At 46.9% G+C, this 144,179-nt stretch overlaps 1 protein-coding gene, 1 long non-coding RNA gene and 1 other non-coding gene across 5 annotated transcripts; 1 reads left to right on the top strand and 2 right to left on the bottom strand.

Moving 5' to 3' along the window:
* Nucleotides 1-40,243: 40,243 nt before the first annotated feature.
* On the bottom strand, nucleotides 40,244-110,771 carry Rgs9 (regulator of G protein signaling 9). The gene is made up of 19 exons (XM_021175698.3): nucleotides 110,543-110,771; nucleotides 95,479-95,575; nucleotides 90,614-90,664; nucleotides 89,864-89,970; nucleotides 89,627-89,678; nucleotides 89,308-89,366; nucleotides 87,362-87,438; nucleotides 82,958-83,039; nucleotides 74,164-74,226; nucleotides 64,410-64,439; nucleotides 63,362-63,423; nucleotides 62,449-62,562; nucleotides 60,815-60,930; nucleotides 55,228-55,315; nucleotides 53,851-53,989; nucleotides 52,495-52,580; nucleotides 50,446-50,563; nucleotides 41,889-42,367; nucleotides 40,244-40,670 (listed from the first exon to the last, which is right to left on the bottom strand). Exons 1-19 carry the CDS (start codon nucleotides 110,597-110,599, stop codon nucleotides 40,520-40,522), a joined length of 2,028 nt encoding a protein of 675 aa, XP_021031357.1. The 5' UTR covers nucleotides 110,600-110,771; the 3' UTR covers nucleotides 40,244-40,519.
* LOC115032632 (small nucleolar RNA SNORD22) lies at nucleotides 83,261-83,373 on the top strand. The gene has a single exon (XR_003838269.1). It is a non-coding gene; the product is annotated as a small nucleolar RNA SNORD22 (small nucleolar RNA).
* Nucleotides 110,772-129,364: 18,593 nt separating the features above from the next.
* LOC147001378 (uncharacterized) lies at nucleotides 129,365-143,416 on the bottom strand. 3 transcript variants are annotated; one of them, XR_015044934.1, is made up of 3 exons: nucleotides 143,203-143,416; nucleotides 133,170-133,241; nucleotides 129,365-130,693 (listed from the first exon to the last, which is right to left on the bottom strand). It is a non-coding gene; the product is annotated as an uncharacterized LOC147001378 (long non-coding RNA). The 3 variants fall into 3 exon arrangements; XR_015044935.1 differs by having other exon boundaries at nucleotides 133,170-133,235; XR_015044936.1 differs by lacking the exon at nucleotides 133,170-133,241.
* Between the last annotated feature and the right edge of the window lie 763 nt (nucleotides 143,417-144,179).

Genomic DNA, 144,179 nt, shown 5'->3' with positions numbered 1-144,179 from the left:
TGAGAGAGAGAGAGAGACAGACAGACAGACAGACAGACAGACAGACAGAAACAGAGAGAGAGAGAGGAGAGATGGTATGTGGTATATTGTGTGTATCTCTCTCTCTCTCTCTCTCTCTCTCTCTCTCACTTACACACACACACACACACACACACAAACACACACACACACACACACACACATACATGAGGAGAACTGGCCTATTAGGTCAGAGGGAGGAAAAAGGATGTGGTTAAGGAGGGCAGAGAAGGAACTAATACAACCAGAGACCACTTATAGAAATCTTTCAGTTGGTACCCTGCCCACAGGGTCAGATCTGGTACAAGTCTGAGATCCACATATCCTGTTGCAGCTAGGGGTGGAAGTATGAGGACCCATGTCAAGCAAATAGAACATCATGATAACGTGGGAAGATATGACATATTTTGGGAAAACCTGAGCTGCTATGGTGGGATGTGCTAACTATTCTTGGTTGTCCAGCATGAGGGAATAGGAAACCTTAATTGAGGAATTTCCTCCATCATATTAACCTATGGGCATGTCTGTAGGACATTTTCCTTATTGCTAATTGGTAAAGGAGGGTCCGGCCCACTTTAGGAAGATGGGCCTGGGCTGAGCAAGGGTAGCTGAGCAAGCCAGGGGAAGAAGACCGGAAGCAGCAAGCACCCCTTGGTCACTCCTGCCTCAACTCCCACATGAGTTACTGCTCTGACTTCCTTCAGTGATGGACTGCAATTTCAAAGTCTAGGCCAAAGAACCACACTCCATGTCTTTTGACCATGGTGTTGGATACAGGAACAGAAACCTAACTAGGGTATAGGAAGAATAGCCAAGAAGGAACATCTTGTGTGACGGTGTAGGATCAGCAGGAGGAGGGGGCAGGTGAGAGAAGATGGTGTTACCATAGGAGTTATAGGATGGAGAGACTCCATAGGAAGACTCATTTCTGTTCAATATTTGATGTGCTTTTCCAAGGGACGCTACCACCAAGCAGCTCAGACTGGTTGTCCTAAGACAGTAGCAAATTTCCCCTTCTGGGTCGAAGGCTGAAAACATGAAATCAAGAAGTCTCATGGCAGCTACAAGGGAGGGCACATTTCCACCCCATCCATGGTCACAGAGAGGCCTTGTAGTGTTCCTTTGCCATCCCTTCCTCCTCCTCCCCTCCCCGCTTGCAGTTCTGCATGCCCTGAGGAGTCTTGTCATAGTGGATCAAAGGCTCAGCCTACTGAAGTATACACACAACCCACCCCATCTGCAATGATCCTATGTCCAATAAGGTCACAGTCTGAGTTTCTGGGAAGGACATGAGTTTAAAGAGGATGCCACTTAACCCAAGACTCAAAGGGGATGACATGGACAAAGCTCTGGACCAAAGATGTCATCAGAGAGGCCAGAGTCTTTTGAGGACAGAAGCAGCAAAGATGTAGCTAGAGGGGAATAGAGACTGGTCACTGAGGGTTTCAGAACTCAGGCTTTTATGTCTTAAGCTCACATGCGGGGGTGGGGGGGCTTGCTACCTCTTGGAGGGTGGTTCGTGGGGATCTAAGTTAGGCAAGTCAACCTGAGAGGACTTCAGAGTAGAGGCGAGTTCCGATTGAAGGTCTGGCCAGAATTGGACAGACAGACATTGGAACTGGACATGAAGGGACAAATGACTCACTAGTCCTGAATTCTTCCTTTCTCTGCTGGAGGGAAAGGCTATACTGGATAGACCCAGAAGCCCAGAATAAGGGTCCTGATGTCTGAGAACAGACCTGCCCATAATGAGAAAACATCTGCAGGTCCAAGAGATGAACCAATTACCTCTGAGGTTGAACTAGAATACACTGAACCACCATCCTGTGGCTTCTGACTGAAGTCATCTCTAGAAGGAACCCCAGCATTTAGAGGACAGTTCTGGAATATTCCTGGAGACAGACTTTACTTGGCCAAGCACCAGAAGAATCTCTGCTCCTGTCTCCAGTGGAGTGGCCCAAGTCTCTCCATCTGTGGCGTCCCTGCCCCTTCCTCCGCAGGGCTCTCTAAACACGGAGGTGGGAACACAAGAGAGCTTTGCTGCAGAATTCTGGGGTCAGGAACTTGGAGAAAGAATGTCAAATATGAGAGGGCTCTGCTGACAGGATTTGAGATGTGGGTGGCTGCAAACTGCAGGGGATTTTAGATTAAAAGACTTTCTGAAGACACTTCTTCAAGGTCAGACACAGGAGGGTCTGGGCACATCTCACGACTCCTGCCAAGAATTTCAGAGGGCAAGACCCTCTTTCTGGGAACCAAGGTTAGAGGAATTCTCATGGAGTCCCCAATGGTGGCAAATTCCATCTTGATCCAGATTTTCCTCTTCTGGAATTCAGAGCTCAAGGATGCCCCAGCTTAGGCTGATGGGAAGTGGACTCTCGCTTCCTACTGGAAACCATGTGGTCGCAGGTGACTGTCTCTGAGACCACGTCTTCACCTCTCAGAAGGGATGTGGAGAGGGACTCAGGTGCTGTGCACAGTGTGAGGTACATGTAGTAGGTGCCTACTGTGACCTCTCTCATAACTCTCTCTCTGCCAGCAGGACATCAGGCAAGCCCATTGCATGGCTGTGCTTTGATAAACATGTGTTGAACAACTTCCTCAAAAAGAAAACAGTCCGGAAAGATCTAACATACTTGTCTTGCAGGCTCCGGTAACTGAGTCTGATACCTGGAGCCCACACAGACATGGTGGCATATGCTAACTCCTACCTAGCACTGGAGAAGTGGAGGCAAGTAGAGCCTTAGGCTCACTAGCCAGCCAGATTAACTTAACACAGTGGTTCTCAACCTTCCTGATGCTGCGACCCTTTAATACAGTTCCTCATGGAATGGTGACCCCAATAATAAAATGATTTTGTTTTTACCTCATAACTATAATCTTGATGCTGTTATGAATTGTACTGTAGATGTCTGACTCAGGATATCTGATATGCAACCCCAAAGGAGTCTCGACCCACAGGTTGAGAATCACTGGTCTAGTGTCTGTGTGCCACATAAATGAGAAATCTGACCTTAGCTGAAATGCCCAACAGTGGGAATATGGAACCTGAAGAGACCACCTCCAGAAGCCAGACAGGACCCCTAGTGAAGGGATGGGGACCCACAAAACTTTTGACCCAAAATTGGTCCTGTCTAAAGGAAATGCAAGGACAAAGATGGAGCAGAGACTGAAAGGAACACCCAGCTGGTGACTGGCCCAACTTGAGACCCATCCATGGGTGGGCATCAAACCCTGACACTATTAGTGATGCTGTGTTGTGCTTGAAGACAGGAGCCTAGCATAGCTGTTCTATGACAGGCTCTGCGTAGCAGCTAACTGAGACAGATGCAGAGAAATCTGATTTAAAAACAAAACAAAGGAAAGGTAGATGACACCTGAGAGTGATACCCAAAGTTAACCTCTCACCTCCATCTCCGTATGTTTTATACACACACACATGCACGCACACGCACAGGCACATGTGCAGGCATACATATACACAAACAGACACGCACAGGCTGATAAGACATCATTGTAGATACGTACCTTATTACCAACTGAACTAAATCAGTAAGATTTCATTCATTCATTCACTTACTCACTCACTCACTCATTCATTCATTCAACAAATAGTTATCGTAATAACCACTATCTTCTAATCACAATTACAGGCAAGAATGATTGAGCAACGAGGCAAAAGTAAAGTCCCATAGAGCTTGTGTCCTAATGGAAAGAGACCTACATAAAATATCAGATAAATAAATATATATCAGTGATGAGCATTCAAATAAAGATGATTCAAGAAGTTGAAAGAGATACATGAAAGGACAAAGGTGACCTGTTAAACAGAGATAGCATGGTAAGTCTCATATCAAGCTGCCTTTAAAGAGACAAGAGATTAAACTGAGTACCCAGACAGGCAGGGATGCAGAAGAGAGTAGGCCAAGTAGACAGAGCCATATTTGAAAGTCTTTGGACACAAGCAGATACCAGCAAGAAACTGGGGCAGCTGAAATCTGAAGGACAGATGTGCTGGGTGCAAAATCTGAGCCAGAAGAAGGTGTCCTCTACAGAGGTGTTGTGTCTCCAGAAAGAGCTTTGGGTTGTATGTTCAGTGAGCTGCATGACCTATGACCAATAGTAGCTACTGACAAATAATACTAATTGGGCTCTAGCCAGGTATAGGATAAAGGGCTTTACTTAGATTCAACTCTTCCAGAGCCTTCTAGGTTTAGATAGACCTTTGCCATCTCCCTTTCAGCCATGAGGAAGCGTCAGCAACACCAGCAGGGTTAACTGGCCAAGACTCACCAGAAGCTCACTTCAGACCACTTTCCTATCATGCCTCCCGTTTCATTACCATCAGAAAGAAAAATTAAAAAAAAAAAAAAGACCATGGAAAGGCTCATGTGTAGACAGAGAGAGCGGTTACCAAGATGAATCTATGATTCAGTCAACAAGGACCGCCATGGTCACCAGAAGCTTGGAGAGATGTGTGGAACATAGTCTCCTCAGTTTAACTTGCCAATGCTCTAATTTTTGGATGTCTGGCCTCCAGAGCTCTGAGAGAATAAATTCTTGTTGCTTTAAGCCATCAGCCTTGTGGTGATTCGTTATGGCAGGCCTAGGAAATTAATACAAGTTTATATAGAGTAATGGAACAAGACCGGTTCTTGGAATAAAATGACTCAAATATGTAGCCTGGCCATAGACTTCTTAGCTGTGGGTCCCTACACAACTCCCCCATCCTCACCGATCCTTAGGGTCTTTCTCTGTAGAGACCTAGGATTTACTATTGCCTGGCACTTGCCCTTGTAGTGAGAATGAGGTGAAGTCCAAAGGTAGCAACAAAAGAGCTTAAGCCATCTGGAAGAGTTGGCAGAACTCCTACTACACAGAGGGTGGATTTGAGGGAGGAGACAACAGACTGGGACCCCTAGTGTTCAGGACAGCTCTCAGAAGAGAGTTCAGAAGTAGCAACGCCTGAGCATTGGCTTCCAAAGGCACCAGGTTGTAGTTGGCAGAATGCTTCTCCCTGACATCACCCCCTAAAGAGGCAGAGTCCAGCTCCTGGCCAGGAGGAACCATTTGGAGATTGAGTGAAGGAGCTCTGGTACTTGGATATTGAGTCATTACTTCCTGCCAGGAGTCTGGGTGTGTGTGTAGGAGGGAGTCTTGTGCCAAGGGAGTCTTCGGGCTTCAAAGCCAAAGCAAAGGCAATTAACTTTATGATGGAATTAGTCAGGAAACTGTAAACCCAGGACATTGCCCCTGTACAGTAGATTCTTTTTAACACCGTCTTAGAACACATTGAACAGCCTGGGCCATGCTTCCAAATTTGTCTCTTAAAATATATATTTAGAGTCTAGACAAGGTCACCGTGATTTCTGTGCTACCCTGGGTCTTCACCAGGTTGGAACATCAGTCCAGTGATAAGTGATGATGTTTCCAATCCTGGGCCCCTGATTCACACTCTATACAGCTACACGTGTGGCCTCTACCCATTCCCTCTTTGGGGAAAGCCTAGGCTTAGAATGGATATGGTAAGTTGCAAGTCCATCACAGTAGGTTGGATACCGCTGAAACAGCCTCCCACGGTGACTCAGACTCATCTGGTCCACCGTAGTCTCAAGGGTGAAAGCATACTTGAGCAACCATAATGTTGTCTTATGGGCCATAAACCAGGGATAAACATGGCCCCTTCTTAATGATAAAAGGATCAACTGCTATCTCAAGAAAATACGACAACTCTGAACATCGATTCTCCTAATAACAGATTCAAAATACACAAAGCAAAACTCTAACAGAACTGTAAGAAGAAATGGACAATCCGCACTGTAGTCAGAGGTTCCAATATTTCTGTTTTTCAAATATTCATCCTTCAAGGTTATGTTTTACATATAAAATGTCTCTCACAGACTTACCTGTTTGGACACTTAATCCCCAGCCAGTAGCTATTGTAGATGGAACCTTTAGGAGGTGGAGCCTTGCTAGAGGAAGTGGGTCAGAACCGTGTGAAGGGTGGTCCAGCCCCAGTTACAACCTACTCTCCCTGCTTTCCTAACTGCTAGCTTTGTGTAACCAGCAGCCTCCTGTTCCCAACACCATGGAACTGGCCACTACCACACCTTCCCACCATGATGGAATGTACTCAGTAAATCCTTCCTCCCTTGTGTTGTCTGTGTCGTGCATTTGGTCTCCGGGACAAGGAATAGCAAACTCCTCACCAATGATGCTAAGAAGTGAGGTAGTTGCTATAGGGCACCTGGCCATGTGCTCCATAGACCCTTGGAACAGGTTTGTGGGAAGAATGTGGAGGGGTTTGGAGAGGAAGGCTAGTGAAACCCAGGAAAATAGAAACAGAGCTCAGAGAGCCACTCTGATGGGCATGTGGGTGGTTAGAATGCCAAGAGAAACTGAGGAAGCCAAGGCTACACTCATGGGGGTTCAAAGGGGAACAAAGACTCTACCAGGCAATGCACTACTACAGGCCATTCATGCTGCATTCTGGGAAAGGATCTGGCCATGCTCCACCCATGTCCTGAAAGTCTGGGTGAAGGTGAATTAAAAAGTAATATGATAAGTCATTTGGCCAAAGATATTTCAGCATAGCATCCCATCCAGACTATGGCATGGTTACTGCTCACTGAATTTCATGAAGTTTAATTATATAGTGAGAATTCAAATCAGAAGGTCGTGTAAAGGGAGAGTGGAGTGAAAAATGGACAGTTTGGTGAAGAAAGATGTGTAAGTTAAAGTTTCAGGGAGAGAGCGCAATGCAGGGTCAAACAGAGCATTGTAATTGTTGGAAATTAGTGCAATTAAGTTCTCATCTCACACTTGGCACTAGGGCAATAGGAAAAAGAAAGACCTCGTCCATCGAAAGCTCTATAATAATGCAAGCTCATTTGGAAAATTTCTTCATTTGCAAAGACAACACCTAAACAGACAGTGCCCCCAGTTTATCTTGCCCAAACAGGCAATGTTCTCTTAGGTTCATCCAGGGAGCATCTCAGATCCTACTTCAACGGTCTTCCAAAGGACCAACCAGGGTACACTCAATTTGGCAGCAGAATTTGATGTCATCTACAAGGTGCTGGCTTTGGAGGCATGCAAGATGCAGGGGACTTGAGAAAGCCACTGAGGCTGGACAGCATGGGCAACACGTGTCAGGTCCCATTTCTCTGCATGGAGAGCCTTGATGAACTGTGTGTAAAGCTGTCAAAGTGAGCCCTGTTTATCAACAGAAACTCCAGAACACAGGCACTGCACTCTGGAAACCTGACCTGAGGTGAAAAGGGAATGAAAAGTAGATATGCACGGAAGAGCTGGGGTTGAGTGGGCTGTGCAAGCTGGAAACTTTAGGAGACAATGAATCATTGACTATCGTGACTAGTGTGCTGAGTTCTCAGATAGAGGCAGACCCGTAGATAGGTAGGTAGGTAGGTAGGTAGGTAGGTAGGTAGGTAGGTAGGTAGGTAGATAGGTAGGTAGAGATAGATAGAGATAGATAGATAGATAGATAGATAGATAGATAGATAGATAGATAGATAGATAGATAGATGGTAGACAGATGATAGATATTGATCAGTGAAAAGTAGATATGGATAAGGAGATAGATATGGATCATAGGTAGAGGAGACAATGAATGACTGACTATCTTGATTAGTGTGCTGAGTTCGCAGACACAGGTAGATCAGTAGATAGAGAAGGAGAGAGATGTTAGATAGATGATAGATAGGTGAATAGATAGGTAGATAGGTAGTAGATGATAGATAGATAGATAGATAGATAGATAGATAGATAGATAGATAACAGAAAATAGATATTGATCAGTGATAAGTAGATATGGATAAGTAGATATATATGGATCATTGATAGATGAGAGAGATGGATGGTAGTTAGATGGTAGACAGATGATAGATATTGATCAGTGATAAGTATATATGGATAAGGAGATAAGGAGATAGATATGGATCATCGATAGATAGATGAGAGATATAGACAGACAGACAGATAGGTAGATAGATAGATAGATAGATAGATAGATAGATAGATAGATAGGGTTAATAGATTGGGTTTTATGGCATGAATACTTGCATGAACCCACTCGTATAAGGAATACATAGTCAAAATTTGTCTATTGTAGACATTATGTGCAGCTTATTTATGTAAATTATTTCTCCATAAAGGCTTTTTTTTTTTTAATGTCTTAAGACTCTAGATAGAAGTTCCCTAGAGAGTCGATTGGCTTTGTTGAAGGAGGCCAGAGGATTCAGACTCAGCTCTAGGGGTGAGGAGTCCTGAATAAATTGTGGCACCGGGAAAATATGTGGCTACCGAGGAAGAAAATACTTAGTTGGTTGGTTGGTTGGCTGGTTGGTTGGTTGCTTGCTTGCTTGCTTGCTTGGAGTTGTGAAGTGAGGGTCTTACCATGTAGCCTACGATAGTCTCAAACTTACAATCTTCTTGCCTCAGCTTCCTGGGTACTGTGATTGCATTTATATATCACAATCAAGCTAGAAATAATTTTTGTGAACTGAAAAAGGAAAAACCTACTTGTCCCCCAACACTAAAGCTGGTGTTTTATATCCTATTTTCATCTCCTTCACAGAATCTGCAGATCACTAACCTTGGGCTGACTGCAGCTCACTGACATTTTTTTTTTTTTTTTTTTTTGGTTTTTCGAGACAGGGTGGCTCTGTGTAGCCCTGGCTATCCTGGAACTCACTCTGTAGACCAGGATGGCCTTGAACTCAGAAATCCACCTGCCCCTGAGTGCTGGGATTAAAGGCGTGCGCCACCACGCCTTTTTTTTTTTTTTTTTTTTTTTTGGTAAATAAATTTTTATTGGTAGATAGCCCTACCCATTCATTTACAAATGTGGTAACCATGGCGCCACATCACTGTTGCCCAGGCATTTGACTGCACAGGTGCTAAAAAGAAGTCTATGAAACCTAAAGTATTTACTTAGTCCTTAAAGGTTAGACTGGCTAACCTTTAGCTGGCTCCAACCCTAGATTATAACGTTAATAATCCATTTCATTGAGTAAGCAACAATATATTTCACCTAAAGAAGGTAAGCCAGGAATGGTGACTCATTCCTATAATCCGAGCTCTTTGGGGAGCGTAGGTTGGGGGATTGCTGTGAATTTGAGATCAGCTTGGGCTATGTAGTGAGTTTGAGGCCAGCCTGAACTAGCAACATAGTAGGACTCTGACTCTAAAAAATGAAGAGTTGAAAGGCTAATGAAATCTGATATAGGCACACAGTGGAATACTACTCACTCTTGAACAGGAAGAAATCCTGCCACAGGCTGCAACATGGACAAAGTCTCGAGGGTGTTCTACTGAATGAAATAAGGCAGCTACAAAATAGACAGACGGTGGTCTGACTCCAAGCACATGAGGCACATGCAGTCACATTCTTACAGACAGAAAGTAGAGTGGTAGTTTTAGGATGGGGTAATAGGAATCAGGTGTTTAATCAACACAGAGGGTTTTTTGGTTTTTTTTAGGCAGAGTGAGGAAAATTCTGTGGGTGGATGATGGCAGTGACTGTGTGCATATGTAGTTAGTGCTGTGAGATTATACAGTTATGAATGGTTACAAGGTAAATATTACACAATGAATTCTTTGCTACATTTAAAAGGAAAAGATTTGTGGTGCAGAATATAATTTTCCACAATTTCAAAAAATTACATTTATCGATTGATTGCGTGCTCTGTGCATGTGCACCATGGCATATTTGTTGTGGCCAGAGGAGGATTGTTTTGGTTGTCTGTGGGATCGGGAGATTGAAAACAAGTCGTCAGTGTTGGCAACAGTTGCCTTTATCTTGCCAGTCCTCCACAAACTTACAAAAGTAAAATATCACATATGGAGGAATCTTTAGACATCATCCCTCCTCTCTGGGTAAAGGGCATAGAGGTAGAAGCTTCTAGAAGCACCAAGACTTAAGAACCAAGTGCCAAGTGGCAGCCTTTCCACGTATTCTAAGGGGGAACATTCAATCACATTCCCGTTCGTTATGGGCAAGTTCTTTCCCTTCAGGGTTTAAAGAAAAGTCCTGAAGCCTGGTGTGGTGGGTAAGGGGTGGGGAACAGGGGTTGCTGAAGGAGGAAACCATCTAACAGGGTTGACATCCAGGTCTAATGTCCCTCCCATTCATACCAGTAAGGATCTGTTGGGAGAATCCCAAACAACAGAAGTAGAGATATAGAGTAGAAAGTCCTGAATATTTTAGAGCATTGAAGGGCTAGCTATTTCTCCAGCCTCCAAGGGCCCATCTGTTTGTGCAGGTGGGGCAGATTCACCAGCATGGGCCAGGGCTCTGAGGGCCTCCAAGCAAGCCATGGCTCTGCCACCTGCTGCTCTGGTGACCTTTGGCATAGCCTGTCATCGATCTGAGCCTGTTTCCTATATGTAACCGAGCAGCCCTGAAGTACCTCAGGGTTGTCATGACACATCAGGGCAGTGTTGTATCAAGTTCCTAGTGTCAACCAAAGCCAGCGTTCTGTTTCCCCAGCATCTGCTCAAAGCCTCCCACACGGGCTCGCTGGTGGATGACAGGCAGGTAGTGGGGTTCCCTACGGGCCACTCCAAAGACTGACCTGTCATCCCTCAAACCCAAGGGGGGGCTTTTTTCTGGGAGGGTGGTCTGATTGGGGTTAGTGGACACCTGCTCTGAGTGCCCGGATGCAGGCATCTGTGTAAACTTGCCCCCGATGGCATGCCCACAGGCCTGCCAGGGTGATGACTGAGCCCATCGCAAGAAATCCCGCAGTTCGGCTAACTTCTAAGTAAAAAAGACCTGGGTGGCGCAGCCTATGGCAGAGTTGATTATTGTGGCAAGCAGATCTGCAGGCCGTCCGTCCGTGGAGCAAATGCCATGCTTCTGTCGGGATGGAGCCTTTCCAGCCAAGAGAAGATCGGATAGCAAGGAGGGCAAGCTTCCGATGGGATTTCTGAAGCACAAGACACCCCCCTCCTGGCCTCTGGAGGGACTGCACCCTAAGCTGCAGCCTCTGAGCTCCCTGGCCTAGGGTAGCATGATCCAGGCCTGAAAGGGGCCAGTTGATCCTAACTGTTCATCGCTGCTCTACAGCTAAGAGCAGAGACTCCTCATTCTTGTAAGGGTAATGGGGCCTGGCTGTAATGAGAGTCTCCTTACAGGAGTTGGAACAAGGTAATGTTCTGCTACTAAGCCGGATGGGAGAGGGGGGAGGGGGAGGGGGAGGGGAAGGGGGAGGGGAGAGGAAAGAGAAGGGAGAGGGGGAGCGAGCACTTTTTGGGGTGCTTTTGTGTTAGGAAATGAAGACCCCTTAGTCTTAATTCTATGTGTCTGAGGGTCCTTCATGTTGGAGCTCCGGAGCTGGTTCCACAGAAAAAAATTCTTGCTGTGCAACTGTGAGAATCTGAGTTCAAATCCCAAGAGCCCACTTCAAGCTGGTGTGGGACCCCAGAACCCATAAACATGGGTAAGACACCATACAACCATATCCTAGTACTTTTATGGTGTGATGGAGACAAGTTATAGGTCCTCCTGGAAGCATGCAAGCCCGCTAGCCTGTCATACACAGAGTATCAGTCAAGACAGGGACTCTGTCTCAGAGAGGACTGACACCCAAAATTATGCTCTGTCCTCCCCTCTTGTATGGTAGTATATATATGTAATATGTATATGTGTGCATGTGCACGTAAGCACATGCAAGCACACACACACACACACACAGCTTCGTGTGGATCTGCTTAGCCGAAGCAGGAATCACAAACAAAAAGGATAAAGTCCTTGCCCCTGAGCTACATCTCATCCCGCCATTTGCAAGTCGATGCGTCTGTAAGGGCACGCTCACTTTCTCTTCTCTCTGAATACAGTTGAATTGTCACATGACACTTCACTGAAAATATTAAAGCGCAGAGGTCACCCAAACCTGGCTTGAAAGCAGAAGATGTTATTTCGTCTCTGAGCGATGCATATTTGGAATATTAATGTAGATTCTTTGGTGACAGACTTGCCTTCTTGGCAAAGGCAGATAGAACGTTTGAAGGGAGGTCCCACTTTAATTTTTGACAAGTGTTAGGGAGGATTTGAGAGGCAGAAAGAATGAAAGTCAGCTTGCAGGTCAGAGTCAGGAGAGGGGACAAAGAGACAAGGCTGGCTTCTGGAAAAAAGTGTCTCACTTGATTTCTGCCTCTGCTGAGGGCTCTCCCTCTCCCTCTCCTCTCCCCCTCCCCCTCCCCCTCTCCCTCTCCCTCTCCCTCTCCCTCCCCCTCCCCCTCCCCCCTCCCCCTCCCCCTCCCCCCTCCCCCCTCCCCCTCCCTCTCTTCCCTCTCCCTCTCCCTCTCCCTCTCCCTCTCCCTCTCTCTCTGTCGATGCCTCACCTCCTATTTTCTGCCTATGCTAATAAGCCAACAGCATATTATTGAGAGGTGATGCTTCCATACACAGCACAAGAGATTCTCTCTACAGCTCAGCACCTAGTCCCACCACCACCCTTGTCACAGATGTGAATTTGAGAGTTCAGGAGATCAAAGTCGTCTGGTGAACCAAGAAAGAACCAAAATCCAGCACAGAGATTCTGGGATTCAAATTGTTTCTCTTGATACAGAAAAGACAGAACATGCTCCTCAGGCAACATGGAAGGGGAGGAAAGGGGAGACAGTTCATGAGCCTGGCAGACAGAGTAATGGGCAACAAGAGACCCTGTGTCAAGCAAGGTGGAAGGCAGTACTGACAGTACTGACACCCGAGGTTGTCCTGGGCTTGTGTGCACCTCCACTCAAACACAAACATGGTTGTGTGCATGCGTGCATGTACACTTATGCACACACACACAGAGGGAGGGAAGGAGAGACAGAGAGAGGGAGGGAGAGAGAGATGAGTATTTTTCTATCAAATGTCTAGAAACATGAAAATAACCCAGCTAGGAAAGACAGATGGCAAAGCACAGAAGCATGAGTGGGACCAAGGACACTCTTGACAAATGAGTTGAATGGGTACCATTTATATTGGATAATTAAAGAAAATCCTGGAGTGACCCAACATCAAGTCTTGATGCTCCTTAAGCATCCCCCGTGCTGATGCTCTGAATGCACTGCCCAACTCCATTTCCATGGCTTCTTCAAACCTATCCATAACTCACATTCCATCGATGTGGTGGTTTGAATATGTCTGTCCCATGGAAAATGGCACTTTTGGAAGGTGTGGCCTTGTTGGAGGAAGTGTGTCACTGGGTGGTTGGCTTTGAGGGCTCTTAGTGCTCAAACACCACTCTGTGTAGAAGAGAGCCTCCTCCTGCAAAAATCAGTCTCCTCCTAGTGTAGCCTTAGGATCAAGCTGTAGAACTCTTGACTCTTTCAGCACTGTGTCTGCCTTCATGCTTCCCACCATGATGATAATGGACTGAACCTCTGAAACCGTAAGCCAACCTCAATTAAATGTCTTCCTTTCTAAGAGTTGCCTTGATCGTGGTGTATCTTCACAGCAATGGAAACTCTTATGACAATCAAATTTAGTAGTTGAAAGTATACAGTCCCCAGGTTGGAGTGTATCCAGGAGGTTGTGACACTTCTTATAATTACAGAACTGTTTTATTGCTCCCCAAAGACATTCTACATCTATTAGGGGTCACCCTGCCTCGCCACTAACCCAGCCCTTGGAAACTACTAAATCTCCTTTAAAGTCCTAGGATTTGCCTAATCTGGATCTTCCCTATAAATGTAGTCAGTTGTGTCTGATTTCTTAACTTTTCATGATGTTTTTAAGGTTTACCCAAGTGGTAGCATGTAGCATGCATCCATTCTCTCTCTGTCTCTCTGTCTCTCTGTCTGTGTGTCTGTGTGTCTGTGTGTGTGTGTGTGTGTGTGTGTGTGTGTGTGTGTGTGTGTGATGTCAGTCTTTGCATTTTTAACACAGGGACTCTGGTTTACCACTGTGTACAGGCTCATGAACTTTTAGGGGTTCTTCTGGCTCCCACTCCCTCTCCCCAAAGGAGTGCATGGCAGATTTATGTGCATTCTGGGAATCTAAACCCAGGACCTCACACTTTACCCACTGAGCCACCTCCTCAGCCCTCTTTCCCTTCATAGAACTTAAAATATTTCATTATAGATAATACTACACCTTGTTAATTCCTCAGTTGGTGGATATTTGGAATTCAATTGTCCTTCAAGGCCATGGTCTCACAGAGGCCAATAGGGCTCTGATTGTGACAGGTGAATAGCGTGAGTGGCTTTATGTGAGTCAGCACCATGGGGAGCATTTTGTACCTATGTCTTCATTACATAAGCATACAATGATTTTCAAGGACAAGTAGATATAGGAACGACATGGAAGCATGCTTTGAAGAATTATGTTCAGAGCGAGATAGATAGATAGATAGATAGATAGATAGATAGATAGATAGATAGATAGATAGATAATCTTGGTCCACAAAGGAGCTAAGTCCAACTACTAATCTGTAAGATTCCACAAGAATATTCTGCTATTTCAAAACCTGTTCTTATCCTGAGAAATACAGAGGGCCACTGATTTAGGGTCTTCCTGTGGGAAAGGGTGACGAGACAAAGAAAGGCATTTGATGTAATCACGGGGCAATGGATTGACATGAACCAAACCTGCAGACAGAGCTGCTCTATGGTGGTCAGCCCTCAGCTCTGCTGCAGCCAGGTAGACCTACTGCAGCTATCCTGGGAACTTCCTAATGCAGCAGATTAACCCCATTCCATGCTCATGGACCCCCCAGAAATGAGGGGACAACCTCCACTCTTCTCTTAGTTTCCTTTTTACTGCTGTGATAAAAGGCCCAAACAAAAACAAGATAAAGGAGAAAGGATTCACTTGGCTAACAACCCCAGGTTGTCCATTATAGCAGGAAGTCAAGGCAGCAGGAACTTGAGGGAGCCTGTTATGTTACAGCCACAGTCAGTATCAGAGTGCAATGAATTCATACAGGTTTATGTGTGCTCACTCTCGTTTCTCCATTCTCATATAGTTCGTGATACCTTGCCTAGGGAATGTGCCACCAACAGTGGGCATGCCTTCCCATCCTTTCCCTCCTAAAAGTACAATCAAGATAATCAAAGAAATGCCCACAGGCCAACATGATCTGTAAAATCCCTCACTTGAAAAATTCTTTCCATGAGATTCTAGCATGTTTAAGCTGACACTCAAAGCTGACCATCACAGCTCCTACCGCTCTTGAACCGTAATCACGCAGAGAGTCAGAACTATTGGCACTTCGAAGTATCTACTTTAGTGATTGTGTGAGTCGCAACTTTTTGCCATAAAGTTTTTCTAAGTACCTTTATTACTGTTTATATTTTTCTCATGTGTAAATGGTGTGTGTATATGTATGTTTGCATACGTAGAGGCTCACGTGTATATAGAAGCCAGAGGTTGATATGAGGTATCTCCCTAGATCTTCCCACTTTATTCACTGAGGGAAGGTCTTCCTGTTGGAGCTGGAGTTCACAGATTCAGCTAGTCTGGTTAGCTCATTTGCCCTGGGGAGCCGCAGCTCCAGCTCTGGAGAGTTAGGTTTAGAGCAGGCCACCATGCCCACTTGGGAGTTCTGCGGATCTGAATTCTATCTTAATCCTTGACCAACAAGCACTTTAACCACTGAGCACTTCCCCAGCTCTTACCACAGACGTTTAATCAGAGCTACAAAACAAGAAAGAAATCATTTCCCACACCTTAATGGACAATGGACCTGACACTTCTTGTTAGACATCTTAGGAAACTGGCAAGGCTGGCCAATGATTCCCAGATCCCAGGCCCCATAGTCACCTTGGTCATGTGGAATCAGGAAGCTAATACCTGTACCCTCAGCCCCAATTGCAAACCATATCCTATACATCTGCCCTGACAAAGCCCTGGCAAAGCAGCTGGTATCAACAACAACAACAACAACAACAACAACAACAACAGTAGCTGAACAGGTGCATTGGCCTTGAGTGCTTCGTGATTTGATGAGCCTCAAAGTGGTTTCCAAACGTAGGCTTTGAAAGTACGTTATGTGTTTTTTTTTTTAAGAAAGAAAGGAAAGGAGTAAGGGTTAGTATGGAAACACACACACAGAGAGAGACAGAGACAGAGACACAGAGAGACAGAGGCAGAGACAGACACACAGAGACAGAGAGAGAGACAGAGACAGAGACAGAGAACGCATATGCCAGAATGCAGGCATGTCATATCCCTCATTTGTAGCTGGTATCTTCAGGGTATAAATTGCTCAGGGTCCTCCCCCATCTCATTTCCTTCACCCCCTTCCTCTCTCCCCTCTTTCCCACCACTTTGCTTTCCTTGTGAACCCCTTGAGCCCACCTGGCCTGGGTCCCGCCCCTGCAGTCTGGGTCTACAGCTGCCTGCAGAGCAGAGAGGGCTGACTCCATCCCATGTCACCCCCTGGGCAGTTCCTTGGCAGAGATTTGAAACATTTCTATTTAAATGACATTTGAACAAACGCAGAGGGTTCAGTTGCACTTCAATCAAATTCCGTGGGATCCAGTTGGGAGCCTGGTCCCTGTGGACAGTGTGCAGGGAGTTCCCTGTGTTTTCTGATTTGAATTGCTTTGTTCTCCTTCCAGCGAGGGGGGAAGAGGGGGATACATTTGGCCGAAAATGAAACATTTCCCTTTTAAGTCAAGAACTTGAACGTGGCTTGGAGGAGAGAGTTTAAACTCCATAATCCCTGGTCCTGAGCAAAGCAGAAACACGCCTGCCATTTCCTCTCTGGAAAGGGGAAGCCAGGGAAACAGCTACTGGATAGAGCAGCCTGGAGCCCTCTGGGAGGCTGCACTTCACATGCTCAGGGGACACTGCTCAGAAATAGCATTCTGCGAGGTAGTTGGGCCCAGTTCCTTTGGAAGTCCACACATTGTCTTTCTACTGCCCGGAAAAGAAAGAGAGGAAAGAAGAAAGGAAGCAGGGGAGGAAAGAGGGAGACGGGGAAAGAAGGAAAAAGGGGAGAGGAAAGGAGAAAAAGGGAAAGGACAAAGACAGGGAAGAAAGCAAGGAAAGGGTAGGGGTCGGGGAGAAGATTCGGCGACTTCATTATCATTATGACACACTCCTGAGGAAAAGCAGTTTGAAGGAAATTTGGATCTGCATGGCTTGAGGCGGTTCGGTCCACCCTGGTAGGAAGGTGTGACTGCATTTGGCTGATCACATTGCCTCAGTAGTCGGGAGACAGAGATGAATTCTGGCTCTCAGTTTGCTTTCTCCCATTTACGCTTTTATTCAGCCCCGGACCCCAGCCTATGAGGTAGGGTGGCGCACATTCAGGCTCCGTGGTGCCTCTTCAGTTAAACCTCTCTCTCAAAAAAAAAAAAATGCTCTAACAGGAGCACATAAAGGTGTATCTCCTAGGTAACTCTAAATCAACAATCCAAATTGTTGAAGATTAACTGTTGTGAAAGAAAACCATGGGCAGGTGTCCTATACCTCTTCACCTTTCTCCCACTTCCCGCGCCCACACAAGCTCCTTTGGATCTTAATTGGACCATATGCCTGTCCAGGTCTTTAAGGAAATCCCCAAGTCTGGATTTTGGGAAGAACTTGAACCAGACAACCCTCTGGGTGTTACCTATTTTGAAAATTATATAAATCATCAAGTAACAGAGTTCAAAGGGTGTTCAACTTGAAGAACTCAGTTGGGTTTCATCACTTTGCAAGCAAAGAAAAAGAGGGCACCTGAATGAACCCCTTCTTCTAGACAGAAAAGTGCCTTATCAGATTGACCTGTGGCCCAGGTCAAACTCTCTCTCTCTTAGGAAGCCTTATACTTACCCCTTAAACTCAAAAAATGTTTAATTAATAGGCCTTTGGATGGATGGATGGATGGATGGATGGATGGATGGATGGATGGATGCTGGATGGGAAAAAAACACTATCCAACTTGACAAGTATTTTTTGTTCTTCCCTGAATCCAAATCTGCTGTCTCTCCCACTGCATCCCCATGTTGAAACTATCCACCAGTGTACACTAGTTAGCAGGACCATTGGGAAATGTTTGGATCCTAAGTGTGGAGCCCTGGGGGAATCTTCAAACAAACAACAGCCCTGCCTCTTCCACCTCCAACATTGGAGGACAAACTTGAAAGCACCGTCCACAAAGCAGAAAGTAGGATTACCACACACTAAATATGCCGGGGGCCGTAACTTTGGACTGAGCTTCCAGAACTGCGGGACGTGGCGATATTCACAAGCCACATGGTTTGCAATATTTTCTTGTAGCAGCAGGAAATGGACTGAGACAATTGGATGATAACATTTATAAGAATTAACTGTCAGAAACAAAGCAGAACCAACTCAGTGATGCCTCATCCCAAGTCTCGCACAACCCAAACTCCCTTTCTTCAGGGCTCAGCCTTGGTTCATTTCATGTACTCAGAGGAGGAGCATGCGAGAATTTTTATGTTCTCAAAACCTTGAAAATACTCCAAGGACAGCATAGCAACTTCTGACCAACCATCCTCACATTAATGTTGATGTGGGCAGCGCGCTACATTAATCAGAGCGCTTTGGGTTATAGGAGATAACTCAGCCTTGCTGAAGCCGAATGAATTCATCACTGCACATAAATGAAAAGCCCAGGGGTGAGCTTGCCTCCTGTATGGCTGAAATCAAGTCTATGAGCATCACAGACAGAAGCTTACTCTCACGGGTGGGTAGAAAAGGAGAGGCTGAGTTTGGCCGGTGCACGGTGTTTTCATATGCAGAAATATTTCACTGAAACAGATTGATATGCACAACTAATGCGTGATAATAAATAATTAAAGAGCAAACTCTGGGGGGCTGAAGAGACAGCCCATCTGGTAAAGACACTGACTGCTCTTCGAGGAGACTTGAGTCTGATTTTGAGCACCTACACATTGACCACAGCTGTCTATAACTCCAGTTCCCAATCCGGATGTATTCTGACATCCTTGAGCACCAGACCTCTAAGAACAATACAGATATACAAGCAGACAAAACACATGAAACAGAATTCACTTTTTTTTTTAAGTTAAAGAGCAAATTCACTCTCTCCCCAACCATGCGTGTTTTTCTTAATTTGGCCTTCTTCTCGGGTGGATTGTTAAACAGGTGGCCTCCAAAAGATGTTTTGTATCAAATAGCACCAAACCTTTGAGTCCTCTCAGCCAATGACCACGGAGAAAAGTATAGATGTCTTTCTCGGTGGTTTTCTGTCTCACTACTGATCCTATAGACCAGGGGGATGGTTGATTAAGAATGAACAAGGAGTAATTCTAAAGATGAGAAAGGGAAGATGATACATCCAGATGGAAAAATATGGGAGAAGGGTGGCACAAAAAGTGCCTTCTGGCTACTACAGTCACTTAACTGTTCTGCCACAGACCACATATGTTTCTCTCCACTTCTCCTTGGATATGTTTGCCTTCATAAAAACCGTAAGTATGTAAGAATACTTTGACTGAGGAGTCCTGGGAATCTAACTCAGTGGTAGGGCAATTGCTTAGTGTCTGTGAGGATTTGGGATCCAATGCATGCACATAGTCTACCAGGAAGGTGGCAAATGGTACATCCTGAAAACTGGCAAAGGAAGTTAACGGTGACACAGATAGATGGAAAAACAGTCTGTGTTGACAGTCTGGAACATGTAGTATCGTGACCATGTCTACATTGACACCTAAAGTGATCTCTAGATTCAGTGCACTCATTGTCAAAAACTCCAGTGACATTTTCCATAGAAATAGAAATAAAAAGTAATCATAGAATTTGATTGTAACCCCAAAATTCCTGACTGGTCAGAGGAATCTGGATGAAAAGGAATAAATCTGGTAGTATCACACTCCCTGATCTCAGACTCGGTACAAAACTATAGTATGAAACTATGGTTAGCCAAGAGCACGCTTAGTACCCTCCCTCCCATCACTAGGTAAAAGACTCTGCTGCTAAAGATGGCACATGGTTGGCTTGGAGGACATAGTGAAATCAAGCTCAAACGGACCTGGAGACTTCCTCCCTTCTGACTAGCTTTCACAAAGCCAGAAGGGGCTATGCAGCCTGGTATGGGAGCTACCAGGTCTTTCTTACACAGAGGTGGACTGCTCCAGTTTGCTTTCTGTTGCTGCAATAAACACTGGGATCAAGAACAATCTGGACAGGAAAGGGTTTATTTTCATTTACAGGTTACAGCCCATCCCTGAGGGAAGCTGGGGCGGGAACTGAAGCTGTGGTAAAATACTATGACTTTATAGAAGGAAGAAGTTATTTTGCTTTACAGAAGAGGGAGGGGGTATGGAAAGAATGCAGCAGCCGAGGATGGGGAAGAGCAGCTGTGGTGGCCTGCATAAGACCTGCACTAGATGAAGCCATCAACCTTCAGCCTGATGGGGGAGGGGCACTTGAGGCTGACCTCCATCTGAGGAGATATGGGCAGCTGAGGAAAGTTATGTTCTCTTAGAATAACCCCTGGTAGATTGTCCGTACCCTGGTGGGTAATTCCATACCCATGTATGTGGCAGCAGCACTGACTGGATTCCGTGAGTTAGTAAGAAAGGAAACAAAGAAACAAAGGCATCTAGAGGGAGTGGGGTGGGGAATTGGACATGGATATGGTCAAGATACACCATTACATGGAGGAAATTGTCAGTGAATAAATTAAAAGTAACAGTGATATTAGCACAGAGAGAGATTAGAAAACTAACCAAACAGAACAGGGACACAGGAAATCAAGCATATGTGGTTAACTGGGGTATTTTTCCTTCATTGGTTTTGTAGGTTTCTGGTTTTTTGGTTTGGTTTGGTTTTGGTTTTAGAGGGTTTGTTTTTCGTTTGGTTGTTTGTTTGTCTGTCTGTCTTTGAAACGGGGTCTTACGCTATACCTCAGACTGATCTGGTGCTCACTCTGTAGGCCAGGCTGACCTTGAACTCATGAGCACACTCCTGCTTCAGCCTCCCAATTAATTTTTGACAAGTTTGCCTGGCTCTTGCTGAAATCAAGGCTAACAGAGAAATGGAAAGTTGTAACAGATGAGGCAGGGGCAGCCCTGGAGAGACACAGGGACTTCATAGAGACTGTGGGAGCCACTGTGTGGCAGCCTCTGGCCAGAGGGAAGAAGTCACACCAGGTCACAGCAGCAGGCATCCACCACAGAGTCAGCTCCGAGGCAGCAATGTAGCCAGCCAAGCCTCTCCTGGATGAAGGAGCTGCTGTTGAAACACCTGGCAGGCAGGAGGATGTCACCACTCTCATGAGGCCTGGCTGGGACTGCTGAGTCACCTCGTCTCTCTAGATTGCCTTTATGCCCCTATATCAAACTCCATTAACTGTGGTAACCAGAACACACCTCATCCCCATACTACACGAAAGGACCTGCTGTGGTTTTCATTCTGTTCCCCGCTAGCATGCACATGCTTAGGCAGGTAGCTGACCTCCTGGTGTAACGGGAGTCAATGCAGACGTATTGTACCTTAGTGAAAATGGGTAGCTAGGCTATTGTAATTGGGGAGAGGAGGAGGACTGCAGAGATGACTTGGCACTAAAGAGCACTGACTCTTTTCAAAGGACCCAGATTTCATTCCCAGCACTCACCCAAATTGCCTGTAATTACAGTTTCAGGGGATCCAATACCCTCGTCTGGCTTGCAAGGACCCTGAATGCAACTGGTGCACAGACATACATGCAGGCAAAAGACCCACACACCCAAAATCATAATTTTAAGTTTTAACTGTGTGTGTGTGATATGGGAGCATATAAACCATGGTATGCTGTGTGATATGGGAGCATATACACCATGGTATGCTGTGTGATATGGGAGTGTATATGCCATGGCATGCTATGTGATATGGGAGTGTATATGCCATGGCATGCTGTGTGATATGGGGGTGTACATGCCATGGCATGCATGTACAAGCCATGGGACAACTTTGTGGCATGGGTTCCAGCAATCAAACCCAGGTTGTCAGGCTTGAACTGCCTGGTGTCACTTTTACTCACAGAGCAGTGACAATGATCCCTACTTGCACTTTTGGGCAAGGGAGAAAAATCACCTAGACCGTGTCTGAAAAAAATCAATAGAGGAAGCTGAATTTCTACAATTTATAAAAGATGGTGGTAACTATTGTTTAAAATAGCATTGTCACAGGGTATGGTGGTACACACCTTTGATCCTAGCACTCAGGAGGCATAGGTAGTGGATCTCTGTGAGTCTAAGGCCACCCTGGTTTACACTGAGTTCCAGGACAGCCAGGGCTACACAGTGAGTCTCTGACTCAAAATTTAAAAATAGTACTGTCTACAAAAGACTTGCATAGGACTGCATAAAAAGAGAATGCCCAAGCAGCCAATACCATAGCAAAAAAAAAAAATTATGTGTTTAAATTCCTTAAAATAATATCATGGGGCCAGAATAGAAAGTCAGATAGAAAGCCACACACTACTCACTTGGTCCTATGCTTTAACTTTTTGATGGTAATGAATCATGTAGAACATACATGTACCCCACAGTGGAGCATTCCATTCCTCAGAGGAAGTGCACTGATCTGTTCCCTAGGCGACACAAAAGGGGAGGGGAGGGGAGGGAGGGGAGGGAAGGGGAGATGGATAACAGAATTTGTAAATTTTACTTTCTGCACTTACCACACACAACATGTATCCATTCAATGAAATATTAAATTCTACCCTGATGTGTCTAAGTGTGTGCAGAGGATAGATAGATCGATGACAGACAGATAGATAGATAGATAGATAGATAGATAGATAGATAGATAGACAAATATCTGCTAACTGAGCATGAATCAACATTCTACATAGATATCATGAATAAATCTCAGTAACATACCTCATGATCCATTTAGATAATGTTCAAGAAATCTCATCTACACAAAACTCAAAAACATATAAAACTAATCTAAAGTATTAGACACCGAGGTCGTGGCTACTTTTGTTAAAGGGAACATTACTGGGTATCTCAAAAGGCTTGCCTCTCGTGCTGGAAGGCCCTCACAGGAGCGGGTTCTCTTTGTGAAGCATCCACCAAGCTGTACCCCGGCTGCTCTATGCACTTTATTTTTTATTTGTGTCAGACTTCAATGACAACGTACCTTTCAAAAACTCCTGCCTGTTCAGAAAGTACACGGAGCAGATCAATGCTTCTGTGATTCATGTGCCTTTGCCTTTTAATAACAGTGCCATTCTTTCAGTAAACGGTCCTTTCATGATGACATCAATGTCATCCATCAGGCATGTCTGTCTTTCCCACCGCACGGACAGCTGTGGCCTCCGGCCCCACGCTGACCAGGCCTTTGTGTGCATTCTGCTGTTTATCATTGGGGCCAGCTCTGCTCAGCACCTATGCTCATTCGCAGCCTCTCACCCCTTCCCCAGACGGTTTGACAAGTTTCGAGTTTAGCAGATAAAGTTCCGCTGATAGACGGTGGATGAAACGTAAAGATCACAGGGCTCCGAATCTCATGCCTCCTGACTCTCGCCACCCTGGATCAGTTGTTTGACTTTTCTGAGCCTCCGATCTCTTGGTGCCTACCCTATCTGAAGTGTCCTTAACAAACACCAGTTAGCATGGTTACTGTCCCGTTGATGGAGTAGGAGGAGGAGAAAGATTTTAAATTAGCTTTTTTTCTCTCTCCAAACTTCAAAATTAACATTTTATTGGGGGTAAAATGCACATTAAAAAACAAAAAACAAGCAAGAGCTGAAGAGACCACTCAGCTAATTAAGCATTTGCATTACAAGTTTAGAGATCTGAGTCCAATCCCTAGAACCCTTATAAACTACTGAGTTGGGTGGTACACAGTCCTAATCCCAGGGAAAGGAAGACTGGAAGATCCATGGAGTGCCCTGGGCAGCCACACCGGCCTAAGTGGTGAGCTTCAAGGCAGTGAGAGAGACCTTGTCTCGAAAGAGGTAGATGGAGGATGGAGCGATGGTTCAGTAGCGAAGAGCAATTGCTGCTCTGCCAAAGGACTGAGGTTTGGTTTGAGCACCCACAAGGTGGCTCACAACCATCTGTAGCTACAACCCCAGCGTAAAATGGCACCCTTTCTATCCTCTTTAAGTACCAGGCACTATATATATATATATATATATATATATATATATATATATATCTATCTCCTGGGCATTACAACCCAAGGTTGTCCTTTAACCTCCAAATATACTTGCATTCATACCTTCATACAGATGTGCATCGTCTCATGTACACACACACAGTCACTGTTTTTCTTGCACATATATATGTGGCTGGAGAATAAAGCCTGGAGAAGCATTGCATTAGTATTAATACATGAAAGAAGCCAGTTAGTAGAGAAACACCAGATGTTCTTCCCCACCTGGGTTTCCTACAACAAGCAGAGCATGCCTCAAAAAGTATATGCTATACCAACCAGGGAAAGGTGGATATTATGTCAGTGTCCTATGGTCGGATGGTTCACGGCCTGATGCCTTGGGGAATTCCTTCCCACCTCCTAGCCCACTGCCACCCTCGGAGTGCTTTCCCTTAATAAACTGCCTCTCTTTCTATGCCTAACCATGGGTCCCTGGAGGCGATTCTTTGCTGTGAGACCCAAGAACCTGGATACTTCAGCAGCTGCCCCACGACTCACATCCACATGGAGAACAAGTATCTATGTGTGCCGTGTGCATAAATGAATGTGTGCGTTTGCACACAGGGTGGGGCATGTCTACACATATGTGCAGGTGCATTTCAAGGTCCCAGGTTGACATCGGTAGTCTTCTTCTGTGGCTCTCTCAGTGGAACCAGAGCTCACTCATAATGGTTGATTTAGCTAGATGGCTTGCTCTGAGGATTCTCTGCCTCTGCCTTCCAAGCAGCAGAATTATAGACCACTGCCACACACCCACGCGTGCACACACACACACACACGTCCTTGTGCCTGCTCAGGAAGCACCTTCCTCACTGAGACACTACTATCATAAAGCTCAAAGGCGTATGTTTCCCATCCCATAATGCACTATGGATCCATCCCTGTGTCATCACAGGATCTTTACCAACTGTACATCCTGACATTCTATAGAGGCAGTGTTTACTTTGCTGTGCTCAAGGTTGGAGAAATAGCTTGATCTCAAACTCCATGACTATAAACAATGCAGCAATTTACATCTCTGGCCATGACCTACTCAAACGGTTACGAATCTCACTGAGCTTCAGTCTGAAATGAGATGATAAATGTAAGGTGTCCAGAAAAGACACGATTGACCAAGGATGCTGGAGAACATTAAGATGGAAAGTAAAAACAATAGTATGTGTCTTATTTTGTTCTTGAGACAGAATTAGCCCAGGTTAGCCTTTAGTTCACCACGTAGCTGAGACTACTTTTGATCAATTTCTTAACGCCTACTGCCTCTACAGTAGAAATGCACCACTCTGACCAGGTGACGGCAGAACTGCTATTAAATACATGTATGCCTTCCTCGAGATTTAGGTTTATACTTTGCAAGTTTCTAGTTATATTTGGTAGATAATTTACTTTGCCCTTAGAACCACCCTGCCCAGATGCCCTCTGCAGGCTGACACACTGTGTCCCAGCTGCTGTGAGAACTGACAGCAAAAGGCTCAGAGTGGCCCCAACGGCTGTCTGCAAAACTGTCATTGGCCTAAGGAACCAGTTAGGTTGGATGTATCTGGAATGTCAGTTCCCCACTACCACTAACACAGCCACAGTCACCAGACAGTGGCTATAGAATGCATAAGACAGCTTTCTTGCCCCAAGGGGACCACCATTCATATTGCAAATCTCCAGTGCAGAAGTGGGAAAAACCTAGCTTCAACAGAGGCCTCTCTTCGTCATCTGCTTCCTTCGAGTTTATTCAAGCTTCTTGCCCAGAGTTCCTTTCAAGCCATTTGCAGGAGATTCCATGTTTCGAGTGATTCCATCCTCAGAATAATTCCTGGGGAAGAGCATGAAGTCAGAACAGTGGCCCTCATGTCAAGCCCAGCAGCACCGGAGGGGGGCATAGAGGGGGAGCAGTGAGATGCTATCAGAAGGTTGTCTATCTCATAACTTCCTGCTTAAAATACCCTCAAACAGATACTCAGCAGATGCCCTCATCCAGCCAAATAGGAGCCTGTGAGCCACCTAATGGCCAACAGCAAGCCAACACTGGGTGGAGAACACGATGCCCCATGACCCTGCACAAAGAGAGGCCAAGCAAGCCACCTCAACAGGACCTAAGAAAGCCAAGGCTAAAGGCAAACAGAGATATCATCAGGACAAAGTTCAGAGCAGGGCCAAGGTGAAAAGTGAACTGTCTAACCTGGGTTCATAAGCATCAGCTGGACAAGGACATGCATTGATACTAGAGCCACCTGATGCTCGCCCAGTACAAACAATAATAACTCAAACACCTGGTACCGCCTTCGCGTGGATAAGCCAGTGTCTTTAATCTCTTCCTTCCTTTCTGTCGTTTCCCCTTGATGACTGAAGTGCCCACTCTATGGGGCCTTCTGCTAGAGCCACACTGGTAATAGTGACAAGACTTTGATGTCCCCCTCATTCAACAGAATGTTGTTTAGTTCAAAGCGAGGAACAGAGGCAATTCTTTGCTTTTAAATTATTAGCTCCCTAAGTCTTCTGTAATGATATAGTTTGACTGAAGTGCGCAGTTTATTAACTACATAAAGACGACATTATCAGAGCGGAGAAAGGCCGCTGCGAGTTTTGCCTTTCAGCCTAGCAGCAGGGGTTTCTGATACTTTGATCTCCATCAATGCTAAATGTCTTTGTGAGATAGAGGGAGCGGGCTGAAATTATCTTTGGCAGGGTGGTAGCATCAATTATTCAAGCCCTTTTCCTTATGAATTAAAGTGTTCTTCAACTTCTACCCCACTTGTGGGTCCGGGTGGGGTTTTTTTTCCCCTTTTATTGTTGTTTTTCTAGTCAGGAAAGGCACTCGGAATAAATCTCCAGGCAATCGCTAATCATACTCCGGCTGACCTTTGAAAATCCACATCTCCTCCTTCCTAATTGCTCTCTCCACCCTCAGTTCCCGGCCTTGGTCTTCTCTGAGGTGACCTAAAGGACTGTTGAGAGAAAAGGGCACCATTGTCTCCACTGGGCTTCATGCCAAAACGGTCAGCAGAGACCGATGAAGGAGCCTCTTGACAAGAAGTGTCCGTTTGAAACTCAGTGAAGCAGAGGCACCCACACGCCACTCGAAGCCCTTCTGGATGCCCTCGGCAACACGCTGGCTCCCAGTGAACAGCTCCATTCTCAGATTGCCAGTGTGATCCTGAACATGGTGCCCTCCGGGATGTGATCTTGAAGCTATGGACTAACATCCAAGAGTGAGCCATCAAAATAAACCAGGAAGGTATATTAGGGAAGGGAAGACTGGAGGGGGAGGGGAGGGGAGGGGAGGGGAGGGGAGGGGAGGGGAGGGGAGGGGAGGGGAGGGGAGGGGAGGGGAGGGGGTCAGAGTGCATTGGTGTTCAGTTATTCCCTCAATAGCTGCAAGGAATCTGTCCTAGAAACCCCTCCCCCCAAGATACCAAAATCTATTAGTGTTCAAGTCCCATATACACTTGCTATGATTCCAGTTTGCTCTTTTGTTTTGTTTTGTGAGGACTTGTTCTGAGACTTGTCCCCTAAATAAAGTAGTGTGCAGTCTGCACAGAGCCTACACCCTTTTATAAAACTCTTAAGTAAGCCTAACCCATCTCTATGGTCAGCTTATAAAGGCTAAAACTGCAAAAGCTACAATGAGCTCATAGACAGGTGCAGGTGCTGGAAGTGCTGTCTAGTGGTCGGCCCTGACTCAAGCCATTTTAGACATAACAGTTCATGTTGACCTTTAATGCGATGGGTCCTGTGTGAAGCTTACAGTTGTGGAGTTTCTTAAGATTAACAAACCTCTTAACATAGAGAACCTAACAGGTTATGTGGTCAGCGTGACCCTGCTCTGAGTCAAGTTATTTTTTCTACATCAATGACTAGCAGGTATATTACAGCAACAATATGAAAGAGCTGGCAGGCATGGAACAAAATGGCTGGAGCTATGCTCAGGGGTGAGCCTTAACAACACAATATACCTTGGTCATATTTGTCGTGCTCAGTTTGTGTTGCCTGACTCCTCCTGAGCATGCGTCCTGCTCTGGTGGGTGGTTGATATACCCACTCTCCCTCCATTGAAGAATACTCATTTTTTTTCCTTCCCCTGCAGGGATCACTTGGGAATAGCTTCTTGGCTAGGGGTAGGATTTCATTACCCACAGCCACACCCAACCTGTACTGGGATTTCATCTGGCTTGAGCTCGTTCGAGACTTGCGAATGTTGTCCCAGTTTCTGTGAGTTCATCTGCCCTGTTACATCTGGAAAACTGTTTTCATCCACACCTCTGTCTGGCTCATACATCTCAGTTACATCTAATTCCTAACCTAACATCAATACTACATAAGAGCTTGTCCTCCGTGCTGCCCAGGGAAGAATGACAAAGAGGGAAATTCTGTGCCTGTCCAACAGGTTCGATTGTTTTCTGAATGCTTCCCAGTTTGGGACTAGTTGGATCTACATATGCAGGATCAGCAGAGAGAGCTGACTGCCCTGGGCTGAGCATGGTTTCTGGACACTTCGGTTTTGAATTACTAATCTTATCCCATTCCTGGCCTTGCACTTGTGGGAAACAGCCCTGGAAGGTACTAAAGCTTAGCGAGGGGCTGAAGAGAGAAGGCAGGAAGTGAGAAAGCTAGCAAGGTGGGTACTGTAGACTCCTCCATGACTGGGGGTCACTAGAGATGAGTCTCAGAAGGGTATTGCTCTTCAAACTCAGTCCTCTGTTGAGTAGGATCTAGCCTAGGCATGAGGCCTCTAGGTCTAGACATCAAAAATACCAAATGTGCCTATGTGGCCAGAGTTGGCCCTCAGGCAGAAAGAAGGGGCACAGAACATCCCTGTCACACTGAAGGGGAGTGATAACCATTATCTTCTAATGACCCCAACCTGTGAGCACAGTGATGCCCATTTACATATACCAAAGGGAAGCCAGTCATTGAAATGTCATGTTAGGTGTATGTCTCAGATAGGATTTCCACTGCTATAAAAAGACACCATGACCAAGGCAACTCTCAGAAAGAACAATATTTAATTGGGGCTGGCTTATAGTTTCAGAGGTTTAGTCCATTATCATCATGACTGGAAGCATGGCAGCATCCAGGCAGATGAGAGTTCTACATCTTGATCTGAAAGCAGCCAGGAAGAGACTTGAATTCTGCAGGCAGCCAGGAGGAGACTAGATTCCACATACTGGCACAGCCCAAGCCAAGGAGCCCTTCAAAGCCCACCTACACAGTGACACACTTCCTCCAACAAGGCCATACCCACTAATAGCGCCACTTCCTGTGGCCAAGCATTGAAACCCATGAGCCTATGAGGAGGAGGGGGGCAAGCCTATTCAAACCACCACAGTGTATATAACATATATAGAATAAAACAATGTATTGAGGGTATGGGGATACTGTCCATGATGCCCAGTATCTACTGATGGTATTAGAATGTGTCCCCTGCTGATGAGTGGGGTTTGTTGCAGTTGGGCCAAGGAATTTGCCTATGGAAATTGTTGACACAGCAGTGTCATCCCGCAGAATATAAGCGCATGTTTTCCAACTGCAGGTGAATCCCAGATACTCCCAAGCAGCCCCCATACTCACCATGTTCACTCTGGCTCCTCCTTTCCTCCAAGACTCGCCTACATATCCTCTCTTCTCATACCATCAAGCTTTAATGGCACAACAACTGAGCAGTATGACTCTATTTTAATCCTTTAAACTAATCTGACCTTCTCCCAGCCAAAATTCCCATGGTATTTGCATTTTATGGCTTTCTCTGCTCCAGCTATTTTTCTAATTGTATCTCTTGTATCTCTTGGACTCTCTTCCCTGGATAATTACTACATTCTCTCTCTCTCTCTCTCTCTCTCTCTCTCTCTCTCTCTCTCTCTCTCTCTCTTTCCTGCCCCTTCCCCTGGCTGGGAGGAAGTCCAGCCCTATTCTTTCCCCTACTCAGGCATTGGCTGATCAACTAGCTTTATTGACCAATCAGGAATAACTGGGGAGCGCTGCTTACACAACATTGAGAGAGGAGATTCTTAGAATAAGGATTGCAACCAGACATGGGAGCACAGAAAACAGCTTTTGAATGATAGAAGGATAATCTTTACACATGGGCACAATAACATTGATCAGAAGTTCAAAGTCAACAGTTACATAGTGAGTTGAAGGCTACCCTGGGACATATGAGATCCTGCCATAAAAAAATGAAAATGGGGGGGGGTGCTAGAGAGATGGCTCAACAGTTAAGAGAACTTACTGCATTTCCAGTAGGTCCTGAGTTCAATTCCCAGCAACCACATGGTGACTCACAACCATCTGTAATGGGATCTGATGCCCTCTTCTGATGTGTCTGAAGACAGCAATGGTGTACTCACATACATAAATTTAAAACAATAAAAACAATTTTAAAAGAGCGTTGAACATAGCCATCACTTTCTTCTCTGTGAAACACTTCCTTCTTGAGCCTCCAGTGCTCTGTTCTTGTGCCTCCCCCGCCCCATCCGTTATTGCTCCTTCTCAATATTCTTTGCTGGTGCTCCCTGGCCTCCACAGAGTGCCTCAGGACATCCTTAAAGACTCTCTAGCCAATCAGCACTCAACTCCAAAAGACTCCCCTGAGCCCTAGACTAAGTTGTCTACTAGGAATATACTGGAGACCTACATGTCAGAAGATCAGGGAACACCTGATCTCCCCTTCTCAATAAGTGCTCTTTCTGACCCACTCCCCCCAGCCACAAGGGGCCGTGCCATCAAGTGTGTCTGTTTCTCTGATCCTCCCCCAAACTGTGGAGTTACTCTTCAACCTTCCCTGTGCTCGCATCCCATAACTCACCAAGGGATTCCACATCAGCGCAAAGAGCTCAGCCGGTCAGCTGTCTTCTACACCAGCATGAAGACTTGAGTTCAGTCCCCTATAACCCATGTGAAAACCCCAGTGTGGCAGTGCATGCTTGCAATCCCAGCACTTGAGAGACAGCCAGGCAAATTCTTGGGCACCCTAGACAGTCTAGACTACCTGGCAAGTGTCAGTCCAATGAGAGACCCTCTCCTAACGAACAACGTGAGGGACAATTGAGGAATTGCATTCGAAGTTGTCCTCTGTCCTCCATATCCATGGGTACACATGGACACACACATACACACCCTGCCCCTTTACTCACCCTCCTGTCTGTCACATCATCATCATCACCACCGTCATCATCGTCATCTCTCACTCTGGCATGTGGCAGCCTCTTGGCTTGATCCCCACTTCCACTTCACCTTCACAATCCAGTCTCAGCATGGTAGCTGGAGACAGGGCAGCAACCCTAAAGGTCAGCTAGCATGGCTTTCCTTAAGAGTGTACTCAATGGCTCTACTCTCCTTGGGTCCAGAATGTCTTTTCCTTAAATGGGTCTTCTAGCAGACGTCTTTCCAGGCCACTTAACCAAACTCATAATAGTTGCCCCTCCTCTCCCTTCCCCAGGTCCCTTCCGATGTTAACTTCCCTTCAAGTCGGTACTTAGTATTCTGGAATCCGAAAACAAGCCGCCTTCTTGCCATGCTCCTCACCTGAAGCCGGAAGGATCCCTGGCAGAGTTGCCAGTTCCCCGCTTGTACCAAGGCAATGGGAGGAATCAGCAGGTTACGGGACAGCGGTGTGCCTAACCAATCGCCTTTTCTACCATCAGCCCCTTGACATCCTTTCCACTGGAGATGAGTTGTCATGCAAGGTCTGAGTGGGTGACTCTTGACTGAATCGTTGTGAGCCTCTCTCTATCCTTCACCTCTTACCTTCTCCTCCACGGCCTTCCCCACCAGCTTTCCTCACGGTCTGATTTCTGTGTATCGCCACTCGGCTCCTCACAACCTTCCGGTGACTCTCCTCCATTCTTTGTGTCCTTCAGTGTCCCACAAGGATCTGCCAGCCTTATCTTCCATCCTGGAAGCCAGTTCAGCATCTGCTAGCTCAGGGTCACAAGCGTATCTCCCTAACTTCCTCCTCTCTGTTTTCTCCATCCCTTAGAAGGGCGCTCCCTAGTGGACCAGGACTCAGTCTCGTCGCCCCCCCCCCCCCCCCGCCTGACTTCATTCTTTCCTGTGAGCCATGCTCACAGAGCCCACGGTACACACCCTGTTCACCTGCATCTTCCTCTCTAGGGTTGTCTCGGCACCTGGTCCCTTCCATCTTTGGTTCTATGGAGGTTTTGAGCTTACTGTCTCTTTGCTTCTCAGTCCCTCCCTCAATCTGCTCCTGCTTCATTCTTCCAAAGGACAGCTCCAACCAGCCATTGTGTGGCTCAAAGCCCTCTGTGGCTCCTCGTCACCTGTTCAGTCGAGTCCAAGTGGTTCTGAATAAGCAGAGGATCTCCCTCTCTTCTCAATGTCATTGATGTTTCAACCCAACTTTGCCTGTGAAGACTCCAGCCTCACCAGGGTGTTGTTCCCCACTCTGAGTTGCTATATTTCCCAGCAAATGATCCTACTCTGTATTGTATCATTCTAGGATACACTTTAATTCTCCGGGCTATGGAAAAGTCCTTGAGGGTTAGGGTCAAAAATCATGAGAGCCAATTTGTACCCCCCACTACTGATCACACAGTGTGTCCTTAACTAATGAGTATGGGATGGATGAATAAATCAGTGTGTTTGTTTGTCTGTCTGTCTGTGCTTCTCTGTATGGGTCTGTGTATGTCTGTACATGTGTGTGTATCAGTGTGTCTGTGTGTGTGTGTCTGTATATGTGCATGTCAGTGTGTCTTTTCAGCATGTCTTTGTGTGTATGTGTCTTTGTGCATGTGTATCAGTGTGTTTGTGTGTGTGTCTGTGTTTCTGTGTGTGTGTTTGTGTCTGTCTGTCTGTGTGCATGTCTCTGTGTGTGCATGTGTGTGTATGTATATGTGTGTGTCTATGTGTGTGTCTATATGTATGTGTGCATGTATGTCAGTGTGTGTATGCCTATGTACCTGTGTGTGACTTCTGTACTCGTGTGTGCACTTGTTCATCCATGTAGAGACCAGAGGCTGACACTGGCCGTCTTCCTCAGTATCCCCAGTCAGACTTCACCTCCCTCATTCAACATCTAATCCAGGGATTCTTCCAGACTGGGGAGCAAGCTCCAGGGTCGCACGTGTCTCTGCCTCCCCAGAGTCTGCATTACGGATGCTACCACATCCAGCTTTTTACCTTGGTGCTAGGACTCTGAACTTTATAACCGAGCCATCTCTCCACCAGGGTTGCATAATTAGTGATGCTGAGACTTGCTGAGCTAACCCACAGGTATTTATAAACCTCTCTCTTCTTCAGCTCTGCTCCTCACAACCCACACAGACTCCTCATCTGAGCTTGCCTCTCGTCAGTCTGTGTGTGCACATCCCCTCATTACAGAGCCGTCTGACCCTTCTTCCTTCAACCCTGATCGCTTGCCCTCAAGGGTTTCGAGCTGACTCCTTCAGATTAGAACCTCAGAGTGGAGGCTACTTCTGAGCGGCTCCTCTGTCCTCGGCTCTCTGCTTCTGGGATGATCCTCGGGCCCTGGAGCAAAGGCAAAGCTTGGTCCCAAGGCAGTGTCCCCTTAGAACCAGCCAAAGAGCAAAAGAAACCCTGCCTTTCCTGAGATCAAAGCCTTGTAAGGCAGGATCACCGTGGCCTAATGCCACGCTGCTATGGCAACGTGAATTTTAAGCAGTCACCAACAGAACAGTCTCTTCAATCTCAGCAGCCCTAGAGCCAGCCTCTCCAGGTGGGACTTCCCACAACAAGGGACAGAGTGGGCCCCAGGCATCTGAAGCATTTTCTGAGGGTAGGCCAGCTCACCTTGTGGCTGACATCTGAGGCCTGACTGGAGAGGGGAGGAGCATCTCATTTATGTCTCCAGAGAGGCGGTATTACTAGGGAAGATACAGAGAGGCACCAGCAGCCTCAGAGGCAGAACCCGAATAAAGAAACTGATGGAGATGCCACCTCCCTTTCCTCAAACACAGGCTCCTCTGTGTCCGTGGGGTCTTTATAGTCTCCAACCTCAAAGATGCAACTCTCTGGGAGACAGACAACAGACCACGTAAGGGATGACATAATGAAGGTTCTCTGACTGTGTTGGGACCGGTGATGACAACAGCAAACCCACAGCCAGAACCCCCATTGAAGCTGGGTCACCTCTGTGGGCAGAGATGCTCTTGTGGGTTCAGTGTAAAATGTCCCCCATAGACTCATATGTTTAACATGTGGTCCCAGGCTGGCCTCGAGGAATAAGAAGGTTTTATAAGCGCAAGGGGGCGGAGCCTTGCTGGAGGAAGTAAGTCACTAGGGGTGGGCTCTGAGATTTTTATAGCCCGGCCCCAGCCAGTTCTTGCTCACTTCCTGATCCCTCTTTTTAGTTTCTGTCCTAGGAAGACACAGAAGCAAGAACAGAGATGTTTGTTGCCTGCCGCATTATTAGTTTTCACAAAAACTTGGTAACAACTCAGCCTTTGCCTTTGGAAGGATGATGTCAATGCCACGTGAATACGGCATTCATTTCCCGGGACCACCCTAATGAAGCACCCCGGAAGTGGTGGTGTTAAACAACAGGAAGTTACTGTGGAAGACAAGAGAAATCAAAGTGCCTGTTGTCCCACAGCCTCCTGGCCACCGTGTGTCTGACTTCGTCCCTCCCGATAAAGTTCCAGGCCGTAGTCTGATGGCCCACCCTAATCTAGTTTGGCTCATGGCTCAGTACAGTCACTCACGTTAGGAAGTTTTATTCTGAAAAATAGTGTCTCGTTGTGTAGCCGTGGCTGGCTTGGAACTTGCTGCATAGCCCAGGCTGGCCCCAAATTCGTGGTAACTCTTCTGTCTCAGTTTCCCAAGTGCTAGGACCACAGGCATGAATCACAGTTGGAGGTAAGATTGTACAGTATTGGTGGGAAGCCACTCGGATTTCTCACATCTTGTTCCCTGAGACAATTAGACAAGGATTCACAGAGAGTGGTAAAACCCAGTGCAGTTTAGTATGACGAGGGGTGCTTCTGGAGAGCAGATGAGAGCCGAAAGAGAACATTGGAAACTCAGCAACACCCCCACCTCTCTGACTGGGACCTTTATGCAGCATTTGTATTGTGCTCCAGCTTCTTCTGTTCATGCTCTGTTACAGGTCAGCCTTGTGTGGGGAAGGCTTTCCAATTTTGCTTCTTTTATGTATGCGTTTTGTCTTCTTTCTTCCCTGCATTTCTGCCAGACCACCATGCCTTGCTTAAGGAATTTTTTTTTAAGATTTATTTTTATTTTTTCTTTCGCTCTCCCGCCCACCCCATGTGTGTATGTGTGTGTGTGTTTTCTATATGTGTGCAGGTACCCTCAGACGCCAGAAGAGGGTGCTGGATCCCCTAGAGCTGGGGTTGCAGGCAGTTGTGAGATTGGAGAATTTCTATTACCGATGGGTGGTGAGGTCACATCTGCAGCATAAGGGCAGTGATGCTATTGTCCCACACTAGAGCGAGGAATACGTGCATGCACATGGGAATTCATGAGGGGCTCTTTCAATGAATCTGCAATCTGTGGGTGGCCAACTTCCTAACTCCCAAAGACAAAGTCCTGCTGAATAAGACTGCATGATAACTACCTACACATAGAGTTGAGGGGATAGAAGTCAGTAGATGACTGCTGACAACCTTTCTTTCCTATGCATTCTATGCAGACAATAACTGTCATCTGCCTGGGACTGGGCCACACAAGCACAGGGTCACATCAGCTGAATCCCAGGGCACCTCAGCTCCCTCAGCTCCCTCAGCTCCCTCAGCTCCCTCAGCATCTCAGCTCCCTCAGCTTCCTCAGCTCCCTCAGCTACCTCAGCTCCCTCAGTTCCCTCAGCTCCCTCAGCTGCATCAGCTCCCTCAGCTACCTCAGCTCCCTCAGTTCCCTCAGCTACCTCAGCTCCCTCAGCTCCCTCAGCACCTCAGCTACATCAGCTCCCTCAGCTACCTCAGCTCCCTCAGTTCCCTCAGCTCCCTCAGCTACCTCAGCTCCCTCAGCTACCTCAGCTCCCTCAGTTCCCTCAGCTCCCTCAGCACCTCAGCTACATCAGCACCCTCAGCTACCTCAGCTCCCTCAGTTCCCTCAGCTACCAGCTACCTCAGCCACCTCAGCCACCTCAGCCACCTCAGCCCCCTCAGCCCCCTCAGCTCCCTCAGCTCCCTCAGCTACCGTGTCATCAGTGAGTGGCTCATGCTCACCAAGGGCATCTAGGCCCCAGCTTTACCACCAAGGAACTATTATCTTCTGGGGTTCTCTGGTCTCTCTAGAGATGATATGACTTCTTCTTTTTTTCACTGGGCTCTGCACAGTCCCTGCCTAGGCCAGTACCGGCCAGGTTCACAGGAACACACTCCCACACATGGGAGTCACCGATATTCCATCCAGGCAGATAGATGTGATATGTACATGTGGCCAGAGCGCCTGTGTACATAAACTTCCCCTATGCAGGGGCTTGGCAGGGACTCTGAATTCTCCTCCCCAAGAACAGAATAGACTAGTGCCCCCGCCCTTCTCTCTTTCTTATACAGGGAGTCCCTCCCAACAGCTGAGAGGCTGAAAAGCAACTCTTGTTGCCCTATGCTGGCCTGGCTGACCTGGCTCTCCCAATTCCCCAGCTTCCTTTCTCAACAGAAGAGCTCATGAAGCCCTCAGGCTGGAAAGTCAACCATGAATGAGAACTCTGTTGGTCTTCACCATAGGGTTTTCCTGCTGGATACAAAGAAACACTACCCAACTCTCCAAGGCTGGGACGCTACTGGGCAAGGGTGGAAGAAGTTTCCTTTCTCCTGGTGATGTCCCAACCTCTAAGAGTTAGGGGATCTGTGAGCCTGAGACTCCCTCTTCTGGTGGAACTGTAAGGACAGGCTGGGCCTCTGAGTCAGACGTATTTAAGGATCCCCATTCCCCTCACCCTCCTCAGATGATCCATCCAGGACCTAGAGACCCCAAAACATGGCTACCACAGACTCCTTATAGTCCCCTTATTTGTAGCAAATAAGCACACTGTCCACACAGCTCAAGGAATTTAGAGGTCTCTATAGGCCGTCCAAAGGTCCCATACCCAGAGGGCAAAGAGGCAATTGCTTTAGGGGTCCCTGGAGAAACTTGCCATGTTTGTAATTGTCACGAGCAGGAAAACAAGCACCTCTCTAGACTCTGGCAAGTGGGACTAGTTACTGAGATCAAACTCTTCCCCTAATTCTGCTGTGACCTGAAAAAGCAAGAACACACCAGAGGTACCAGCCACCTGTCCCCTAATGGGCAGGCCGAGCCAAGATGGAGGTCTGGAAGTCTCTGGCAAACTCATCCACTCTACCCTCTCCTAAGTTTACCGAAGGGACCATTTATATGCTCCCAGGCAATTCCAGACACAACATGGCTCAGAGATGAGCAAAGTGGAATAATTTCCCCAGCTGGAAAGAAGTCAGACCCTGCGTTCCATCAGGGATCCAGTTCCCCAGCCGACTCCAGAGCAAGGAGAGCAGCCCCACTCCTGGGGTGAAACTCAGAACCTCTCTCAGGGTCTGTTGAGATTTTATGCAGCCCAACCTAGTGAAAAGCCATTCGTGCTGGTTAGTGTTTTGTCAACATGACACACACTGAGTATCTTCTCTTCCTTTGACCCTACTTGTCCTGGACCCTCCTGTCTTTGGGCAGCAAGCTGCATGTCTGAGATGGAAACTCTTCAGACATGAACCGCTTCCTACCTTCTGAGGTCTGTTTATTACTGAACTTTAGACTAGACTTTACCGGTGCCAACAGTGGATTCCAGAGCCTTCTGTGGTTAGTCCTGGGGATTCAGAATGGCTCCATTCTCTTCAGGATTGTGAAGGCTTAGAAGTATTGTCCTATAAGCACAGATATCCACATCTAGACTTGCGAGTTCCCTTGTTTCCAGATACACTGGTTGGACTACGGGTAGACTATGGGCCTGGATGGGCCTCACCTACAATCACATTTTAAGATGCTTCTGCAAACCCAAGCATGAAATAAACCCGCTCCACCTCCTTCACTTCACGCTTTTAATGACAGAAGGCAAGGAGTGACTGTCTTGTGGGTCTGGTGGTAGAGATTTGGTAGAATCTAAAATGAGCAATGCCCCTAAAGAGATGGAGCATTAATGGTTATCCTCCCAGGGTTGGCAGGCCAGGTTTTGCTCACACACCTGCCCAATATTCATGTTTAGAATATTTTTCTGTTATGCAGAAAGATTATTGAGCAGCCCCACTCTTTTATGTCTCACATATGATAAGCTCTCAAAGACTGAAAGCCAGTTCGGGGCTCTTATCTGCTAATTGAATTCAGGTGCACTTGAGGGCTAAAAGGAAACAACGTAATGAGTGGCTTAATAAATTCTTCTCCCTTAAGGACTTCCCATGTGAGGTCAAGAACTGTTTTATTCTGCATTTAGTTCTGAGTCTCTGTCCACCATAATGTGGTCAGATCCCACCACAATCCCTGGAGGACCCAGTGAGGCAATGCTTCAGGGTTGGCAGAAACCAAAGTCAAGGGTATAGCCCAAACTCCCAAGTTGTTGTTTGTTTGTTTGTTTTTCTTCTTTTGCTGGTGAAAAAAAATGTAATTTAAAAAAAGGAGACTTATTCAATGTGGTCATATTGGGAAGAGGAGCAAAGAGATTGTGCTATGGTGTCCCCTCCTCACCATCCGGTAAGAACCAAGATTTCTCAGTAGTGCTGCCTCTCATATTTTGGACAGATAGTCTTTAGTTAGGAGTTTGGAGCATTGTGGGATATCAAACAGCATCCTTGGCCTTTACTTACTGGCTTCTGGTAGCAAGGCTCACTCCCCGCCCCAATCTTGACTTTCAAAATTGTTTCTAGGCACCGCCCAACATACAGGGGGAGACAAAATTGACCTGGTTGAGAACCATTAAATGAATCCATGGAGCATCTTATTGTCATCTCCTCAGACCTGGCACAGTGCCAGGCACCCAGTAGAGACTCAGCAAATATCTGCTGGATGAGTACCTATGGGGAAGATGAGCAGAGCATACTGGGTCCACACCTCCAGCCTGGCTCAGTAGATGAGGAACATAAGTGTTTCCCACCCCTGCTGCAAGGAACCGATGACTGAAGATGGCTGCTGCAGCACAGGTTCCTCCAACAACCCTGCACGTCCCAGACAGTGACTGTGCACAGCTGAAGACGGATGTAGGACCTCTCTCAGGCCCCGCATGAGTTCTCAGACAAAGATTTTGATTTGAGGATGCCCTACTGGTGGCCTGTCCAAGACACTCTTGAACTTGACCCTTCCCTGCATCTGACCACCAGCCCTTCTCTTCTCAACCAGGCCCTGCTCTGGGATGGTTAACCCGCACTGTCTATTAGAGGGAGAGCATTCGGCTGCATCTGTCCATTTCCCAAGGAAGTGCAGCTGAACAAGGAAGACCCATCCTGAATATGGGTCTTCATATAAACAGTGCCACCACTGTTGGGGTCCTGGACTAAATAGAAAGAGAGGGTGCACTACGTGCTACCATCCAGCTCTCGCTGCAGATACGATACTACCAGCTGCCTCCAACTCTGGCCACTGTGATGTCTCCAGCACAAGCATCTACAAACCATGAGGCAAAATAAACCCTTCTTAAGTTGCTTTTGACTGGTGATTTGACAAGGCAATGGGAGTGGTGAAGGCCTGGGGAGATGGTTCAGCAGTAAAGAGGGCCTGGTGCTCTTCCAGAGAACCCAAGTTCAGTTCTAAGTACCTATGTGAAGCAGCTCACCAATGCCTAGAACTCCAGATCCAGGAGAGCTAACATCCTCTTCTGGACTCTACAGGCACCTGCACTCAAGTGTGCACGCACCAACATAGAGTTCCATCATGTGCACATAAATTTCAGAAAGGAAAGGTAGAAGGAAGGAAAGAAGGAAAGAAGGAAGGAAGGTCACATGCTTTATCATCCTCTAAACAAACCCTGTCTTTTGAACTTCTTAGAGAATACAGTGTTCCAAGTGACCCTTGGCCTAGCTACTACCCTTTCTGGGCAATGTCACCCTGAGGGACTGCCACCGTGGAACTCAGTTAATAAAATCATCCTGCCCAAATCAATTCATACAGGGAGGGAACTCTTTGAAGTGACTCAGTGCCCCTCACCCACAAAACTGAAGACAGGAGTTTAACTCACAAGTCATAGGTTATGAACAATATGCCAGGAATATGCCAGTGCCCCCAGTCCAAGAAATTCCTCCAGGTGACCCTTTTATTGTTTTTAAGGCAGCAAGGGATATCTTCTGGCCCACATGCCTGTCTGGCCAAGCAAGGGAAAGGCAGGGAAAGGGGAAAGGTGGCCGTTGGGAGTCAGCCAGAGCACACATCCCTGCCCAACACCCCATTCGCTTTTTCCAGTCTTCCAATATCATTCTAATGCACTTGGGTTCTTGGGCTTGAGAGCAAGTGTGCCCCACATCTGATGGCGTCTGCCAGGACCATCTTCCCGGCCCAAGGCCCTGCTCAGCCCGCCTTCCCTTCCGAGAGGCTCTCCCAGGGGCAGATGACTTCTTTTTCTGTGGTCTGGTCACCAGACTCTCCTGCTCTGGGGTCATCCGAGTCCATCAGGCAGGTCCCACTGTCTGTAGGCATTTCCATTTTGATCTGGAAAAAGCTTCAGACACACAAAAAAGGAAACAGTAAAGAAGCAGAAGGGTCGGTAATCCCCCCACGTGATCGCAGGTAATCCCCCACGTGATCGCGGGATGGCAGGTAATCACGCCCACATGATCCCGACAGCCCCAAGGACTGTCCTGATTGACCCAGAGTGGCATGTGCAGCCACTGGCTCTGGGGACTCCTTTGACTGGGATTTATATTTTTCTTTTGAATCAAAGGCAATCCCAAATATGCCTTATTTTGCTTTTTCAGTCTTTATGGTTTTGATTACTTCAGCCTGCCCCTGTAGTGTTGACATACCAGCACGTAATCCTCAACCCCTTTAAACTGTCCCTTGGGGACCGTGAAAAGGAAGCCCTTTCAAGGCCCCATACCCTCAGATGAAATGGGACAGTAGCCGCAAAGCAAGAACATTCTCCCAGCAGGGCCCTGATCATTTCTTAAAGCAACAGAGCCTAACTCTCTTCCTCCTCCTCCTCCTCCTCCTCCTCATCCTCCTCCTTCTTCACCAAGACACAGTCAAGAAGGGGACAGTAGCCAGTGTTCGCTGCTGTCCCCATACTCACTGCACTGAAGAGATCACCCTTTCTGGATCTCCATAGCAACCTAAGGCTCTCAGCTGAGACTCTAGGCATTCCCAAACAGGTATTCCTAGTCCTAGAGGACTAGGCCTCTAGTGCACACAGTGGCTGCCTCTGGGCACCCGGGGTTCTTGGATTTCAGACTTGGAAGCTGACACCCGTGATCTTAAACCACCACAAGGACAAGTATCTTTTTGAGGACCTTCAGGAGAGCAGGCAGGTGTCAGTGAGGACCAAGGAGGCTATGACACCTATGGTATGAGAAAGGGCTGGATTCCCTGGGGAATCATGTCCTGGGGGTGTGATGGCCTGTGGTTAGTGCTGGGGCCCTTTGCAAATGCAGTGGATTTACCTGACTAGCAGTCTTGAGGTGGGGCAGGTATGTGAAGGAGAATGGACAGATAAAGAAATAAGACTCCTGCCTCTTTCCTATCGCCGGAAGAGGGAGAGGTGATGGGACTGGGTTTGAGGGTGGCATTCGTTCACTTAGGGGTATGGTTCGGCTACTTGTGACTGGTCCCCACAATCCTCACTTCATCCCCATGTCTCTGTCATCACCACAAAGCCACAGTCCCCACCCACACCCATACCTTCTGTCCACATGCACACAGCACCAGCCCCTTAGCTTCTTACTTGGCTACTTTCTTGGGTTTCAGCCTGGGCAGCTGTTGGCCCATGTCCCCCAGAGGCTGCACCTTCCCGTGTGACACAGAGGGGCACTTGGGTGAGAGCCTGGCAAAAACTGGTGATGCCAAACAGCCCCGTCTCAGGAACCTGCCAAGGGACAGAGCTGCACGGGCCTTGGGAGGGGCCCTGGGCTGGGGTCTTGAGTGGTCTGCAGAGGGCTCTCTGCTCTCAGTGACTGGGGGTCCAGAGTTGGCGCCAGACCAGCTGGCTTCCCCCTTGGGCTCCAGTCCTGAAGAACCCTCCAAGGCCACTCGGCTGGGCGAGGGGCAGATGGCAATGCTGGGCCGCCGGATGAAGCGACTTGGGGAAGCGAAGGGCTTCCTGGGGGAGCGGCAGGATGGTGAGAAGGGACTGGAGGGAGAGGGAGGCACGCAGGTCCCTGTATACACGGCCAGGTGAGGACTGGGAGCCAAGTGCTGACCTGGCTGTGGGAAAGGAAAAAAGGAAGTTCAGTTAGGAGTCTTATTTTCAGCCACTAGGGCAGACAGGCTAACCTCAACTAACTCGAGCTCCTTCCAGCCACCAGGGTTGATGGGCTATCCTCATCTAACCAGATTTCCTTACAGACTATTCTCATCTAACTCAATCTCCTCCCAATGATGTTGATCTGTTCTGGACACCTCCTGGAGGGATTGATTGAAAAGGTTACCCTGAGGTACCTGTGACAGTGACACAACCAGCCATACAAAGACCTCTTGCCAGGATCCATTGGCCACAAACTGACCTTCTTCCAGTCCTGCGATGCTGGAGTGTAACCAAGCTAAACTTGATTACCCCTCAAATCAAGTCTCCTGATGCATTTTCTCCTTCCTACCCCAGGTCACCTCTTCATTGTTGACCATAACTTTAGACCTGGAGCATTTGACACTATTTTGTTGTTTGGTGTGTGTGTGTGTGTTGCTGGGAATTGAACTCATGACTTCAACCATGCTAGGCTAATGCTTTCCCATGGAGCCATTCCTACCCAAAGACATTTAACTTCAACAGTTTAACTTTAACTAGCCAGTGCAAATGGGGAGACCTGCAACCAGTGCCCTTCTGAGCCTCCATGCCTGAGTCCACACCCACCTGTGTCCACCCTGGCAAAGTTTTAGGGGCTGGAATCCTAGCATCTGCCAAGGTAGCCCCTCAGACTGGGCAGGGGAAACTGAGGGGGGTGGAAGGTTGTGTGTAAAACCTGAGGCTCTCACAGGAAAGAAGCAGTTCTACAGGAAGAGTTGATTCTGTGACTCAGCAGAAAAACAGGAAGGATCTCATTGTCTCCGCCATCATGGCCCCAGAGTCCAGAGTGTAGGGGCAGAAGGGGAGGGTATGGCATCTCTTCAGCTCAGGGAACCCAAAGGAGCTTTTTCCAAGTTGGGCAAGAAAATTAAAGTTGAGATTTCACTGGGCTCTTCACTGTCTCCTCTTCCTTTGTAGGCCACAGGGGTCAATTGGTGTGGGCTGTTGGGTCCCTTCTAAAGGCTTGCTGTAGTTATTTACCACGGGAAAGCCTGGCATAGACAGAAGTCCTGAGTAGAGGTGGGTGGTCTCTTAGGAGCAGTGGAACCACTACTGCTTCCAAGAGAGGCCTAGAAAGAACTACAATAAGGAACAGACTTTCTCTGCAACAACCACCCAGATGGCTTGCTCAGACCCTAAGACTGAAGGAGGCTGCCTGAACCCTAGGCAGGAGGCTACCGGCTTCAGAGTAAGGCCTGGTCTTGAGGTCATTCAAACAATCCAAGCCCCGGTGTAAAGTCAGCTAGACTCAAGGACAGCTGTGGGGAATGATCTCATTTGTTACACAGCAATAGAAAATTAAGACAATGACGAAATATGCTTTTGAGCCTCAGTGTGTGACCCAAAAAGCCCCTGCTCTCCCTACTAACACGTGTTGCCATCATATTGCCTGTGTGGTTTCTATGTCCTGGAAAGTGAACTAAGAGAGAAAGGAGAGAGGAGGGGGGCAGGGTAAGGTACCCACTAAGTGCATTTGAACCTCTCTGCCTTGGAATGTGTCATGAACCCCTGAGATCACCCCACCTTACAGATAAACCTGAGGCTCCTGGAGACAAAGTGACTTAATCAAGATCATGTGACTTGACTGCTCCTTTCTCCTCCTCTTCCCTTCCCTCTCTCCCTCCTCCCCATCTCACTCCTTTCCTAGAACCTTCTCCCTTTCAGAATAAATGACAAGATAGGTTAAGGAAGTCGGCCGCTGTCTTCCCTCCATCACTTACCTGGCCTGAGATGGTCTCTTCTGGGCAAATGACCACTTTCCTGGTTGGTGCAGGATATTTTTTTTCTCCCCTAGCTCTTTCTCACAGGAAACCGTGAGTCTCCATTCTGTTCCTTTCCATGGAGGCCTGAGCTTGAACTCTGTAACCCAGTTCTCCAGTCCATGCACCTTCTACCAATGATATGAGCAGCAAGCAGTGGCGTGCGTGCAAGACAAGTGAAGAGCGCAGAAATGCAACAGAACACAGACAAAGTAGAACCTGGTTTAGAACTGGTGCGAGCAGCTTTTCTTTTTATTGTTGTGCACGGAAACAGAGAGAGGGATGGCAGGAGCATGAAATGAGGCAGCACATTATAACAGGAAGACACAATCACAGAGTTTTTAATGGAAGACAAGCCAGATGGTTCAGCGTCCCTACTCATTCTTGCTCCATTAGAATCTAGCTGAGAAATCAAAGACCAGTGGCTGAGTTCAGAATGCAAGGACCCAGCCCCCTTCTGTCTCTTCCTGTCATCCCCTCCCCCTCTTCTCCAAGAGCAAGTAAAGCTGGTCCCATAAAAGACAACTTAGGTGACTATGTCATTTCTTTAGCTAGTCATCCCACTGAACACAGTCTAGCGCAAGACCATCCTACTGGGACTGACCCTTGATTCAGCCATAGAACGTGGAGATACAGGTCTGCTGGTCCTGACATTGTTACTCATGAGTCCTCTCTTAGAAGCTGTAACTAGAGGATGCAATACCTCAAACATAACCTAATGCTGTCTAGAGAGCACAGAGGACACTGAGGCAGCAGAGAGCTAAGACGATTTGGGATGATAACGATTTAAACGTGGCTCAGTTTATACATAAACCAGAAAGAATAACAGGTCACCGTGTTGAACAGCACTGACAGAAGGAAGCAGCTGCTTACTTCGAGACCACCAAGCGTACAGGGAGTGTAATCAGTACGGTGGTAAAAGTAGTAGTGGTGAACATGATGATGGTGGTGGTGATGGTGCCGTTTCTGTTACGGTGGTAGTGGTGGCGGTAGAGATGGTGGTAGAGGTGATGGGAAAGTTGATTCGGATGGTGAAGATGGTGGGAATGGTAGTGGAGAGTGATGGTAACAGGGATTGTTACAGTGGTAGTGACAGGGTGATGCCGATGATGATGATGACGATGACCATGATGGCGATGATAGTGTTGACGATGGGAATGGTACTGATGGTGACAGTGATTGGGATGATGATGATGATGCTGGTGGTGATGATGGAGAAATGATGGGGATGGTGACTGGGATGATGGTGGTGGTGGTGATGGTGGTTACAGTCGTCATAATGATGTTAGTAGCAGTGATGGTAAGGGTGATGATTTTGATGGTGACAAGGTAGCAATCCAAACTTGTTGAGTGTTTCTGATGTGTTGGCCATGATTCTAAGTACCTTAGCCCTTATTTTCCTGCCCCTGGCTCTTGCACCTTTTACTTACTACCCACAATGAAAGCAATGTTTTCTGTAAGAGTCAAACAGGAAAATAGAATCCTACAAAGGAAATGCTAGGACCTTAGAAGATAATAATATAATCTAGCATAGATTATAGCCCCCATGGGCAGAGAAGCTTGTGATGTGGTTAAATTCTGCCATTAAGAAATTGAGAGGGTGTCTGAGGACACGACACAATAAATGCTACTGTAGTGATTTAAATACAGTAATAGCATGATCTGAGTATGTGCTATGTGAGATATAAATGGGTCCTGAGGGGCTACTGTTAGCTTTGCTCATGGTGACAACTTAGCAAGAGCCATTGCCATCTTTGGATCTGTGGCAGCAACTACAGATGCTCTTCCAACACCTAATAATTAGAAAGGAATATCCAGGGCCTTTGCCACCAAGCCTGGGAATCTTCTTATTGATCTTGAGGCAGCACCGTCAGACTCAGGCTCTGACACTGGGGTGAGGCAGGAATGAGACGGGGAAAGAGCTGAAGCTCATAGTTGAGTTACTCTGAGGCCACCCAGACATGAAGTCCTGGGAGCTGGATGGTAAATAGGGCCTGCCAGGATGGGCAGTCCAGGTTACCCATTGGTCCTAATCACGCACACCAACTACCTACCCTAGGGCTCCTCTAGGCACCTTAAAGTCTTTACTCTTCCACACGGTAGTGGTTCCTACAATGGCCTCGCAAAGCATCATGGGGCTCTCCTGTAATTCAACTGCCCAAGCTCTTGTCTCTCCTGTTAACTGTAAGTAGGCAATAGGGGCCTCTCTCCTCTCTTCTCCTTACCACAGTCCCCGACTGCAGCACCCGTACAATGCTTGGCATGGAACAGAGACAGAATAGCATTGTGGAAAGATGAATGGTTGTAACACACAGAAGAAAACTGGTGTCTGAACCTGAGCCTTTTCTTATTTGTTTGTTCTTTGTGTTTGTTGGGAAAGGGTCTCACTATGCATCTCTGGCCATCCTGGAAGCCATATGTAAAGAAGGTTTGCCTCTAACTCATAGAAACCTGCATCCCTCTGCCTCTCCAGTGCTAGGTTTAAAGGTGAGTGCACTACCATGCCTGACCTAAGTCTGACACATCTTCTGATTTCACATCTTCGGAAAGCTTCTCTCAGGTCAGACGATTCTCTCTCTACTCTGGCTTAAGTTTTAAACACAGACAAATCCCTAATCACACTCTGGCTCATGGTACAGCCATTTGCACCCACTCATTTTTCCTGAGGACAAAGACCACTTTGCATATTTTTTATCCCCCATAATCTTCTACTGATCCTTATTTAAAAAAAAAAAAAGCAAAACTGTTCTTTAAGAGCCACTGGCAGTGGTACATACCCATAGTCCCTGCACTTTGGAGGCAGACGCAGGCAGAGCTCTGTGAGTTCAAGGCCACTCCAGTAGACATAGGGAGTTCCAGTCCAGCCAGAGCTACATAGTAAGACCTTGACTCAAAACTAAATTATATATATGTATAAGTATATATTCTAGCCTCTACTTACGTACATTCTCTCCCCCTCCTCTTCCTCCAATTATTGTGGATAATTAATTGCTGCCATCTTGTACCTATCCTTTGGTAATGTTCAGACCTCTATATCTTCACCCACTGAGCAGAGAGCGCTCTCCTACTCTACTGCCCATGACCCTCCCTGATCCTAGGACCTCGTACCTCCAACGCTGAGTAGATCCCTATATATGTGGGTCAGAACCAGAAACAGCACACTGTTGTCTTTCAGAGAATGACAGATTTGAGAAACACAAGTGTGGGGAGTGGGGCAGCAGATGGAGTGACCAAATATGAGCAGGCTCTAGGCAGTCGTGCTGAGGAGCTCATGACAAACTCATTGGTTCCACCATGCTGCTGGCGAGATCTCAGCTCATGTGGACTGATTAGAAGGGACAGCTAACAGTCTCTGGCTTCATGCTTCCCCAACTCCCCCACTTAAGTAGGCCAAACAGCAGGAGAGCTGGGTAAACACGCATCCTCCCTGGAGTCTTAGAGGGGCAGCGCCTGAACCTGCATAGCCAAGCATGAAATAACTTTGATGTCTCCAACGTTAGCCTGAAAAATTCATGCGCATCTTGCATTCTATTTCATAATATATTTATGGTTGTTTTAATGTAAATTTTTAAAAATTACCGAAATTTCCTCCTCCTATTCTAAATATTCAAGTAAAATTGGTATCCCAGTTTTACAGAGTGATCTAGAGACAGCCTCTCTTTCCACAAATGAGTTGGAAGCAGAGAGGCCTTGTGAGTTGCTCAGAACTACAATGGCTTGTGATAGAACTAGGATCAGGGCCCAAGTGTCTTCCCCAGAATGCAGAGTTCTTTCTATCTATCCATCCATTCATCCATCCTTCCTTCCATCCATTCTCTCACTCATTCATATATTCACTCATTCATCCATCCATCCATCTAGTCATGTGACACACATGTATAGAACTTGCTAGGTATTGCATTAGACTCCCAGAGGGAAGCTAGATTCTTGTCCCTCTCTTCAGTTTATAACCTGAAGCTTCTGCTGGGGAACGCCAATATAAATATTCAAAAGAATATTTTAAAAACAGGTCTCTTGGTAACATCTCAGAGAAACTCGTGAACCTTGGAAGTGCTAGTTCTCCTCTTTGGGGCTGGGATTATCTTGGTAGCATAAAACCAATGAAGGCAAACTACTTGTATTGGCTAGACAGTCTTGAGTGATCTGGCATGCCCACGCCCCTCAGCCCCACCCATATCTCTTGGCTGGCCACTCCCATCTCTTTCAGCCCCGCCCACCTCTCTTGGCTGTCCCCACCCACCTCTTGTCTGGTCTTATACCATTTCTTCCTCATTCACCAAACTCCATCCACCTGGCTTTTCAGTTCACTCTGACTCATTCCCCACACCTGGGCTTTGTCCTTATCGTCCCTCTCTCTGTGGAATGTTCTCCTTGCTTGGTCCACACCCTGTGACAATTCTTTCTCATCCTCTGTTCCTCTGTCACTGTTTCAAAGAGGCGTAAGTCTACTCGGAACACAATTTCCTTATCATGGTATCATACTCACTCCCTTTGTAACCTATTCAACAGGTTTTATCCTGTTTTTAGTTAACAATTACTACAGTGAACACAATTTTATACACTTCCTGTATCCATGTGTTTTTCAATGGGACTCTGACATATTTTTACTAAAAAAAAAAAAAAAATAGAGTCCATTTCCCTACTCACTTTCCCTGCTTGGACACAGGGTTTCATGTAGCTCAGGCTGGCCTCAAATTTATTATGCATTTAACGATGAACTTGAACTCCCAAGGTCTGGGATTACAGGTGTGCACCACCATCTTTGGTTTTATATAGTGTCAGAGATTGAACCCATGACTTTATGCATGGAAAGCAAACACTCTACCCAGCTAGCTATCTGTATCCCCAGCCCTGACTCCTCACTCCTCTAATCTAGGAGGCCTTTGTGGCTTTCTCTGGCCAAGAAAAGATGGATGAAACTATGGGAAGCCATAGGCATGCACGTATCTCTATTTTGTCCCTTGTAATTCTGCCACCACCCTAAGACACACCTCGGCAGGGCTGTTGGAGGACGAGGCACACGAAGCAGAGAAGACATGTCCTGTCCCTGCCAGCTTCAGCTTCTGCAAGCTAAACTCCAGACATAGGGGAAAAACCAAGCCGAGAAACAATAGAGCCTCGGAGATGACCCCATCTGTATGAACAATAAATGTTCACTACAGCGTGCCACTCAAGCGTGTGGCCCACTGCTATGCCACCATTGCTACCTGATTGTTTAACTTCTTTTGTCAGACCTGGATGCTACAAGCTCTATAAGAGAAGAGCAGTGTTGCTTTTGTTCATCCAAGCCCCGCGCATAGTAGGTACTCAATAAGTGTGTGGAATGTGTGAGTGTTCCTACTTTAGAAGACTGATCTCTTACACTAGTCTTGTTCTCCTTTGCATAATTAAGGGGTGTTTATCTTCAAATATAACCTTGTGGGACCTCAAGGCATGGAATGAGATGCCCCTGAATGGTGAGATAGCAAAGTCTATAGAGAAAAGTAGTTCCAAAATCTAGCAAATATTGCCAGAAGTATATATGATACTGATCTAATACATCCTTCCCCTGGTCACAACCAGCATTGCCTTTCTCTCTTCTTTAGCCAAAAAGATACCCTCAACAGGACATTTCTCCTTGTCTCTTCTGGCCTGAGTCTTTCATTCCTATAAGCTATTGATTCATACATTATGCCCAAGGGGATAGGAAAATAGAAAGAAAATAAATCACCATGGCTAAGAACAAGCTCACTAGGAAAAGTGTCTCTCCCTAGGCAGATGTAGCAGGAGAGACCATGGAAGGGCCTTATACGAGCCCTGTGGACAGATCACAAGTAGATTCAGAAGTGGCATCTAAATTAGAGAGGTGGGGTGAGAAGTTTCACACAGCTATTCTAAATACACGCTCCTGCAAAAGCAGCCTTGGAGGGTGCAGGGTCGGTTTCTTGATAAGGTAGCACACAATGTGTTTTCTCCTATGCTTCTCACACGTGTGCTCCCTAAAGCAATGTGGCTGGGCACTGCCACTAACTTGGTGACCTGGAGTAGGAAACAAAGCCAGGTTACTCTTGATCTGGGAAGTCCCCTCTGAACTCTGAACACTACATTTTGCTGACCTTCTAAGTGCTACTCCTTTTTGGGGGTGGGGGGAGGCATAAGCCTCTCCTACGTGCACAACTCCCACCCCGACCCCAGGAAACAGACATTCATTTAGGAGGCAGCTCCTTTTTGAGTTGGCTCCTGCGGTCCAGCTTGCTCATGACCTGGGTGATGTCCACGGTGTTGGCTGCTTCTCGAGCTTTCTCTTCTTCTTCCAGCTGCCGCAGAATGACAGGGCTTGGGCTGGAGCGTAGGTGACGCCTCATAAATGGGAGGGTGGAGCTACAAAGAAATACAATCAAGTGGTTGGTAGGAAACCACATCGCTTGCCCAGTGATACCCAGTGACACCCAGTGAAACCAACATGCCTATGGGAGATTGGGCTAGAAGGTTAGAGTTTGGACATGTCCCCTCATTTTCCCAGTGACCTTCCAAGGGTTCCAGAACCATGGCCCAGCAGAGGATGGGACCATAGTGAATACAACTGCCACCAGACTTCATAGGAGGCATGAGGAAGACGTTTTGGTTGACGATAACGGTTACAGACACACCTTCTACTGTGATGAGTGGTCAATTTGTTATATCAATGCAAGATCTTCAAGATCTCAATGTGATCTCTGAAAGATCTTCAAAGAAGAGGGCACGGGGTGTTAGGTGATTGGCGCCTGAGAGTTCAAGTCTTGAGGAAGAAGAAGGGCTCAGAACACTTGTTTAAAAAGCCAGGCTCCAAGGGTATGGCGATAGCTCTCTTGACAGCGAAAGGACCAGAACTTGGTCCCCAGAACCCATATAAAAACAAACAAACAGAAAACCCATTGTGGTGGTTAGTGCTGTTTTATTTAAAAAGGAAAAGGAAGGAAGGAAAGGAAAGGAAAGGAAAGGAAAGGAAAGGAAAGGAAAGGAAAGGAAAGGAAAGGAAAGGAAAGGAAAGGAAAGGAAAGGAAAGGAAAGGAAAGGAAAGGAAAGGAAGGGAAGGGAAGGGAAGGAAGGAAAGGAAGGAAGGAAAGGAAAGAAAAAGGAAAGAAAGAAAGGAAGAAAGAAAGGAAGGAAGGAAGGAAGAAAGAAAGAAAGAAAGAAAGAAAGAAAGAAAGAAAGAAAGAAAGAAAGAAAGAAAGAAAGAAAGAAAGGAAGGAAGAAAGAAAGAAAGGAAGGAAGGAAGAAAGAAAGGAAGGAAGAAAGAAAGGAAGGAAGAAAGAAAGAAAAAGGCAGGGATATGTTTGTATGGTATGGTGTAGGGAAAGGGATTCCTCCATGGGCGATGCTGAGACATCCCTTCCCCTTGAGGGACCAACCTCATGATGGTATAGAATAGAGTTTATTCAGGGCTGTCATCCTCAAGGACAAGATAGCCTAATCTCTCTTAAGCTACTTTGATAATCTGGCTCACTGCCCCCCTCCCCCACTACACTTTTGCCCCGCATCTGAGTTGACTGAAGATGCTGGAATTGGCCCCAGCATTGGTTGAACAAACAGGAATATTTATTAACCATGGGGGGCTGGGGCAGGGTGTAGGGGGGGAGGGAACACGACCCACAAATAACTGTGTTTTGAAAAAAAAATCCTGTGGCGGACTTTCACCACTTTGTTCAAGCTGTTTATTCCTTCCTCTTTAAATCTTTAAAATCATCCTTATGTCCTCCAAAAGAGTTCAATTTGCTCCTCAGAATGTGGCGTCATCCATTGTTCCAGTGTCTCTATAAGATGAGGTGATGGAAATTTCCAACTAGTTAAGGGACTTCTAAGAAATAGTTCCCAGAGGTACCAACACATGGACTATTTCTGTTTGCTTCTCCTGCCCTGCATTTCTCTCTGAGCACAATTCCCCACCCCTCTCTCTGGTATGGAAACAATAGAGATACAAGGGCGGACCTTAATTAATTCTTATTCATCAGTTTGGTGGTAGTGAGGTGGGGGGTAATAAAACAAAACAACAACAAAAAGCACTGAGATGTTCCATTTGCGATACTCATAATTATTGGTCTGATAGTCAGGGCCCTTCAGAGAAACAAAACTTAACTTCCCGGAGGCAATTACTAGGGAAACTTGCTGGAGGGCATTTCTAAGCAAATGAGGCACTCATTCACTTTACAAGCCTTTCCAGCCCCCAACATTGTCATCAAGCAATTGCTCTACTCCAGCCATTTCGTGGAAAGAGAGCCTCATGTCTCTCAAGTAACCAGCAGGCAGCCAGTGATTAAAGACGTTCCACTTGCCTTCTCTTGGTGGTTTCCTGGGGCTCGATAGCTTTGGCCAGCATTTCTTTATAGATTGGAGATTTCAAATAGCGTGCATAAGAATCCTGGTGGGAACAAGAGGAGAGCAGAGGCAGTGAGCCGAGAGGACAGATGGATGGGCAGAATACAGTGTGCTGCAATTTCTTAGCTCTTCCCCTGATAGGACTGCCAAGTTAAGGGCATCTGCTTCCTTGAATTCGGGGTGTTCAGGGAGGTGTGTTGAGAGCTGTGGTTGTCAGGCATGGTGCCCAAGACCAGGCAATGCCAAATTCTCCCAGAGAACTCCAATACACATTCTCGGGACCACCACAGTCCTACCTAGTCATGAACCCCAAGGATGTTGGGGAACTCAACCACCTGAGTCTTTAGGACCACAATTCATATCCATCCCCCAACAAGAGATAAGATGGCATTAACCTTCCATCCTTAGTTGCCATGGAGAGAGAGCCCACTTCTAACCCCATTCACACCCGTTTCTGCCTGGTAGAAAGGAAGATAGATGATACTGCGCAAAATGCTGAAAGGACTAGGCTGTACTTATGGAGGGCGGAGCTTCCTAGGATCTGAGCAGGGTAGGAGCTGGAAACATGGGAAATACCCACCACAGCAACCCAGCAACTGAGAACAGTCTCAAAGATTTATTGAATCCTAGAGACTGGTTGGCAATAGTAGCAATTATGAGAAGTAGGATGGAATCTGGGCCTAGGGATAGAGAGGCCATTGAGTCACGTGGCTTATCACCACATGGCTCTAGAGAGTCTAGAGTCCACTGCAGACATACAGCATTCCTTTCACAAGGTGCCTCAGTCTCACCAGCCCACACGTGCAGCAGGAGGTTTGTGGGTCTGTGCACATCCATACTAAAGGCTAAGAGCCAGACATCTGGGTCTGTCAGAGCAGGAGCTGACTTCCTATCTCCACCGGCGCTGAGACCTCAGGCAAGCCCTGACTCGGGAGGAGCCTCCCTCGGGATCTTTTGGAGGACAAATGTCTTGATTTATGCAGAGACTCTGCCCTATAAGTTTTCAACTGCTCTCAGCAATTACCCTATTACTGTCCCTGATCTACCTGCAACATACGGTCAGCCCAAGGAGCCCATGGATACAGACAGCTTCTATGGGGATTTCCAAGACCAGAGGAGCTATGGGGCTCAAGGAGGTCTAGGCTGGTGGATAAGAGGAAGAAACAGCTGGTCGGCCTGTCTCCTACTACTAGCAACAAAGTATCCACATGTATCCACAGGTCACCTGCCCTTTCCCACATCTAAGGAACTTTCCTGGTAACTGTGAAGGGGGCTCCCTGGCCACCCACCATCCTCAGCACAGGCCTGCCTACCTTCTTCATGAGCATGTAAATGTGGGTCTGCGCTGCATCCAGTACATAGCGGTGGGGGTGTCTGAGCCCCTTCACAGTGATGTCCATGGTTTTGCCATCTATGTTGATCCACCGCCTCGCACCTGGGGCCAGGAACAGCCTACAGAGGAAGGGAAGTGTCTGTCAAAGGAGATAACTGAGGTGCAAAGTGTAAGGAGCCCCAAGACAGGCCCAGGCTGGTTAGGAGATACCGAAGACTTTACACTTTGAAGAGGTTGGTGGGCTTTTCCCAGATGCCAGAATAAGGTCATGGCAGACTTGAGAATGGAATGTTTAACCTTGATGTTCTAGGCGAGCAAGCCAGAAGCTGGTGGGATAGACGGAGGTGGGTGAGAACTTTGCAATTTAGGGTAGAATTGACTTCTAGGGAGACTGGAGAAATAGCTCAACAGAGCACTTACTGTTCTGGCAGAGGACCCAGAACCCATATTGGGAGCTGTGACTCCAGCTCCAGGGTAATCCAGGGTTTCTGGACCTTGAAACCATGATAACACTGAGCACGGGTATACAAGAGCACACACGCACCTGCACACACACACACACACAAATAAAAACAAAATATTTTTTAAAACCCACCTCCTGCTTAACCTTCTGCCTTACCCTTCACCCTAGGGCCAACCTGAAGCCAGGTCCAGACACCTCTAAAATGGCATTCTGGAACCTCTACTCTCCCATGGCCCAGGCTAGGCAAATTTGATGATGAATCTTTAATGCTGACTAGAGAGGATGGGCAGCCATAATCCCAGCTCCCATGGCGTGACTGTCTTAGCAACTAAGCCAGCAACCCCAAGGTTGGCTGAGAGTCTCAAGTCCTGTAGCTCTGTGTAAGGTTTGGCACAGGGTCATCTCTGAGGCGCTAGGTCAGAAAGACTCACACTGTTACTAGAGCGAGTCAGTGGAGGCTAGAATGAGGGTAGGGAATCAAAAACCTGTTCACACTTGCACCCCAAACTGGGATTGCAATCTCACATACATGAAGATGTCTCTTCCCTTCACTGTCTTGTGTCTAAGACGGCCCCCCACCACACCACACTACACACACACACACACACACACACACACACACACACTAATCACACTGTGGTTCTGCGTGGCTTACTCTCATAATCCCTGGACACAAACCAATGGGAACAGGAATATTCCACATCCACCTCAGTTGGCTTCCTTCAGAGAAACACTCAAACCTCCCAAACATCACAGAAGCATTTATGGCATAGTGGGTCCAATGGCTAATGCTGGCCAGAGCCCAGACAGCCACCAGGGTGTGTGACCTCCCCAAACTCTCATTCCAGCCCACATCCTCGACGGAGGCTTCCCCCAGGACTCAGCAGGCCTTACTTGTAGATCTCCTCTGCTTTCTCCTTGACCTTGGACTGATCGCCGTACTTCAAGTCCTCACAGGCTTCCCAGAATCCTAGGTTCTCCCCTGCATGAGGAAGATAGCCCACGTAGATGAAAGCCGGGCAGGAAATGAGCGGAGAGAAGAGGAGAGAATGGTCAGGTGGGCTCCGCTCAGTTGAGTGTCTTCCTGCAAGACGAGTCACTGAGCACCGGGGCATCAAACGACTCCATGTTGACTGAGACCATGAGCCATGTCTCACTTCTGCGGTGAGGGAATTGTTGGATCCCAGCAATGGCGTAGCTCGTGAGCCATAAACTGGATTGGCTGCCAGCATGTTTAACGAGATTATCCACTCACTATGTGGATGCTGTTTGCCCTCCAACGATACATCCTAATATCTGCCTTGTTCTTTTTCTAAATTGGTATTTGTTTGTTTATTGGTGGGCATGGGTGTAGAGATTAAAGGTTGAATTATGCAGTTGGTCATCTTCATCATGTGGGTCCCAGGGACTGAACTGAAGTCACCAGGCTGAGCGGCAAACACCTTTACCCACCGAACCATCCTACCAGCGCCCATATTCTTTCTGGCCGAGAATTTATCTATAGCACACACTTCCTGAACAATTCACACAGGCTCATGAGCATGGATGACTTCACTCTACAGCTTCCTACGCTCTGCTGCATCTCATGCCCATGTGACTTCTGCCTGCTTTGGTTGACTGTGCACAGGGACCCCCACCTTCGTTACACCACCACTACCATCTTCCCGCCCAAAAGTCCTTGGACTATTTGAAAGCTGATAGCAGATGCTTAGACGATACTGACTACTAGGGGTGCTTAATGTCATGAGAACCAGAGAGATTCTGTTCCTCTAGACTGAGAGAGAGAAAACAGACCCCCAAAATCCTTAATCTCTTGCCAATTTCACATTCACTCCCCAGTGCTTGGCTGAACCCAAAAAGCATCAGGATGTGTTGGTACAAGGATTCTAGTGATGCCACGTATCAATTACACCTGAGAAAATAAAGATGGTGTCATCAGTAAGCAAGTAACATGGTGTGTGTGTGTGTGTGTGTGTGTACATACACACTCACACTCTGAAGTGTTGTGGTGCCATTTAATAGGAAAGAGGACCTTTTCCTCTGCTTCCACAGTGTTTCCTGAGAGCCCCCAGTTATGTCAGACTGGTAGAAGCTGCACAACTCCACACTAGCTAGAATTTGTCCCATAACCAGAGGCACATATTCTTTGGACAGAAATCACAGGCCAATGTTTTTCTTCATTAATCTATTGATGTGACATTCACACCTCTTGCTTATTGAAAGTTAATCACTTATAACTAGATTAAATGAGCAATTATTCATAAAAGTCAAAAGGTAAAAAAAACAACTCAAAATGGCACAGAGGAGAAACACCTGTGATATACAGACACATCTGCCGTGAAAGAATCTCTTAGCTTCGGCTGCCAACTGGAAACAGCCCAGAGTTATCTGAGTGGATCTCATGCGGGGAGGGGGATTGCCTCAATTAGATTGATTGGCTTGTGCTATATCTGTGGGCCATTTTCTTGATTGATTATTGATAGAAGAGGGCCCGGTTCACTGCGGTGGGCCTGGACTGTATAAGAAGTGTAACTAAACACTAGCCTGGAAACACGCCAACGAGCAGTACTGCTCTGTGGTTTCTGTTTCTGCTCCTGCCTGACTTCTTACCTCTACTTCCCTCGGCGATGCACTGTGATCTGGAAATATGAGCCAGGCAAACCCTTTCCTCCGCAGGTTGTTTTGGGTGGTGGTGGTTTTTATCACAGCAGCAGAAGGCAAGTTAGAACATGGTGTTCCACGAACCTTGAAGGCATCATGGTGGTTTGAATGAGATTGCCACCCCCTCCCCCATCCATAGGACTATCGATTGGAATACTTGGTCATCAGGGGGTATTACTACTTGAAAAGATTAGGATATGTGGCCTTGTTGGAGGAAGCGTGTCTGTGGGGATGGGCTTTGAGATTTCAAAATGCCCACTCCACACCCAGAGCCGCTCTCTTCCTGATGACTGCGAATCCAGTGGCTGACTGAGCTCTTATCTGGAAGAACTCTCAGCCACTTCTCCAGCACCATGTCTGCCTGTAAGCCACCATGCTCCCCACTGTAGTGGTAACGGACTTAACCTCTGTCAGCCAGCACCAATTAAATGCTTTCTTTTATGAGGTGTTGTGGTATGGGGTCTCTTCACAGCAATAGCATGCTGAGTTGAACAGAGGTTACATTAAGTGAAGTAGCTCAGACACGAAGAGACTGGGCCTACAATTACACTTGCATGAGGAACCTAAAGCTGTCAAACTAAGAGAGGTATGTGTGGCATGGCAGCCACTGAGGGGTGGGAGAATAGGAGGTTAGTAATTAAGTACACAGTTTCAGCTTGAGATAACATCCTGGAAATCCAGACACATTGGTTGCTCAGTGAACAGTGCACTCAAATGGTTAAAATGGTACATTTTTGTGTTACATATTTTTTACTAAGTAAAAAAACAATTAAGGTGGGCACAGAGGCCTGCCTATAATCCTACCCTTTGGGGAGGTAGAGGCAGCTGGATAGCCATACAGTCATATCAGTGAGACCTGGGTTCAATTGAGAGCCCCTGACTTGATGACTAAGGCAGAGAACGACCAAAGAAGACTCCTGGGGTCAATTTCTCAGGCTTCCACACTCAATGGCAGACATGTGTTCAAGCACCCACATATGCATGTATGCACTCACAGGAGTATTTATACACACTCGTTTTAAAACGTTAAATAAACACCTGAAAACACATATAAGATGTTCACTGCAGTATTCATAAAGCCCAAAGCCAAAAGAATCCAAATTCAAGGGTTGGAGAGATGGTTCCATGGGTACAAGCATTTGTTGCTCTTTCAGAGGACCCAGGTTCAAGTCCCAACACCCACATGGTGGCTCACAACCATCTATAACTCTAGTTCTAGAGGACCTGCTCACCTCTTCTGGCTTCTGTGAGTACCAGACATGCACACAGAGTTACAAACATACCTGCAAGCAAAACACTCACATAAGTTTAAAAAAATAACCTAAAAATCCCATGAGCAAATGGATGGATGAATACAGGTGGTGTGCTCAGACAATGGAACCTGATGCAGCCATAAAGAAGAGTGTAGAACACCAAGTAAGAAAAGGCCACACACTGTACGGTCCCCATCACAAGCACGTGGAATACCCCAAATCCACAGAGACTGAGGGAGAGGAGTGTGCAGCATGCCGGGGTGAGGGAAGAATTGGAAATGACCTACCATGGGTAAGGCATTCCTCCCTGAGCTGTTACAGAATTAGCTAGTGTTGGCAGTTGTACGGTTCGGTGAATATACAAGACGACGCAAGACATCAACGCCACTGGATTGAGCCCAGGGTGGTGGGCTACACAATTCTACCACTTCAGAGACTGAGGCAGGAGGATCACGAGTTTGAGGCCAGCCTGGGCTACCCAGAGAGCTGCTGTCTCAAAACCAAACAACAACAACAACAGAACACTTGGAAGACAGAGGCAGGAGGACTTGGACGTCAGGTTCACCCTCAGCAACACAGTGAATCTGAAGTCAGCCTGGGTTATATAAAACTTCAATTTAAAGGTGGGGGTGGGGTGGGGTAGGGGTGGGGGATGAATCGCATATGGGTCATACCTAAGTTTTAAGTTTTTAATTAAATAAGAAAACCAATGGTTTGTGTTCCCTGTTCATACATGAATCCTTCTGACGCTTCTCAAGAGACTGACTATATAATACAGTTTCAGAGATGCAAGGAATTTTTTTCTAGATGCTTGCTTTTATCAAGGGACGCATGGCTGAAGCTCAGCGTGCTACTTTACTCACTGTCCACTAGATGGCGCCATTTCCACTTAATCACGGGGCGCCGAGGCGCCCGCTCCTGTTCCATCCATCTTTTGGAGGGTCGTTACATTTATGCGATTTGGCTTGCTTAGAGAGAATGATTTACAGCAAGCCATGTTCTAATGCAATGCTCTGTATCGGGCCGCCATCCAGACTAAAGCACGTCCAGTATGGCTCGCTTCAGAAGCAGGTCCCCAGACTAACTGCTTTAAGGTAATGAGCCTTGGCGTCTCAAACCCAATCACGGAGCTCCGGGGTGATGGGAATGGACAAACAGATAAAATAAATCGCACAAAAGCCAATTTGTCGGCAAAGGTGGCAAAGAAATTGAACGTGTAATTGGTTCTAATCCGGCCTCAGTGTGTTCCTGGATGTTTCTCAGTGGATGAGACACCCAGAGACAGACCTCCTCCACTAAAGCCCGCATCCTCTGAAGGCTCGGAAGAAACCAGGGCAAGGGGTTACTTCAATCACCCGGGGAGCTTTCAAGACCACAGCGACTGCAACTCAGTCCAATTAAAAAGGCATCTGGGTCCGGGGTGAACACGAGTTTAACATATCTGTGCAGGGCTGGAGATGGTTTAGTGGTTTAGCACTGGCTCCTCTTCCAGGATGGGTTCAATTCCTAGCATCCATATGGCCGCTCACAACCCTTTGTAACTCCAGTTCTGGGGAATATGACACCCCTTCCGGCCTGGATGGGCACTGCATGCATATGGTATACAGAAATACATATTGGGGTGTGTGTGTGTGTGTGTGTGTGTGTGTGTGTGTGTGTGTGTGTGTGTGTGTAAAATAAAATAAATCTAAAAGATATGCATGGTTGGGTTGAATCTACAGAACTTCTAAGCTAAAGGCAATAGGACTTCCAAAGAACCTGGGAAGCTAGCTTGTTCAGCTTCCTGGCCTTTGAAAATGTACTTAGGTGAGGGTAGAGGGCCAGAGGCCAGGGAAATGGGTTAGAAGAACTCTGGGCAATGAAATGAGGGAGACCAAGAACGGATGGAGAATTCCCTGGGAATTGTGAGTGAGGCTAAGGAGATTGTAGAAAAGATGTTAATATTCCCTGGTGCTACACACACACACACACACACACACACACACACCTCAGAATGCAGTGACTTTCTGAGCCTATGGAAAATGAAGGTCCTGGACCCAGGTTAGACTCTTACTCCTGGGAAAGCACGAGACCCTGTTTAAAAGCCTTAACAAGGTATGGAAGCACCCACTGCAAAACTCCTAAAAGTCTAGGCTGGCCATGAAAGGGAGAGTAACTTTAAAAAAAAAAAAGATTCGTGCTGGAGGGAGAGGCTGCTTCGCCCCTGGAGTGTTTGCCATGCGCCCACCAAGCTGTGGGCTCGAGCTTCAACACCCTTTAACACCAAGTAGAGTGTCTCATGCATGTTCCCAGCACTTGGGATGGAGAGTCAAAAGAACCAAGAGGTAGCCTGGGCTACACGTAATCCTGTCTCAGAGAGGAGGGAAGAGGAGGGAGAGAAGAGGAATTGGAAGAAAGGGAGGGAGGGAGGGAGGGAGGGAGGGAGGGAGGGAGGGAGGGAGGGAGGAAGGGAGGAAGGGAGGAAGGGAGGGAGGAAGGAAGGAAGGAAGGAAGGAAGGAAGGAAGGAAGGAAGGAAGGAAGGAAGGAAGGAAGGAAGGAAAGGAGGGAGGGAGGGAAGAGAACTCACCACTAAATTCCTTCTTGAGAAAGTACTGGAAGCTCTGCCGACCCTTGGGGTCTCGAATCAGTTCGCTGAAGTTGAAAGCCCATCTCTCCACTCGCATCTTGGTTGGGACCTCCACCCTGCAAGGATGATGACTGGTAAATGTGGCACTCCCTGGGAGACAGGGGCTGTACTCAGCCTCGGTGGGAGTGATAGGTCTACCAACCTCCGTGAGGTCCTTGGCCAATGTCTCCACCTGATCCCAGTTTTGCTCTGCCCCTAGCCTCTGCATAGACACACAATCCAAGTCGCCACTTACTAGGAGGACACAGCCTCCAAGTCTCCTGGGGTTCACACCAGGATGTGGCCTCCCAGAGATGAGGGAGAGTCACAACCCAGAGGATTCCCTGTTCTAGAAATCTTCAGGGGTAAAGATCCCGGTCATAAAACAATCTGTGAAGGCTCAGGCTGCCACCTTCAAGTCAGGGTAGAATTCCAGTGACATATTGGTCCCTGGATGCTGTGGTCACAGCTACCAGTCAGCATCTGTCACTCACCAAGACTTCCCTCTCACCCTGAATGTACATGAATGTTTGTGACAGCATTTGTCATGATAGTTACCACTTGGGAAAAGCCCAAATGTCCTTCTTCTCCAGACAGACGGGTGTGCGTGAAGCACATTCACACAGGGAAGTTTGTTTATACAAAACTGAAACAAAATGCTACATCCTGCTACAGCGTGAATAAACTCTGAAAGTTTAGTAGGAAGTGAAAAATGCCCAATGAAAGACCACACATCCTATGATGTCATTTACAGGAAGCATCTAGAATAGAAGAATACAGATAATCAGAAAATAGATTGACCACTGACCATCTAGGGGGAGCTCAGGGAGTGAGATTTGGGGGCACCAACAACTAGAAGGTGCAGATTTGTTTTTAAAACATTGTGGTAGAGATTATATTCCCCTGTCAATATAACAAAATTTTAACTGTACACTTTAAATTGGTAAATTATATGACATATGAATTACAACTCAAAAAAAAATCCTCAAACTTGATATAGGGCCTGGTGTATACCAGGTTGGCTTTGAACCTGCTATCCAGCTCAGGAACCTTGAATGCCTGATCCTCCTGCCTCCCAGGTGCTGGGGTTACAGGTGCACCATTATATTGTATTGGGGGTCAAATCTGAGGCTTCACGAATTCTAGACACTCTACCAACTGAACCACAGACCACCCTAAAATAAAGCACATTTTGGGTTGAGGAGATGGCTCAATGGATAAAGCATTTGCTATGAAAGTATGAAAACCACTTTGGGTCTCCAGAACCCATGTAAAAACCTAGCAGGTGTGATAGCCACCTGTAAACTCCCCCCCTCAGGAGGCAGAGACGGGATCCCCAGGGAAAGCTAGATAGGTAGACTAGCCAAAACTGGAGAGCTATGGGCTCAGTGAGAGACCACCACTTAATAAACAAAGTGTAGATGGGTGGAAGGAAGACATCTGATACCAGCCTAAGGCCTCCATACACATGAACACATGGACCCACACACATGGACTCACTCATACACACATGCAAACACATCACACACATACACTCGACAAAATAAAATCGAACAAACCAGATTTGTTAAAATCTCAATGTTTGAAATACATACAATTTGGCATTTAAATCCCAGAACTGGGTGTCGTCTGTTATCCAAGGATTGCTTGGAAGGCAGCCGGACATGATGGCGTCATTGGACGAGAACTGCTCGCTGTACTTGACAATTCTGAAAAGCAGATAGAAAGAGGGCTTCCTAGAAATCCAACCCAGAGAGGCCGGATAACTCCATGGCGTAATTGGCCTGCCTGGCCTCTCTTCTGGTATCGGCTTATCTATTACTGTCTTCTCAGAAAAAAATGTGTGACAGCCCTGGGATGGGAAGCTATTTGGAAAGATCTGTCCTAGTGTATTTGGGAGATAGTGCTGTTTTTCTTCCAGTCCTGTCCCCTTGTCAATTTTCTGTCCCTAGTTCAAACATGGCTTTGTCACATGTCATAGGAAGATTTTACATTCCAAAGTTGACTCAATCTGTGTCTTGGTGTCCATCTTAGAAGCTGCAATTGTCACAGATGAACCAAGACCACTGATCTTCTAGATTCCACCTCTGGAACCAATAATGCCTATGTTTGGGAACTTTAGTGCACTACCGGAAACCCTTTGGCCTCAAGCTAAGTGGGGCCTTCTGAGTTCATGCATTTCCTGATGTCTGAGACAGAGGCAATGCTCTTATCTGTGTGCAAGGAAGAACCACGGGTTTTTGCCATGAATTCTGCCCATAGCCATAGGCATACTTTTAGGGAAGATGACTCATTTTAAAAAACTATTAGTTTGGGAAGGTATAAAGGCTATCTGAAGATTTTTATGAGAACCTGACCTGTGACCTAATGTTGGAAGTCAGCAGTGACAAAATATGGTTCATTGGAACCTAAGGTCAGTTTTCCCGTTGCCTGTCATGTTTGACTTAAAGCAGACATTCTCTTACACACCTATCACTCGTGATTTAGCAAGACAAATCAGGGACATACCCTCCAAGAGACACCGAAGACTTCACTGTGGACCTCATTAAGGCCTGTTGGTAATACATGATCTGGAAAGAGAGACGGCTGTTAGAAGACAGCTGTGATTGTTAATCACGACTCTCAACTTGACAGGTTCGGGAATCACTTGACAGACAGACCTCTGGGGATGTCTATGTGGGGATTTCTAGAGTGGGTTGTGATGGGAGGCCCCACCCTTAAGGTGAACAGCACCAGGCCACAGGCCGGGCCCCAGGATTGAAGACACTGAGGAAAGTCAGCTGAGCAGCAGCTGCATTCATAGCTCTGTTTCTTGACTGTGGATGCCCTGTGAGCAGCTGCCTTGTGCAGTGCTGCTGTGACTCCCACTTGCTCCCATGGTGGACTGTATCCCCTAGAACTATGAGCCAGGTAAACCCTTCCACCCTTAAGTTGCTTTGGTCAGGGAACAAGATAAGTAATATGATCTCCAACTCCCCACCCTTGAGTACAATTAACTCTGATATTACACAGAGATCCAAGGCCATGTATCCACACCAATAGTGTACTCTACATCTCTAAGTCAGGGCTCGGGTTCACACTGCAGACTTCTGGTCAATATCCTCCTTAACCCATCGTGTGCCAGTTTGAGAAAAACCAACAGCTGGGGGAGGGGGGGACAAAGTGTCCAAAGGAGGTTTGAAGTGAGATGGGGAGATATAGGTTGAAGTCCTGCAGAGACGGGCCAAAGTAGATAGCTAATCACCCTGCTCAGATTCCAAATGGATTTGTAAGAGTGGGGTCCAGTTTAGGGAGGCATAGCCTTCCCTCCCACAGTCCTCCCTGACCATCCCTCAGATGTGTGGCTTCAAGGGACATTTCAGATCCCGAGCCTTAGCATCTGCTCCATTCAGACCTCACCAAGCATCCTTTGCTGCCCATTAATTTGGAAACAACTGTCTGAACATTACACATGGATTTCATTTCATTACTTGCATGTGAAGCATAAAGCCACAGTACACATAATTTGTTAGAAGACTTTAAAACCAAGCTTCACTGGAACTGGGAGACTAATTACCTCTTTTCTGACAGCAGTGACAGTTTGTTTCTGTAAAACAAAGAGGAAAAGCCATTAAATCGGTGCCATTAAATCGGTACGGTTCAAATGTCCATTTGAAAAATAGGAAACATTGCCCGTGAGAAAACTGCTCTTCTCCCCATACTTAAAAGGCAGGATCCCACTCCCGCCACTGTCTCTACCACCTCTGCCCTACTCTGTGCCACCAGCAGAGACTAACAGCAAAAGGAGTGGCCAGGGAAGGGATATAGTTTACCACTATAGATTTATTCCTGAAACCCAAGGTGAATTAAAGACCGAGTTTGGAGTTGGCCTTGCTCTCCCACTCTGGCCCATTAGAAAGGGCAGAAAATGGAAGATAAAGAGGGTGACCTGGGCTAAGACAATGTCTCAGTAGGCAATGGCTTAGTAGACATTGGCTCAGTAGAACTTACCAGGGCAAGTCTGACAACCTGAGTTTGATCCCTAAAACCTACATAAAGAGGGAAGGAGAGAACCAACTCCACAAAGCGCATATATGTCACATGCTTGCTTGTTTGTCCACTTGACACAAGCTAGAGTCACCTGAACAGACGGAACCACCATTGAGAAAATGCATCTATACAACTTCCCTGCGGATAAGCCTATAGGACATTTCCTTAACTAACAATGGCTGATGTGGGAGGGTCCAGTTCATCGTGGGCAGTGCCACCCTGGGATGGTGGCCATGGGTGTATAAGAAGACCAGCTGAGCAAGCCACAGAAACAAGCACTCACTGTGACCTCCATGGCTTCTGCCTTCTGTTCCTGCCCCCACATTCATACCTTGCTTTCCCTCAGTGATGGGATAAGCTGAAATAAGCCCTTTCCACTTCTGTTGCTTTTTGTCATGGTGTTTTATCACAGCAAAAGGAACCCTACGGCACCATGGAGAGTACACATAAACACACACACACAAACACACACACACACACACACACTGAAGATAGATAAAAACGAATCACTGGAAGCCACCTCTCCCTGACGCACAGCAGGAGCGACAAAGATCTCTATCTTTGAGAAACCCGCGTGGACCCTGAGCCTGTGTTTCTCTTCTCACCAGCAGGAGCTTTGAATAGATTGTGAGATTCACTCTCAGGCGCTCATAACAATTTGACTGACATCACAAACTGAAAACAAAAAAATAATAACATGGCCATGTTTCTAAAATCAAACCACAGGACTAAAATTAAAAATAAACCCCACAGCCTAGTCTCAAGAGTTGGCCCGTGATGTGGGGAGCTCACACTGTGCCCCGGGCCCTTGCTATCAAAGCAAGTTCACAGTGGAGATGAGTCCCAGGGTGTCCTCTCTCTCTGGACCTTCTGAGTAGAGACAGGGAACGGAGGGTTCCATGCAGGCTTCCCCGTCTTTCTCTAGCTGAAGTCTCCCAGGCTACAAGCCACAGGAGCAGGTCTCTTGGGTCCACCTTTCCATCTCACGCCATCCTGTGAGGGTGGGACTGTGGGAATCTCAGTCTTGGTTTTCCGAGATGTGGTTATGTCCAAGGGCTGTTTGGTGCTGACTCTCATCCTGCAAGCCGAGCCTCAGAACTCCTGCCTAATATTGATGCAGCTGAGTTAACCCAAATCTTCATTAGGAATGGAGTCACACATGTTACAAGGACCCTGCTTCTCCTTAGACACTGCAAAGGGAGCCAGTGTTCCACTGGCTCAGAAGCACAGGATCTCCCAGGGCCAATATGGGATGTCAAGAACACAGCTCTCCTCTCTCATTCATGTGGGATATCGCTTTGACTCATTGTGATTTTAGATCATTGCTTTTCTTCACATTGTTACTACAGCAGCACAAGGTGCAGGGACTTATTTAACTGCCATATCTGATGTTCTCTTTCACAGATCATCACAAGTTTTACTTACGTGACCATATTTTACAATGTAAATGGCACCCTCAGAACACAGGCGCTTCCTTTAGAATCTTGTCTAATGCAGGGCAGACCCTTGACAAATACCAACTCGACGATGGCTCCAGTGTGCTTGGGAGCTTAGGAAGATAGACTTTTTATAAGCTTCCTTTAAAACATCTGGAAACACTCAGCAGATGGTCCAGAGCAGTGGTTCTCAACTATTCTAATGCCGGGAGGGATCCTTTAACACGGTTCCTCGTGGTGTTGTGACCCCCTAACCATAAAACTGTTTTTGTGGCTACTTGATAATGTAATTTTGCTATTGTTATGGATTATAACATAAATATCTGATATGCAGGATATCTGATATTCGACCCTTGTGAAAGGGTCATTTGACAATCCCCCCAAGGGGGGTCACAACCCACAAGTTGAGAAGCACTGATGTAGAGTCATAGCTATCATATATATCTTTACCCCTGTTCTCTCTCAACATAGGGCTTTGTTTTAGAAGACATTTTAGATAGAAAGGGACCCTGGGACCAGAGTAGGCTTGCATTGAAATCTAGTATAATCAGATGCCTCTGTTAGGGTTCTGTTGAAGTAGCTGCTAGGAATCAATAGTATCTAATGATTTAGGACCTCTACTGAAAGAGGAACTGGACTCTCCCACAGTAATTACCCCTCAGCAAACGCAAAGCAATTCACACTTCCTTTGAACTATTAAAAAGCTTTAAGGGAAAAGATTTTATGACTGACTCCATGCTGAGGAGACCAAGGCTCTGGACAGTTGTTGGTATTAATACCCTGCCACAGCAGCTTCTGGGCCATCACTGGCTCAACCAAAACTCAAATGCGCCTCTGCAATAGGCAAGGCTGAGGAGCGAGCCATGAGACATAGCCACTGCGTCTATGGCCTCTCTCCATCTCGCCTGCTCCCTGCACCACAGCCTGCCTTTGCCTTGAGCTGGGGACACTGCAGAATAGAATGTGGCTGTCCAGTCTTTTAATTTGCAATTAAAACAGAGAGAGAAAAGCCTCAGCCATGAGATGAGATACAAACACAGAAACACAACCCATCACCGTAATGGTGTAAAGACCAATCCGCAGCTAGCTCTATGCTCGGCAGCCTGCATCTTAGACATCACCATCCAGAGAACCTAGCACCCACATCAACCTACCCTTCCTCTGTTGCCCCACAGCCTGCCCTGGGGCCCAGGGGCTCGGTGCACAAACACATAAGAAAGGAGCAGGACTCTGGCTGTCCTGTCATTCTCTAGGTCCCACAGGGAGCTGTTGGATGTGACAGCCACGTGCACACGCTTGTTTCTACCTCTGCTGATCTCCCTGTGGATTTACATATTTGCCCATGAGGCCACCGTCTCCATCTTCAGACTTTTAATTATTTTTACATTTCCCTCACTTTCTTTGCTTTTACTATCTTTTCAGAACTCTGCCCCTGGTGTGGCTTCTTTCGTGGGGTTCCCAGAACTATCAGTGATTTTCTGGGGTCCAGCCTTCAGTGTGCTCTCTAACATAGGGTAGGGGTTGCATACTCTAAATAATGCAGACTTTAAGCATTTCTGACTTCAGTTTGTTTTTTTTTTTCTTTTTTCAGATCTTTGGAAATTTAACCAGACATGACAGCTAGAGGATGGGTCCCAGGTCTGACCAGAAAATCAATGTGTACCTCATCTGTACTTTCTGTACTTAACCTGAGCATAATTTTACAAGATAGTTTCAACATAAAACAAACTTGTATGTTTTGAGACAGGGTCCTATGATAGATCTATCCCTAGCTGACCTGGAACTTGCTATGTAGACCAGGCTGGCTCCGACCTCATAGGGTACTGGGATTAAAGACATGCACCATCATGTCCAGCCCAAACAAAGCTTCTTGGGGTAATCTTTTCCACCTGTGGCATCATTCTGGTACCCTACCTTTCAGGTGCAGAAGACTTTTGAGTTGGGGATGCTCAGCCTATGACAGGATCCCGATGAAGCAGGTGCATCCTAATTTCTATCTTGGCTTGTCTATGTGAATCTTCGCTTTTAATTCTAGCTGCACATACACTTGACTATGGGATGAGTCACCTCGGGAGTGACACACGTGTACCCTGTGTACATACGGAGACATACACATAATGAAATGTGTGTGACATGAGGCAGCGCTGGGGAAAGGGTCTAGACTTTTCTAAAGGGCAGATCTGACCTGTGAATGCAGGAAGCTTGTGGGCTTTGGGTCTCGGCAAAAGTGGAAATCTTGGTTTTGTATGTTATTGTCTATATGATCTTGAACAGGTGGGTTATTTTTCTTTCTCTCTCTCTTTCTTTGCATCTCAAAGCCTTTTGTTTCTCATTTATAAAAGGAAAATGGGGGGTTAACTGGGATAATTCACATAAGCAGTTGGCATACTGCAGAGACTCGATATATAATGGCCATTAATTAGGGTTAAACATACTCCTGCTGAAGATAACACAAGCAGGGTGTGATGTCAGCTCTCATTACAAGACAAAATACTGTTCCAGGCAATAGTCAGGACAGTCATACTTAAAGATATTATCACTGTTTATCTGAAATTCAAATTTAACTGGGAATCCTTTTCTGTTTGCTAAACTTGCAAACCCACTATCAATATTGTTATTATTTAGCCAAAAGGTCATAAAAAACATCATGCTAAAGTTATTGAAAATATACACACCCACACACTATGCAGTTCAGAGAAAACCACCTGGTGACAGAATAGGACGAAGCATTTTTTTTCCTAACCCTGGAATTCACACATATAGCTAATTTTCTTTTGGATATGGGCTCTTCTAGAGTGAAGCCATTTCTATACTCCCACTTAAAGGGATAGCCTTCCCCACGCTAAGAATATTCTGCCTGAGGAGTCCCGACAACTCTCCATCCCTGTAATCCTAACAACTTGTTATTTTCTTCTTGTGGGGATTTCCCAAATAGAGACAGACTTGTTTACACATCTCGAGGCCCTCAGAGGTTGGGAACAAATTGCCAGGGGAGGTTGGAGGGGTCAGAGCTATGCCTGGGAAGCACTGTGTCCCTGCCAGACAGAAGAGAGGAGCCAGGAGACAGACAAGCAGAGACCTAGGGGTGAGGCTGCCTGGTAGGAATCTGCAAACAGAAGTGATGTGGAACACTATCCGGGAGGACGGTGAGGACCTGGGCCAGGCACTGGAGGGGTCAGGGTAAGGCAGAAACTACAAACAGGAAAATCCAGAAACCGGAGTTGTTAGTGTAAAGTACACAGAAAAGGGAGAGCAGGCAGCTGTGGGAGGATCCAGGATCTGAGGGAGTGGCCATCTGAGCAGACGTTTGTTTACCTAGTACTTCCTGAGCACCTTCAGGCAGGATAACTCACTCACAACTTGAAGGGCCAAGTGCAAAATAAAAATGCTGCTTCTCAGACACTACTGCATATGCCAGCAAGATTTTGCTGAAGGGACCCTGATATAGCTGTCTCAAGTGAGGCTATGCCAGTGTCTGGCAAATACAGAAGTGGATGCTCACAGTCATCTATAGGATGGAGCACAGGGCCCCCAATGGAGGAGCTGGAGAAAGTACCCAAGGAGCTAAAGGGGTCTGCAACCCTATAGGTGGAACAACAATATGAACTAACCAATACCCCCCCGGAGCTCGTGTCTCTAGCTGCATATGTATCAGAAGATGACCTAGTTGGCCATCATTGGGAAGAGAGGCCCCTAGGTCTTGCAAACTTTATATGGCCCAGTACAGGGGAACGCCAGGGCCAAGAAACAGGAGTGGGCGGGTAGGGGAGCAGAGTGGGGGGGGCAGGGGGAATAGGGAACTTTCAGGATAGCATTTGAAATGTAAATAAAGAAAATATCTAATAAAAGAAGAAAAAAGAAAAAATGCTGCTTCTCCAGGCAACGACAGTAAAGAAACGTGTGTGTGTGTGTGTGTGTGTGTGTGTGTGTGTGTGTGTGTGTGTGTAGGCCAAAGGTCAACTTCAAGTGTCATCCCTCAAGGGCCATCCATCTTGATTTTTTTTTAAGACAGGGATTTTTATAGCTTGGCTGCCTAGTGAGTCCCAGGAGCCTCCTGTCTCTGCATCCCTAGTGCTGAGATGATAACAAGCACACACTAGCATGTTTGCACAGCCAAACCTTTCTCTCCAACCCTGAGAGTAAAGAACTTTAAGACAGGATGACAATAGAACATTAAATCAGCCAAGACCATTCTGAGAATGAGAACTCTGGTGCTGCATCAGGCACCCTGGATCCGGGTGATCCTGGATGCAGTACTTGGGTTGGGTGATGGGAGGAGCTGGTGGCAGTACTTGGCCAGGGTGATGCAAGGAGCTGGATGAGGTACTTGGGCTGGGTGATGGGAAGAGCTGGATGCAGTACTTGGGCTGGGTGATGGGAGGGGCTGGATGAGGTACTTGAACTGAGTGATGGGAGGAACTGGGTGAGATACTTGGGCTGGGTGACCTAAGTTCTGTATTGCCACCCTAGCCTTGGACAAAGAGTTAGATTTCTCTGATTTGGTTTTGTCACATGAGAAATAAAACTGATATTATGTCAAGATCTCAGTAAAGCCTCTTTTAAAACCCACTTGCTGGGCATCGGAGCCCACCAGGCAGGACTTGGAGGGGGTTTAGGTGGTCCCCATCCCAAGTTCACTATGTCCGAGCTAAGTGCCGAGCTATGTACACGAGTTTTCCCTCCTCATGACCTGCTTCATCCACTCACAAGGATGGCCTCATTATTCCGTGACTCCTTCAGTGCATGTGAGCCTCTGAGCCAGGGATAGGTGAGAAACGCTCTCTCCCATGCATGGCACAGGGGACACCAGTGCACATTAGGGCTGCACTGTCCTTAGCTAGCCACCATCACACAGAGAGCCATGGGAAGAAAGCAGTCTCTGTCGTTAGGAACACAAGGGTCTTCTTGCTCAGTGAAGGCTCTGGGCTGAGTGCCTAGCAACCCATGGCATCCAAAGCCCAAGAACCACATTCCTGCCTTATTTTCAAAGATTAGCATGCACACCATGTGGTCTATGCTGCTCCCACAAGAGGTTATTCAGGCACAAGAGAGGATGGAATGGTGTGACTCTCCCCTTGTACATCCCCCACCTCCTCCCAGGCTAGAAGCATGAGAGGGTATAAGGACAGAGTGGCCTAAATCCACCCCCAAAATAGGGTCAGAGGTCTGTAGGGCCATGAAAGAGCTAAGGGGCACCATTTGGTAGAGGAAGAGGACCAGTAAGAAATGGGCAGAGGGGGATGGGAAGGTAGGAGAGACGATGTATAAGAATATAGTATAAAGATATATATCATATATATATATATATCATATATATATATATACATATACATATATATATCATGTATATATGGAAGTGTCATAATAAAACCTATTGCTCTGTATGCTAACTTTAAAACTTAACTGAGCTGGCCAGTGGTGGTGCACGCCTTTAATCCCAGCACTTGGGAGGCAGAGGCAGGCAGATTTCTGAGTTCAAGGCCAGCCTGGTCTACAGAGTGAGTTCTAGGACAGTCAGGGCTACACAGAGAAACCCTGTCTCAAAAACAAAACAAAACAAAACAAACAAACAAACAAAAAAATCCCCCCAAAAAACTTAACTGAAACTAAAAAGAATAATAAAGACACAAATAAAAGGTGGGACCCCATAATCTATCTCCTTCATAATACAATTACATGTTCTAATGATAACAGTGACCGCTACTCTTACAGCAAACATCTCACAGGTTGTATATTGTCCTGGACATTTCTACAAATGATCCTGGTTAATCTCCTAAGGAACTAATGCCAGGTGTAGGAACTGAAACTCAAGGTGTAGGAAATTTATATATATATATATATATATATATATATATATATATATATATTAGGACACTCAAGTTCTGAAAGGCTTGGGAGCTTGGCTAAAAGTGGTGGAGCTGGGTTCCTTCCTAGGGCCTTAGCTCACTCTCCTCAACATTAAGTCTTGCCCCTCTTCGTTGGGTAACAGTGTGGCCGGGCCATGAGTATCACTAGGTGGCAGTATAACCTGTCCTGGGGTAAAGGAAATGAGGCTCAGTCCAGAATGAGACAGGGCTTATAACCAGACCAGTGCCCTGCCTCTATCCAAGGTACTCCTTGTAGGGCCAAATATTCTTTGGAATGAAACAGGGTGGTGGGGAGACACACACACTTGGCCTTTTGTGTGCCTGCCCTCAAGGTATAGGAACTGAAAAGAACACTACATTCTAGGGCTGGCTCCCAATTGAGACTAGATCCTCCTGGCGCTGGGCAACCTTACCAACCAGTGACCATTGTCTGGTGAAGCCCCAAGGACCTGGACACCTGCTGGCCTCACAGCCTCCATTTCCATGCTCAATGGGCTTTTGCCTCTGTTTAGGAACAACAGAGTTCAAGAATGTCCTTCTTCTCAGTAATGACCCTGTTCTCCACGCTGTGAGTTCTCTGAACTGAGACAAAGATCAAACCGTTGCCTTCCTAAGGCCTTGTGGAAGACACTCCAAGTTCTCTGTGACCCTCTCCTCTCAGGGCAGGAAGAGGGAGATATAGGGTGGCCTGCTTATGAGAAACACTGCCATGACACTCAGACCCAGACCCAGACCCTTCAGCACAGGGGATGTGGTGAGCACTGTGCTGCTGGGGGTGGGGGGCAGCTTGCATGCTGTTTCTTCTTACTGCTCCACAACGGTCAGTGTGCACACACAGGAGAAAGAGAGCTGGAGAGAGAGAGAGAGAAAGAGAGAGAGATGTCACTATACAGCAAAGAAGACCCACAGCCCACGCAGAACCCACCACCGCGCAACCGCGCTCTGCCTCACTTCCGCTCTATACTCTCCTTCCCAGCTGCTGGCACACCCAGAATTTTGAACGCTAGAAAGCAAGACCCAGCTCTGCCTCCTTCCAGGTGGCCAGTGGGGCATGAAGATGTTTCTTCGGTGAGAAGGCCTATTGGCCGCACTCCTCGGAAATCATCCATCCACGGCATGGACGGAACAACACTGCTCCATGTGCACGCTCCTAAACTGACTCAGTGAAGGTCATGTTCTAACCTCCACACGCCCCGCTGTACCCCCGGCTGAGCCTCAGTCAGTCCCCACACCCCACCCACGTCAGAGCCAGTGACGAGCGTGTTGCCTCCACTTCCCCCTCCTCCACAGGAGAGAGGTTTCCAGAGCAGTACATTATCCATTAAAAAAGAAAAAAATCTCCCACCCAGTTCTGAGTTTTACTCGATGATTCTGTCTCCATAGCAACTGAGCCTACAAGACCTTGGCACTGATCTGCTATCTGACAAGAAAGCGTGGAAGAGGCTGTTGGGAGAATGGCGAGCTGAAAGCTGGCTGACGTGCCCGAAGTGTATCGAAGGAAGGGTCGTCTTGGACAAGAGTCCTCACAGCACAAGCTCCATGTGCACGCTCACCAAGTATCCCCTGGTGATACTCTCTGGAGTTGCTCAGTCTCTCTGCACACCACAGCGCTACTTTACCAGCCCAGTCCTGTTCCTTTCTCTCCTCCTTGGCTGTTCCATCTTCCTCCCCCCCAGACACACCCGTCCAGGTCCCACTCATGACTAGAGGCCAAGCCATAACAATGACATGCTGGGTAGAGAAATCTCATCAGGTTTTCAAAGTGTGAAATGACTCAGACACCACATGGCCTACCCTACACTCATCACTCACTCCCCGGGTCGACTTTCTACCCAGGGCCCTTGCCGTGGCCTCCCTGTCCCCTGACTCTGATACCACAGACCCTGGTATCAACAGCAGTCTCCATTGCCTCACAGACACGGCTAGACACGTGGACACCTTCCCAAGCTCAGAATGCAGGCAGACGTACCTGGTTTACCTTAACTTCGTTTGGATTGGTCACGCGGTCCAGGCCATAGTCTAACACATTGTTCATTCCAGGCTGAATGGAAGAATGACAACATAAAGGTCACCACAGGAAGTCACTAGCTCCTGATCAACTTCAGATCTGGCTAAGCTGCTGACTGAGAGATCAAGCCGAAAAGGGCTTGTGGTCTAGCCCACAAAGAAAGGTGAGGTAACCCCCAAATGAGCTAAAGAGCTTTCCGACTGCTTTTTGGTCTATTATCACAGATCCCTGGCAGTCCCTATAGTGGGAAGAAGAGGGGGGACCAGGGGGAGGAAGGGACAGATGAATGCCTCTCCTTCACCATAAAAGAATGGGGGAGGGGATGGAAGACAGATGGGATGCACTGTGGACAGACGAATGGACGAGGGGATGGAAGACAGGATGCACTGTGGACAGAAGAATGGACGTATAGATGACAGATGTAACAGACTGGATGGATAAATGGCGCTGAAGCTCAATAAGACTCGACTGCAGTTGAAACATGAGACTCCTGATCCCTCCTACAGATCTCCTCCACCACACCCTTCAGTTGCAGCCTGGGCTGAGTTAGAAGAAGGAAGGCAGCCGTGCTTCAGGCAGGCACTAGCCCATCCCTGCCCTGATTTTGATGTTTTCCAGATGTGCCAGACATCCTAGAAGATACTTCTCCCGGTCTTCACCGGCCCAGCCACCTGAGTTAATGCCTCCTACCTAACAGGCACTTCTAGGATTTAGCAAGACAAAGTACGACACTATCAGCAGAGCGTAGGTATCACTGAACAAGGGCCTAGACTCCTTTTAAGGTCACGCATGCATAGGTGTAACCAAACCGGTGTGCCCACGAAAGTGCAACCAAACCTACGTCAAGTGTCTTTGTCAGTTCCCATTTCTGCCAGTTAGCCCCACCCTGCACCCAGTCTCGATTGACCTCTCTCACCTACTCAAGACCAGCAATTGAGGTTTTTCACTTCCTGAGGACAGGCAAGCGTCAGCACATACTATTAATAAGGCTGACTTCACAACAGCAGAGACAAGGCTCTCTTCCCATCAGATCCAGTCCCATCGGCAGCACTGAAAGCATTTTCAGTTCAGAGGTAGGGCCGCTAGATTAAAATCTAGGACATCTGGTCAACTTCAGATAAACACAAGTAATTCATGTCCCATTTAGTGTTGGAGGAGTCAGGATATAAACTGCTTGGTTGGGGGGGGCGTGTTTGTTTGTTTGTTTGCTTGCTTGCTTTGTTTTGCTGTTGTGTTTTGGTTTTTCCTTGCAGGGTGGGGAACAGAGTCTTTATGTACCAGGCTTGCCTCGAACTCACCGTGTAGCCTAAATCACTCTAGAACGTGTAATCCTCCTGCCTCAGCCTTAAGTTATAGGCTCATGTCACCATGCCCAGCTCCAATAGTTTAGCTCTAATTATATACTTAGCTCCAGTAGTTTAGCACTTATTGTATACTTATACTAAAAACATAAAATAGATTTTCATAGCAAATAAATTCTGATATAGAATATTTTATGTAAAATAATTATCATCGAGGCCACCGATATTATCATTATCAGGGCAGTGGCTGAGTGAGTAAACGTGCTTTCAATGCAAGTCTGACACCCTGAGTTCAGTCCCCAGAGCACAGGTGAAAAGCTGGTGGTGTGGTGCACACCTGTAATCACAGTCTGGGGCACACCTGTAATCACAGCCTGGTGCACACCTGTAATCACAGCCTGGTGCACATCTCTAATCACAGCCTGGTGCACATCTGTAATCACAGCTTGGTATATACCTGTAATCAATCACAGCCTGGTGCACATCTGTAACCACAGCCTGGTGCACATCTGTAACCACAGCCTGGTGCACACCTGTAATCACAGCCTGGTGCACATCTCTAATCACAGCCTGGTGCACATCTGTAATCACAGCTTGGTATACACCTGTAATCAATCACAGCCTGGTGCACATCTGTAATCAATCACAGCCTGGTGCACATCTGTAACCACAGCCTGGTGCACATCTGTAACCACAGCCTGGTGCACATCTGTAACCACAGCCTGGTGCACACCTGTAATCACAGCCTGGTGCACATCTGTAATCAATCACAGCCTGGTGCACATCTCTAATCACAGCCTGGTGCACACCTGTAATCACAGCCTGGTGCACATCTGTAATCACAGCTTGGTGCACATCTGTAATCACAGCCTGGTGCACACCTGTAATCACAGCCTGGTGCATATCTCTAATCACAGCCTGGTGCACATCTGTAATCAATCACAGCCTGGTGCACACCTGTAATCACAGCCTGGTGCACATCTCTAATCACAGCCTGGTGCACATCTGTAATCACAGACCTCCTTCACAAAGATGGTTGGCAGAAATAGGAGCCTCTGCCAGAAGCTCACAGGCCATCAAGCCTAGAGTACTTAACATGGCTACAGCAATGAAAGACCCTGAATCCCTGCTCCAGAGCTGTCCTCTAACTTCTATGCCCTTGGTGTGGCAAGCATGTGTGCATGCATCTGTACTCACACACATGAAGTTAATTAATTAATTAAAAAACAGATGCCCTGTATCCAGCTTGCTAAATATGATATCGTAGCTCAGCAGGCTACCATAGATGCAAACGCTGGGCCTACTAACCACAAGAGGAAGAGATGAAAACCAAACCAGGAAATGCATGAAAGGACGATGAGGAGAGGGAGCGCCCACCCTCACCCTAACCTGTGACCTCGACCGGTACTATACATATACCAGACACCATGCTATGTCTTGAGAGACTAGTTGACTATGAGACTCCTGCTTTGGGGGGCATCCCTAGAAGACACAGGGAGTCATTTCCAGTCTTGGGGGAGGGTGGAAATCCCTTAGTAGTCACAACAAGATAAGTGTCATGATGACTGTGATGAAGCGTAGCAGTCCCAGACAGCCCTCAAGGCGACCTAAACCCCATATGAAAGAGAAGCGAAGGATGTGGCCACCAGACTAGCGCTTTCACCTAAAATTGGCTCCAGGCACTTCCCCCGACATCTGCTACAGAGTAAAACCTACCAGCAGAGCTGAGGATGAATTTCACATACATGCAGACGTTCACATTGTGTTGTCTAGCACACCTACACACCTTCTCAACTTACGCGTGCCTACTCATATACACATACACACTCACACACTCACACACTCACACACATCTAAGCATACTCATACATACTCACTGCACACTCAGAATCCACCCACCCCCAGCCCCAACGCCCCTTGTGCCCCCATACCCCCCTCCCAGGCTCCCTTCACAGGCCCTAAGCTGCCTGAGCAACTCCGTGGGGTCGCCTGCTCCAGGCTTGAGTTGGCTGTTTAGCTATTCCTTTGACCTGGCCCCACAGACTACAGAAATAAGATGGCCTGGGGCTCAGTTGTATTATGTGCACAGTTGAAACCAGTTCCAAGGCAACCTCTGCTACCAGGCTCTCTGTCAACCTCTGAGCCTTATTGTTCTACTATCTCTCTAGTTGGAGCTCGCTACCACCACGCCACCCGTGAGGATTTCCTCAGCAGCTGTAGGGGACAGCCAGCCCCACACCCTCCTCTGCCTGTGCCTTCATCTTGGCCTCTCTGGGAGTAGCAGCTTTTTAAGTCCCAGTTGAAGAAGCTGTAATCCCAACCACTGTCCTGTCCATAGTCCCCCAGATGGTTACGAGTATGAGAAACTCCCAGGTTCGTTCATTCATTCATTTATCCATCCATTCATCTATCAGGCGATTAGTATAATCTTTACCCTACTGTAATAACTGCCAGAGCTACTGGCCCACAGGTGAGTGCTTAATTGAAGATTACCCAGAGCCGATTGTCAATGCACAATCAATAAAGGTGATCAAGCGAGGTGCCACTAGCAGATGCCTTCTATCCCGGCGTCTCCACACCGAAAGCCTCTCAGAGATGTGCAAACTATGAGCTTCCGTCCTTCAGCTTGAGGAACTGTGAGCACCAGGATATGACGTCTCTATCACATCCCTTAGGCATAGCAAAAAAGGCAATTTGCTAAATGCCTGGTAATCTGATAGTGACGTCAGCAGGAACCGGCATGCCAGGGTGGCACCAGCCCTCTACCAGTCACAGAGTTCACTCTAATCCCCTTCCTGGTCACCACTCTGTTCCCTAAAGCGTCAGACTCTGGCTCATGGGTCTGAGAGGATAAACAAAACAGTACATTGTTTTATAAACATAATACAATGAGGAAAGGGAGGAGGGAAAATGAGGCTGAACCGAGGAGACAATTTTAGGTTGAAGAGTTTAAAGTCTGTTCCAAGCACAGCTTGATGTGAGTGTCAGCTTTGTTGGGGAGGTGGCTCCTGGCGCCTGGTCTGATGCAAGACGCCTTTCTTCTACAAGACTGTGTGGCATTCTGTATGTCACTCGCTCATTTGCATAACGGTTTAGTCATCGCTTCCTCCACAGTCCTATAGTAAGTTCCTTGAGACCAAGAACCGTGTCTGTCCTGGCTCATAAGGCTGTATATCCCCATTGCCCCAAGATTATCTACCATAAAATAAACATCCAAAAGTTACGTTGATTTTGTTTAATTACCACCAGCATCTGTCGAGGGTGTCATACTGTTTTGTGACACAACACTACATTTCAGACTATTTTCTAGGTTAATGAATGGTCTTTGACCATATTGTTTTAATAGATTCACAATGGCCTATTGAATCGGATATAAGCTAGGTTGCCATTCTCCACTGCAGGGCATTTAGCACAACCTCAGCAGGAAGTAGAGAGCAGATACCTTCTTTGTTGATGTTTTGTTTGGTAGCTGTAACGAAGACTGCTTAGTGTTCATTCACATGACCTTAGGATACACGGCCAGAAAATGCCTTCTCCCCAGAAAACCAGGCCTGGGTGATGGACTGTGCCCTCAGAAGACACCAAGTCACTGGTGTTGCCCAGGTGGCTCAGTGAAGTTACGGGAAACATCGAAATGTTTTGCTGCAAGAATTTTGTCTCAGTGTGGGTGTAGCTCAGTTGGTAGAGTGCGTTCCTGGCATAGATGAAGCCCTGGGTTCCAGCCCCAGCAACATACAAATTGGGTATGGAAATAAAGATAAAAGATTGGGCGTTCAAGGTCATCCTTAGCTATAGAAGGAAGCCATTTCTCCCTTGTTCATTTATATTGTTTGTATCACACATAGATCTGTATTTTGATCCATTTGAGTCAAACTTGATGACTGACCAACTACTACCCATGCCTGAACACCTTCTCCTGATGATGCTTTTCTGGATGCAGCATCAGACAGGTGTCCTGTCTCCGCAGGTGCACACACAGTACAAACTCAATGTTGTCTATCTGGCATCATGTGCCCAACACTCTTTTCCTGCCCGTCGAGGCTCAATAAGGATTTCGCCGATAAGAATGAGACAAATGAGCAGCCTCAGTGGTTAAAGTTCTTGCTGTACAGGCCTGGGGTCTAGAGTTCAGATCTCTAGAATGACATAAATGATGGATGGGTTGGAACAGCTGACCTGTAATTCCAGGCTTGGAGGACAGTGAGGTGGTCACCAGAGCAAGCTGGATAGTGAGACTAGGCTCACCAGTGAGCTCTGTGTTTGACTTTGAGGACACGCCTCAAAGAACGGGGTGAGAAGAAGAGAGGATGCTTTCTGACATCAACCTTAGGTCTCTACATGCATACAGACACATGTGTGTCTCTGTAAACAGCAAGCATGCATACATACAACACACATACACACATGCATGCACACACATATATACACATATATATGCACACACACATGCACATACACATGCACACACACAGTGCACACACATACATATACAAATGCATGCATGCACACACACATATACATACACATGCATGCACAAACACACATATATACCATATACATGCGTAAGCACATACACATATACACGCACATGCACACACACTCATTTGCACGCATACATAAATGTGCATACACACATACATACGCACATGCACCCACATACATACACATGCATGCAGACACACACACACACTCATGTGTACACACACATGACAAATGAGCAAGTTAACAGATCATCTGGTAACTGTGACCACGTCACACTCTAACAGGTGGCTGCGGTGGGTCTACAGAGCTCCTGCTCAGCATCCACCGAGCCAAATGCTTGGCTTGCTACAGCTGGCTCTTTTCCCACTGCGTTGAGGTTTGTTTGGGTCTCCTGGAGACAGTCTGGCAGTCTGTGGGCTCCAGGGCTCCCTAAGCTTGTCAGACAGATTGCTCTGTTCCAGGCAGAGATGTTCCTTAGATAGAACACCACCTTCCCTGTGCTGGCCAGTGAGAGATGAAGATTATCCAAGAAGAATCGGTGACAGCATCCCCCCAATACAGCCCTACCTCATTCCTGATGCTACCTGGGTTTCAGCTGAGGAGCCCAACAGTGAGGGAGAGCAGGCAGGTGGCAGTTTCGTGTGTTCTCTGAATTTTAAGACTGCCCCAAGCATATCAAAGCTTCTCTCTAAACTAGTCCCCGCCCCCTATACTATCAGAGTAGTCAGGCTTGTTCAAACACAAATGTTTGTGTATGGAGCATGGGTGACTCAGGTTACATGCAAATAAACTACATGAGGACGTCAGGTGACACTGTCACAGGAGACAAAGAAAGCATAAGAGAGGGCTAAGAGAGAGGGCTGCATAGTTAATTAAGGGTGTGGGTTCAGATGCCCTAGCACATGTGAGATGTGTAGCTGGGCAACTTACAACATCCCAGGGTACCAGTGGGTTTGTCAGTAAAATGGAACAACACCACTTTCCAAAGGGTGGATAAAGGGACGGGAACAGGAGGCTTAGTGAGGTGTGAGTTTTCAACTCAGGTCAGGCATGTTGGTGTCAAGGGTGGCGGTGGCAGTGGTGATGATGGTGGTGGTGATGGTGGAGGTAGTGGTGATGGTGATGCTGATGGTGGTGGTGGTGGTGGTGGTGGTATTAGTAGCCAAAACATGAAAAGTGAAGGAGGTGATAGAGGTGAGCTGGTATCACGTTGCTAAAGATGAGAGGAGGAGACAGGGAATGGTGGCCGTGCAGACTCCGCATCATATGAACTCGTCTATCCGGCTGTGAAGAGCCACTTGGTCACTTCTCCTGACGGAAGCTAAGAACGTACACCAGGAAAACTAAAGAGAATGTGGGTGGTCCGTTACTCATGTCCAGGGCGGGGAGTGGGGGAGTCCTACGTGGCTCACTGAGCAGGCCGTCTGGCACTCTGTGAGGACGGCAGCCACGTGGACTCCTACCATGGACTCGCTGCATGCACAGTGGGAAAGCCATTCTCCACTCAGGAAGGATGGAAAATGGCTCACTTTAGTGCCCTGAAGCACAGGAGCCAGCTCAGAAGGTAAATGTGAACCTACCATTTCCTCTCAACCTCAACAAGCTGCATCTACAACACATAGAATTCACAAAACAAGCTCTCTCTCCAAACATCCACTATGGAGGTCCTGACACTCTAGGACTCCGGGCTCAATCTTCCACAGCCAACCCCCAGGAATCTGGGTCGGGAACCTAAAAATCAGTTTTTTCTTGAAGAGGACCCCTGAAGCTAAGATCAACCAAGCAAGCTACTTGGGAATCAAGCCCAGAACATTCGCTTCAGCAATACAACATTCAAATGGTGCACCATGGTGGCTACACCTTAAGAACAATCTGTTGGAGACAGACAAAGATGGGCAAGCCAGCCAGACTCTGAAGGGAGAGTGGCCAGGCTTTAACACCATTCCTGACTCCATTCACTTCCTGTTCTGAGCATGTCTGGTCATTGCGAGGCAAGGTCAATAAAAGAGGAGGAGAAAGAACATTTGTTTTGATAAGAACATTTGATGCTTCACTTTCCGGGGTCTCTGTCAACCTCTCGCACTTTCTATAGCCGAGAGGGAAACTGAGGCAGCTGAGATAACTCTAGTGGAATGCTGGGAAATGAGACTGCCATTCCCTAATACGAAGCTGGGACAGGTTACATCCTTTACAGCCAACCTGTCTCTTGGAGCCAAGTTGGAGCCATTGGAAGTCCCAAAGTTGGGTTGTAGAGATGGCTCATGGGTAAACAGCACTGCTGATCTTTCAGAAGAGCCAGGCTCCGCTCCCAGCACCATATACAGGTATGATCCAGAAACATCTGTAACTCTAGTACCAGAGGATCCGATACCCTTTTCTGATCTCTGGGGGGGGGGGGGCACCAGGCACACACCTGGTGCACATATGTGCATGAGTGCAAACCATTCATACACATAAAATAAAAAGAAGTCCAAAAGCCAAAGAAGCAAGGTGCTCTGAGCAATGAGAAGCTCGCGAAGCATGCTCAGTCCTCCTGTCTTCCTCCCTTCCCAGCTGCTGACCTGGACCAGGGAGGAAAAGACAGAGCTGGAGATGCACAGGACACCTCTGTCTGTCTGGAAATGCACAGGACATCATCTCTGCTCTCAGTGTCTTGGTTTTTTTTTTGTTTTTTGTTTTTTTTTTTTTTCTCATTCGAGACCTGTGTTCCCAGATCTTATTTCTTTAAACCTCAACAACAAAAATTCCAAACCCTCACAAAAGATGAGTCGATTCCCATTGCTTGGTACTTAACACTGACAGACAAGCTGTAAGGACCCCCACCAAGAAGACACAGCACAAGGCAGCCCACACCAGACAGACCCTCCAGATAATCCAGTTCAGCTCTTGTTGGCGACAAGAAAGTGGGAAGCCAGAGGCAGCTGTGCTGTGGCGAGCACAGGAGGGGGAGGAGTCAGGGGAGAGAGGGAAGCCTTACTCACCGGACTTCGGTGCACCAGCCAATACGCCTTCTCCTGGCAGTCCAGCGCGTACCTGTCAGCTTTGTTCCTTTCCTTTCCAGTCCTAAAACAACACAAAAGCTATGCTCAGGGTGAGCAGCGCTTCACATCTTAAGTTCTAAGATGACCCCCATTCCTGATGACTGGACCACTTTCCCCACCTGCTCAAAGAATGTACATAAAAAACACAGCAAGCACCGTCAATAGTACATCACTCTTTTGCTCCAGGTACCGTTCCAACATGCATGAACTCATTCTATCCTAGCAACTTGGTGAGGTCCCTTGTCTTGGTGGGCTCCTTAACAGTCTGTCACTGTTAAGTACAAAAGATGAAGGAACACTGGGGCTGGCTGGGGGAAAAGAGGAAACTTTGTTCCAGAAGGAACTGTCTGAGGGATCATTTTTGTGCGTAGAAAGAGAAGAATTCTCACTTGATTAAAGAGGAATCAAAAGGTGATAAAAAAAAAAAAAGATGAAGGAAGAGGAGGAGTGGAAGGCCCTGTATGTGTGTGTGTGGGGGTGCTGCATCCTCTCTGGGAATCGAGGACGTGTTCCACTTCTTCATGGTACTGGGATGCAATGACTTAGGTGCTGTCACCATGACCAGCTCCAGAATCAGGTCTGTCACCAAAGTCACTACGAATCGAGCAGAGATGATCGTGTGACCCAGTGGCCTCCCTGACTTCATACTGGTTTCCCTGCTTCAGCAAACAAGATAATCAACATCCCAACAGGCAGATGGGTAACAATCCACACCAGAGCTATGCTGGAGGAACGAGTGTCTCAGGAAGTCCTATTTTTCTCCTGTTTGTCCTTCCCCGTCCCTCCTGTGAGGCGGTGACAAGTCATAGCCTTTTCTCAGTCCTGCTGGGGACTGTAAAAGGTTATCCTGTTTTGTCTAATCATCTCCCCTTTGCCACCGCAGGAGGAAGTGATGCTGGGCCTCCCCCTCCGGAAGGGAAGAAGTACTCATTATCACGCCACGAGCACCAGTCCCACTTCCAAGGCTAGCTGTGCTCACATTTATTAACGTCTGTTTTCCCAGGCAACGGGCAACACGAGATGACGCACACACCCTCCTCGCGACAGAGGTGGTGGATTTACTTCCTCGTTAATGTTCTGTGAAGAGCATAATAGCATCCAGAGAGCCAGATGGGTGAGCAGCCATTCCAGGAGGGTGTTCTACCAACCTCCTCTGGAAATTAAATAGAAACACTGTTGCCCCCATTCCCCTTAACAACCTAATGGATTTTCCACCAGCTTAACCAGCCGGAGTTCTCGGGAGGATGGACCACAAGCACCCTGAGGTTTGTGTGGTTTCTATAATACTAGTCAGCCTTGTAATGGAGCCCATCTTTAATGAGACCAGCTGGCCTTTCTGGATTTGCTCAGCAGCAGCACTGTGCGGCGGTCAGGAGAGCTGTGACAGATTCAATCCCAAATAGCCAGTAAAGAAGGCATTCATTGAGTTGCTCACATGACTTTTTTTTTTTCACAATCCCATTTGTTTAATCTTCTGCTCATCCATGGATTTATTGAACTCCTACTATGTTCCGATTACTGGGAGTCAAAACATAGCTCCAGCCTTTGAGTGGTTTTTAGTCTAAGCATTAACTCAAGTAAATATAGACTTGCCTGTGGTGTTCGTACTGTGAGAAAACATTATGAAAACAGAAGCAAAACCAGGAACGGTCTCTGTAGGGATTCGGAAATGTGTCTCCATGCCCTTCCTGTGGATGGAGGGGTTTCCCCTCCCACTTAGAACCAGGTGGAGTTTTATGCTGACTTCCACCACTAGAGTGTCAGGCATAGCGTGCGTAATTTATGAGGCTGGGCCACAAAAGAATGAGCAAGTCACATAGCCACAAGAGGAGGAAAAAAAGGGAGAGGAAGAACACACACATACACACACACACACACACACACACACACAGCGGGAGGGGCTCAGCGTGACAAAAACTCTCTCTACAGGCAAGCCCACATGGCCCATCTAGTTTTGTGGTAGGATTCCAAATCTGAAATCCATGAGTTAAGTCATGGAGTTGAGGGGACACTGGTGTCTCAGAAGAAAGGAGTCTTTTAGGAATTCCCTGTCCCACAGTGCCTCAAGTGAGGCGAGGAAAGGAATCTCCAAAGAGTCTGGGTACTCAGAGGTATCCAGGGCTTCTGGAGGAGGAAAGTGGGAGCCACTGAGACAGCTCTGAGCGGCAGCTCCTGGAAGGGTTTTGTCAGAGTGTGGGTGGCTGGGATTGTCCCACTCAGAGCACAGAAGTAGCAGAGGGCATGGAGGGGCTTGGGAGAGAGACAATTCCATCTCCTTGCTCCTGGGCTCAGCTTAGGGCTGGAACCCACTAGAAACACCAAAGTGTTGTGCTGAATAGAATTGAATCATTCTAGCCTAACCAAGTGACCCTGACCAAGTTATGTTAGCCTCCATTTCCCAACTAAAAAGATCAGGAGGGACAAGGACTATGACCCCGAGCCTTTCTGCCACACCAAGTTAAAATAAGATGGCACCCGTGAACACCAAATGAAGCCTTGTAAACAAATGTCAATGGCATGTTAGAAAGTTCCCTCCACGTTGCTTTGTCTCAAATACGTCAGACAGGAACAGGTTAGTGGCTAAGAGAGCAGTGGCAGATCTCTCACCAGTGCCACATGTGAGCATGCCAGTCAATTGTTATTGTCAACTTGACTGGATGAGAATTACCTAAGAGGCAACTATGTGGCTGTGCCCATGAGGGAGTTTCTAGAGAAGTTTAATTGAGGTGGGAAAACCCCTCTTGAGCATGGGCTGCACCATCACATGGTCTGGACTGAACAGAGACATCAAGGCAAGCTGAGCACAAGTGCTTCCTGAGGGTGGATACAGGGGGACTGGCTGCCTCACCCTCCTGCCGTCATGATTTCCCTGCCGTGATGGACTGTGACCACAAAGTGTGGGCCAAAATAAACCCTTCACTCCTGCGTACTATGGCCTCACTTCGGTTCCTAGGCTTGCCATCCTAGGTCCTGAAGTAAGAGAAGGCATGTCTAAGCTGCAGATGGCCTACAGTAGACATAATACGAGTAAGAAATGAACCTTGTGGGCTGGAGAGATGGCTCAGTGGTTAAGAGCACTGACTGCCCTTCCAGAGGTCCTGAGTTCAAATTCCAGCAAGTACATGGTGGCTCACAATCATCTGTAGTGGAATCTGATGCCCTATTCTGGTGTGTCTGAAGACAGCTACAGTGTACTTACATATAATAAATAAAGCTTTGAGAGGGAGAGAGAGAGAGAGAGAAGGGGAGGGAAGGGGAGGGGAGGGGAGGGGAAGGGGAAGGGGAAGGGGAAGAGGAAGAAGGGGAAGGGGAAGGGGAAGGGGAAGGGGAAGGGGAAGGGGAAGGGGAAGGGGAAGGGGAAGGGGAAGGGGAAGGGGAAGGGGAAGGGGAAGGGGAAGGGGAAGGGGAAGGGGAAGGGGAAGGGGAAGGGGAAGGGGAAGGGGAAGGGGAAGGGGAAGGGGAAGGGGAAGGGGAAGGGGAAGGGGAAGGGGAAGGGGAAGGGAAGGGAAGGGAAGGGAAGGGAAGGGAAGGGAAGGGAAGGGAAAAAGGAATTAAAAAGAAGTGAACCTTGTAGAATCTGTGAGTTGTTCAGAGGCATAAGGTGTTACCCAGTCTACACTTCACATTCTGCTCCAGCCACACAGGATGCCCACACAGGACACTCTCCTGTCTCCTTAGTTCTACATGCCTGGAACATCCTCCCTTTCTTCCTCCACCCACCACCAACATCCTCCATAGCTTAGAGATTCTATTTCCACAGCTCCCTCTACAAACCCCTGCTCATCTCATGACCCTTATGTCACAGTACTGTGTGCTGGCCTGTTCCTTCATCTGCCTGACCTGAGGGGCTGATGTTCTCTAGCCCAAGCCTGGGGTTTATCACACAGATGCTCATTCTAGGTTGGTTGTAATCAAAGGAAACGGGGGAATGGGATGCCCTGTCCGTTGGTGAAGTGTTCACCTCCCAAGCATGAGGCTCTGAGTCTGATCCTCCAGTGCCCACCTAAAAATAGATAAATAAATGTTTTTAAGCTAGGCTGGTTTCATGTACTTGTAATTCCAGCATAGGAGAGGGAAAGACAGACAGATCCCTGGAGTTCTCTGGCCTGCCAACCTGGATTACTTGGGACTAGAAAGTTTCGAGTCAATGAGAGAGATTCATTTTCAGACAGTAAGGTAGCTGGCACCTGAGAGATCAGCAAAATTATCTTCTAGCCTGAGTACACACAGAGACAAGCATAGACACACACACACAAAATTAAACTAAATAAAACAAAGGAGCCAGGAAGGAGAGAGAAGAGACAGCCAGTAGAGAAAGTACCCCTGTGCCCACTTCACACTCACCGGTACTGCTCTTTGGCCTGCATGATGACAAAATCCCACTTGTAATTAATCTTCTTGTTCAGGAAATCATAATTTTCCTAGAGAAGAAAAACAAAATGAGATGGTAAGCTTCTTAGGATAGGCCATAAACAACAGGGCAGAACGCATCAAGCCATCAAAGGGTACCCATGGCTCCCCATGGCCCAGCAACACCCATGGCATCAAAACAGCACACATAAAGGGGGCCAGACAGAATTCTCAAATGCCTTTGCAGCAGGTCTCTTTGATTTGTTAACTGTATCCCAGATCTAATTGGGAAGAAAGGAGGTGGAGGGTGAGGGTGGAAACTATACTCAACAATGGGGCTCAAGAACGCAGAAAGTGAAACAAGCCTGGTGGCACAGGCCTGGGATCCCAGTTTCTCAAGAGGCTGAGACAGGAGGATCCAGTTTGGAAAATACAGTGAGACCCTGTCTCAAAACAAAAAAGTTTTTTAAAGAGCTGAGGATATAGCTCAGAATACTGGCCTACTAGGAAGAAGGGATGGGGAGAGTAGGGCTAAGAAGGGAAGGAAGGAAGGAGAGTTGGGGAGAGAGGAGGAAAGAAGGCCTTCCATGTGTGTATGAAACCATCACAATGTAATACAATATTTTGCACTATTAATATATGATAATAAAGGATTTGCAAAGATTAAGCCTGACTTGATGTGATGGATGGAAGTGGACAGGCATGGACCAGTTTTAAAGAATTAAAATCCATAAAAAACCCTGACATACCAGATATGTCAGCCTCACGTCCTGGTTAATTTTTGCTGCCCACTTTACACAACCTCGAGTCACGTGGGAAGAGGGAATCCCAGTTGATCAGACTGGCTGTGGCACATATCTGTGGGGCATTGTCATCTGGGATTGTTAATTGATAAAGGAATCCCAGCCCACTTTGGGCATCACCATTCCTAGGCAGGTGGACTTGAACTATATAGAAAGCTAGCTGAGCCTAGCCAGTGAGAAAGGCAGTCAACAGCATTATCCCTCCCTCCATGGTTTCTATCTTAGTTTCTGCCTTGATGTCCCTCAGTAACTGTGATTGGGAAGAATAAGCTGAAAGTATAAGCTTTCTTCCCAGAGTTGCCTTATGGTCATGATGTTTATCACAGCAACAGAATGAAACTAAGATACCTTATGGAATTTCCGGCATGTCCTTTGGGGAATCTGATTCACTCGGCCAAAAGGATGTCTTTCCTATTATTTTCACACCACAAATTTAGTTTAAATATGTTAACTCGGAGCTGTGTGTTATTATGTATATTAAGTTATCTCATTTGAGTGCGGCCAAAGGACCAGGATAGGCACAAAATCCCCAGTAACCACCAAGGCAAGGGCTCAAGTTACAGCAGGAGAGAACTGAAGCTATACATAGAAAAGGATATGCTTGCTTCAGTAAGCTGCAAACAAATCAATGGACCGGTAGATGGATGGATGAGAGGTGGATGGTGGATGATGGACGGGTGGATGGATGGACAGATGGATGGATGGATAGATGGATGGATGGATAGATGGAGGGAGGGATGGATGGATGGATGGATGGATGGATGATAGATGGATGGATGGATGGATGGATGGATGGATGGGTAATTGATAGATGATGGATGGATGATAGATGGATGGATGGATAGATAATGGGTGGATGATAGGTGGGTGATGGATGGATGGGTGGATGGATGAATCAAAGGTGGATGATGGATGGGTAAATAGATGAATAGATGGATGCATGGATAATGGATGGATGATAAGTGGATGGGTACGCAGGCAAATGAATAGATAATGGTGGATAATGGAAGGATGGAAAATACATAGATGGAGGACAGATAGGTAGATAAATGGAAGATGTATAGGTAGATGTAATAATGTAGAAAAAAGAGAAAATATCTCATGACTGCATTCTACTCCATTGTAAAAACTCTGTACCTTTTCATATTCTTCTAAAATCCCCTTCTTCTTGATATTCCGCTTCGCTAGATAGATGGCTGGAAAGGAAAACAGTGGCCTTTTCCATCATTGTCATACCCCAAATCCCCTTAGGGAGCCAGAAAAGATGCTCAGCCAACTAGCTTCCCCCATTCTCCCCTCCCCCTCCCCACCCCACGCCTCCAGGGATACCTCCAATACAGATGTGAGCTGACGTAAAGGTCATGGTGACAGCTAGACAAATGCCACCCAAATGCAGCAGGCAAATAAGCAGCGTGTTAGGCGAGAGCAGAGGCGTATGAGCAAGTGAGGTATTTACCGTAGTCTGTGTCTTCAGCTGGCCACTGCTGCGTGGGCCAGAAATATGGCGTCTACGAAAGCAAGCGGGAGAACCATGGTTACCTAGGAAGCTGGGAACTCGTGGACCCCTAGAACCCTACCTTAGACCTCTGTACCATTTCTAAATTCCTGATCTGGGAGGACATAAGGCCAACTAGTTAACTTTCCTGGGAAAATCTACGTCACATTACCACATAAGGTCAGGATGGAAGCTCACCTGAAATCGGTAGAGACTGCTGTCCGGCTTGAGGGTGAGATTCTTGGGGTCTTGCAAAGGATAGATATAGCCATACTTGACAATAAAGTTGCCCAGGTTCTGTGCCTCTGGGGAGAAGGAATTTCCAGATAAAAGTTAAAAATGGAAGCAAAGCAAGGATTTGTGGTTTCAGCCCGTGACCGCCAAGCTCCAAGAGAGCGTCGCATCCTTACAGCATAAGACCTGAGGCCTGGGACAGAGGTTCTTTTTTTTTAAGATTTGTTTGAGTTCTTATGTGCACCTACATGGATGGAACATAGTGTATGGGTTTGCACTCATGAGCATGTACATGTGTGTGAGTCAGAGGTCATGTCAGGTGTCTTTAGCACTCTCCACCTTTATTTTTTCAGACCAGGTCTCTCACTGAGCCTAGAGCTCACAGTTTCAGCTGGAGTGGTGGGCCTGCGAGCACACAAGACCTCTCCTGATTCACCTCCAGCTCTCAGTGCTGGGATCACAGACCTGGGCAGCCTTATGCACAACCGCTAGGAGGGGTTTGAACTCAGGTCCTCACTTTTGCAAACCAAACACTTTGCTCATTGAGCCATCTCCCCAGCCCACACCCTTCCTGCTGACTATGTTATCCACGAAGGTCCCGTCTCGCCAACTGAGATGTGCATTTCTTAGGGACTCATGCAAAGCCTCCTTTTGACTTTCCCCTTTTGTACTGCATGCATGGCAACCAGTTGGCTGCACAGGTGAAGGCCTCACCCAGGTTAGAGATCCAAAGGCGCTGGATGATCCACTGCAGAACGTCACCTCCTGCAAAACAGAGACGCATCCGATCAACGCTATAACCTCTTAACCTAGCCCGGGACCACCATGCCCTCCTCCACAAAGTCCATCTTCACTGTCTGGTGGTGGTCCTATCCCTGAGTGACCCCACCCCATTCATCCAAATAATTCAAAACAATTAATATCCACCGAGGCATGACCCCCACCATATCTATAGCTCATCCTCCACTATACGCTGTCTTTTATTTATAAGTTTGTTCAGGGTATGCTTGCTTTCTTGCTTGCTTGCCTTTTGCAGAGCATTACTAAGTTGTTCGGGCTGAATGTGAAATCACTCTATACAGTCCAGGTAATCTTGAACTCATAATTTGTTTCCATCTCCTACATAGCCGCTCTCATAGTCTTTGCCTCAGTCACTTGTATTTATCTTTTTACCGTAAAGTGGTTTAAAGACCACCACCCATCAAGTAAACAGACTGAGCCTGAGCATAAAGAAAAAAATGATTCTAGGCCAGCTAGGGTTCTGAATGGAGTTTGGACACATGGGAGTGAACCTGAACCAAGGATTGGATTTAAAGGAGGGCTGAGGGCAGGGATGGTTCTCCTGTATTCAATTCTCCAGGTATGGCACTCCAGAGCCAGACAATTCTAAATTCAAACCTTCAGGTTGCTGCGAAGGTGCTTTTATTCGAGTGGAGGAGGGAACCTATTTTAGTAACATCTTGTAGGTTGATACAAAACTTTGGAACAAAGAATGTAGGCTCCCTTTGTACTTTCGCCTTGGGCCTGGCAAATCTTCTGTTCTGGTTGGGGCACTGCACAGAGCTAAGGCCAAGTGCAACGAAAGGCAGGAGAGGCAGGCAGGGATGAGTCGAGAGAGACAGCGTCCTCAGCCACTCATGCCTGAGCATCTATGTTTATCTCAGGGTGGAGACAAGACATGTCCAAAGAAGTCTGAGGCTGCTGTGGAACCTGTGGGAGGGAGTCCTGAGCTTCGTTCCCAGCCTGAGGCCTCTGGCCTCACAACCACATGCTTTCTGTACAAGAGCAGTGGTGTCTCCAAAGAAAGATAAGATGCCCGAAACTCAACTCCCCAACTCAGACAGCACCTGTATGTAAATGGCCATGGCCGAATTCCCCACATCTTCAGCCTGATTCCCAAGGGCAGAATCTGGTCCCTGCCTGCCTGGGAACTGGCCCCCAAAGCATGCCAGAGAAGGTCACAGCTTGACATCCTATCATCTGTATCTTTGTGGCTAGCGGTCCTCCGTGATACTTCCCTCTCTGGGGGTAGAGAAAGGATATTTCTTTTACAGCCTTCCAAAGAGACCGATTATGATATCCTTATATTCCCTGGACATAATGATTTGATACAGTTGTAGTTAAGCATGAACAACCTGTCCCCACACACCCATACCTCTTCCTTAAGTATTTTGGAGGCTAAGATGGATGACCAGCCACTGTCTCCGTCAGTACCCACATGCCACGCTACTGCTTCCAAACATCCTCCATCCATCCTGTGTCTCTCAGCTTTGACTCACCCTAAGTTGGTTGCTCCAAAGCAAAATTCTTCATCTAAAATTCTGCTTAAAATACTAGGCCTGTGTGTCAACCACACCACGCCTCTCTCTTAAAGGCATGCAACTTGCAAGGCCTCAGCCTCAGGCAGACAGTAGACTGATTAGTTCTCTCTGCTGAGGAGCCCAGGGCTTTCTCATCCACTTAACTGCTTCCTGAAATAGACCAAATGAATTTACAGTGCCACCAGCATCTGCACCGAGGGGACTGTGCTGGCAGCAAGGCAGGCTGGCTGTTCAGGCTCCACAGCCGACTGTTCCCGGAAGCCCTGGCTCCTGCCATTAAAGAAGCTGCATGTACGGTTTGCTTTCATTGGCTCTCCCTTGGCAGGATGGGGGCTACTCCCTCATGGTCTGTTTCTACAGAAGGTGGAACTCAAGTGAAGACAGGGTAGATGGGCAATGTCATCCAAATCCAGAAATCACATACAACCCACACGCAAGGGAGGGAAAAAACACACACACACACACATACACACACACGGGACAAGATGGAGTCTAAGTCTCAAAGCCAGACTCAAATTCAAGGTCACTCCTGAATGGGCTCAGTACCAAGTTCTCAACCTCTTCATTGTTTCAGTACTGGAGACTGAACCTAGGACCTCACGCATGTTAGGTAAGAGTTGCACCACTAAGCCACCGCGACAGCTTGGATGATTTTATATATCTATAGTCCCATCTGTAAAATGGGTTGTCATACCTACCCCTACATTTATCCTGGGTGTTGGCAGACATAAGGGAGGGAACTGCCAACTTTCATAAGCTGTGACACATGTGCCACACGATGGGCCCTTGAGCAGCAAGCAAGCATGGCCTCTCTCATCCCTGCCGCCTTCCTCTCAGACTGGGTTTTCTGTCACCACTTTATAGTGAGAAAATGAGGGCAGGGCTGGGAAAGGGGTACTCGAGGGATTAAACCCCAGGTGTTCCACTCCTGTCTAGGGCTCTCTGTGCAGCTAACTCAGAATTGATTCACATATTCATATAACAAAGCTTTTATTAGCATCCGTATGTACCTGGTCACTCCAAGCACTGGGGTTACTGACAAGCAACCTAAGAACTTCCCACTGAAGGGTCCTCTAGTCCAGAGTTAACAAATTCAGAGCAGAAATGACAGACAGCCACCAGGATGCCTTCCAGGACAGCTGCCTCTTAAACACTGAGAAAAACCTACCCATAGGTCCCCACTTCCTGGATGCCCAGTGCTACTCTGAGTCCTAGTCTCCTATGTGTCCCTAAACTATTCTGAAACACTCCAATTCATCCCTATTTTGTCCTCAGCCAGCCAGAGTGGGTCTTCCATTAATTGTGCTAGAGAAACGCTTGGCAGGCATTACCCTTGTCTTTGACATGCCTTGTCTTGGTTTTCTCACTGTAAGGCATGAGCGGTGATCCCTGTCTGAGAGAAATGTCACAGGAGTGAATGAACCTGCACTGCTCAGGAGCAGGGCATGTGGCAGGTGGCTGATGGGTGGTAAAAGCCTGAACTATCCCTCCCCATGTCCGGTAACATCTGTAAGAAACTTGGGATAGTTATACCCACTGTCCTGGCTGGTTTTGTGTCAACTGACACAAGCTGGACTTATCACAGAGAAAGGAGCCTCCCTTGAGGAAATGCCCCCATGAGATCCAACTGTAAGGCATTTTCTCAATTAGTGATCAAGGGTGGGAGGGCCCCTTGTGGGTGGGACCATCTCTGGGCTGGTAGTCTTGGTTCTATAAGAAAGCAAGCTGAGCAAGCCAGGGGAAGCAAGCCAGTAATGAACATCCCTCCATGGCGTCTGCATCAGCTCCTGTCTCTAAGTTCCTGCCCTGTATGAGTTCCCGTCCTGACTTCCTTTGGTGATGAACAGCAGTGTGGAAGTGTAAGCTAAATAAACCCTTTCCTCCCCAACTTGCTTCTTGGTCATGATGTTTGTGCAGGAATAGAAACCCTGACTAAGACAACCACTCTGATGATTTAAAAAAGAAAAAACAGCAACACATTCAAAAGCAATCAGAAAGATGAGAGACAGCCTGTCTCTGCAACGTAAGGCACCTTGTGTGAACAAATGCATAGCCCAAGAGTGGGGGGCTGCTCAGTTGGTACAGTGCTTTGCCCACAAGCTTGGGGACCTGGGTGTTTTTGTCTGTTTGTTTGTTTGATTGATTGATTGATTGACTGTTCTGCGTTCAAAGCCAAGTGTGGTAGCAGGCACGGTGGGGAGACAAGTGGGCAAGCTCAAAGGAAGTTAGGGTCCCTGTCTCAAAAGGCAAAGTAGATAATGTATAAGGAGCAACAGCCAAGCTTGATCCTTTACATTACATGTGCAGCGGGGAGGAGAGGCAAGGCGAGGGAAAAGCAGTGAGGTCATGGGTAGGCTCACAAATCCCTGCGTCCCAGAAGCTGCCATGCCTCGCTGTGACACAAAGCATGGGTAACTGAGAAAGCAAAACGCACCCTTATGCTCACACCCAACACCACACACACACTAATGTCCCCAAGTGATACTCTGTAGTACCCTTAAACCCTCACACAAGGAGGGACTAGGGATTCCGTCTCATAGGGAAAGCTCAGGAGGGTCTGAGTGTGGCTTAGAAGGGTGAAGAAAGACAGAAGCCCTGTTTTCCAGCCAAACGGCAGTAAATATTTTAGCTTTGTAGACTTAATGCTGTCTGAGCATAGCCATATATTTCAGCGCTCTGTAGCCGGAATGGCACAGCAGCTGTAGATTACACGTAACAGAAATAAAACTTCTCTTACAAACATAGGCAGGCTGTGGGCAACTGGGCTGTGTCTTGGTTAGGTTTCTCTTGCTGTGATTAAACTCCATAACCAAAGCAGCTTAGGGAGGACAGAGGCTTATTTGATTTATATCTTATGTCATAGTCCACTGAGTGAAGCCAAGACAGGAACCTGGAGGCAGGAACTGCAGCAGAAGCCATGGAGGAACACAGCTTACTAGCTTGCTTACTAGCTTGCTACTCCTGGCTTGCTCAGCTAAGTTTCTTATACAACTCAGGACCCAGCAGTCCCCCTCCATGGGCTGAGCCTGCTCACATCAATTACTAAGTAAGAAAATGCCCTATAGATTTGCCATCAGCCAATCTGATGGAGGTATTTTCTTAATTTCTAGGTAACTCTAGCTTGAGTCAAGTTGACAATAACAAACAAAATAATAATAATAATAACAATAAAGCAATCAGGATATTATGTGTGCTCAAGTTTGCTAGACCCCCTCTGGGTTTTGTTTCAAGTCACAACCAAGACACAAGCCACATCACCTGTCATGGCGTGAGGGACACTGGTGACCAAGACTCTCTGGTTCTGCATTCTGACTCCCGTCTCTGGGTTCTGCATGTCCTTCACCAGTGCTTCAATCTGCAAGACAAAACAGGAAGAACCTGTTGAATCAAACTGTCCCAGAAGCTTTTCATAACACGAACAAGATCCCAACATGCAAAGCGGACTCAGAGGCTTCCAAGCTGGTGCAGGAGCCAGATAGACACTAAGCAGCTACCGTACAACCAGAACCAAGCCTGTGCTCTGTAGATAGAGGCCTCCCTGCCTGGGAGGCCTCAAAGAGATGGATTCTGACCCAGGGAATGTGCAGAGGCTCAAGAGAAGACTGCCCTCAACAAGAAAAATGTTGATGGACAGAAAAATGAGAGAAAACCGCAAGCAGAGGCGGTGGGGAGGCAGTGCCCATGACTTTGAGAAATGAAAGAGATGAAGTGGGAATGGCAGGCAGAGACCAGGTTGGAGTAGACTTCAAATGCTGCTCCTGAGTTAGATTTTGGAACAGCAGCTGTTACTGGAGAGCAGTGTGTCTCCACATCACAAAGACAAGGAGAGAAAAAATGGTTTCCCAAGGTAGAAAAAGGGTGAAATGGTCCCTGATCCACTCAGAGTTGCTGCAACCATGGAGGAAGGAAATCAAAGGGTTTCCTCCCCTGTGGCCACCCCCTCAAGCTGTCCCAGTATAACAGTGGATGAGCCTCTGAATCAACTAGAATGGGTCTGGTAGTGAGAATTATGGAATTTTTATTTCTTTAAAACACACACATACACAGAAAGAGAGAGAGAGAGAGAGAGAGAGGTACAGAGACATAAACAGAGAGACAGAGACAGACAGAGCAATATTATAGGAATTTGTGTGTGTGTGTGTGCGCGCGCATATATATATATGTATACATATATATATATATATGTATGTATGTATGTATATATATATATATATATATATATATATATATATATGGAGAGAGGGAGAGAGAGGGAGAGGGAGAGAGAGAGAGAGGGAGAGAGAGAGAAATATTGTAAGAATCCCAGTTATAAGGATGTGGGGCTGTTTTGCACTGTCCGAAGTGGCTGACTATGATTTGCCCAGTGCTCTAGCATAGGCATGGTTTTGCCAGTTGTAGATAGTTTCTGTGATTGTGTGTTATTTGGAGTTCTGGGAGCTTTTCAGGAAATCTATAAATGCTAGGGCCTGGAGAGGCAAGCTTGGTGGTTACTGGTCACTGGGGGTGAGGGTTGGTTGTGGTTTGTTAGTAGTCATGCTCAAAGAAGAAATAAGAAGAAAGAAATTAAGACTCAGGATCTCTCTCTCTCTCTCTCTCTCTCTCTCTCTCTCTCTCTCTCTCGATAGTGATAATAAAGATGGGTGGGGAAAAGAAGACCCCACAAAGTACCAAAGACCAGCTACAGGTTTCTGGATCCTTTTCTCATCTTCTCCTCTAATATTCCAAGAGGCCTACCCTGACCCTCCTACTCAAAGCTGCAACTTCAGCACCCTCAGATCTCCCGACCCCTGGTTGCTTTTCTATAGCACTCAATATCTAACACACAGAGCAATTTACTTCAGTCTATTATTTATTAGGTTGTCTCCCCTTTGCACCTGCAAATTCAGCTCTTGGAGGCTGGTTTTTCTCTATGGATGCTTCCTGCTGTATTCCAAATGCTTGGAGTGTCTTATATAGAGATGGTGCTAAGCAAGCACTAGACACATACGTTAATAAGCAAACAAAGGCAGTGTGAGGAAGATGGAAAGGAGATGGGGCTCCAGAAACTCTGATAAAGTGAAAACTGGTCACATTTGCAGTGTTCAGATAGTTGAGTGAGAGAGGCTGGTAATGATGCCAAGGTTTGGGTCCTAGCTGACCAGATCAGTTAGTTAACAGAAAAAGAAAAATCCCCCCCCCCCCCCCGCAAATAGCCAGGAATGTAGTTCAGTATTAGAGCATTGCCTAGTATGATGGAAGTCTTGGTTTCAACCCCAGTGCACAGATGGGAAGTAGAGAGAAGAGAGAAGAAGGAGCCATGAAGAAAGAGGGAGAGAGATGGGGAAAGACATGAGAAACACATCACTTCTGCATTGGCATGATTACAGAGGGCTGCTGAGAGACTCACACTGTGTGAAGATGACTGCCCCAAATACCTAAAAAACAAGAGTCAGGAGACAAAAAGGTAATGAATAGCCAGGAGAGTGTAGAAGCCAAAGAAAAATGACCAACAGTCCAAGGAAGCCGGAAACTTAGGAAGAGAAGACATCACAGGGAGATTACCTTAGCCTCACGTTTGTTTAAAACTCTTTCATCTTCTGCATGGCAGTACACGCCTATAACTTATGCCTGTATCCGAGAAATAAACTAAAGCAACACTTCAAGTTCTAGGTCAGTCATAGCTGCGTGGTGAGACCCTGTCCCAGTAAAACTTAAATGGGAGGCCAGGAAAACAGCTTAGCAAGGAAAGACACTTGCTGTGCACGTGTGGAGGTCTGGCTTTGAGCCTCAGACCCCTCATAAAGGTGGGTGGAGAGGACTCCGCAAAGTCATCTCTGACGTCTGTGTGTGCACGGCAGCACACATACCAAACACCCCCAACACACAGGCACACACGTAACAAATAACATGTTTACAGTTCTCAAAGCCAACGCAATAATATTTCCCACAGAATATGGTGACACATGACAACAACCCTAGCACTTGGAAGATGAAGTCAGTAGGGTGGCTACAAGTTTGAGACCAGCCTGCTCTACAAAGTGAGTTCCAGGCCAGCCAGGGTTTCATTGTAGGACTTTGTCTCAAAAACAAAAACAAAAACATGCAACAACAAAAGCAGCAAAATAATATTTCTACTTGAAAAAAAACTAAATGGAAATAAAACAGGTGAGATAGTTTTAAGCAGAATAGATGTTTTATTATGTGCAAAAGAAATTACCTAGATTGTTTCTATTGCCATTTGTTTATGGTTGATCCTAAGTCTCATGTCCAGGGATCCTATGTCTCGAATGTCACCTCCTCAGGAAGTTCCCATTAATAGGGAGACTACCACAGTCCCTCACTTGACCATCAACACTTTCAGAGGTCATCACTGTTTAACAAGAAGGTATATCCCTGGGGAATGCTGGGAAACCAAAGTGGTACGTCATAGGCCTAAGATGGCACAGATGCAGTCATCTCTCTATCCTCTGGGATGATATTGCAAGATCCCAGATGTTAAAGCCACAGATAGGACTGCATTCAGGATATGTTAATTTATCCTAAACATACATCAGAGTGATAAACCTTAACTTTTATATGATGCACAGGAAGTACTCTGACTTGCATCTGGTTTGGATCTGAAAAGTCCCCCCAAAAATGAATGTGTTGAAGGCTTGCTCCCCAAGTCTGAATAGCAGTAGGGCTTTGAGGAAACAATTGGGTCATGAGGATTCTGACCAGTGGGTTAATCCATCTAGGAGGTGATACTCTGACAGACTATTGGGAGTGATGTAAACTTAGAGGGAGGGTGGGAAGGAGTTGGAGAGGGTAGCATCCTTGGAGATATGTCCCAGCAAGCTACATCATTCTGTCTTGCCTTCCACTCCCTCTCCCCCACTCTCTTCTTTCCTACTCCCCATTTATAAAGTTTGGACTGAGGTTGATCCCAAGTTAGCAATGGAGAGAATTGAAGCTGCTGATAAGGAGAAGATGCTGTAACAAGATCCAGTGACGACCAAGTCTAAAAGATCATGTGAACACAAGCCCTTTAGAGGGCTAGGGAGGCAGCGCTCCCAGGGTGAATCTTACAAAACACACAGAAGGTGGAAAACAGGGAGGTGAGATGGAAGATACAATGTCTCCAGGCTAACGGGCAGCTAGACCACCTGGTTCAGGAGCTGAGCCAACAAATGAGAACAAAGAACCCCCTTTATCTTTCTCTGGCCCACAACTCTATCCTGAAGTTGAAGAGTAAAAAAATAAAATAATGACTGCCCTGAGAACATGGGCCCCGGCCCCGGGCCAGATGGCCTCATTCCCCGGAACTTTTGGGGAAAACAACCACAAAATGTTTCAATGTCCCAGGTACCTTGAAGTAAATATCCACCCCTAGACTTACCCTATTTCCTCTCCTATCCTCCCCCTAGGTTCTGGTTTTTGCCTTTATAAGCCTGCTGGAAAATAGGGTTGGGGTCAGACTCCTCTACCCCTGCGTGGTGTATGGGTCTCGACCTCAGCATGCTGGTTTGTGTGCCATTAAAACCTTGTGTGTTTGCAGCAAGCTTGACTGTTGTGGCTTTCTGGGCTCGCTATCCCTGAGACTTGAGTGAGGGTCTCCCTTCGGGGGTCCTACAAAGTCTGTGAGCTGCACACACTTGGACATCCATGCCCTCACGACTAGCCTATACCCATCTTCAATAACACCCAAAGCAGGCAACTCCTCAGTTACTAGCTTCTTCTCGATTTAGCAAACCTGATATATCACAACACCTCCAACACTGTGCAGCCCTTTTGCACCTTGAAGATGCTTGTGGTCAGAAGCCAAATGAACCCCAGATTCTCATCTCCCTCCTCCTGGGAGTCCCTTTTCTCTTAACTGAAGAACTTGGGGATGCTCATTTGAGCTTTTTTCTAAACTGGGGGCCATGGCATCATGTGTCTCACTAATTTATATGGTTTGATAGAAGCTTGATATTAAGCTTTATAGGGAGAGGTGTGTATGTCTCTCTCTCTCTCTCTCTCTCTGTGTGTGTGTGTGTGTGTGTGTGTGTGTGTGTGTGTGTGTGCATGCATTATACATATAAAAACATATAGGCTGAATATCCCCTATCCAAAATGCATGATACCAGAAGTGTTTTGGATTCCAGATCTGGGGACATACATGGTACGTCTCAGAGAAAGAAACCTGTTATGTCTAAACATGAAATTCATTTTTGTTGTATCTACTGCTTGACATGTGTCCAAAAGAAAATTTCATGCAGTATTTTAAATTATTTTTCACATGAAATAGGGTGTGTATATATGTGTGTGTGTGTGTGTGCATGTATGCGTGTGTGCGTGTGGACTTTTTTGATTGTGTATCAGGTAGATACTCTGCAGGCTTCCCATTCTGAAGTGTTTGATTTCCGGCTTTTAGATTGTTTTGATTAGAGCATGAGCTGCCATGCTTACATCCATTTATATTAGCAACATGCATGCAATTAATGCCTCTGTGCAACTCAGCAACTGATCGGTTTAGACATCTGTGGGTGAAAACCCAACCCCCATCACTGAAACAAATTCAGGTACTTGTTGAGCACTGGGAAGATACAAAAGATTGAAAGATATACCCCCAGTCCTCAGACATACACCCCCAGTCCTCAGACATATAACCCAGTCCTCACAGATACACCCCCAGTCCTCCGCCATTACCCCAGTCCTCCAACATTACCCCAGTGCCCAGAGAGTGGTATGAAAATTAGTTAACTAACATGAAAACAAGGAATCTGGGTGCCAAGAGAGCTCAGTCCAAAATTCTGCTCCAATACAGACTTGAGAAATCTTAAACTGTGAAATCTGGGGGTCAGGTGGCATAGCTCAGTGGAAGAACACGCAGGTAGCATGCACGGAGCCCTTCGCTCTACACCCAGAGTACAAACGAAGAAACAAAGAGCTGAAGCTGAACATTTCATTGATTCGTTCGAATCTCCATAAACAAGCGCTTAAGGCCCCGTATCGTCATGGGGAGGCTGTGAAGATTAAGCGTGAGATTAAGCATTAAGATGGAAGCATTAAGATACACCATAGCACGTATGAGACCAAAATTACACACTGAAGTATAAATAAAGTCAAGGCTTGTGGTATTAGAAGCCAGAAGGGGAAGGTGACTAAAAGAATCCTCAAACCTCCGTGAGGAGGGTGGGTAGAATTGCCCTTGGTCGTGAGAGCTGGGCTGTACTCCCACAGGGGGATGGTGTGGAAGAGTGCCGAGCCTCTCTCTACACGGGAAGCAGGGAGACTGACACTCGAACTCTGATGCCCACAATAGACAGTGAAAGAGACACTGTTCAGAGAAGTTAAAACTGAACTTTAAGGATGCCCCGTGTGATCCAGCCATCCCACCCCCACATGTTCAGGTAAAGAAGCTGAAACCGGGACCTTGAGAAGGATCTGCATTCACAAGTTAACCTCTTCATTGATCACAATGGCCAAGATTCGGGGAGAATGGGTGTGGCCATAAACAGTGAAGAGGTAAGTAATGTTTTACACACACGCGCACACACATGCACACACGCACACACACACACGCACACGCACACGCACACACACACGCACACACACACACACACACACACACACACGCACACACACACACACGCCCGAAGAAGACAAGTCTGCAATATTCAAAGATACAGATGAGCAATGCAGACCAAATTCACTTTGGGAGAGGAATAATTCAGACGCAGAAGTAGACAGAGGGCTCATACAAAAGGCTGTTTCAAGGCAAAATCCGCTTAAAGAATGCTGGTTGCCGGATTTGGGGGGAGCAGGCTACGAGGAAAAGGGGGGATTTGCTCATTGAGAGGTATAAAATTTCAGCTAATGGGATTTCCTAGAAACATGCTGTACAATATTGGGTTGATTTGGGGGTGGGGGTGTTGGGTTTCTTTTTGGTTTTTGTTTTTCAGTTGATAATGCTGGGCCATACATTGAAAACTCTAAGTTAGATCTCATGTTAAGTCTTAGCACAATAAAATAAAATTAAAATGGAAAGAGAGAGGCTAACCCAGTTGCGGTAGAGGTTAAAGAACATTCAGGGAAACCCTGAACTGAAAGTTCTACCTGCTGCCTCCCACACAGCCACCTTGCCTTAAAGCTGGAGGGCTCCCACCTTCTCAAGGGTGTGGGCGCTGTCCTCATTCAGCACCGAGAGGTACTGGGTAGTATTCATCTTTGTCACAAAACTAGCATTTGCAGCTAAGCCACCATCTAGGATCCAGGCTGGGATGAGGTGTGTGGCCCCGGCCACTCACACACACACACACACACACACACACACACACACACACGAGCCAAAGGTCAGCCTGAAGCTGAGACCCAGCAGCTCCAGGAACTCCCATCGACTAATTCATGTCTGTCTGCAAAGAACCTTTCCCAGTGCACAGTTCCATCAGGAACGGAAATTGCATTTCAGGGTCTGGGCATGTGGGTCACCCCATAAAGTGCTAACCACAAAACCACACAGAGGAGGACCCAAGGTCAATGCCCACTACCACCACACATGGAAAACTCCGGGCATAATCCATGTAATCCCAGAGCTGGAGCGGAAGATCCCTGACCTATTCTAATTGGTGAACCCCAAGTCCTAGTGAAAGGCTTGTCTCAAACACAAGGTGGGTGGTTTCTGAGGAATAGCACCCAAGCTTGACTTCTGGTCTCCATACACATATGCGTATATACAAACACATTTGCAAATACACACGTACACACATTCTCACACACATACAGCTTCAGTATTTTGGGCCTTCTGTGAGATAAGAGCTTAAAAATGTCTCAGGTCAGAGGTCACCCATGGGGTCAAGTAGCAGAGACCCCAGTAGAGGCTGGAGATGGAGTTGGGTGACACCTGCAGCCAGGGAGCTGGCCAAGGGACCAAAGATGCTATGTGGACAGGAAGGAGTGAGTATATGCACGTGCGCACCTGTGGAGGCTGGAGGACAACCTTGGCTCTGGTTCCTCAGGCCACCGCCTTGCTTTTGAGGGTCCCTCATTCAGCAAGCTGGTTGAGTACAGCGTCTGTGGGTTCCGCCTGTCTGTGCCTCCCCTCCACAGGGATTACAAATGTGCACTACCACACAGGGTTGTTTTTTTTTTCAATATACATGGGCTCTGGACATTTTACTGGGTTATCTTCTCTACCCTCAAATTTGTTTTTGTTCGATGAAACAAAGTTGTTTCGTGCAAATGAGGGCCCATATATTGGAGAAGAGACCGGATCCCACCTTAAAAGTTAGAAACCATGAGAAAGTCAGCAGATTTAATTCCTTGTCTTTGCAATTAAAAAAAAAAAACTAGTTATTAAGAATTTGAAAATAACCTTCAGAGGAGGAATAATGAGAGTTATTTTAAAAATTACAATGAGGGAGTCAGATTTCTTTCTAACAGGTGTGTCAGCCTTCACAAAAAGGAGAAGCATGTGGGATGGGGGTTCATCACACTCACCTCGACGAACATTGTGAGGGAGTCAGCACACTGGGATTCCTATCAATTTTTCTCAGGCTTTTCCCCCCATAAATCCCTCTGAGGGGGGTCTCCCCAGTCACTTAAAACTGATGGGATTCTAAGCTCATGGCGCCATCTCTGAGAGACTCTTATAGTCTGAAAACTGTTCCCCAGATTCATATAGCAACCTCAGTATCTCTGAAGACGGTGTTTTTGAGAAGCAGAGGGGTCTTGAAAAGAGCGAATATCGGTAAGAGCCAGGTGCAGGAGTGGGGATGGGGTGGGATACGCATGCAATCCTACCCGTTGCTTGATGGGCAGAGGCCAGAGACTCAAACAGTCAACACTAGCCTGAATTACACAGCAAGAACCCCGTATTAAAAAACCAAGAGCTGGTCTGGCAAGAAGGCTCGGTGAGTAAAGGTGCTTGCAGCCAAGCCTACCACGCGCTGGGAGCCACATGGTAGAAGGAGAGAACTGGCTCCCAAAAGCTGTCCTTCAACTTTCACACATGTGTGCCGGGGTAAGTGCACATCCACAAATAAACTAAAAAAGTGAGATTTCCAAGAACGAGTATTTTTAATGGAAAAAAACAAACCAAGAGCCAGTGGTAGAGCATGACCTAGCGTTCATAAAACCTTGAGTTCAATCCCCAGGGACACCACCCTATACACACACTCATACACAAGCATGCAAACACACACGCACACACACACACACACACACACACACACACACACACACACACGGCATCATTTAAGAAGAGGATTAGACCCTAGTTGAGATGATAATGTGAGGACAGAGAACAGCTATCTACAAACCAAGGCATGAGGCTTCTCAGAAACCCATCCCTGCCAAGGGCTGAACTCAGATTTCCATCTCAGGGACTATGAGAAAGTGTGGTTTTTTTGTTATTAAGACCACTCAGCCTGCCTGGGACTTCTGCTGTAAACTTTCACACTACCCACCAACCCTGGTAAAGGATGGCTACAACCATGCCCACTCTGCCCCCAGGAAGACCAGCATTCAGTTCCTCTCAAGACAAAAAAATCAGCCGGGTTCCCAGGCAACACAAAAATGCCATAAAACCAGGCCCTGCTGGCCCCTGGATGACCCCGTGTTGGCCTCCTAGATGCTTATGCTCCAGGCTGAAACTTGACTCTGGGTGAGCTAAGGACCCACACAGTCTCTAAGGGATCAGAAGAGATGGCTTTGATGGCTCCGACATCCCACCTACCACACCCACGCTGCTCCCCAAATTAAGGAGCTGTCACTCATAGTGGAAGATCTCAGCGGCTGGAATTTTCCTTAACACTGGAGAAGGCTCCCAAGGGGACAGTCATAATTAGTGATTTCCTATATCGAAATGGGGCAAGTGACCCAAAACCACATGGTTGTTTTTCTAATGGAGGCACTTGTGACCTTGCAAATAAGCCATGGTCAGCTCAACTCAATGGATTAAAGACATACTAGACTCTGTGCCTGGCCACTACATGGTGGTCTTGCCCCAAAATCTGCTCTCTCAACTCTATTCTTAGCTCAGCAAGGCACTGCAGGCATCCCCAGCTAAGGACTGTGGCTACATTCTGCTTTTGTGTCTTGCACATCTCATACCTGGCCACTAAATCCTATCCCATTGGGAAGTCCTCCGACCCTCTCTGGACTACAGTCTCTGCCTTGGTTGGTCCACAGAAGTAAGTGTGTTCTTTCAACTCATCCTCCTAAGTGATGAGTTTAGCATCCACTCGCCATGACCATACCACCCCTTAAATTAAGGGAGAATGCCCTGTGGACATTTTGAGTGTGGACATTATTCGTTGGGGATCTTCCCAATGCTAGGTAGATTATTAATTAGCATTCCATTGCCAGTAAGATTCCCCGCCGGGTACCTATAATATATACAATTGTTGCCCAGTGTCTCCAGAGGCTATTGTTTCAAATATATATTCAAACCACCTAACAAGTTCTTCTAGAAAGAGTAACTCTTGGGTGTATTGTAGCTTAAGTGGTAGGGCACCTGCCTGTCATGCATGAAGCCCTGGCCCTAATTCCCAACACCACATTAACTGAGTATGGTGACACACATCTTCAATATCAGCACTTGGGAAGTAGAGGTAGGAAGCTCAGAAGCTCACAGTCATTCTCCACTGCATAGGAATTTTTAGGCCAGCCTGGGATACATCAAACCCTGGCTTGGTATCAGCAATTTCCAAGAAGCAGCCAGTATCAAGAAGCTCTCGTGGTCTCATCAGAACCACCCCTGTAGCATGTAAACTAACCCACAGCATTCATCCCTGGTTTTAAAAAACATCAAACGGCAGCTCATCAAATGCAGAAAGCATCAGATCTTCACCGCATCACCTGAGGCTTTCCAGCGTCAGCCTTTCTTACCTCTGGCCTTCGCATCCACCCACCTCTACAACCCCTCCCGCCCTCTCTCTGCCTCCTGATCCAGACTTCCATATTGACAGGCTATCCTACATGTATGTATTTTATATCAGCCTAAGATGTTGCCCATCTTCCCCTCCTCCTGGAAAAACATCAATGATTTTTCATAACTCAGTTACAAGCCTCCTTGAGCAACCTTACTCCTCTGATCCTGAGCACAGCATACACAGCATACTTCTCCCACACTGGGCACATCCCTCAACAATGCCTCACAACCACATACCGTGTCTCTCACGGTTTACCCAGTATGCATTACCCACTGGACTCCAAGCTCCTTGGTGCACCTGGCACCTGGCACCCAGCGCTGCATTTTGTATACCTAATAAAAAGGATGACATGGGAGAGTGATTCCCTCCCTCTGCACCAAGTCTTCTTAACACCACTGCTTCTCAATTGCTTTCTAAGCAGAAGGGAGATACCATAAGCGACACAGAGAAGTCAAGTCACCTAAAAGAGGGCTCCTTCCGATGACATCAAGAAATCCCCAGGGCACTGAAGCTAAAATGGCCAGGATAGTGACCATGTTACCATTGAGATATGTGGACCAGCACCAGAGTAAGGGTCTATGGCGCCAATGCTCCTCAGTTTGTCATGTGTCACCAGCTAATTTTATAGTAAAGCCCTGGCAGGTGGGTCACTACCTTTTGGTTACACTTGTCTTCTTGAGCCAAGATCTCACACTCACTATGTAGCTGTAACAGCTAGTTTTTATGTCAGCTTGATACAAGGTAGGGTCATTTTAGAAGAAGGAATCTTTTTATTATTATTGTTAGTTAGTTAGTTAGTTTGTTTGTTTGTTTGTTTTGGTTTCTCGAGACAGGGTTTCTCTGTGTTGTCCTGGCTGTCCTGGAATTCACTCTGTAGAGTGAATGCTGGCCTTGAACTCAGTAGAAGAAGGAATCTTAATAAAGAAAATGCCTCAATTAGGATTAGCCTGTAAACCAGCCTATAGGGCATTTTCTTGATGGAGGATTAATATGGGAAGGCCCAGCTTACTGTAGGCAGTGGCACCACTGAGCTAGCAGTCCTGGATGCTATCAGACATCAGGCTGAGCAAGCACTGGGGAACAATTCAGTAAGCAGTGTTCCTTTGTAGCCTCTGCTTCACTTCCTGCCTCCGGGTTTTGGCCCTGACTTCCCTCAATGATAAACTGCTACCTAGAAGTATAAGATAAAACAAACCCATTCCTCCCCAAATTGCTGAGCTTGAGGTGGAGGTCTGTGATGGAAACACTTTGACTCACAGGAGACAAGGTCCTACTGAGCAGCATCGGTCTCCCGCCTTTGAGAAGAGCCTCCATTTCCAGAGTGTCTGGAGTAATGGGGCAGGTACAGGAGACCCTTACATTGACTTGCTGGACTCGGGGGGAATGAAGATAGCTTATTATCCATCTGGCTCACCACCGTGGTCATCTTAGCTTACAATCAGCCACATCATTTGTCTGTTCTAAACTTTGCAATGATTCCCTAGGGTGGGTAGGGGATCAAACTGCCTTCAAGGCATTCTGAGGGCTCATGATTGTCTCCCCTGCTCCCTCTACCTTTCTGCCTGTTTCTTGTGCTTTAAAATATGTCTACTAAGGGCCAACAGACCCTCAGACTCACCAGATCCCCTGTGTCTTGGCACTTCCATACCTTGGCTCATGTTGTCCTCTCTTCCTGCAGTCTCGTCTATCTGTCCCACCCTACCTCCTCCCTTCCCTCCTCTGTCTCTCTCTCTGTCTCTCTATCTCTGTGTGTTTGTCTCTGTCTCTCTCTCCCTCCCTCCTTCTTCCTTTCTCTGTCTCTCTGTATATCTCTGTGTTTGTCTCTCTCCTTCCCTCCTTCTTCTTCCCCCTCCTTCCTCTCTATCTCTCTCTATATATATCTCTCTGTGTGTCTCCCTCCCTCTCCTCCCTCTTCCTCTTCCTCCTCCTCCTCCTCTTCTCTCTTTCTCTCTCCCTCCCTCCCTCCCTCCCTCTCCTCCCTCCTCTTTCTCCTCCTCCTCCTCCTCCTCCTCCTCCTCCTCCTTCTTCTTCTCTCTCTCTCTCTCTCTCTCTCTCTCTCTCTCTCTCTCTCTCTCTCTCTCTCTCCCTGCCTAGACTCCCCCATTTATCCTTCAGTTCTCAGACCCATGTCCCCCAAGCATGCAGGCCTCCTCACAACCCCCTCCCCCTCCCACATCAGAAGAACACTCTGATCGTTGTATCACACTTGCCATGCCTGTGTTGTTTCCAGGTTCCACCTATGCTCGTGTGCCTGGCAAGTCACTTAACCTCTCTGAGCCTCAGTATCCTTCTCTGTAAAGGACAATAGCGACTGACAAAACAAGACAATGCACACAAAGCCCTGCCCACCTTGGACACTGATGGAGTGGAGAATAGTACCTCACCTGGGTCTGCATTCTGCTGGTCCAGGCCTTTTTCTGAAAGCCTGGTTACTAACTCAGGTGGATAACTGCTGAGGACTTTCTACCATAGGCTCCTGAGGTTCTGTAGACCTCTGTTCTGTCCTCTGACCTACAGGGTTCTGTGATCCAACTCAAGACCCCAGTGGGCACAGATGGGAAGCAGACAGGATCCTTACCAGGACAAAGCATCTAGGAGAACAATACTGTGGGTGAGGAGGACACAGTCTGTAGATCCAGAGAGGGAAGTTGCTCTCCCCATGGAGTCAGAAGGAAGCCTGCTTCACAGAGGAGCGGGAGTTTGGCAGAGGGGAAAAAGGATATTCCTGGAAAAGCATGGGGTCCTAGAGAAAATGAGGACATTCTGAGTGACAGCTTAGGGTGGCTGGCCTGCTTTGTTCTTCTCCTTGGAGGGCAGGAGTAGGAGGTGAGTAAGAGGAAGAGCCAGGGAGATGGTGGAAACTGGGCCCCGAGCAACCAGGCTGCAAAGGGTGGACAGTGTCCTGTGCATCTAGGAAGCCAATGGGGCCGGGGGTTGGGGGGAGCATCCTATGAGAGCGCTCACTCAGCGTGGGAAAGAAAACCAATGTGTATGAAGGGTGTCAGGGAGGAGGGGAGAGGCAGTGAGGACCATGAAGTAGGGTGAATGCAGAGGCTGTATAGAAGAGGAGGTTTGGCTGGGAGTAAAGGGGAGATGGGATAGATGGGACTGGACAGGGTGAAAAGGGGGAGGCTGGGGTGGAGGTGAGGGGGGCTGAGGTAGAGGTGAGGAAGGTTAGGATGGAGAGCATCAGAGGACAGGCTGGGGAGGAAGGGAGAGGGTCTGAGGAGGAGCTGAGGAAGATTGTGTGGAGGTACAGCATGCCAGGGGGGTGGGGGGGGAGGATGCTGGAGAGCAAGACACCACTCAGAAGGCCAAGGGAAAGGATGTATGGGAGTGATAAACACTCGAGTGCTCCAGGTAGGTGCTCTAAGCTCCAAGCCAGGGGCGTCCTGCATGGCAGGAGAAGACCAGCCTAGACACAATCTGAAAATGACGTTCGACTTTGGACCACCAGACTTGGGCAGCCTCCTGTCCTTTCAGGAGCTGGGAGCTGCACTGTCTACTCTCCTGAGTGAGACAATGTTCCCTTCTGTTTAAGGCATGGCCCTTACATCTCTTCTACCTGGCTTCTCGAGGAGATGACCAGGTGTGACGAATGTCCTGGTGTGCCCAGGTCTGTCCAGCTTTTAACATCTTGTAGATTAGGACACTTAGTCACCAACTGTACCCAGTTGCTAAGCTCCAGGGGCTCAAGGCAGGGAGGGCCCAGCTTGTCACCGAACATCAGGCTAATTCCCCTCAACAGGATAATCCTATGAAAAGTGGCATGAGCCAGAGGTAGGGCAGACAAGTGACCTGGGACTTAATCCTGTGAGTGTCTCTTCCCACACTTTCTAACTTAAAAGCCCAGAACTAAATGAACCACTTTGTCCCCAAACACGTCAGCCCATAGGTACATTCCACCTCCCACATGTCCATCGGGAACGGACACCCTGTTCTGGCCATTAGCCATCGACAAGAAACGGTTCTAACTATACAGAAAACAGATTGCCATCCTGGGATCAGGGGAGGCTCTTGATCCCACAAATCACATTTTCCTGGTCTTTTTATACACACAGGCATACACACACTTAAAAATCCTGCTGTTTAGTATTGGGGGAAATGTTCAAAATGTTCATTTAATAGCCGATTCCTTGTAACAATATCGGCTGTCTCAAATCACCGCGCAGCTTCAAGCACCCTCCTGAGTAACAGGTTGTTTTTGGCCTGCAGCAGACCATCACGGCTGCCTTTGAATTCTCCACTACAAACAGTTTACGCGAAAACCCAATCATTATGGTTTTTAAATACAACACATAGAGCCACACAGAAGTCATTTAGTAAAATTGGGCAGCACGGATCGACCTAGATGGACGCCCTCTGCCCCTGCCCAATCTTCCCTTGGGCACTCCACATACTGGGTCCCCGCCCACTTGCCAGGGTCCAGGTGGGGATTCCCAGGGTACCTTTTGGAGAAATGCCATCCTCGGCCTGTACTGCTGGCCTTGGTGTCGGATCGTCATTCTGGACCCTGGATGAATTCACGACCACAACACGAATGGGAGCGAAAGGGGAAACCCCCAAGTTCACAAGCCAGCCTGGTCCGCCCCAGCCTGGGCGTAGACCGGGAGGCACAGAGAGCGGAGCGCGCAGGGCCCAGAATACCGCCCGCCACCCCTCGACTCTCCCTCGCACCCGCCGACATGCAAAGCAGCTGGAATTCGCGCCAACCAATCAGCGACCAGCGCCGCGCGCTCATTAGCATGCACTGCGCGGGCTCCCACCTGCCACCAGGGGGCGGCGTCCGGCTCCACCTGGACCAAACCTCAGGTAGGAAGGCCGGATCAGGGATGCTGAAACTAGAGCATCTGCCCCAAGGTGTGTGAGCCTGTTAATCTCTTTATATACAGAAGTGAGACAGAGCACAGTGGGAAAGGAGCTTTCCGACGCCAGCTTGCAGGAGAGTTGGGCATCTTTGGGTAAGTCAGCGCTAAGAATTTCTTTATGAGAGAAGAGAAAATTTTAAACAGTTTCATGGTACCCAATAGAAGTGTCCATGAAGCTTCTAATAGATAAGTGAGCAACGCTGTGATTGTTCCTAGATAGATATTTAAGATAAAAAATACCAGATGTAGACTTTTATTAATTGGCCTAACAAATAGACTAACTGGTAAGATGTTGGTTTCAAGAGAAGAAAAAGTGAAGAAGCCCGTAGACACTCTTTAGCTAACTGTGTGCCCTTAGGCAAATTGTATTTTACTTCTAATTCCCGATGCTTGTATTTGTTTGTCTTTAATAGACTCTTAAAGGAACTTTTAAACTGACCTAAAAATTGGGCAGATGGGACAGAGTAGAGGCCTCCAGAGTGCCCCACCCGCTCCACACATTCATAACTCCCCTCCAGGGTCAACCTGTCTGGGGAGATTGGTATGTGTCACCAATTGATGGGCCTATATTGGCATATATCCAGAAAAAAAAAAGGATGAACCTCCACTTAGTCTACACAAGCAGGATAGATATACAATGTAGCATCTCACATGTTTAAGTTGAAAAAGAACAAAGGGATTTGCCTTAGTGGTGTTCAGTCAACTGGTATACCTTTAGGGTATAAGCCCTTATCCACTATTTTTTTTTTCTTTCAGGCACATTTATTTGTAAGAATCCGTTGAACACTGTGGACACTCTCAGAAAGCATGCACACACACATGTTCACATAACACTGACTCCAGTTTGCAAACAATGTCAAAGTGCTCATGGTTGGTTTCCCCTGGGCCCCATTCAGAAGCCCCTGCATCACAACCTTCAGTGAAAAGGATGTGAGCTCTCCAGGGATTGGTTGATGCAGAGGACCAGGGTTTCTGCCCATCAAACCAGACCTCTGAGAAGCGTGTTCCTTATGTGAGCTGGGATCCCAGGAAAGAGCTGCAATGTCTTGACCTTTCCTCATGGAACAACTTCTGGGTTTAGTGTGACACGGAATACACATAAGCAAATAAAGCCTGAACTCCCCTCCTGTGCCAGCATTTCTTAGTTCTATAAATTCTGAGTAAGGAAAAATAGAGGTGATTTCCTAAGGTGGTGGATTGGGAGCTTAAATCATTCAGCAATGAGGAAAATCGAAAATGTAAGGAATTGTGCTCGGCTCTAGAATAGGAGCTGTCGTAGAGAGCCTGCTGTTCCCTGCCATCTCTTCTTTCAAGCTTCCCTGTGGAGCAGTCATATTTTGGAGGATCTCCTCTTAGCCTATTGGACCAGAGATGCTTGGTGGGTGTAACAGAGGCTGGTCCTCAGCCTGCGATGTGGTTCCACAAAGCTTAGGTTAAGCTTCTTAGAGTATTTATTACCTTTGCAGATGTCAACCAGAGCCAGATAGATGGGACATGGAGACAAAAGGAATCTGAGGTGAATTGCGAGCTGAATTCAGGCAGAAGCAGAAATGAAAGATGAGTGGAGGAAGCCAGAAAACGTAGAGAAGCCAGCAAACAGTACAGGCAGAAACCAACAGGAGCTGTGAGGCAGGTGAGAGCCCCTTGAGGCAAGCTGGGCCAGGGCCTTCCCAAGGGCAAGAGTGTCTCTGGGGCTCTCCCGCAGAGCTAAGTCTCTGTTCCTTCCAAAATGCTCCAATATGTAATTTGATATAAAAGGTTTAGGTAGCAGCCTGGAAAAGAAATTGATGCCGTTAACCTATTTAAACAACAATTATATTGTGTGCTGGGCTTTGTGCCGAAAGGCCTGGCATTCAAAACGGGCTGTGATTCCCATCATCTCTGTCTCAAGGAACTTACAGTTTCATGGAAGGAAAGAATAATTGCATAAAACCAGTGCAAAACACAATTCAGATATGTCGAAAACCAGACGGCACAACACAGTGCTTTGGGAAGGCCTTTTATCTAGTCTGAGTGGATGGCAATTGTGATGAGGGGGGGGGCATTATGGGGTCTTGAAGGGAAAGGGGGTTCAAGCATTCGAAGGAAGTGAGAGAAGATAGAGAAGCAGGAGTCAGCAGGAGCTCACTGGACACCAGATCGTAATGCTGATGCAGTTTGGAAGGGCTGGGTCTGTGATGGAATGGGAATGGGCAGAAGGGGAAATGCCAAGAGATATAAATGTTCAATACTGAGGAGAGCACTGTGGGTAAAGTACCTGTTGTGCAACCCTCAGGATCTGAGTTCAATCCCCAGAGCCCCACTTTTTTTTTTTCTAAGAAAAACGGAGCATTACGTACACTTGTAATTCCAGTACTGGAAGAAGACAGCCAGATCCCTAGAGATACCTAACCAGGAAGCCCAGCCTATGCAGCGAGCTTCAGACCAATGAGAGACCATGTCTTAAATAACAAGTAGCTGGCTCGTAAGGCAGGACACCCAAGACCACAACACCCACACATATGAACGTGTGTGTCCACCCTTCCCACGCACAGGCGTGCACTCACACAAACACACTTACATGCATACATTTATACATACAACTACTCTTTGTAAAGGTGACCACCTTCATAGGCATTGGTGGTTACACTGGCGAATTCATCTATTAACACTCAATTATGTTGCTCAAGTTAGAGTCCATCACTATTTGTAAACAATACCTCAACAAAGAGACTGACCCTCCAATCCAACAAGTCAGAGGAGCATAGTGCTAATAGCTAATCTTTCTATGACTCCGTTACAATGATTCTGTCATTGTCCTCTTCATCACGGGTATCCTGTGTTCTTGTCATCCTTATAAGAGTGTGATTCAGAGCCTAAACTTAGATCACAGCCCTAAATATTATGCAACACAATTTACAGTGCCATGGATCTTGTCCCCAAAGAACAAAATCTATTCTACATATGATGGTGTGCCATCCACACAAGCTGCAATGTCCTTCGATACCTAGGTCAATAATCATCTCGATAGAGTGTCGTAGCTTCTGTAGTTCAGCCCACTGTACCAAGGACTGGGGGTACAGAGTTTAAAAGGCAGCTCTCTCACCTTTGTGCTTCTTTTACAGTGTGGGAGGGGAGGAGGGACCATAAGGGGTTCATTTCCTCATGGTGAATCTATCTGACTGCTTTGAAGCAGGAAGTTCCATGAAGTAATTTCTTAGAAATTGGGCAGTGTTAAAGGAGTCACCAGAAAGCCAGGCGTGGTGGCACATGCCTTTAATCCCAGTACTCGGGAGGCAGAAGCAGGAGTATTTCTGAGTTCGAGGCCAGCCTGGTCTACAAAGTGAGTTCCAGGACAGCCAGGGTTATACAGAGAAACCCTGTCTTGGGAAAGAAAAAAAAAAAAAGGAGTCACCAGAAGACGTGGGAAAGTCTGAAGAGAGACAAATACTGGAAAGTCATTCCCATTACCAAAGCCCAAAGGAAGGAGAGCTGGTTCTCTATGTAGAAGACAGTCTTCTCAGAGAGATTTGACTGTCTCCAGGACAGAACTCTTGGAGAATAAATACCAGAAATCTCTTGTCCTGCCATCAGTCTCCTATTGTGGATGGCCACTCTTCTAGTCTGCAATAAAGAGGGCAGCTCAGCCGACTGAGGTGAATCTTAGGGTCAGCCTCCAAGAGCAGAATCTGGCAAAACAGCCCAAATGACTGCGGACAGCAGCAGAAGAGGAGACAAACGTCTCTGGTGCCATCGATGACTAGAGATGTCTTGGAGTCCATCGCATGCCTTCGAACACTTTAATGAGCTCTGCAGCACCCACTCCTGTGACAGCTGATAACTCCCTGCCTTAGACATAAATGCAGCTGGGTTCACCTGACTCGATGGGCCTCAGCCCACACTGTTCTCATTTGCATTCATAGGATTCTGTCATGTTGGAAGTTGTCACAAGTATCTATTACATTTGCAAATGTAAAAATAAAACAGGAACTTGGGGGATCCTCTTAGATGGAGAGTATTTCTCCCCACTCAATTGGACAAACAACACCTTCTGAAGACTTATCAATACCTAATATTCCACTGAGGAACTACGTGGGCACCTCACTGATCAGCTGCAGTTCAACAGAAGGGAAGTGATGCTGAGCTCGCCCTTCTCCAAAGACAACTAGACAGCTAGAAAGCATCCACACTTGGCATGCTGCCTGTTGGCTCAGAGATGGGGAAAGAGGAATTGGAACTTTGTGGAAAAATCTTCTTCAACCAGGGCTTGTTTAGAAACTGTTTTAGCCCAGTGGTAACCACCGGCTACTGCCACAAAGCTCAATCCTGTATTACATACCCTGTCCATCTTGCCTTTATTGTCCTAAATTAAATTAAATTCATTTGGGCACGTGTTCTATAAGCACAGCTAGAAATGAACAAAGGAAAAAGAGACAAGTTCACTCCTTCTGACCCTTCCTCCTCCACACTCGGCAGCACGCACTTATATCTGCCCACCAGACAAGTCACCTTAGAGCTAGTAACACCCATTCACCATTTTTTAATATTTATTTATTTATTATATGTAAGTACACTGTAGCTGTCTTCAGACACTCCAGAAGATGGCATCAGACTTCGTTATGGATGGTTGTGAGCCACCATGTGGTTGCTGGGATTTGAACTCAGGACCTTTGGAAGAGCAGTCAGTGTTCTTAACCGCTGAGCCATCTCTCTAGTCCCTGTATAGAACATTTTTATTGGCACTATAGAAAGAGATATTTTTACAGTGTAAAATAGACTTTGATTTAAAAAAAACTTGGGGCTCATAAGGGGATATGGAGGTCTCAAGACACAAAAAGTGTACTGTAGACCTCCTGCTCTGCCTCGGACAGAATAAGGAGAGTTTTAAGTAGCTTTATCAAGGTATAATTGGTGTACAAGAAACCATTCATCTTTGAAGTGTATAATCAGGTAAGTTTTAACATATATACAAAACAATATGCATACAGCCAAGGTAAGAAATATATCAATTCCCCCCAAAGGTCTTCCTGTGGCCTCTCCCATATGATCCAGACCTGCTTTTCTTGTTGCTATGGATTAGTTGATACTAAGTAACTTTGATCAAATTACCTAACCTCTTCCTCTCACTAGAAACAAGGATCCAGACTTGAATTTCAAGTAGTTTTCAATTTTCAAGTCTATGATGTCAATATTCTAAGTCAAATTCTTTTTTTTTTTTTTACAATAAACCAGCCCCAAAGGGTTGGTGGTGGCGTTTAATCTTCCCTACAAAGTGAGCCTCTCTGAACTCAGACCACGTAGGATGTCACAAGTCAGACATCCAAGAGCTGAGTACTAAGCTGAATGTCGCTAAACATGCATTTAATCCCAGCACTCTGGAAGCAGCGGCAGTCAGATCTCCATGCATTTAAAGCCAGCCCAGTCTACATAGTGACTTCCAGGATAGGCAGAGCTACATAATGAGACTCTGTCTCCCTAACCAAAGGCAGGGAAGTGGAGCACTACCACAGACATACCCCAGTCATGCCTGCCACAGCAATCACAGAGGGGTAGGCATAAGGAAATAGGTAAGAGACCCATTGCATGGAAAGAGACTCCAAGGGAACTATTCCATGGTGCACTGTATTTGTATTTATTCTATTGAAAGCCCTTTAATCAGTCAGAAGTGCCTGTCCTAAAAAGGACGTATACCATCAGAGAGTCTGTGGTGACGGTTTAAATGGTCAACTTCATCAGAAAGAATAGCACCTGAAGATTGGCGTAACACATGTCTGAAGGTAGCTATGATGTCATTTGTAAGAGACAGCTAGATCCCAAGGGTTCTGACGTAATGTATGAATGACTCCCATGGCGGATTCATGACATGATAGTATTGTGTCTAGAGAGATGGCTCATTCAGTGCAGAGCTTGATGTACAAGGACAGGAAGGTGAGTTTGCTGAGAACCCAGATTATAAAGAAGAGGAATAAGAGGAAGATGAAGAGGAGATGAAAGAAAAACATGGTGGTGTGCATCTTTAATCCCTGCAGGGGGGAGGAATATGGAGATCCCAGGAGCTTGCAAGCTAACCATTCTACCTGAATCAGCAAGCTCCATGTTCGGTGAAAGACCTGGCCTCAAAAAATAAGATGGAGAACGATTAAGAAATACATTGGATGTCAACTTGTGCTCTCCCGATAGATAGATAGATAGATAGATAGATAGATAGATAGATAGATAGATAGATAGATAGATAGATAGATAGATAGACATATGACAGTATTCTTGGGAAGTGGTGAAAGGAAGTGGATAAGGCCTTGTTAGAAAAGCGGGTCACTGGGAGCATGTCCTTGGGACTGTATCCTCTCCTGACCACTTCCTGTGTCCTTTCCTTCTCTCTGTTTCTTAGCTCCCATGCTGTGAACATCTCTCCGCCATTCACACACTGCTACAGCTATGATTTTCTGCCCAAGTGCATGGAGGTAAGTGAACACAGATAGAGCCCTCTGAAATCATGAGCCCAAATAAATCCTTCCTCCATGTAAAGCTGTCCACGGGCTGGAAAGATGGCACAGTGGGGAAAGGCGCCTGCTGCCAAGCTTAACAACCTGAGTTGGGTCCCTGGGGCATACATGGTGGAGTGGGAGAACTGACTCCCACAAACGAAGTCTGACCTACAAGTGTTTGTCACTCCAGTCTTGAGTACATGTATGTGCTCAAGTGAGCACACACACACACACACAATCAATCAATCAATCAATCAACCAATGTTTTTTTTAAAGATTTATTTATTTAATTGTATATGAGTACACTGTATCTGTACTAGTGGTTGTGAGCCATCATGTGATTTCTGGGAATTTCAATTCAGGACCTGTGCTTGCTCTGGCTTAAAGATTTATTATTATATTTAAGTACCCTGTAGCTGTCTTCAGACACACCAGAAGAGGGCATCAGATCTCATTAAGGATGGTTGTGAGACACCATGTAGTTGCTGGGAATTGAACTCAGGACCATCTGGAAGAGCAGTCAGTGTTCTTACCCGCTGAGCCATCTCTCCAGCCCCCATCAACCAATGTTTTTAAAAGCTATGTAATGCATGCAAAAGTCTCTATTACAATGTCCTCTCCTGAACTGACCCCAAGATCTACGTGGGAGCTGTGGGGACCTTGACATTTCTGTGACTCACACATACCCCTCAAAGCCACCATCTCCCTTCATAAGCAGCTGGGGTGGTTTGTATGAGAATGGCTCCTGTGTCTGAATACGAGCGCTTCAGTTGGTGGCTGTTTGGAGGATGAGGAGGTTTGACCTCGCTGAAGGGAGAATATTGCTAGAGACTGGTTCGGAGGCTTCAGAAGACTTGCTTCCATTTTGAGTTCCATCTCTGCCTCCTAGTTGCAGATCAGAATGTGAGCTCTCAGCTGTTCCTGCCACGGCGCCTTTAGTTTATTGTGGACTCTCACCCTCTGAACGCAAGCCCAATTAAATGTTCTCTTTTCTATGCTGCAGTGGTCATGGTGTTCTGTTAAAGCAATAGAAAAAAATTTTAAAAGATGCCAATAGCATTAACTAGCAAGTATCATTCTGACGGCTTTCTAGAGTAAGGGAGCATCCCCAAGTTCCCACCTCTTCAGCTCTTTTTCCTTTGGTTTCTTGGGGGATTGGAGGGAGTATTGGAAAAGTATCTATCAGTGAAACAAACAAACAAAAAGCACTAAACCCCACAACAATCTCTTCTCCCTCTCTCCCTCCCTCCCTCTCTCCCTCTCTCCCTCTCTCCCTCTCTCTATTCCTCCCTTCCTCCATCCCTCCTCCCTCCCTCCCTCACCCCCCCCCTCTGGTTTTTGAGACAGGGTCCCCGTAGACCAGGCTGGCCTGGCCTCAGATTGGCTTCAGAGCTAAAGATAACCTTAAACTCCTGATTATTCAGCTTCTGTCTCTCAAGCATTGAAATTACATGCGCATACTGCCATGCTGGCTTCTCACTGGTGCCTTTTTTTTTAAGATTTACTTATTATATATAAGTACACTATAATTGTCTTCAGACACACCAGAAGAGGGAGTCAGATCTCATTACAGATGGTTGTGAGCCACCATGTAGTTGCTGGGATTTGAACTCAGGACCTCTGGAAGAGCAGTCAGAGTTTTAACTGCTGAGCCATCTGACCAGCCCCCTCACTGGTGTCTTAACCAGTGTTCTATTGCTGTGTAGTGGCACCATGACCAAGGTAACTCTTGTAAAAGATAGCTTTTAATCGAGGGCTTGCTTAAAGTTTCAGAGGCTCAGTCCATTATCATCATGGTTGGAAACATGGTGGCATACAGACAGAAATAATGCTGGCAAAGTTGTTGAGAACTACATCCCCATGCGCTGGCTAAGAGGGAGACTCTGAGCTTGATACGGGCTTAAGAAAACCCAAAGCCCATCCTCAGCGACACATTCCTCCAAAAGAGCCACACCTACTCCAACAAGGCCACACCTCCTAGACCTTCTCAAGGAGTGCCTCTCCCTGATGCTAAGCATTCAAATATATGAGCCTATGGTGGCCACTCTTATTCAAACCACCACAATTGGCTTGTTTCTAAAGACAGAGTCCCACTCTTTAATACAAGCTTGCCTGAAACCCACTATGTAGCCTGGGCTGACCTCACGCTCACAGCACTCCTGGCTCAGCCTACCCGAGTACTAGGACCCACAGGCATAAGCCACCCCACCCCACGTCCTACAAGAAAAATGTTGCATTCTAATACCTTACACTGAAGTCAGATGTTTCTGAAGATCAGCTCCGCCTTGTGCTCTTTTCTTTTGATTCCTTCGAACGTTGCTTTCGACCTGCCAATCACCTGTCTCTTCATCTGTCTCCATCTCATTCTGGCTGCTGAGACATCTAGTTGAGGGACAGTGAAGCTGTGGGTAGAAAATCTAACTGGGCCAGACGATGAAAGAGCGAACTGTATAAAGGAGGTAAGTGGGAGGCATTGAAGGTCTTTGAATAAAGAGAGGTGTAATAATAGCAATGCTTCGGGAAAGCTGGTTCTCTGAGGCTGTGCCTTTCGCCTGCTTGGCCATAGTGTCGCTGGATCTCACTTCCTCCTTCTCATCCTCGATCACCTCCTTCTGGGTTCAAAATTCAAACTATCCAGCAAACACCAAATGTACTTGTTTTGTAAAACAAGGACACTTTTTTTTTTTTTTTTTTTTTTTTGGTTTTTCGAGACAGGGTTTCTCTGTATAGCCCTGGCTGTCCTGGAACTCACTTTGTAGACCAGGCTGGCCTCGAACTCAGAAATCCGCCTGCCTCTGCCTCCCGAGTGCTGGGATTAAAGGCGTGCACCACCACGCCCGGCACAAGGACACTTTTAATTGCTGAGCCATCTCTCCAGCCCCATACCAACCCTCAAGAAGGAAGATGATGGGGAGGCAAAACCTCACTTAAGTGTTACATAAAAACCAACTCTGTTCAAGATCTTCCTAGTAAATTATAATCACCCCATAAACGGAGCAGCTCATCTCAGGACCAGGGGACTGGGCGTCTTTGGAGTAACTGTAGTCTTGATGGCTAAGAGCTTTAAACGAGATCTACACTGAGTGTTTGCAAACTAATGTTCCAACCCATCTTCCCCAAGTGTAGGCATTTTTGACATGGTTCTAAGGAAAGTCTTGCATGGTGGGGAAACAGATGCCGATGTCATTTGTTCAACATCACCATCAGAACACAGCCCTTCACCCATAGAAAGAGTTTCTGAGCTAGCCTGACCTGATTCACTTCTCAGGGCACCAAATGAAGATGTTGACTTGTGGCATCCTCTCAGACTGGGAAGATGGCTTGGTGGGTAAGGTGATTGCTACGTAAGCATGGGGAACTGAGTTTGGATCCTCACACCTTTATAAAAGCTTTAGGCAAAGTGGGACAAACTGTCACCCTAGACCTGCCGGGAAGATTGGCAGAACCCCAGATCTCACGAGACCTCTCGTTGACTTCTGGCCTCCACACATATGTGTGTGTATATGCAAACACATGTACACATGTGAATACAGAGAGACAGAGACAGAGAGAGACAGAGACAGACACACACACAGAGAGAGAGAGAGAGAAAGAGAGAGAGAGAGAGCTCTACTTTGCTACTTTAAATGTATAAATCTCTGCACTTCAGTTATTGGACTTGCACAATGAAAGCTGATATCCTGAGGGCAAATTTGATCTCTCTGAAGAGAATGGTTATTTCATAATAATGTGCTAATCCACAAGGGAAAAGCTCACCTACAAAGCAGGACAAGGAAATAGTAATGTAGAAAGTGAGTCCTGTGGGGCAGTGGTAGCGCACGCCTTTAATCCCAGTACTTGGGAGGCAGAGGCAAGCAGAGTTTGAGGTCAGCCTGGTCTACAGAGTAAGTTCCAGGACAGCCAGAGTAAGTTCCAGGACAGCCAGGGCTACACAGAGAAACCCTGTCTTGATAAAACAGAAAACAAAAAAATAAAACAAAACCAAAAAACAAAACAAAACAAAAAAAGAACATGAGTCTTAAGTATAAGTCTGTTCCTGGAAATCATGTGATCGCATATGGCAGTGAGTTTGGGACTTTAAAAAAATAAGGTTTTGCAATCCCCATAGATTAACTACATTTGTCTGTCTGTCTGTCTGTTTGTTTTTCAAGACAGGGTTTCTCTGTGGAGTCCTAGAACTCGATTTGTAAACCAGGATGACCTCAAACTCCAAAATCAACCTACCTCTGCCTCCTGAGTGCCGGAACTAAAGTTATGCCCCTCCACACCCAGCTAGATTAACCACTTTCTACAAGAGAATTTTACATTCTACATTCCCTAGGGTTATATTTACTTTTTTAAAGCTTTATTTACTCAGTGTGTGTGTGTGTGTGTGTGTGTGTGTGTGTGTGTGTGTGTGTGTGAGTGTGTTTGCCTTCATGAGTTTATGTTTACCACGTGTGTGCAGAAGCACATAGAGGTCAAAAGAGGACATCACAACTCCTAGACCTAGAGTCACAAGCAGTTGTAAGCCATCACCTAAGTGTTGGGACTCAGACCTGGTCCTCTGAAAGAGCAGCAAGTGCTCTTAACCTCTGGGCCCTCTCTCCAGCCCTATGTTTACCGTTTTTGTTTTTTTGTTTTTTTGGCTTTTTTTAGTTGCCAAGGTGTTTTTCATCTTTTCAAAAATTTCCAGCTTCCACTGATATATTAGATTTCAATTTTTGTTTTCTTAAAGTGATGGAAGGGCACCGTCTCTAGAGTAGAAACTATGTTCAAGACCCACGGTTCAGAAAATAAAAATAAAAACATAGTCCTGCTCTCAGAATACTTCCAGTTGATGAAAGACATGAAACAATTTTCAGGGCAGTGCAGTAGATGATATTGGAGCATGTGGAAGGTGAAAAGAGAAAGAAAAGAGATAAGCAAAGTAGAAAGAGACATGGGAATCAGATAAGGGCACTTAGGCATTCCACATGCGTCATTAGCCCACCCTACAACCCCTCTTAAGTATTGCTTACTAACAAACAAATCCACTGACCTAGAAAGGCTACATACCAATCTGCTGGCCTAGAGGCTACAATGTAACAATCTGCTGAGTTAGAGAGGCTGCATTGTAACAATCCACTGGTCTAGGAGGCTACAATGTAACAATTTACTGGCTTAGAGCCACTACAATGTAACAAGCTGAAATTCAGGCTCTTAGCTGCAGAGACAAAACTGAGACTCTTGTAGCCTGGCTCCTCACTTCCTGCGTTAATGTTCTTCTAGACTGGAAAATTCTGATTGAGCAGGCCTGGGGCGTGTGCTCAACTCCACATACATTGGTAGGTAGCTGACTTCTAACAAGAGGAGGAGGAGGAGGAGGAGGGGAATCTTTTGTATTAAAAATCAGGAAAAAACAAACTGAAAGTTAAGCAATCAAAATCAACACTTGTCCATTGTAACCATTACTTCAGAGGGCTGGAGAGGCTACTTAATGAGTAAAGGGCACTGGCTGCTCTTCCAGAGAATCTAGTTCAATCCCCAGCATCACACGGTGGGTCATAACCGTGCATAATTTCAGTTCCATGGGATCTGACAAGCTCCTCTGCCTTACCGGCACCAAGCCCACACATGGTGCATAGAGGTACACACAGAAGAAATAGTCATACATACATGCACACACACACACACACACACACATACTTTTTAAATTACTTCAGAAATGTAGCTTTTCCCTTCTCCAGTATTGTTTGCTTAGACAGGTGGGATGCTATGAGTAAGAGCAGTGAACACAGTAAATGGCTTTGCTCTAAAATGCCAAGCACCTCGTCAGTGGGTTTGCACACCTTGGCAACCCATTACCCCAAATGAACTAATTTCACCACACTCTTTCTTGTATTAGATGCCACACATTACTACACCTAGACAGCTCTTCCCTCCACCAGACTCAGCAGTTATAAACTCGCTCAAATTTCACTATTTTATAGAGCAGAAAATACAGATACAATAGTGCATAAAAGCTGGCTAACCTGAAACCGTGACTCAACAGATGAGCCAGCTGGAATTAGAGAAGGAAGTAGAGAGACCGCTGTGTGTGCTCGTGCGCAGGGGAGAGACAAAACTAGCTGAAGTACAGCACCAGCCTACATTCAATGTAAGAAGAGGCTTCACAGATGAAACCATTCTAATATATCATCATTATCATCATCATCATCATCACCAGTTTTCCTGTGTGTTGCATGAAAAATACACTGTCTCAGAATATATGTATATGTGTATGTACACACACACACACCACACACACACACACACACACACACACACACACACACACACACACACACACATGCTGAAGAGTTGACTCGGCTGCTAAGAGTACAAACTGCTCTTACAGAAGACTTGAGTTCCATCCCAGCACCCACATCAGGTGGCCCACAACCACAAATAACTCCAGCTCCAGGAGATCTGACAACCTCTTCTGGCTTCCAGGGCATCAGCACGCACGCGCACACACACACACACTCTCTCTCTCTCTCTCTCTCTCTCTCTCCCTCCCTCCCTCCCTCTCTCCCTCCCTCCCTCCCTCCCTCTAAAATGTAATTTAAAAACACGTGTACATACACAAATATATAATTAAATATTAAAATTAAAATACGTGTGCACATAAATAAATACATAATTTAAAATAAAAAGATTTTGGAAAAATATGTGTTCTATGCTGGGGGAGTAGGGGATAGGGAACTGTTGAAGATTTAGGTGGTGCCCTACTGTGCTCCCGTGTCTTCGTTGTTTTATTGTGTGTTGTTTTGTTTTGTTTTGTTTTAAGCAGTAATGTCAGTGGTCTCCCATCTTCACTAGGTGGCTCTGTCAGCACCAAAGGTAAGGAGTCTCCCAAAAGCTTGGCGGGCTCCCCCCACCCGCTCCCTCCACTGGACCAAGGAGATGCAAAGACCTCCACACTCCTAGAGAGGACGCTTAGGCTCCTGCAGAGGATTTCCGCCCTCAGCTCACTTCCGGCCTCGCCCTACCGGCGCTGGTGCCCTGCGTTCACTCTATTCTTCATAGTGTCCTAAGGCTTTGCTAGGCTCTCTTGCCGGGGGCTGCGGGGCTCGCCTATTCTGCGGAATTTGCTCCAGATGGGTGCAGGATTGGAGAGTGGCAAGGGAGCGCCACACCAGATTCCCTTTCTCTCGGGAGTGCCTTTCCTCCGGTACCCCAAGCTGTAGCCCTCTTTCCTGTCTGTAACCGCTCACTACCAGATGGGTTATAGAAAAATCATAGTGACACTCAAATTTAAAAGAATGGGGCTTGGGGAGTGTGTGTGTGTGAATCTGAGACAAAGACTAGCTTGTCCATAAATAAATATCAAGTAACAATATACTCTAGTTGTGACTGGAAATGAGAGAGACAACTTGGGTTAAAGAGGACGAGATCGGGTCCTGGAAGAATTATGCACACCTGAGATATGTCACAATGCCCTGGAGCTATAGGGGGATGCCAAATCCAAGGCTAGCTTAGGGAGCTGGTGAAGGTGTCATATCCAAGGTCTCGCCAAGAAAAAAAAATGCAACCCCCATCACGTTATTCAGCTAGAATATTTGCCTTAGTTCCTTGCCCCCCCCCCCGCAAGCAGCCGCTTACCACAGGTACCTAACCTCTGTGAACCTGAGTGTCTATTATTTGAAATAAGACGATCTATTATCATACCCCAGCGAGTGAGACTGTACGGGGCTGCATGTTTCTTTGTACACTGATAGACCTTCCGAGGGTTTATGAAGACACCTTGGAATGCTTTATGTAAAGAGACTTTGCTGCAGTGTGGTCCTGAGAAGGGAACAAGAGATGAACCAGCAGGCCTGAAGTTTAAACTGGAGTCTCCACATAGTAACAATATGAAGACTCCTGGAAGACCTGAAGTAATTAGAACTTGCTCAACTTTGTTTAGTCTGCTGATCCCCAAGATTTTTCATCACAAACCTTTGAGCAAGACCTTATTATTATGGCTCCATGGTTTGTTTTGTTTTGTTTTTCCAGGAACACATCTTGGAAGATGGAAGTGCCTGCACAGGCACTGTCCTGTGCAGAAGGCATTCATTCTCACCTCCCAAAAGGCATTTCACATCTACTTTTTTGGAAATCATAGGACTAGGTTCCCGTAAAGATGGCTCCAAGTTTTATAAACATGTAAAAGAAAGTACCACAAGCCATAAAATATTTAGAAAAGGAAATGAGGGGCTGGAGAGATGGCCCAGTGATTAAGAGCACTTACTGCTCTTGCACATGATAGATGGCTCACAAACAGCTGCAACAACAGTTTCAGGGGATCTGCAGCTCTAAACAGGGCTTCTTGGCACTTCATGTGCATGGTGCACATACATACATACACATACATAATACATACACACATACATACACACATAAATATCTACAACAGAAAAAGGAAATTAACAAAGTATCTTTGCTCCTCTTCCTCTAGGTCCTTCCTCCTATATACATCAGACAATAAATATCCAGTGTTATTAAGAAATATTTAATTGTGGAAATAATCATTGGGGAAGGGAGGGATGTGAGCCTGACCAGATTGAAATGCTGGGCTTGTAAATGAATCAACACAGAATTGTACTGAAGAAAATTCTAGAATAAACCCCACTTTTTTTCAAGGATACAAGAAAACAAATGCTCCAGATATAGTGACACACACCTTTCATCCCAGCACTCAAGAGGCAGAAGCAGGTGGATCTCTATGAGTTTAAGGTCAGCCTGGTCTACAGAGTGAGTTCAAAGTTCCCTAGGGCTACACAAGAATATCCTGTTTGGAGGAGGGAGGGGTGGGGGTAGAAGAGAATATGAGAGAAAAAAATGAGAGAATCAGAATAAAGCCAGTCACAAGCTAAAGAGTCACAGCTCTAAGAAAGAAAAATCAGAAAGATGAAAATGTTTGGTCCAGCCCAATGAGGGCTACACTCATCTGAAGGCTTTGATGGAACTGGGGAAACCAGTTCCAAGACAATGCTATCAGATGATTGTTGGCAGGAGACCTCAGTTTCTCACCATATGTTTGTTGTCATCAGAGGGCCTAAGCATCCTCCCAACACAGCAGCAGACTCGGCTAGAGAAGATGATAGAAAGAAGAGATGGAAAGAGAAGCTGTAATATCTTTTATAACCTAGCCTCAGAAGTCGTACATCACTATTCCCATAGCCTAATGAGAAGACAGGAACATGGGGTTGAGGAGTCACTGGGAGCTGTCATGGAGGTTGATTATGTTAAGATGGTAAGTCAATTTGTAAATTTTTCAAAATGAAACTTATAGATTGTATACGCGACACAATGTGTTTTGATCATGTTCATCCCTCACTATCCACGTTTATACCAGCCAGGCCTAGCCCCCCTTAACTTAACTTAATCTCCTTCCCCCTCCCCCTTTTCTTCCTCCTCCTCCTCCTTCTTCTTCTTTTTCTCCTTCTCCTTCTCCTTCTCCTCCCTCTTCTCCCTCTTCTCCATCCTCCTCCTTCTCCTCTTCCTCTTCCTCCTCCTCCTCCTCTTCCTCTTCCTCTTCCTCTTCTTCTCCTTCTCCTTCTCCTTCTCCTTCTCCTCCTCTCCTTCTCCTCCTCCTCCTCCTCCTCCTCCTCCTCCTCCTTCTCCTCCCTCTTCTCCCTCTTCTCCCTCCTCCTCCTCTTCCTCCTCTTCCTCCTCTTCCTCCTCTTCCTCTTCCTCTTCTCCTCCTCCTCCCTCTTCTCCCTCTTCTTCTTCTTCCTCTTCTCCCTTTTCTCCCTCCTCCTCCTCCTCCTCTTCTTCTTCCTCCCCTTCAATTCACAGACTTCAGTTAGTGTTCTCCATATACACATGTGTATATGGAGTAGGGCTATGGATGCATGTCGATTCTGTTGCCAAGCACACTACTCATGGCACAATCAGTCAACTGCATTCACTGTGTGTCTTAGTCAGGGTTTCTACTGCTGCACAAAACATCATGACCAAGAAGCAAGTTGGGAAGGAGAGGGTTTATTCAGCTTACACTTCCACATTGCTGCTCATTGCCAAAGGAAGTTAGGACTCGAACTCACACAGGGTAGGAACCTAGAGGCAGGAGCTGATGCAGAAGCCATGGAAGGATGCTGCTTACCAGATTGCTTTCCCTGGCTTGCTCAGCTTGCTTTCTTATAGAACCCAGGACTATCAGCCCAGGGATGGCACCACCCATGGTGGGCCCTCCCACCCTTGATCACTAATTGAGACAATGCCTTACAGCTGGATCTCATGGAAACATTTCCTCAAGGGAGGCTCCTTTCTCTGTTGACACACAAAACCAGCCAGTACAGTGGGAGAACTATACTTTCTGGCAAGAAGCCATGTCTGGGTCAGCAGGACAGCTCGGTGGATAAAGGCACTTGCCATTAAGCCTGGCATGCTGAGTTCAATCCCAGGAACCAATGTAATAGAACAGATTCTTACATGTTGTCCTATGATCACACGAATGCTTGGGCATATGTGTGTGCATGTGCATATATCTATGCACACATACAAATAAGTATCACCTCCCCCCCCCAAAGCCAAAGACTTTGGCCATCTTGATAGGTGTAAGGATATAATCTGTGGAAGTTGTGCCCATATGGTGGTTACCAAAACAATATGGGTGGCTGGCCACTGTGACACAATGCCTTTAATTCCAGCACTTAAGTGGCAAAGGCAGACAGACCTCTGTAAGTTTAAGGCCAGACAGTGAGACCCTGCCTCCAAAATAGAAGAATTGATAGGCTGGGGAATGAGACATTTAATCCAGGCTGGCTTCCAAATACGCCTGATATGGATCTCGTTGTATCAGAGTCAGCACCTGGAGGGAAGATGTCTTGATAGACAGCTGCCACAAGGGCTCACAGAGATGGGATGCCCAAATCTGCACTGACGGCAGGTTCCTGTTCTAGCATCCTTCCAGGGCAACGGGTGGCAACTGTGGCTTCTGGAGGTGATGCCTAGCCTGTGTAAATGGGAGCCTGTCCTCTGCTGAGCAGCAGAACCCAGTGTCCTGCTAACTGAGGAGTGACAAAGGTGGATAGAACAGACCCACCCTTTGTGACAAAGTGAGTCATAAATAAATGTACTGGAAAGTGTGAGATTTTTGATGTGAGAAATCTGTGTGAGGTGTGTGGTACGTGCAGTGGAGAGTCCCAAGACAAGCCAGCTCTGTGACTTTTATGGAGGATTCAGCATTGAGTCATTTGTGTGGCTATGATGTCACTGTGGAAGGGCACAAAGCAAACTCAACAGTGAGGAAAGGCACACAGGACCATCTAGAAGCCATGTTGAATACAAGCTTCCAAGAGTCTTTGCTCAGTGGAATCAGGCAGGATACAACTCAACCCCTGGCCGATGGGTCACATAATTGTGAAATGTCTATATGAAAGGTTTTCAGCATCTTGGGCCTCAGTTTCACTGGGAGATGACCATAAAGGCACAGTGCACATACCATAAACCAAGACTGCAGATTCCCAAAAGGAATGCAAGTGTTCAGCATTATACTAAAGGTCTACACAACAGTGTAATGCTTACTGGAAGCTCAAGGAACCCCCTAAAATCAAAGTGTATCCCATGCGCAGCAGGGATGGTTTGACTCTGAATGGAAGCAACTCATCAACGGCTGAAGAAAAATGATGCTTGGGACTAGTCCTGAAATACCAGAGCTAGCTGAATGTGGTAGCACACACTGATAGTCCCAGGAGAGGGCACACTCATGAGGAAGAAACAGGAAGGTTGGAAAGATCTGCGACATAGTAATCTAAAGACCTCCCTGGCCTGAGATCCTGTCATCAAGAAAGGGGACGGGAAGAGAAGGGTAGGAAGCAAGTAGGGACGAAAAGATGACACAGAGCCTTCCAGCAGAGGGAGCCTCAACAGCAAAGTTGGAGATGCAGAGGCAACCGTGCAAAAGCTGGGTGGTTTGGAGTGTCTGAAAGTGGATATAGAGGAGACAAAGTGAAAGCCCAATTTGATGATGTTTTATTGCCCACTGCTTGTCATTTAGTCTTTTACTTTTTCTTGCTTATACTTAATAAACTCACTCATTCCAGGACTGAAAATATGGCATCTGTAGATCCTTTTCCAGACTGTGCATAACAATACACCAAAAATATTTTCCCTTCAGCTATTTTGTCATCCACTTGCCTAATCAAGTTGGTCCATAACATCAGTTATCATTACAGTACCTCTCATTGTATAGGATGGCCTGCTGCATCGCTAAGCAAAGACCAATTCATTGTGATCGGGTTAGGTTCTGCCACCAGGCCTCAGGAGCCACACTCAGGAGTTCCTGTGGCCTCAGCATTGCCAGCTCCATGAGTGACAGAGACTAAGAGAAACACAGTCACCCTAAGGAAGCTGAAGATCAGTGTCCTCCCAGAAAACACGTGCAGTCTCCTGGGTCCACCATGAGCCTGAGACGGACTAGAGTCTGAAGCTGCTAAGCGTCAGAGAAAGCCAACCTCGGAGTCAAGGCCAACACCTTCATTCCTTCCTGTCACCACAGTGGTGGGGGCAAGTGGGAGAAAACCACAGACTGAAGATCATGGTCAGACTTGAGTACTTCGACTTGAAAACCAGAAGCAACAACTGGCAATCCGAGGTGAGAACTATTCACATTTCTGGGTAAGGAAGAAAAAAAGTGAGGCAGGAAGTCCTCGGATGGCAGCCATCAAGCAAAATACAAGCATTGTTGACAAGAGAAGATCCACACACGACAGATTAAACACCAGGTCTGCTGTTCATTGATGTGTGACATTGGTGATGCCACTCACCTGCTCCAAGTCTTGGGCTCTTCATCAGTAAAATAAGAGGTGTGGTCTGAGCATGCTCCAAGGTCCTATCCAGCTTCTGTTCCTGCAGAGAGAATGGGAACTACCAAGTGGCAGAGCATCAGCAGCAGCGGCATGCTTAAAATTGATGACAGAAGTCATTGTTTTAATAGCTGAGTAGTGCTCCGTTGTGTAAATGTACCACATTTTCTGTATCCATTCCTCCGTTGAGGGACATCTGGGTTCTTTCCAACTTCTGACTATCATAAATAAGGGTGCTATGAACATAGTGGAGCAAGTGTCCTTGTTATATGTTGGAGCATCTTTTGGGTATATGCCCAGGAGTGGTAATGCTGAATCCTCAGGTAGTACTATGTCCAATTTTCTGAGGAACCGCCAAACTGATATCCAGAGTGGTTGTACCAGCTTGCAATCCCACCAACAATGGGGGCGGGGGGCAGTGTTCCTCTTTCTCCACATCCTTTCTCCACATCTGCTGTCACAAATGGCTGGAACTAGAAAATATCACCCTGAGTGAAGTAACCCAATCACAAAAGAACATGCATGGTAAACACTCACTGATAAGTGGATATTAGCCCCAAAGCTCAGAATACCCAAGATACAATTCACAGACTCCATGAAGCTCAAGAAGAAGGAAGACCAAAGTATGGATGCTTCAGTCCTTCTTAGAAGGGGGAAAAATACTCACGAGAGGAAATACAGAGACAAAGTGTAGAGCAGAGACTGAAGAAAAGGAGGTCCAGAGACTGTCCCACCTGGGGATCCATCCCATATACAGTCACCCAACTTGGATGCTATTGTGGATGCCAAAAAGTGTTTGCTGACTGGAGTCTGATATAGCTGTCTCCTGAGAGGCTCTGCCAGAGCCTGACAAATACAGAGGCAGATCCTCACAGCCAACTATTGGACTGAGCACAGGGTCCTCAATGGAGGACTTAGAGAAAGGGCTGAAGGAACTGAAAGGGTTTGCAACCTCATAGGAAGAACAACAATATCAACCAACCAGACCCCCAATGCTCCCAGGGACTAAACCACCAATCAAAGAGTACACATGGAGGGACCCATGGCTCCAGCCGCATATGTAGCAGAGGATAGCCTTTGCAGGCATCAATGAGAGGTCCTGTGAAGGCTCGATGCCCCAGTGTAGGGGAATGCCAGGGCAGGGAGGCAGGAGTGGGAGGGTGGAGAAACACGCTCATAGAAGCAGGTGGAGGGGAGTTGGTACAGGGGGTTTCTGGGTGGGGAAAACCAGGAAAGGGGATAACATTTGAAATGTAAACAAAGAAAATATCCAATAAAAAATTTAAAAACTTATGTCAGCCCTAGAACAAAGAGCAGGAGTGAGACCTGGTCCGGATCCTCTCTGCACTTCCTAGTGGAGTAGCCATAAGCACAGTGGATCCAGGAGTAAAGTGCTTTCTACGCAAGCAAGGGGAATTTAATTCCTTGGCCCCCCTCCCCCATGTAAAAAGGCATGTGCAGGGACTGAAGAGATGGCTCAGTGGTTAAGAGTTCTCACTCATGCAGAGAACCTAGGTTCAGTGCCCTGGTGCCCACATGATGTTCACAACCCTCTGTAACTCCAATTCCAGGGGATCGAATTTTGTCTTCTGACTTCCAAGGCCAAAAACACACATGTGGCAAACATACACATTTGCAAGCAAAAACTCATACATGAAAATGAACCATTTTGTTTCGTTTCTTTTTGTTTTGTTATTGTTTTGAGACATGGTCTCACTATGTAGCTCTGGCTGTCCTGGAACTCACCAAGTAGACCAGGCTGGCCTTGAACTCATAGAGATCTACCTGCCTCTCCCTCCCAAGTACTGAGATTAAAGGCATGTGTCACAGCGCTGAGTAATAGCTATGTAAAAATGAAAATAAATAAATGACATTTTAAAAAGCCAGACACCGTGGCATGTGCCTATCATCCCAGCTCTGGGGCAGTGCTAACGGACAAATCTTTTTGGCCATATGGCCAGGCAGTGTAGCCTAAAGGAAAAGTTCCAGAGTCCTAGTGAGAGACCTTGTGTGGAAAGCCAAGGTGGCTTTCCTGAGGAATCACACCCACAGTTGACCTCTGGCCTCCATAAGCACACATTTGGAAACACCTGTGCATATGCGCATGCACACACATACCGCTAAATAAGTAAATGATAAAATTGGAGAATAATAGCAATTTCTTTGCAGACTCGTGAGGATGAGCAAGATGCTCTGTAGAACTCTTCCACACAGACTCAACAACAGTGACTGCTTAATGATTGCTAACCGCTCAGATTTTATGTTCAGTCTTCCCTCCAAAACAATTCAAGCGCCAATTGCCAGATCAGGCATCCTGCCAGCAGCCTCCCTAGGCCTAATTAGTACAGGACACCATGACACAGCTAACAAACAGTGCCGTCAGAGAGAGGCCCTGATGCCACGTACAGGCACTGTTCAGAGCAGCCAGACTCCCAGGCTCCAGACCAGCTCAGGGAACAACACTTAGGAAGACATACTGATGAGGGTCTTAGAGAAAGGGCCTCAGTGCTAAGAAAGCCAGAAGCCTGGCTTGGAGCCCCTGGCTCCGCTTGCCTGAGCAATGTTGAATTGAATTGAGCTAGGCACCTTGGCAAGATGAAAGAAAGCAGGCCGCAGATGGGGCAGTCAGGGAGGTCCAATGAAGGGACCACATAGTGAGAAGTCAGACACATCTCTTTAGAAAGCCATCTGCTTGGATGGTAAGTAATTTTGATTATTTAAACACAATATTTGATGTATATGTGCCACATTCTGTTTGTAAAACTCTATTGGCATTTATATTTTCTTCTCTGAGTGAATCTATTGTGTGTGTGTGTATACTGTATATATATTTCAAGCAATACTGAGAAAATATGAGATATATATAAAGAGAAATTATATATATAGACATATATACACACATACATGAATGTATACACACACATATGCATGACATGTTGTCTCCCTCACCTTCGTTCAGTATTTTCAATCAGTGTTTTTCAGCTTCCTTGCTCTCCCCCTAAGCGAGATGTGATGCTGATCCTCAGTGGAAAATGCATTTTATAGCAAAGGGAGAAAAGAGAAACAGACACTATTTTAGCCAAGTATGTTTTTCTACCTTTTTTCTTTTTTTATTTTTTGCTGATTTTATAAAGCACTAAGCAACAGTCTTCAAGATAATGTCTTAGTCACGGATCTGCATAATCAAAGTGTGTCACTCTAGACAGAAACATGGACATGAAGAAGGAAGGCAGAGTACCAGGAAGGATCGAGCGTAGCATCAGCCAGCAGCAATTATGACACCTTGTAGAGTTTAAACCTGGGCATAGACACAAGACTATGTGACAACGGTGTAGATTAAAAGGGGACTGAAGAAGGCAGTTTTTAGCAATACTGAGGAACTAACGAACGTAATCTTCTATATTAGACAGAAATAAGTCAACATGGCTATAGTGGTCTGAAGGAGAAACACCCCCCACAGGATGTTTGAATACTTGGTCCTCAGTTGGACATGCTGTTTGGTAGGTTTGGGAGGAAGTACATCACTGGAGGGTGGACTTTGGGAGTTATACCCTGGTCCCACTTTCACCATGATCTCTGCTTCGTGCTTGTGGTTGAAGATGAGAGCACTCAGCATCCTGCTCCAGCCACCATGCCTGCCTGCCTGCCTGCCTGCCTGCCTGCCTGCCTGCCTGCCTGCCTGCCTGCCTGCCTGCTGTCCTTCCTGCCTGTTGTCCTGCTGTCCTGCCTGCCTGCTGTCCTTCCTGCCTGTTGTCCTGCTGTTCTGCCTGCCTGCTTGCCTGCCTGTCATGATGGGGTCTTATCTTTCTAGAAACATAGGCCATAAAACCTTTTGTAGCTAGTCTTTGCTACTTTGTGTGATTTTTTTGTATTGTCTTGTTTTTTTAACCACCCTTTATCTTCCCAGTTTCACCCTCTAAAACTAAATGAGAAAGAGGAGGAGGAGGAGGAGGAGGAGGAGGAGGAGGAGGAGGAGGAGGAGGAGGAGGAGGAGGAAAGTTCCCTGAATCTAATTCCTTTCCTTTTACTTCTTTGAGCACAGCTACTAACAAACCACAACCAATTCCCACTAAATGAGCAACAACCCCCCCCCCACCTCCCCATGCCTCTTAGGGCCCTATCATTTATATACCCTCTGAAAAGTTCCCAGAATTCCAAATGTCACACAATTGCAGAAACTATCGGCGGCTGGCAAAAAACGTGCCCCTGCTAGAGCACCTGGCAAACCACAGTCAGCCACTTCAGCTCTTCCAAAGCAGCCCCACCTCCCTATGCCTGGGATTCAGATGAATGCACATTCGGTTGCTACAATCTCTTCTGTGTGGAGGTCTTGGTCAGGGGATTTTACCATAGCAACAGAAGAGAGTAACGAATACAGTTACATAGTATCTAATTGCCAAGATAATGGCTAAAGGAAATGAATGCATAAAAATGAGTGAGAAAAAGAATAAAACAGTAGGAAATGTTGATCTGGAAAAAAGAAAAGAAAGAATAAAGTAGATGGAGAAAAAGGAAAATAAAGAGTGAGAGATTGCACAACTTGGGTTGCAGCTCAGTGGGAGAAGGTGTGCTAAGTCCTGAGTTCAGTTTGTAGTACAAACCCAACAAACAAGTTAGATTGCCCAACTATACCTTTTTTTTAAAATTTAAGTGAATTAAATAACCCAATTAAAAGACCAATACTATATTAGTGGATAAAGAACTAAAATCCAACTTCTAAGAAATATACACCAATAAAGAAAGTCTCTAGAAATTTCAAAATACTGAAATCATTCAGAGAATGTTCTTTGACCAGAATGAGATTAAAGCTACAAGTTATGAACCAAGAGAATATTTCCACTATCTGAAATATACATTATTTATATAATTTATGTATTTATAATATTTAGAGTCCTAGTAGTTTACTATTTAAATTATATTGTATATAATTTATAAAATTTACAATACTAAATATATCATAAACATGGTTACTAATGTTAACTGTCAACTTTTCAAAAACTAAAATCACCTGGAACCTAGGCCTCCGGACATCTTGATTTTGTTAACCAAAGTAGGAGTATCCACCTACTTGCATGGTGCCTTTCTCTGGCTGTGAGAGTGGGGTATCAGCAGGGAGCCCTGTGCCACATCTTCTATACCAAGTGTTCTGCATAGCTTCCATTTGCCCCCTTTATAATAAGCCAGTAACCAAGAGTAAAGTGATTTACAGAGTCCTGTGACTCATTCTAGCAAATGGCCAAACCTGAAGTGGGGTGTGGAGATCCTGGATTTATAAGCAGTAGCTCAAGAGTATGAGTTATCCAGGACTCGTGACCGGCATCTGAGGTGGGTGTCAGTCATTGTGGGCTGGGCCCTTATGCCTACCAAAGCTGATGCAGGCCCAGTAGCATCAAAACTGGACTGAACTAGATGGCTTCCTAAGGAGGAAAAGCAGCTTTTGGTTATAAGAGCAGATGCATCTGAGTGGGCCGGGGCGAGCCCATAATTCCAGCACCGGGGAGGGAGACAGAGGCAAGGGTATCATCATTTTGGAGACTGAGCTTCTAGCCAGCCAGGAAGACTACAGACCAATTCTCTGTCCACTGTCACAAACACGCATGCGCATGCACACAAACATGCATGCGCGCACACCCGCATACCATGGGTACAGATGCAACATCATAAATAAAATATTAGCGAATAAAACCAAGCAAACATCTAGGCTGTATTCCAGGAATGCACAGCGATTTAACATTCTAAATTAAATCAAGCTGTGCTGGGGGGTGCAGCTCAGCCACACGGTGTTTTTTGTACAAAACGAGCCCCGGGGTTCAATCTCCAACACTGAAGAGAAGGAATTACCCAAAATAATTCATCACATTAGTAGAAAAATAAAATTGTAAGATCATCCTGAAGGGTGCATAAAAACAATGGGCAGCTCCTCCTGACTTCAGAGAGTTCTGCCCTGCAGTGAGAATTAACTTTCAGGAGAAAACTGTTATCATGCTTACCTGAGTGATAACCTGGTATGCATGCAAGGACTCCGGGTTTCTAGAACCTTCTGGCTTTGCACTGTGACTCCTGCGGCTGGGTGTCTTTTTCTGACACCCCATTTTCAAGGTAAAATTAAAAAAATCTGGCAAGCAAGTGTCCGTTATCACATCAGGTGCCCTAGTAAGTCCTAGGGTGAAGAGGGGAGGGGAGGGGCAGGTGGAGTAGGGAGGGTATGGGGTGAGGGTGGGGTAGGGTGGTGGGAGGGTGGGAATGGGGGTGGGGGAGTGATGATGGGGTGGGTGGGGTGGGAGTGGGGTGCAGTGGGGCGGGGTAGGGTGTAACTCACTGAAGGTTTCAGTGATGCTAACTGGCAGAACTGAACTGTGAACACAGTCAGTCTGGCTCTAAGATTCACATCTCTTGACCACTCTGTCACTGCACACACAACCAACCATAACGCCAAGTATTAGATGTCAAATGGATTTAACTTAGACACCCTACAAAAGCCCAAAGAGAAGGGATTAATCCTTCGGAGGGAGGGGCCTAGAGAGCTTGCTCAGCAGGTAAGAGCACTTGCTGCTCTTACAGAGGACCTAGGTTCAGATCCCTCATCCACAGCATGTGACTCACACCCATTCCGGCTACTGGGGCTATGATGCCTTCTTCCAGTCTCATGAGTATGGTGCACACAAACACATGCAGATGCACATGAATAAATAAATAAATAAATAAATAAATAAATAAATAAATAAATACATCTTTTTAAGATAACATTTAAGCAAGACTTTAAAAGGTGAAATTTGTTCTTTGTTCTTTCAGTTTTGTTTGAGATGGGCTCTTTCTATGTAGCCCAGACTGTCACTTACTCTGAAGCCCATTATGAGTTTGCCCCAAACTCATGATCCTCCTGCTTCAGCCTCCCAAGTGCTGGCATTGTCAGGTACGCCCCTCCCCTGCTGCTACCACCACAGCCACCACAGCCAGCTAAAGGTGGCAATTTTAACTGGCAGAAAATAAGAGTCTTTGGACAGATCAGATCACACTGTGGTGACACAGTTGAACACCACAAAGGTCAGTTTGCCTTTTGTAAGTGTTAATCAAGCCCAACAACATCCAGGCCCCACCTTACACGTCCTGCTTGACTCCACCATCCCAGTGGCTATCATCTGTGGTCCCTCAGACAACCGTGTGTACTCCTGATCACAGTGCTAGGGAGAAGGAGGAAGATGGAGAATTTGCCCTTCGAGGTGTGAGCCTGGAAGACACACACACACTCACACACATACTCATACACACACTCATACACTCACATACACACTCACACACACTCATACACACTCACACACACACACATACATACATACACACTCACTCACACACTTATACACACACTCACACACTCGCACACTCATACACACTCATACACACTCACACACATACACACTCACTCACACACTCACACACTCATACACATATACACACATACACACTCACACAACACTCATACACACACACTCACACATCCTCACACTCACACACATGCACACACTCACACACACACTCACACATCCTCACACTCACACACACATCTACCTTCTGCTCATGGCCCATCAGTCCTAAAAGAGCACAAGGAGCCTCTGGTAAGAATGCCCAGCCTCTGCTACTGTGGAAAGAGCCCCTCTAAACTGAAGAAGACATCACATCCCAAGGCATGAAGGGCATCAATGCACTGTGCAGGGAATCAGTCCCAGGCTGGCACACAACAGGATTCAGTATTGTTTCATAAGTAACTGAAAGCCGAGGCTGGAGCTGGGACCACCATAATCTGCCCTTTTTTGTTGTTATCATTTTTGTCAATTTGTTTTATCTTTGAACACTGAAACAGAATCTTAGCTATCCTGGGTTGGCCTTGCGCTTGCTGTAGCCAAAGATGACCCTGAACATCTGATGTTCCTACCTCCACTTCCAGGGACTGAAACTACAGACACGTGTGCTTGTTTGAAAGTGTTCAGAAGTGACAGACCAGAGCAGGTTACAGCAACAACCCGGGTAGAAAGGATTGAAAACTGGTGAATGAGGCTGCTGTCTGAGGACATGGATATGTGGCTGGTCTTAGACTTGGGGACTAGAAATAATCCGGGAAAAGTAAGAGGATACTTCAGGATTTACGGCCACCCTGCCAAGCTGACAGCGGTAGCAACAGCCTAAGCAGGTTATGCAAGAAAAACAGCCCATTTGGAAAGAGCCATTGCCGTGTGCCCTGTAGCTGGAACATATCTACAGAAATGTCTAGGAAATCTTTCTAGAAGTGCAGCTTGAGTTCCGGTTAGGGAGGAAAGGACGCCCGGGATGGCACAATGCACACAAAAGGATAACGGTAAGTGCTGTGGAAGAGCACGAGAAATGATGGCCTCTCCTTGCACATGACATCAGTCCTAGCTACCTTTTCAGAGCCACTTCCTGAGGCCTGAGACCTGTCTGCACCTGTGGTACAGGCACAGTGACGGATCTCGCACTCGCTCCAGGACCACGTTTGTACCTCACTCTGAAGGAGAATCTACGCATGCGCGTTGGAAGGGTTTTTAGCCCATGCGCACTACTCATGATTTGATTGTTCTGGGTTAAACTTAGATCTAGATGTCACCCAAATGGCTCTGGTGTCTGCAAACCTTCCCTCTGCTATGAGGGAGAAGGTGGATAGATAACAGGGACCCAGACCCCACCAGACCAGGAGACAAGACTCAACTTTGAATTGATTGGCTCTCTGCTGATTTCACCTGGACTCCCCAGATTGCCAGCTACTCGAATAAAGCCCAGTTTAAAGGTCTGATTTCTGGTGTGTTTTGTGCATGTGATCTGCGCTACAGACTACTTCTCCCGGGAGGGCCTGCTCTTCAGATGCAGACAGCTTTTGGCTCCTGTCAACAAAATCTAGAGTTACCCAGACAAACATCTCGCTCTTATTACTGTTATAAGCTCGCCATCTCTTTCTGTCTCACGTCGCCATGCTTCCTCACGGTGCTGTGCCGCACGAACCTTCCACGCACTGGGTCCTTTTAACATGCAGGCATGCACCTGTGGTCTGAATAAAATCAATGGTTTCCTAGCTTCAGTGAGGCTGAGAAATAGAAAAGAGTCAGTCACATGACTACTCCGAACCTTGGTGTTTGCATTCACGAGGGAGGTGGGTAGGGTTGGGGGGGATATTTAATGACTGCCACATTTTTAAAAGGTGGCTGTGAAGAACAAACAAAAATAATAAATGAGGCTGGAGATGGCAACAGGAGGCTGAGATGGGAAGGTTGGGAGTTGGGGCATGACTGAGCTGTAAATGAGCAACAATGCCTGTCCTCCCTGGGCTGGGGTGCCAAAGCCTCCTGGCAGAGGCAAAGAACTGAGACCAGGCATGAGATCAAGTGCACCCCCAGGAGCCATGCCATCCCAGCAGGTCAGAAGGAGGGGGAAGGGGAGGGGGGTTGGAAGGATAGTTAGGGAGCACTCTGAGAAGCACTTCACGGAGGAAGTGGATTTTGAAGGCAATTCATGAAATGAAAAAGAAAAGAAGGCGATGTATACTGATCCAGCAAGTCAGGAGGAAAGAGCTTAGTGGGACAACACAATGCAGTAGAGTGCTTAGTGGGACAAATCTCACCTGCACCCCTTCCACTTCATCCAGCCCGTTCCAAAGGCAGGAAAGCAGCAAAGAGCAGGGGGCTTTCCCTAAGTCAGCACTAAGAGGTATGAGTCCTAACCTCAGAATTTCCTGTCAAAACAGCATTTGCAGCTGACGGCAGTCTTGAGAAACCATCCAACATCGTGTGTGCAGGGAAAGCCGCTAAGGACAGCCACCCACTCAGGCTCTCGACACAGCACGAGCCCTTCAGATGGCACACAAGCCCTGGCTGGCTTCCTTGGGCATGGCTCACTATGCACTTTATCTGCAGGGACACTTTCTTGGCTCGCAGAATTGTTTAGAACAGAAACTGTTCACTGTGGCTCCATGTAGAGCTGTGGTCCTTGGCCTTCTTCAGTGCCCGGGCCATGACTCAGCCATGGGGTCCATAGGAAAGAGACCACCGAGGTTGTTGAAGAGGGTTTGTCCTGTGACCACTGCACCTGGAGTGTCCAGGGGAAGCCACCAGCTGCAGGATCACTACTTCCAATGCAGCCATCTGTCCCTGCCTCCCCAAGACAGACAGATCATACACACACACACACACACACACACATACACACACATACACAAGTGTAATAACACTGAGCATGGTAGCTAATACTCTTATACTGTAATCCTAGCATTTGGAAGGTGGAGACAGAAGGATCAAGAGTTCAAGTTCTAGGAGATGGCTCAGAAGTTAAAAATACTTGCTGCTCTTCTAGAGGACCAGGGTTTGATTCCCAGCACCCACATGATGGCTCACAGTTGTCTGTAACTCCAGCTCCAGGAGACCCTGCACCCTCTCTGGCTTCCATGGGCACTACACATGCATGTGGTATACAAAGATGCATGCAAGCAAAACAACCATATGTATCAAAAAATATTTTTAGAAAGAGTTTAATGTTTTATCCTTAGCCCCATAGGGAGCTCATATAACCTGAGTTACCTGAAAACCTGTTATCATAAAAAAAGAGGTGGAGAAGGGGGAGGGAGAAGGAAGGAGGAGGAAAGAGAGAGGATGAAGAAGAGGAAAAGGAGAAGAGTTTGGAGAGGGAAGAGGGGAGAAGAAAGGGAGGATGAGGAGGAGGGGAAGGAGAGGAGGAAGTGAGAAGAAAGAAGTAGTAGTGGGGGGGGGGCACAAACAGACAAAGACCAATCAAACTGCAATAGATCAAAAATGCAAAATGCGTTACCAGCCTCCTCCAGTCTGAAGTGGCCTTGGCAAGGTGACCTTTGGTTTTAAAGCTCCCAGAAGTGAGCGCTGCCAGGGCCTTAGGCAAGAAGAACGGTGGTGCTTCCCACATTTCATCACACAGTTGTCTCACATCCTCACTGCCACCTCACCTCCCCCTCCCCCCCTCCCCGTCCCCGCCCCTCCCCCCCCCCAGTCGATTGCAGCTTCCTGGCCTTGAATTCCAGAATCTTGAATTAGCCACATTTCTTCCCAAAGCCTCAACAAATGGTGCAAGTGAGTGACCAGCTGACACTGCTCCTCCCCCCTCCCCATGACCCTACTCTAGGCCCAGAGTGTCCCCTCTCAGCTCCCAGCTGACCAAGGCACAGCGCTGAGCACATCGAAGAACCCAGGCAGGAATCAAAAGTCTCCTTTCTGCCCCATGCTCACAGCTGCATCCAGATTAGCTGTCACTCTCTGTAAACCCTCAAGGACTGGAATTTTCCTATAAACCAGAGAGGGCTCCCTGGGGGACCATCACAATAATGCACTTGGCAGCGAAAAGATATTAAAAAAAAAAAAATCCAAAACCACTGTGCTCTCTTTCCTGGAAGACACACATCCCATTGCTGTTCACGGTTCATTCACCCAAGTCCAGTAGGGCCCAGAGGCCGGATCATGCCTGAAACATCTGCCATTTCTTTTGCATTCCCAAGACCAGGTTAATGAATGTGTGCCTTAAGTCTTCCAGAACCTTCCTTCAGAAACTGTACTGCCCACGGGACATAGCTATGTGGTTCCAAGCAAGAACTGGCCTGGAACAGGTCTCTTGGAACATTCATGGTTCTCCTTCATGTCACCTTCCCTGACTTCACAATACCCTCACGTCCTTCAGGAGCACCCAGTAAAGCCTCCTCTGAGCCCTTTCCGAATCCATTCTTGGCGCTCCACACAAGATAAAGGAAGAATCTACATATAAGCACTACCTCTATCCTTGGAGCATCCACCATGGCACCTTGGCACCATGAAACCACCCAGAAGGAAGGGATTTCAACTGAGATTGGTTTGTGGGTATACTGGTGTGGCTTTTTCTTGATGGGCGATTGATGTGGGTGAGCCCAGTCCACTATGAGTGGTGCCACCCCTGGTCAGATGGTGCTGGGTAGTATAAAAAAGCAAGCTGAACAAGCCATGGGAAACAAACAAGTAAACAGTAGGAAATGCACAGCAGCCGGGCAGTAGTGGTGCACACCTTTAATCCCAGCACTTGGGAGGCAGAGGCAGGCGGATTTCTGAGTTCGAGGCCAGCTTGGTCTACAGAGTGAGTTCCAGGACAGCCAGGGCTACACAGAGAAACCCTGTCTCGAAAAACCAAAGGCCACCTAATACAGTGGGAAGCTTTAGATTGCTCCAGTAGCTCCGTTTAAGCTCATTTGCAGGCTGACCCTCCTTGGCAATCTGGATGCATCACAGTCCTGTTCCTGGGGCACCAGGAGTCTGGGTTGGTGTCGCTCTGGGCACATGCTAAAGGTATCTATACTGCCTACCTTCAGCTCTGCAGCTAGCTGGCCCACAGAGCCTGGCTCACCCACAAACCCATCACATTAGACAAAGGACACCTAAGGGTCTTTGTGGTGGGACCCAGTCCACCATCAGTCTACATCACTCGAGGCTGGGCACCTTTAAGCTGTCTTAGATGGGTCACGTTAGCCTGGGATGTCTTTAAGAAAGCAGTTACAAGCCTTTCGCTTCTCACTGGTCCATGAGCACACGGGTTAACTGTCTAAGAGGAAACAGCACAGGATGAGTTTGGTGCGAGGACCTGACCTTTAGACTCAAACCCTTTAGACTCAAACCCAAACAAGTTAATCCAGCCAGAGGAAAATGGTGACCATGGCCTTCTGAGCTATGTGGGTATTGTGGTCAAGGTATTAACCATGTTTTTACTCTCAAATATTATACAGCCAGAAATGGCAACATATGGGTGCTATGAAATTAACACGTGGGTTTCTGAGTTCCCATCTTTGAGGCTGGTGGCAGGCTCTGTTTCTCCCACATTCTACCCAGCAGGTCCTGATTCTTTAGGGCCAAGAGGCACCTTTGGATACTCACACAGTGTTATCGAGTATCACACCAGACAGGGAGGACCGACCCAGAGGGATGCCCTTTGCCCTTACCCAGTCTTCCTTGGACACTCCACAGAGTGGATCCCCGCCCACCTGCCAGGAGGGCCAGGTGAGGACCTCGCAGTAGGTGTCCAATCATCCTCCTGGATCCTGGATGAATTCACGACCACAACACGAATAGGAGAGAAACGGGAAACCCCCAGAGTTCACAAGCCAACTTGCCCTGCTCCAGTCTGAACTTGAACCCCGAGGGGCAGGGCTGTGGCTGTCGCCTGGGGCCCATAGTATCTGCACTTGCAAAGCACTTGGAACCCACGCCAGCCAATCAGCTGGCGGCGCCGAGCGCACTTTAGCATGCCCAGCGCAGAGTCAAAGTACCACCAGGGGGCGGCATCTGGCTCCACCTGGACTCTGTAAGGAAACAAAATAGTCCAGAGGACTGAATGTTGAGCCTCACCACTGAAGTCAGAGAAAGTGAAAGCGATGTGTGAACTGACTTTGGCTCCCTGGTGAGCCTGTCCCTAAGTCACTGAATGACCGTTAGCCATTACTTAAACTCCCTAATAGTTTGCATCCTCTTCTAAACTGAGAAAAGTCAGGATATGGAATTGACACCTGACTGGCGGGATAGCTCACCTCCCCGCTGGCCCTGGACCCCTGGATTTACTACCTGGGTGGAGGAGCTCCAGCAAGGATCACAGATAAAAGCTGCGCGAAGAAGGCTTCGTTTGGACCTGTTTTTGAAGCTCACGGAGAAAACGTATTCCTGAACAGAAAAATGCCTGGAACGTGCTGAATTCCTAGTAATATTTGTCCTTTAGCTCTTGGAACTCATCCTACACCTCACCGCAGCCACACCCCACCATCACACCACCTCCCGCCTTACCTGGTACTAGGGAGATTGAACCTAGAGTCTCTTGCATGCTAAGTTCATGCTCATCAACGAAGCCACACTCCCAAGCCCCTTTGGGAAACACACACACATACACACACTAATATGAGGACTGTTGGAGTTCCGCCATCATTTA

This window comes from Mus caroli, unplaced genomic scaffold (genome assembly GCF_978045245.1).
Source record: "Mus caroli unplaced genomic scaffold, Mus_caroli_1 scaffold_13, whole genome shotgun sequence".
NCBI lineage: Eukaryota > Metazoa > Chordata > Mammalia > Rodentia > Muridae > Mus > Mus caroli.
This window is presented reverse-complemented; position numbering and strand designations above follow the sequence as displayed.

What these genes read in the sequence shown, in the direction of transcription:
- Rgs9 (XM_021175698.3), bottom strand. Translation starts at nt 110,599, where the DNA reads ATGACGATCCGACACCAAGGCCAGCAGTACAGGCCGAGGATGGCATTT. An exon ending in GGATGGCATTTCTCCAAAAG is followed by an intron (nt 95,576 to 110,542) that starts GTACCCTGGGAA and finishes TTTGTCTTGCAG; the next exon opens with ATTGAAGCACTGGTGAAGGA. An exon ending in AGCTGAAGACACAGACTACG is followed by an intron (nt 89,367 to 89,626) that starts GTAAATACCTCA and finishes TTTCCTTTCCAG; the next exon opens with CCATCTATCTAGCGAAGCGG.